Source organism: Acartia tonsa, chromosome 10, assembly GCF_053477335.1.
Source record: "Acartia tonsa isolate MP-2025a chromosome 10, ASM5347733v1, whole genome shotgun sequence".
Lineage (NCBI taxonomy): Eukaryota > Metazoa > Arthropoda > Copepoda > Calanoida > Acartiidae > Acartia > Acartia tonsa.
The window spans coordinates 23,953,397-24,065,241 of record NC_137269.1 but is presented as its reverse complement, the minus strand read 5'-3'; the positions used below and the strand labels follow the sequence as shown (position 1 = coordinate 24,065,241).

At 32.4% G+C, this 111,845-nt stretch overlaps 4 protein-coding genes and 1 non-coding gene across 12 annotated transcripts; all 5 read right to left on the bottom strand.

Annotated features, from left to right (window-relative positions):
* Positions 1–24,391: 24,391 nt before the first annotated feature.
* On the bottom strand, positions 24,392–24,595 carry LOC145330913 (small nucleolar RNA U3). The gene has a single exon (XR_013883587.1). It is a non-coding gene; the product is annotated as a small nucleolar RNA U3 (small nucleolar RNA).
* Positions 24,596–28,292: 3,697 nt separating this feature from the next.
* On the bottom strand, positions 28,293–35,701 carry LOC145330654 (tubulin monoglutamylase TTLL4-like). Its single transcript, XM_080175318.1, has 13 exons — positions 35,664–35,701; positions 35,556–35,590; positions 35,055–35,118; positions 34,640–34,723; positions 34,238–34,340; positions 33,621–33,706; positions 33,322–33,367; positions 32,738–32,829; positions 32,442–32,484; positions 31,676–31,729; positions 30,278–30,321; positions 29,557–29,624; positions 28,293–29,066 (listed from the first exon to the last, which is right to left on the bottom strand). The coding sequence occupies exons 3-13, from the start codon at positions 35,094–35,096 to the stop codon at positions 28,982–28,984; spliced, it is 747 nt and encodes a 248-aa protein (XP_080031444.1). The 5' UTR covers positions 35,097–35,118; positions 35,556–35,590; positions 35,664–35,701; the 3' UTR covers positions 28,293–28,981.
* A 617-nt stretch (positions 35,702–36,318) lies between these two features.
* On the bottom strand, positions 36,319–53,985 carry LOC145330726 (tubulin monoglutamylase TTLL4-like). Its single transcript, XM_080175392.1, has 12 exons — positions 53,938–53,985; positions 52,675–52,737; positions 52,140–52,222; positions 51,765–51,794; positions 49,985–50,078; positions 49,417–49,471; positions 45,310–45,349; positions 44,491–44,565; positions 40,062–40,112; positions 37,394–37,435; positions 36,601–36,698; positions 36,319–36,391 (listed from the first exon to the last, which is right to left on the bottom strand). The coding sequence occupies exons 1-12, from the start codon at positions 53,975–53,977 to the stop codon at positions 36,319–36,321; spliced, it is 744 nt and encodes a 247-aa protein (XP_080031518.1). The 5' UTR covers positions 53,978–53,985.
* Positions 53,986–59,433: 5,448 nt separating this feature from the next.
* Positions 59,434–75,138, bottom strand: DNAlig1 (DNA ligase 1). 4 transcript variants are annotated; one of them, XM_080174040.1, is made up of 16 exons: positions 74,459–75,138; positions 73,856–73,906; positions 73,082–73,236; positions 71,977–72,793; positions 70,677–71,018; positions 69,199–69,325; positions 68,567–68,757; positions 67,766–67,906; positions 67,330–67,426; positions 65,427–65,609; positions 65,021–65,078; positions 61,840–62,011; positions 61,288–61,386; positions 60,952–61,051; positions 60,186–60,286; positions 59,434–59,760 (listed from the first exon to the last, which is right to left on the bottom strand). In XM_080174040.1, the coding sequence occupies exons 1-16, from the start codon at positions 74,476–74,478 to the stop codon at positions 59,619–59,621; spliced, it is 2,796 nt and encodes a 931-aa protein (XP_080030166.1). In that variant the 5' UTR covers positions 74,479–75,138; the 3' UTR covers positions 59,434–59,618. The 4 variants fall into 4 exon arrangements, with proteins under 4 accessions (XP_080030166.1, XP_080030167.1, XP_080030168.1 ...); XM_080174041.1 differs by having other exon boundaries at positions 73,841–73,906; positions 74,459–74,962; XM_080174042.1 differs by having other exon boundaries at positions 73,841–73,906; positions 74,355–74,512.
* A 6,464-nt stretch (positions 75,139–81,602) lies between these two features.
* LOC145329679 (paired amphipathic helix protein Sin3a-like) lies at positions 81,603–108,403 on the bottom strand. Of its 5 annotated transcripts, none has more exons than XM_080174035.1 (23): positions 107,852–108,403; positions 104,292–104,371; positions 103,438–103,531; positions 102,479–102,619; positions 100,456–100,533; positions 99,435–99,631; positions 99,046–99,135; positions 98,688–98,867; positions 97,693–98,298; positions 96,774–96,884; positions 95,773–96,393; positions 94,042–94,219; positions 90,158–90,870; positions 89,103–89,239; positions 87,977–88,061; positions 87,723–87,776; positions 87,154–87,214; positions 86,164–86,504; positions 85,620–85,716; positions 85,172–85,281; positions 84,149–84,423; positions 82,813–83,071; positions 81,603–82,116 (listed from the first exon to the last, which is right to left on the bottom strand). In XM_080174035.1, exons 2-23 carry the CDS (start codon positions 104,334–104,336, stop codon positions 81,880–81,882), a joined length of 4,710 nt encoding a protein of 1,569 aa, XP_080030161.1. In that variant the 5' UTR covers positions 104,337–104,371; positions 107,852–108,403; the 3' UTR covers positions 81,603–81,879. The 5 variants fall into 5 exon arrangements, with proteins under 5 accessions (XP_080030161.1, XP_080030164.1, XP_080030162.1 ...); XM_080174038.1 differs by having other exon boundaries at positions 97,693–98,283; positions 107,852–108,041; XM_080174036.1 differs by lacking the exon at positions 107,852–108,403 and adding an exon at positions 106,542–106,629.
* Positions 108,404–111,845: the final 3,442 nt, after the last annotated feature.

The window sequence follows — 111,845 nt, the reverse complement described above, 5'->3', positions numbered from 1 at the left end:
CTTCAGTATTCAGACGTGCGGATCCCCCTATCAACACCCTTCATAGAATATAATTTGGGGATACATGCTTTTTTCATATTTTCTACCCAAGTAAGGCACAAGTAAAGACTTATTTTATTTATGTTACCAATCCATATATACAAAGTAACAGGATGTCTAAGTGTGTATCCATGGATTCTTACAAAACATAGCAAATTCTTGCAAAACATAGCAAATTCTTACAAAACATAGTAAATTCTTGCAAAACATAGCAAATTCTTACAAAACATAGCAAATTCTTGGAAAACTTAGCTTTTCTGTCCTTCACATTGCTAATTCTTGCAAAACATAGCAAATTCTTACAAAAAATAGCAAATTCTTACAAAACATTGCAAATTCATACAATGAAGGTCCCAAACTCAAATACGAATTTTCAGCGCGATCCGACCATCGGTTCTTGAGATACGGTGACCTGGTGTCCTTGATACCAACAGTAAGATTTGGGAAATGGTTCAAATCCTTAGTAAATTTGACTAAGTCCAAAAATTTTTTGACACTTAGAATATTTTTGACCTGGTGTCCTCTCAGTAGGTACGCTTGGTGTCACCTGGGTATTTTTTCTTCAAAAATTTGAACCAAGGACACCAGGTCACCATATCTCAAGAACCGGTGGTCAGGTCGCGCTGAAAATTCGTTTTTGAGTTTGGGACCCATATTGCTAAAATTTGCTATGTTTTGCAAGAATTTGCTATGTTTTGTAAGAATTTGCTATGTTTTGCAAGAATTTGATATGTTTTGTAAGAATTTGCACTGTTTTGCAAGAATTTGCTATATTTTGTAAGAATTTGCTATGTTTTGCAAGAATTAGCTATGTGAAGGACAGAAAAGCTAAGTTTTCCAAGAATTTGCTATGTTTTGCAAAAATTTGCTATGTTTTGCAAGAATTTGCTATTTTTTGCAAGAATTTGCTATGTTTTGTAAGAATTTGCTATGTTTTGCAAGAATTTGCTATGTTTTGTAAGAATTTGCAATGTTTTACAAGAATTTGCTATGCTTTGTAAGAATTTGCTATGTTTTGCAAGAATTAGCTATGTTAAGGACAGAAAAGCTAAGTTTTTCCAAGAATTTGCTATGTTTTGTAAGAATTTGCTATGTTTTGCAAGAATTAGCTATGTGAAGGACAGAAAAGCTAAGTTTTCCAAGAATTTGCTATGTTTTGTAAGAATTTGCTATGTTTTGCAAGAATTTGCTATGTTTTGTAAGAATTTGCTGTGTTTTGCAAGAATTTGCTATGTTTTGTAAGAATTTGCAATGTTTTGCAAGAATTTGCTATGTTTTGTAAGAATTTGCTATGTTTTGCAAGAATTTGCTATGTTTTGTAAGAATTTGCAATGTTTTGCAAGAATTTCCTATGTTTTGTAAGAATTTGCTATGTTTTGCAAGAATTAGCTGTGTGGGATGAACAGAAAAGCTAAGTTTTCCAAGAATTTGCTATGTTTTGCAAGAATTTGCTATGTTTTGTAAGAATTTGCTATGTTTTGCAAGAATTTGCTATGTTTTGTAAGAATTTGCAATGTTTTGCAAGAATTTGCTATGTTTTGAAAGAATTTGCTATGTTTTGCAAGAATTAGCTATGTGAAGGACAGAAAAGCTAAGTTTTCCAAGAATTTGCTATGTTTTGTAAGAATTTGTTATGTTTTGCAAGAATTTGCTATGTTTTGTAAGAATTTGCTATGTTTTGCAAGAATTTGCTATGTTTTGCAAGATGAAGGACATAAGCAGCCTTCCTAATGTAAGAATTTGTCAGACAAAGGGCATAAGTCACCTCCCTTAAGTTAGATTTTGTTAGATGAAGGACATAAGTAGCCTTCCTTAGATCAATTTCCAGTGACTTCTGTCCTAATTAGGAATGACTTTGTTTTCTTTCCATGATCCTTTTTTTCTAATCTTCTTAAGAGAAATTGTCCCTAAAAACAGCGCAGCCCCCCCCCCCTCACACCCAACAAAAAAATTGCTTTTTCTTTTTTAATCCTAAAATTGTAATTTGAGGGTTCATTTAATATAAATGTTTATTTGTGTTTTTCATTTTTTACCATCCTCACAACTCAATTTAACTAAATTAAAGTTTCAATTTTCCCTTTCACTATTAATTTGTTTTATATTCTTTTTTTCTTTTCTTCCTCCTTAAAAAGGGGCTCCAGGAATCAAATACACTATCCCCATTTTGGTCAAGATAGTACTCCTGTAGCTCCTGGTGCATATCCAAAAAAAATTTCCTTTTATTCCACCAATTTATATTTAGTTAAAAATTAAACTTAGTATATATTATTTTATTTTTGTATGAGACTAAACATCATAATTTAAACTCTAAATTGTCAATAGATAGCAGCAATTTAGAGTATTGTATGTGCTATCTCCTAAGCTAGGGGGTACCTGGCAGCACCAAATAAACATTATTATTATTATTATCCAAATATGAGGCTAAGGGCGCAGCAGCTCTCAGAATCTCAAAATCTACTTTTCATCATAAACTGTCACTAGCTTACATATTATTTGGTCCCTTTTGTGAGAGGGGGGTATTTAACCGCCACTGTCCCATCCCTGTATTTATACAGCATATAAAGCCTTTCTTAGTTGTAAGTTTCACATGAGAAAAACGAACAACTTCTAGCCAAAAATACAACAGCTATGCTTTATCATGTTGTACTTTTGGCGAAGACTCTAGAATAGTTTTATGTTTATTTTCATTATTGATATGAAGTGTTGATTTTTGTCATTTTATCAAATCTGATAAACTAGCGGCTACGCCATTTTCTTGGATGAATAAATGTAAACGTATAGATGTATATCCAGACAACTAACTGCCCCAATTTGTGGAGACTCATTTCGTCTGCTATCAAATTACTTTTCATAAACCCAATACAATCGGGACAGGGCCTCCTTCATGTAGGCAGAGTTACATATAGCTCTTGCCACTTATATTCTTTTACTTCATGGATGAATAAAATGTTTGAGTGTTGGATTTACATGGAGTGATGGGACATTGGACTGTAAATTACACTAGTACCCAATGTTTATAACCATGTTACCTTAATCGTTGGCTTAAAAACTGTCGGTATATTTTATTAAATTTTAATAGTTTGATTTTAAACTTTCAGTGTCAAAACCAATAATTTAAGCCAAATACGGGTTATGTTGTATATCATCATTGTGGATGTATATTGTATATCAATTTCTCGTATTCATTCGAATCCGGTGGATAGGAACCGGTTCTCATCCATACGAAAAAACTATGTCTAGCATCGTATTATATCCAGCTTTCTACGAATATAGAAATGTACAATCATAAGATTAAAACTAGTTTTTTTAGCCGGTGACTTCGTCACCTCGGGGCTAAAAAAACTAGTTTTAATCTCATAATTGTACATTCTATATCCGCGGAAAGCCGTTTATAATACGATGCGAGAAATAACTATTATCATTCATTTTTAGGGTCATATTGATGCTGTCTAAAATGGTGCAAAAAATGGGGACAAATTTCAAATTGATTTGACGGGGCTGTTTATTTACGTCACAAGTGAGGGGAAAGAAAAGGGAAGGAGGAAAGAAACCCCCTAGAAAAGAGATGGGGGTATGACGTCACACGCCAAAACAATTTGAAATTTGTTCCCATTTTTTGCACCATTTTAGACAGCATCTCATATTTTTTGTGGTCAAGGAATTGTACGTTTACAACCCTAATATATCCCAAGGGTCTTTAATATTAGTTTGTACCAATGTATAATTGTGATGAGCTTCGCTTTTATAGACATTTTGATTTTTTTTCTTTTTAAAACTACTAGCGGTCTCTAGGGGAACTTGAGAGGGGGAGGGGGGGGGGGGATAAAGTAGACCCCTTATCCAATTTAATTTTTAGTTTTAAAAAGGAATAGGAAAAACAGTTTTGGGGGGTGTCATTTTTTCTAGTCCTCCGCCAAAATAGATATAAACCTTAACAAGATCTATGAAAAGCTACACTGTAAAGGAGAACCATATCGGTTCAACGGTTAGCGAGATCCTTCGGTAAAGATAGACTGAAACATATCCTATTGCTTTTATTTGTATATATTACCATCTATTCTTTACAGCTTAATAATGTTTCCGTCCTTTTGCTATTTTAGTATCTTTATGATACTACGTGCATGGTTATTGGTTGTCCTTGTTATCTTATATTTTCTCGGAAGGACCCCCTTCTCTCCTTTGCTGTCCTGAGATTCTATTTGATCTTTTAATGTTAAAAAAGAGATACTCCAATAAACTTTTTTACTTACAGAGTTCTACAAATATATAATATACTAGCGGCTGCGTCTATAGCATCTAGAAGCTCTTATTTAAAGGGGTTAAGGGCAAAAAAAGACAATAACTATCCAACGGCTTAAATCTCAAAATATTATTGATCCCTTAGGGCAAGGATCCTGTCCCGATTTTGTATTGGGTCAATGAAATCAGCTGATAGCCTCGGAAATATAAACACAGTTGAGTTCCCTACAAAATAATAAAAAGCATTTTTCTAGAATGTTCTATGCCACTTTGGACAATTATCTAAATTGTACATCTATATACTTATACATTTGTTAGTCTGTCGATCAAATATTTACCTTCGCTTAAAATGAAAAAAGAAAAAAGTTAACCTACGTGAGTAGTAACTAACTGATTGTCCGACTAACATTTTAGATTAGCTTTGCTACTAACAAAATAAACAAGGATGACAACGTCCATAAAAGCGAGGCTCTTAAATGGAAGGAAAAACGAACATTAATACTTGCGGAGTATCAGAATTAACTGAATAAGCCTGTACCTTGTTGTAATTGCAATCAGTATTCCAAAAATCAGATGAATCGGATCATATTAACATACAAAAATTTGTTGTCAAAAAAGTAAAAAATTAGCATGTTTTAAATGGACGTACGGACTTTCTGTTAACGATTATAGAGTTGCTGCACTTTCTAAGTCGTCAGCATGCAAAGTTTGAAATCGACAGGACAATTCTAACTTGTTCAAATAAACGAAAAGAGCTCACCGTTACAGACGGGCGGACGTACTGGTCGACCATAATTATAGAAACGCTTCGCTTTTAAAAATAAAGCAGAGTGTACTCTTAAGTTTGCTTTAAATTGAATTGTTTAAATATCTTCATTTCAAGATCTCTTATACCTTATACTCTCCTTTACATCTACAAATTTATCCAATTATCTTTCTATCTAAATTTGTATTTATTCATCTTTCCTTCTAACTTCTTTTTAACTTTTTATCTATTCTTTACATCTTTCTTCGGCGTTATCCTCTTTTTAATTTTGGTAATTTTCAGTTTCCTTATTACTTTATCATCCATTGTCTTATCCCTTAGAATCCTAGAAAAATTAAGTATAAGAGAGAGAGCACGAGAGAGAGAGAGAGAGAGAGAGAGAGTGTGTGAGAATAAGAAAGAATCTTTAAAAAGCGAAAGTAAGAAAGTGGAAACAGATAGAAATTGAATCAGAGATAGAATAAGGATGACAACATCCAAAGAAGCGAAGCTCAAAGAAATTATGGATAGGAATACGGAATAGGAGATTTGTCTTAACCTCTTTTCGAGGAAGCTTTGTGTTTATCAAGATCGAAATTAATTCCTTATTCAAAATTCAAATTAAGCGCAAATGTCGTCTTTGTTTGACTTTCCTTTCCAAAATAGACGCGGCATAGTGTTGTTTATATTTTGATGTGTCCACGTTCTTTACTTTTGAACGATATGTGAGTGGATGAAGATTTCGGAGAATAAAGTTGGGCCTATCATTGGTCTCATAGTGCGTGAACAGCCCTAGTATACCAGGGGCTTTAAACCATAAGAACTTCAGGTAGATTTTGTTCATTTTATTTAAATTGAATGGCGTATAGGACGAATTTATTAAGTTTTAAAAGGCTTTAGCCAGCTAAACATGGAACTTTATTATGATTCAATTATTATGTTTTAGTAAATTTTATGTGCCTTTATTTTTGCATTTAACAATGATCTATTAAACCAAATAATTTTCCTTTAAAGCCAAAGTACCCAAAGATTCTTAACCGTAGAAAAAAAGATTTTTAAAAAGCAAATAATATTACGTGGTTATAAAAACTGGAATTTTGTATTAATTGATTTTGTAATTTCAGGACTTTGAAATAGTTTGTATCAATAAATCTATACTCAAACCTGCTGTTGAAACTTGATGGTTCCTGGTGTTGGGGGATTTGTCCGTAAGACTAAGATCTCTAGAACTTCCCGCGAATTCGGAAGTCACACTTAACCAAAGTGTCATGGTTAAGACAATTTCAAATAACCTGAAGTTTGAAGGAGCTGCACAAGCAATTTCAAATGGTTCTGAAGAATAGGCATTAGCATTCTTCAAAGAATCTGAAGAATAGGCATTAGCATTCTTCAAGAGATCAATAGCATCTAGTGATTATTGATGCAAAAAACATTGACAATTTTTCTGTGAAATAATTACCTAGTGAATCAATATGCCACTAACTAAAAAGCAGAAAATTGAGCGAGCTATCGCTATTGGCAGTGAAAGGCTAGAAGTGTTTGATGAACAGTTAAAAGTGTTTTATGAAAATCTAAAAGCCTGCCAAAGTTTTAGTTCATGTGAAAATGTGAATTTAAAATCAATTCGTGACATTTTTAGTGAGGTCAAGGACCAATCTGACCTAATAAAAAGTCTAAAATCTGCCGTGGAGACTAGTGAGATGCGCGAGTTTAAGCGTGATTTGGATGAAGCTAGTGAACAGAAAAATGTTGCAGATAAAGTTCATGCATCGTTGGAGCAGTGTACGAAAATTCTGCACTGGCTTGACAATGATTCAGACGATGCGAGGTTGAGCACCGTCGCCAAGAACCTCGACGTCATTGAGAAAGTGAGGATGGACATGGGAGTGCTCAAGATTTCCATGGAGTTGCGCCAAGAAGTACGTGATATGTACCGAAGGCTTAGAGAGATGGAACGTCGTTCATCTAACTTGGATGAGAGTGGGACACCTGCCATACTCTCCAGGAGTATGTCCGCCGTGGATATTCGGAGTCCCAACCCGCAATATGGGCGCTGGGACACCAGTTTGTTGCCGTCTTTTGATGGTACTGACACGGATTACTCCAACTTTAAACAGGTCTTTAAAGATCTGTGCGCTGGTTACGGATTTACTGACCAGACCCTAAGTCTGATGTTGTGTATGGAAAAGGTGATAACCAATCCGGAGCTGCGCAAGCAAGTGTCAGCGATTAGGGATCATAATGAACAATGGTGTTTTTGGATCAGATGTTTTTATCAAACACCCGCCGGTTTATGAAAATTTTGACTAAGTTGAACAAGATGAAACCTGTGGATAAACCTGTGGACGTAGTCAGTGCAATTGCTACCTTCAAAAGCACCATGCAGGAGGTAGAAGCCATCGTTGGTTCCGAAGCTAAGGATTACCACCACCTAACTCTGATTCATATTTTCAAAGACAAATGTCCCGATGCCCTGAGAGAGAAAATTATGATGGAGTTAGGCAGCATGAACTTGCCTAATATCAAGAAGATTGTAGAACTTCTCGATAAGACAAGAGGAGCAATGTTGGCCGGTGATCTGTCTTATGATACTGATGCCAGCAAGAGAAATCGTGATAGAGCTGCCGCCGCGCAAGTAAATGGCCGCAGTGACAATGAAAATGGATGGGCTGGAAAGGACAAAACTTCCAAGTGGAATAGTGCATGTCCTATTGAAAGTTGCAATGATAAACATCCGATTTTCCGTTGTCTCACGTTTAAGAAGATGGATGTTGTTGACCGAAAAAAAGTTGTCCAGCAGAATAAGTTGTGTGAACTCTGCCTGTGTGATGGTCATGCTGCTGACAATTGTAATAAATCGGATAAGCTTGGTGTCTGTGGCACCAATAATTGCGACAGTTATCATAGTCGTATGTTGCATGAGGCTAGTGCTAGTGTGAATACAGTCTACAAATCAAGTTCTACGCCTAGCACATGTACCTTCCTGCTGCAAATAGTTCCAGTTGTAGCACCTGGCGGCGGCGCCTGCCATGCCGCCGTCATGTTTGATTCAGGTGCGAATCTTCCGCTTGTGTCTGAGAAGCTGTCCAACAAATTGAAGCTGAAATCTACCGGCAGATACACAAACATTTCTGTTGCTGACGGCAGTGAATCATCCTGCCGCAATGTTGTGTTTTATCTGAAGGACAGGGATGGTAATTTGAGGGAATTTGAGGCAGCTGTTATGCCTAACCTCGGAGGTGGCAACGAGATGCGCTCGGTCCATCCTGAAACCGCCGCCGAAATATTTAAGATGCCGCCAGAAAGATTCACATATATTAGTGGAGGCTTGGATATTATCATTGGAAATACCCATCCTGACGTGTTCCCGTCAACCTACCAGAAAGTGGGCCAGTCTATGTTGTGGAGAACCATTTTTGGTAGTGGTTTTATCTGTACAAGTGCTGACTGTGGAGCTGGTGAGCAGAAATCTGCATATAAAGCTGTCAGTGTTAGTGGAGGCACCTTGCCTGATTTTTTGTCCTCAGAGTCATCCAGGAGCACCTGCAAGGTAACAGATTTGGGCCCAGGATCCAGGTACAGATTGGGTCCAGAATGGTTGCGCCAGGATGAGAGTGCGTGGCCAGTTGGTTCTGCCGTAGCTGTTGATAATGAACCGGTTGGTTCTGCCGTAGCTGTTGATAATGAACCAGTTGGTTCTGCCGTAGCTGTTGATAATGAACCGGTTGGTTCTGCCGTAGCTGTTGATAATGAACCGGTTGGTTCTGCCGTAGCTGTTGATAATGAACCGGTTGGTTCTGCCGTAGCTGTTGATAATGAACCGGTTGGTTCTGCCGTAGTTGTTGATAATGAACCGGTTGGTTCTGCCGTAGCTGTTGATAATGAACCTGTTGGTTCTGCTTGTGATGCTGTTGTCGATAAACCTGTTATTTCTGCAGTTGATGCTGTTGTTTGTGTTGCAGTCAATTCTGATGTTAAAGATACTGCCGCAGCCGTTGACAACACTGCTAGGGCGAGCACTGCCGTAGTTGTTGATGATAAACCTGTTGGTTCTGCTTGTGATGCTGTTGTTGATAAACCTGTTATTTCTGCAGTTGATGCTGTTGTTTGTGTTGCAGTCAATCCTGATGTTAAAGAGGCTGTGGCCGTTCACAATGATGATGCTGAATTTGGCTGTGTTGCAGCCGTTTCTGATAATGAGGTTGGTGCTGTTGTGAATCAAGAATCGACCGGGCTGTTGCCAAGCTTGCCGCCCGACACAGGGTAAAGGGCCTGCAATATGGCGGGTGTTGCCGCCAGAAAGTTATTGAAAGTCTACCAACCCCGCAAAACTAATTTACAACATAAACTATTTATGTGTGAAAATGATCTTCTAAAGAAAAAATATTACAAGTTATATATTAAGCTTGTGAAGGGAACCTAAATAGGTTCTGTAAAGAATAAATATTCATTATTCAACTAATTTTATTGTTCATATTTAAGCACAAAAATTCTACAAAACTGTTTAGACTTTTAAAGCAGATTTTTAAAAGATTTTGTTTCTTTAAGTATGATTTCGAAAAGCAAAAGTTCGTGTGTATTGATTACCAAATGATTTTGCAGATTTTAAATTGAGAAAAATAGATTTTTTTACAAATTATTTTTCGAGGTATTTTTTCATGGTTCACGTTTACTTAAAAAATGTTATTTCTCAGATTCTCATATGAGATAAGCATTTATAGTAATGAACACGATGTATGATATTATTAAAATATTGATGATTATTTATATGAATATCACAGAATTAATTTAAGATAAAAACTATGCATATTTTAATTAACCTTACCTTCATTTTTATCGCAGATATTAAAATAAAAGCAGTTATTAAAAATTATGATCAGTAATTGATTCTTATTTTATGAAAATTAAGAACATTTTTTTTAGTAAAAAAGCTACATTTTCATATGCCTATTTTATGCCTAAAATAAGAATCAAGCGAAATGCGATTAATTTTTATTCTATTTCATATGCTCAAATTTATTTTTATTGAGTCTAATTTCTTTTCAAAAGTACAATTCATTATAAAACTTACCTGAAAAGTTTACCAAAAAAGAATAAATGTGTCGAGGTTGCGTGATTCGATATTTATTCTAAGAAAAAAAATCAAGTATTTTTTTAGCAGATTTCTTTAAATTACATATGAATTTCAATCAAGTAAAACATTTTATTCAGATCAAGGAATGATTGAAAATTCATATTTAAATTCTCATTTTTTTTACAAAGAAAAAATTGGTAAATTCTAACAAAGATATTATTATTATTTTGCTATTATCTAAGTATTGAAAAGTTTTATTGTTGATTAAGATAGTTACAGTTCTTATTCATTAAGTTTGAAAAACTTTCTGCCCAAGGATTTTGAAATTTTTTTTTCTTACTACTCTTTTTGATGCTTGACAAATTTAGTTTTAAGTACCTATAAATCTTAATTTTCTTGTCTAAGATTTATTTCGTTATATATTCTTACCATTATTTGTTTACATTTCAACCAGATTTCGTAGGTACTTATTGATTTATTAATAATGATTTATTACCTATTGATTATGAAATGATTATTAACCAGTATAAGTTGTTATATTTATAACATCATGATTAATAGGATTATCCATTTTAGGATTTTGTGTATGTGATCTTGTGAGTGTCATGTGCCTGGAATATTGTATGGTACAAACCAATCCCCATCCTCCTATCCTAAAATGTGAGGTATTATGAGTCCTAGTGAGGAGTATAATATTGTGTATGCATTTCACGGGGTTTCATTTAGTTAGGAGCAAAAATTGTCATGTTTTTCGGGATGTGGCCATTCTCATGTGATTATGGTGAGTTGAGTTTAGTGAGAAATGTTGCTAGTGCTCAGCGCAAAAAATCTTGAATCTCGTTAAGGAAGTTAATTTGACTTTCAAACGGGGGGTGTGTCTTAACCTCTTTTCGAGGAAGCTTTGTGTTTATCAAGATCGAAATTAATTCCTTATTCAAAATTCAAATTAAGCGCAAATGTCGTCTTTGTTTGACTTTCCTTTTCAAAATAGACGCGGCATAGTGTTGTTTATATTTTGATGTGTCCACGTTCTTTACTTTTGAATGATATGTGAGTTGATGAAGATTTCGGAGAATAAAGTTGGGCCTATCATTGGTCTCATAGTGCGTGAACAACCCTAGTATACCAGGGGCTTTAAACCATAAGAACTTCAGGTAGATTTTGTTCATTTTATTTAAATTGAATGGCGTATAGGACGAATTTATTAAGTTTAAAAAGGCTTTAGCCAGCTAAACATGGAACTTTATTATGATTCAATTATTATGTTTTAGTAAATTTTATGTGCCTTTATTTTTGCATTTAACAATGATCTATTAAACCAAATAATTTTCCTTTAAAGCCAAAGTACCCAAAGATTCTTAACCGTAGAAAAAAAGATTTTTAAAAAGCAAATAATATTACGTGGTTATAAAAACTGGAATTTTGTATTAATTGATTTTGTAATTTCAGGACTTTGAAATAGTTTGTATCAATAAATCTATACTCAAACCTGCTGTTGAAACTTGATGGTTCCTGGTATTGGGGGTTTTGTCCGTCAAACTAAGATCTCTAGAACTTCCCGCAAATTTGGAAGTCATACTTAACCAAAGTGTCATGGTTAAGACAAGATTTAAATGGCATTTGTTAAAATCGCGAATAGAAATATATTGGATAAAAATATCACACAAACCTTTAATCACGAAACCTTTCTCACTTAATTTTATATGACTGACAGACCGACTTAATAGAAAGTATGGTAATCTTCTCATAAAAAAAAACATATCGAACAGCAGCTGAGAAAATCCCATTCCCCTATTGCGTTATGGACTGACTGATGAAAAAGCTGACATACGACTATGGACACACAAAGTGAATTATAGAGTAGATCTGCTTTTAAAAATTATCACACATGATTACAAGGCTAGGTCATTGGATATGAAAAACACAAAGTCCCGATAAAATGTTAGCTATAAACACTTTTGTATTTCGTATTATTTCCATTAGTAAGATTTTTTTGCTGTTCTTTTAAATCTCGCTATCCAATGAACCGGTTAAGTTCTCCATTTAAGAGAAGTTTTACAAAGATCCAATCGTGGATATATTTAGGCTTTTTCATTTTTAGATTTAAGCGGTTTTAGGCTATTTTCAGATCCCTTTATTAACCTTTCAAAACTTATATGAGGCTATGAGTGCGTTTAACTAAAGTGGGATTTGAATAAAAGGGTTAACAAAAGTGGAATACATAATCCTTATGTAAAAGTAACAGGATCAATGTCTGTATATCTGTGTGTCTGTCTGTCAAACTTTTTAAAAGCAAAAATTGAAAGGGGGGGGGGTTAGACTTACCCCCCAACCCCTAGGGCCTCTGGGGGCGAGGTCACTAGTATTTAGCTATTTTACGTTTCTGGTATTAATCAGATTTACATGAACACTCACATAAGAATCATGTAAGAAATTGTTGGTTATCAGATTCACGACAATTTGATGGACATCACTAAACTAGAGTTATATCTATCCATCCTTTTTTAATCCGCGAATTTAACAGGAAACGCATCTACTTGTTCTGAGTTTGAATCTCGGCCTAAAGAATCGTCATAACCAATACAGCTTATAACAACAACGAAATCAATTCGAAATAAAATCATTCGAAACCTATACGTGATTTTCAGCTGTCGTTAGGGGGCAACACAGAGTAAAATTCTTATCTGCCACCCAAAATTTTTTTATATTTATTTCGCTTGTTGGCTTTACCTTATTCCTGTAACCACTGTCGTTAAACGTTGTAACAACTGCTGCTTTGTCAGGTTAGAAAGGGAAGAAAGAGAAATTTCTTGATAACACTTAATTCATTTATAACGGATTATTTTTTCAGACTTCTAGATAATGTTGAACATTAAGTGGTATGTTACCTCCTTATGTTATATGTTTTAAAGATCATTTTGCTGTCCGTTTGTTTTGTTGACCTTCGATTTTAAGCGAAGCTATACTATAAGAAGGGTTGGGCTCCATACAGTATCCTGTATTTCTGCAATTTTCCAACAAATTTATGTCAAACTTTGTTAAGACTGTTGATGTTCTGCTTGACGCTCTACTACGCTCTAAGAGTAATTGTTCATTAGTCCTTCCTTCTGATTTTAGAGCTTCACTTTTATGAATGTTTTCGCATTTGTTTATAATAATTTGTAGTATGTAGTATCCATCTTTTTAACTATAAATAAAAAGTAAAAAAAAACACTTTCTCCATATGTTTTAAATTCATTTTTTGTAAACTGTGCCCCTAACATCAAACAACTACGCCACCTTGAACATAATCGTACTCAATCCCATTATGAAAGATGCATTTAATATATGCATTGTTTATGATAAAAATATATGAAAGCTTTTACTGTATTTTCAAAACAAAAACATTTTTTAAAAGCGTTTTGTAACATTCTAAGCGAATGAATATAAAATTCAGTTGTAAATGGTGGCCTCAACCCCTAGTTTAGCAGTACTAGCTTCAAAAAAAAAGGAGGGGGGGGGGGGTAGACGGTTGAACCTGCCATCTACCCTTTGATGAAAAATAGACAAAAATTGAGAAGTGATTAAAGATGTCATTTGTAAAAGTTTACTTAAAATTCTACACAAAATATATTAAGATAGTCACTACCCTTAACCGCAACCTCAACCCATTGATTTTTGTTCTAAATCTTAATAATAAAGATTAACAACAGAAAAACTTGATAAGCAGAATATTAATTTGAATATATAAACAAAATAGTTTTGTGGATTTTGTTTAAGGACATACTTACATTTTTAGGACTTGATTATAGAGAATCAATATTCCTAATCTGATGTACAGGATAATGGAACCACAGAAAAAGATGTTATTAAAAAGTTACAAATCAGCATGATTTAAATGGACATAAGGACTTTCTGGTGAATAATTTTTTAAGTTTGTGAATCGAATCTCTTAGAACACGTAAAATATAATTGCCATAACATCAAAATATAGGCCTTCAAGTATTTTGAGAAATATTTCTGACAGACAGAAAATTATGATGGTTCAAACATAAATATGTATTCATTTCTAATTTTGATTGTATGTAGAAATGAAAAATTATGTGTACTGTACATACCAGGGAGGTAGGGTCATTGGGCTGTTTATTTTGTTTTTCTACCTGAAATAAAATAGATTTTATTTTTATGTGTGTTATTAAACAAATTAACCTGTAATTGATATTAATAAAAAAAAAGTATATTTTAAAGCATAATATTTTATTTTCCATAGTAATATTATTGTCCTGCAATGAATATCTTTCTTTTCTAAACATATTTCTTCATGAATTTTTATTTAAGTTCTCTAACTCCGCCTACCCTGTTCTATTCACTGTAAACTCTGTACATGATGAAAATGTAGACTGTATAATTTTCTTGTCTGATTCAATATCAATATACACAGACAGACTGACAGACAGACGAATAGATAGACATATGTAAAATCTTAAACATGAAGAAATTATCAGTAATAAAAAGTATAACATTTACCATCTACTCATTAAATATGACGGGTGTATTTTAGGCTTATTATTAGAGTAAAACACTAGAGGGAGAAAGGGTTAAATAACCATCGCAACCGTCTTGTGCAACCTTGTTATTGGGTCATTGAAAATCAACCAATTGTATCGCTTATATTTATTAACACAGCCAAGTAGTAGAAAATAATTTAAATGCAGACGAAAGAGGTCTTTGAAAAATGTAGGGAGGTAGTTGTCTGTATATACATCGATACTATAGATCTGTTGTCTTAGTAAATAATGAGGTAGTGCTTTATAAAAGAAATTTTTTTTATCTGAAATTAAAATTTTGTGAAAAATAAAAATAAACATTACAAAATCAAAAACGATAAAAATCTCGAATATTTATCTCTGTTTCTGTGAAACAAAAATACCATAATTTTGCAATGATTATTTTAAGAGTTGCAAAAACAATTTTAATGTTTTTAAAACTTTTTCTTTTTGGGGACTTTCTTTTCCTTCCTTAAAAAAGCTTCAAGTCAAAAAAAATAAACCAATTCGAAGCTATCCTTAAATTTCCTTGCAGCTGTTTTCGAGATCTTATTTATCAAACATGCACATCCACTTAACTTTAGTAGTCGGATGAACCAAAAAACACATTCAGTAAATCTTAATAAAATAAACCAAAAGTCGTCTTACAGAGTTAAAGATTGTAACAACATTTACCATGATAGATTTCCTTATATAAAAATAACAGGAATAAACGCTGGTCCGATATGGTTTTCCTTTACAGTGAAGCATCTTATAGGTCCAGACAAGATTTTTAACTGTATTGGACGAGGGTACCCACCATCCCAAAATAAATTGCACTCCCCTCCATTTTTTACTTTCTCTTTATAACTAAAATTAAAAGAAGAGGGTCGAAATCCCCCCTATTTTTCAGGAGCCTTTAGAGGCGTAGCCACTAGTCCATTTATTAAATATAACAAAGTCCAAATAAAACATACACAAAAGAGTTTTGAATTTTAGGAGGGTGTGCCTTACTTGATTTGATATCCTCCTTGTCTGATTTAGGGGCGTGTAGAGGGGTGTAGGAAGGGGAATTCGGCTCATTTTTAACTTTGCTATATTTTTAGTAGCAGTTGATAGTGCCCAATAAAAAAAATGACGTCATACAATACAAATGAGCAGTATACATTGTATGTAATAGACCAATGGTAAAATTTATACTGGCCTATCATTGGTCATTTGTATTACGCACTATTAGCTGCTTAATGTTTTTATTAATATTGTATCTCATATCTAGACTAAGAAGAGAAAATCTTAGGTATAAATTAGAAATGATTTTTTGCGCTAATTTAACTTGAGTCATAAGAAGTAAAAAAAGGTGTTTATTCATTTTAGCAACTTTTCCACCAAATGCAAAATATTGGGGCGGTTCATCAATTTATCGGCCATTGTCTTTAGATCTTTGCATTAAACCACTAAACCAATACGTTTGAAAAATAGGATATTAACTAACATTAAAATTCCAACAGATGTAAATTTTTACAAAACTTTGATTATGATAAACAAAATTACCCTTTCTGTGATTTAATAGATATTAATAAAAACTACTTATTTGTAGCAACCAATAAATATTTTTTTAAAATACCCCAACGTTTAAAAAACTTTGGATACCCTTTGATTTACAGTCCAACGTACCACATGCCCTGTGATTAGCTGATATAGATATAAAGTCTGCTTAATGTAATTTTATTCTATAGCTTGTTATTGCTTCGATAATTATGGGCATATTTATTTAGCATAATGTCCTATTGCTAAAGTCAGAAATCTAAATAATTTGAATATTTTTGTGTTCATGTTTTTAGCGGAAATGAAAACACACCACCTTAAGAAAAAGGGTAATTGGTAGGTCGGTTCCATAATCATTCTCTTAATCAAAATTACATTACAGCAACAGGCTAGCGCAGACAATTATGTCCAAAATTAGCCTAGCATTAACAAACTTATTCCTCTTTGATTATGATAAAAAAGTAAAATGTGTAAAAAATTCTCTATAAAAGTTTTTCTGATATTCTTTGAAAAAAGGAATAGAAAATTATAATTATATCACACAAAAAAAAACTCATCTAATAATTATTTAGACACACAGAAATATCCTGTTATTTTGTAGCTACGCTACTTAAGATCTTTTATAATTTTTAGAATACAAAATATTTCTTGAACCCGTATTCTAAGTGAAAGTTCAAATGAGGGTTGCCTTCAAATATTACACATAAAAAAGTCTTATTATAAAGTAGTAAGGTTTTTTTTGTCTGTAGCTTAAGATATTTAACTACTTAACCGTTTGAGTTCTCAATTTTATGGAAACTTCTTGTTGGTACATGGGTGGTTGTTATATTTAAGTTTGGCTTTAGTCTATTTTTCTACTTTCCTTACTCCTTTTAATACATAGCTCCTAGATGCTGGAAACACATCCGCTTGTAATTTTAAAAGGTAATACGTCCTCTTTTTTGACAGATTTATAAAACATTAATTGACAGATTTTTATTCTAGGTAAGTTATCTTAAATAAATAACTGACAATACTTTAATTTAATTTTATAAGAGTTATTAGCCTTGAGGTTTTGAAAAATTGAAATGTCGTATACATAAATGGATATAGAATATATGTGGATATTATAACAGGGGAAAAATTGCTGTCCATTTAGGTTACTAACATGGAAATATCTTATTGGTCTTTCTGGGGATGGGACAAAATGGGGGGGGGGGGGGTATTTTAGCCTGCTGCGTGTTTAACTTTTTTTTTAGAAAAGATGAAAATCTTGTGTAAGATCCAAATAGTAATATATTCATTTATGCATATTATGCATAATTTTAAATCACTTTGTTATGTAAAAACAAATACTTGAACAATTCCAATTAATGATATATTGTAAACTTAAACATTGGCTGTTTTGTACAATATTATAAATTATGTTTACGTGGTACATTCAAGAAGTAGTCAACATTTAAAGTGTCCACACAAAAACTCAAAATTTGGTTTCTTGCAAAAACTTATTAAAAACTAATATCGGCCATCCATCCACAATTATATGTAGGAGCGACGAAATTTTCTGATGATTATAAAGTCCCGAAAGCTAACTTTATCCTTTCAACTTGTGTCATACGATACACGATATAAGAGCTTTATCCAAGGAAATGCGACTATTTATAGCTGACACGTTATGTCAATAAAAAGAAAAATTAACTGCCCTTTTTGTAACAAAATATGTACACTTTATAACCTATAATATTGCCGGTTTGTTCCTCCACTGTTTTCTTTTTGGATGATTTATGTTACATATATTTCTTCACATTAAACTTTCAACTAAAAACTGTTTTAGTGAGAAAAAGATCCTTTTTGAAAAAGTTTCATATTAAACTATTCTGTGTTGTGTACAGTTAAAATATTTGTTAGTTTGTGATAAGTTTTTTTGGTAGCATTGAAAGAAAGCTCATAATAATTCTCTTTTTCTTCCTTATTCTCTGCGTTTCACCATTATGAGTGTTTTCTTAATCCATTAAATTTATATCTATTATGTCTATCCGTCAGTCTGTAACGTCTTGAGAAATATTTACATGCATCCTCTTAAAATAGGCATGTTTTTTTCGGATCATGGAAATAAAACGAAGTAGTGGGTTTCGTTGTATTTTCACAGAAGCCTTTCTATTATTTCTAGGGTCTGCAGGGGGCTCTAACCCTGCGGAGCCATCATTAATATTTACCTAACCTAACCTAAAATACCCTATCAAAAGGTATGGTGTTACTGTACACGGTTGGACCCTCAGATGTAAAAACTTTATTTTAGTGTTTGGCCAAAATGACTTAGCAATTGTATCTGTAAGTACGTCTAATAACACCCTTTGCTATTTTTAAAATCCTAGAAAATTTTTTTTGCAAGAAAATTGCATAAATTCGCAACCTTTTTTAGAACCACTACATAACTCGAGTTTTAAAACTTTTTATATAAAATCCTTTTTACAAAAAATATCAATAATTACTTAAAATTAAACCTGAAAGAAAAAAAATCTCATTACACGTGTTAATTTGCATGTTTTAGGTCTTTTTTTGAGGAAAGTATAACTTCCACATTTTTGACAATAATTATATTTTTTTAACATTTCAAAGTAAAATATAATAAAACTTAAACAATTTTTCTTGAATTATCAGTTGAAAATTTCATCAAACATGCAATTTAAGTGAAGAAAATTTAATAAATCATTTTTTGAATGTTTAGAATTACCAATTTTCTACATTTAAAACAAAATGTTAACAAAATTTAAAAACATTTTAAAATATAACTTCAAAAATCAATAACATTTTATAAAAAGATGTTTCAAAAAATAAATCATTAAAAGGTATTAAAATGCATTTGAAATTACTTAAAATTAAAACGAGAACATCTTTTTACACTGTATTCTGTGTAATAGAGTTTAAATGACATGATTAGTGAATGAAATATTTCCTATACTCATTAAGCCTTTTTGTGACTATATTAAAAATAATTTATTTTGTTTTATATTGTTTTTTTATTCAAATATTTGACAAAATTTTCCCTACGTCAATAAAATAAAGTCAGTTTTTTACTGTTTCCAGGTTTTTCTTTATAATTATAACAATTAAATATAATATAAATCTTCATTATCTTTTATTTGAATTATCATACACATTATAAAATGTAAAGTATAAGCTAGAATAGCACTTTTTTCAACGAATATTTTAATGACATTATATCAAAATAATTCCTCTTAAATATCACACAACATATGATTGGGAAGTATAGCCATTTCTTGGAGGTATAATATTTACAAAAATACCATTAATTCTGTTTTTATCAGAAGTTAAAAAAATTGAACAATTCTAAAACAATGGATGGCTGTCTAGATATTGAGTACACTAAGACTACGGCTCTGTTCTATTGAAATAATGTTGCAAAAAGAGGGGTTCTGAAAGTAATCTACCTCATTTTTTTAAAGAACCAACAAGTAATGTCAGTATCTTTTTTCTTGTAATCTAGCAGACAATCAAATCATAACACAATTTTTATGATAAAATATTCAGGTTTCTACTTCACATTTTAAAAAATATACTGATCAATAAAATGTTCAAAATTTTACATTGTACTAATTAAAAAAATATGTTGTAATTCTTATTTTAAAGTTACATTTTTATCCCTGACAAAATCATAGACGACTTTTAAAGGCATCTTATTTAAACTTTTTGAAGAAAAACTTAAAAACGTTAACTAAGTATGAAAATTATTTTCTTCGATTTTTCTGAAGTTATTATCGCATTCTATGGGTTTTTTATTATCATTTACTTATATCGAAAGTGCCAAACATTGTACCCTTACTTATTCATTTAATAAAAAACCAACCGTGTGTACTTTATATTAATAAGATAGGATAGGATAGTCTTCTAACTAATGAGCTCATACGCTACAGTTTACTTTATCGAATCGAAATAAAATTGATATTTAGCAGGAAGGGAGGGGACAATTGGCTGTTTATTGCACTTGTACCCAAAGTTTTATAATCATATATTCTTATTCGTTGGTTAAGCAACTTTGGGGACTTTATTGAATTATGATCGGTTGGTGTTTTAAGTTGAGTGTCCAACTTTTTAACCACTAATTGTAATCTATAGAAAGAGTAATTATATGTATCATCATTGGGGATGAAAATCAATTTAACGGCTTTTGTCTCATCCCTATCGTTGGTTTTTAGTCAGTATTGTATGCACAACTAAATACCCTTTTTTTCTCCTATGTATAATTTGCCCCCAAAGCAATGCTTAGAATTATTATTACCCATCAAAGTAATTAAAATGAAGTCGGAAATTGACATAAGTGCCCAAAACTGTCTGTTTGTACCAAAATATCTCGCCAATCGTTAGAATGATATTATTCTTATAGCTTCGCGCACCCCCATGCCAAAACCCTGTGCGCGCCAATAATTATGTCGAATTTGAGTTGAAAAAATAGATTATACTTATTTTACTAACTTTTTTAATGGGTAAAAGTAGTTGAACTTATGTACAAAGGACTGTAGAATTACAAAAAAAATTCTCTATAGATCATTTTATTAAAAGAATTAAGAAGTACAGTCTTTTTACAAATGGAAGGAGATATGATTTGATAAATCAAAGCCGACGGCCCTTCTACTATTGGATGAAGAGCAACTTGAAATCAAAAAAATTATTTATTAAGAATTGAATTCAACCAGATGGCTCTTTCTAGTTTAAGTTTTTGGATAAGTAAAGTATTATTATTATTAAATATAATTCCTTAAATATAATTTCCATTTATGCTACATGGTGGAAGTATAACTCAATAACATACACAAAGACAACCCCAAAATTAGAGGTTCAATCTGTTTAATACCTCTGGGGATGATTAATAACAACGTAGTGCCAGACGTTTAAAGTAGGTCCTAAAGTACTTCAATACCAACCATTACAGAAAACCAACTTTTTGATTGCACGACCTTTGACTGGAAGTCCTTAATGAACATATTAATGGCTTGTGCATGTTTTTGGACAAGGCATTCCCACTACTCTTACTATTTAAGTCGCACATATAAGCACAAACGACATAGCAGTAGTAGGTACAATTTTAAACGTCTTCATTTATGAAGCGTTTTTTGGCATAGATTCAAAACCATCACCTTCCCATCGAAGAGTGGATGCGCTACATGATAATTTTCAACAAAAAAAAATAATGAAGGTTGACAGTCCTTTTCCCTTGCGGATGAATAGCCACTTGAAATCTAGTAATTTAACTGTGTGTAACATGTTTTTGCTCTGCCATTATCCTTTTTTTTTAAAGCAAAGCTTTTCTAAAATTAGGGTCGGTCCGTCCGTCCGTCCGTAACGGATAGCTTTTTTTGTTAATGTAGACATGTTAGAATTGTCCTATCGATTTTAAATTTCTGATTATTCAGTTCTGACACTATAATGTCCGTTTGTCCTACCGTTTCAGTACTTCGCTTTTATGGATGTTGTCATCCTTGTTAGGGTATTTATACATACCAACAAATAAGGCAAATAAGCAGAGGGGTGTAGAAAGGGGGTTTATCTATCACCTGATAAAATTAAGGGGGATAGACACATCTCTTATGTGTCTACCCCATAACACTTCCCTTGACAAGGGTGTGCATACAACCCTCTGATACACTCCGGCATAGACGTCCAATGGGGGGGGGGGTAATGGGGCGATTACCCCCTCCAAACGATTTTGGGGGTGCAAAACATTTTTCGTTTTACCCCCCCCCCCCCCCATTTAAAATTTACCCCTACCATTTAGGAGGGGTATTTACCCCCCCCCCCAAACAATTTTGGGGGGTAAATACCTCCTCCCCAAAATAAAAAATCTCTGATAAAAAAAAATTTTAATACTAAATATTTAATAAAATTTAAATTACCCCCCCCAAACTAAATTTACCCCTGCCAACAGATTTCAGGGGGGGTAATTACCCCTTCCAAGCAAATTTTACCACCAGGGTAAAATTTTGGGGGGGGGGGTAAAATAAAATTTCGGCGCATTTCGCGCACCATTTTACCCCCTTCCAAATAAGAATTACCAACCCCCTTAAAATTTTTTACCCCCCCCCCCAAAAAAAAAAAAACGCTTGGACGTCTATGCACTCCGGCCCTTAAAGGAAGCCTGCAAGAAATACCACGCTTTAACTGCTGAAAGACTGCCACAAGTAGACATTTACCCAAAATTTGAAGCCTTCAGCTTCTATAACAAAAAAGTTCTAGGCATTTTAAAATGACATTTTATGTACTATGGAAATTTTGAAAGAATTGCAATGCTCATGTTGAAAACTTTGAAATTAAACTACGTGGCCTAGAAACAAAATTATAAGCTTATTTTTGTCATAAATTTAGGTTTCCAGTAACTAATTATATTTTTACAATAAAAATACCCATTTTTATAGTCAAAATCATTAAAAAAAAATAAGTTTTACTTGCGTTGTACCGAATGTACTGTAGCCAATCAGAAGGCTGAATCAGCTTAACAACCAATCACAGCTAAGCTTGTATTAGTTTACCCCTTTGTTTCCGCTATGATTTTCGTTTTAAAATGCAATCTAAATCGAATTTTTTTCATAGATTTTGACTATGAAATGAGGTGTTTTTATTGTAAAAATGTAATCAGTTACAGGCAATCTAAGTTTCTGACAAAGATAAGGTTATAATTTTGTGTCTAGGCGACGTAATTTAATATTGTTTTTTCTTTTATTAGCATTGGAAATCTTTCAAAAATTCCATTGTACATAAAATGCTCTTTTGAAATGCCTAGAACTTTTTTGTTATTGAAGCTGAAGGCTTTAAATTTGGGGTATTGGGTCTTCTTGTTGCAGTCTTTCAGCAGTTAAAGCGTGTTATTTCTTGCAGGCGTCCTTTAATACAGCCAAGGGGGGGTCTCAAGATAAAAATTCACATCTCTCTTAAATTTGAAAGTGTTGTTAAAAAGATTCCAACCTTTGCTTGTCATTTTACCAATTTAGGGACGCTTGTTTGACTTTTGAGTGAATAGGTTTACACATAGAGGGGTGTATCCACTTCCCCCCCCCCCCCTAAAAACATCCCTAAAAAACTTGGACGTCTTTGACATCAAGATAAAACTATGTCATTTTAGAAATGTTCAATTCTCTGTTTATTGGCTGTATAATTTCATTAGTTTTGAATAAACACTAAACTGGTTTTTTCTCAGTCATTATCCTTTTTTTCCTCTATGTAAATATGAGAGAGGTAGTGGACAATAATCTACATCCCTTTCTTCACCCATAATGTCCATAATACATTGTAGAACAGTGTAAATACGAATATGATTATGAACACAAAAATTCCCTGGAACAACGGGAACTTTTCATTTTAATACTATAATCCAAGAATTTTGAAAATCGAACCAAAAAAAAACATAGATATGGGAAAATATGTGATAAATAGGAAAGAAGCTAAAAACCTGCCTTAAAGCAGTCTGACTGCCATAAATGTTTTATACTTAATTATGCTCCATATGGATGGTAATTTTGACAAGAAGTTTCAGCCTTTATAGGAGCAAAATATGTTTTCCCTAAAACGTTTCGGACAGACATACGAAAATACAGACGGACATTTCAAACTATAAAGTAGCTTCGCTACTAAAAATAATTTATTGTTTAACTTAGAAAAGAGACTTTGAGGTTTCGTGATTTTTGTTGTTAGAAAAGGTTTCGTGAATTTTTAGGAAGAGGTTAAAAAAAAGGCTGAAATAAAAAAAATTAATAGCCTAAAACTAACAAATGACCTATTTGAAGCTTACCTGAAATAGAGAACACAGATATTAAGATAATAAGATTCAGACAAAAAAAAACTTTACTTCTTTATATAATTGGAGAGGATATCTATAAGTTGATTCAGTTGCTGTGTCGCCTCAGAAATGCTATCTTTATACTTTTTCAAATAGCTGGTGACATACTTTGTTGATGTAACCTCCGGTTGAAGGTCTTCTATTGAAAAAAATAAGACACCTAGTGGCTAAATTATCGACTACATAACACACGTGTTTGTAGAGAAAATCTGCAGCTGCTTCTTGGCAGGTTATGTGTGAATAATTAAACAAAGAAAACCTTTTTTTAAATATTTCTATTTAGGAGAGTTGACTTCCCATTACTTTATAGGGCTTTGCTCCTAGAGGCTAGGGACGAGGCCGCTATTTTTCCAATTAGTTGGCAGAATTTGAAATTGTTTAGCGTATGACTGGCATACAACAGAGATTTAAAGTTAACCACTCAGCCGATGGCATGGTCCAACGAGGAGAACACAGAGTTATTTCCAAGCGGTCATCGATATGTTGATGGAATCAACCATCAACGCCTACTCACGCTCAGGGCATGACATTTAACTCATCATCATGGATTTGCTATCTTTAAATTTCGAAAAGAATCAAAGAATATATACTACAGAAATGATTCTGTGAAGTATAATCTTACCATATAATGACCTTTTTGGCATATATATTGAAAAGACTATAGATAGGTGCTGACCACCTGTAGACCCTCACACTCAGCTTGATTCAGTTGCTGTGTCGCCTCAGAAATGCTATCTTTATACTTTTTTAAATAGCTGGTGACAAACTTTGTTGATATACTCCGATTGGAGGTCTTCTATTGAAAAAAATGAGACACCTAGTCGCCAAATTATCGACTACATAACACACTCTGCAGCTGCTCCTTGGCAGGTTAAGTGTGAGTAATTAAACAAAGAATAACTTTTTTGAATATTTCTATTTAGGAGGGTTGACTTCCCATTACTTCATAGGGCTTCGCGAAGCCGCTATTTTTCTACAAAGCTGCCAGTACAATATACATACAGCAAAATCAAACTAAACCCTAATCTATTTTTATTTTTCCCTATACCCTAATATACATATTTTCATTGGTATATCAACCTTATTTGTTACAGGTATATAAATAGACAAAGCCCAAATTTTGTCAAATTGTGTTAAAAATGATCCATGTGACGTAATAAAATGAGGGAGATGAAAGAAGTTAGAAAGACAGCCCCTAAAGTAGAGATGGATAATCCCTAATTTTTATGACGTCACGTGAATCATTTTTGACACAATTTGGGCTTTGTCATATAATTATCGTCATACTTTTTTCTCTTTACGCCTTTTATCATTAACCTTTAACGGTCGGGGGGAAGGGGGTTGGGGGCGTTTGCGTGAAGAAAGCGAAAAATGACGACGACTCGCTTATAGTCGGAAATTCATTATCAAACAGGGGACATGCACAATCATATTCACAATATTTTTTTAACCCTCTAGCTCTATTAGGAGTTGAGATAAAAGGGGGTAGGGCGTTCGACGCAGTTAGGGAACCCGGTATTAGTGTCTTAGAAATTATCTTAGTGACGTAACTAAAAACGAGGGATTAGAGGGGAGGTGGGAAAGGTAACCCCTAAAAAAGAGATGGATAATAGAGGTGATTGATAATTGATAATTGATAAAGAAAATGTAGGAAATAATTTATACTCTCTGTACTTTCTACCATAGATTAATTAATTTGTATTTTCTAGACAAGAATGACAACATCCATAAAAACGAAGCACAAAAATCAGAAGGTAGAACAAACGGACAATAGCTAGAGTGTCAGAACTTAATAAGCAGAATATTAATTTTGAAGTCTAAATGAAATTGCACATAAATTTGTTGCAAAATTGCGTAAATATAGCATACAGTAAAAGGACATACTTCCGTGCAAAATTTGAAATCAATAGTATAATTCTAATTTGTTGTCAAAAAAAGGTTGAAAAAAGTCCGCATATTTGATTAAATTTTTCTTAAAATCCGCATATTATGTTGATATAAACTATAATATATTATCACTAGCAGTAACATCACTAGAAGCTTTTAGGGTGGTAAGGGGGAAAGTTCATTCTTCCAATTTTCAATTTAAGTTTTAAAACAAAGAAGTAAAATTGCGGAGATGGTACTTTTTTTCTAGGTGTTATTTTTTTTGGAGAGTGGAGAGCCCTCTTCCTAAATAGTTATAAACTTCTCTATACCTATAATAAGCTTCACTGTAAAGAAGAACCCTTTAGGTTCAGCGGTTAACAAGATCCGTTGCTACAGTCAAAAAAAGCTTAGCTTACTAATTTATATAATAGGATATAATAAAGTAACAGGATGTCTGTTTGTCTGTCTCTTTGTTTGTTTGTTTGTCTTTTTCTTTTAAAATCTAGAAAAATAAATTGGTTTATTAAATTGGACTCTCTCCTCCTCAAGTGCCCCAAGAGGCCTCTAAGGCGTAGCCGCTAGTAATAGGATACAGTAACAAAATGCTAATCCTTATATCAAAGTAAAAGAATGTTTGTGTGTGTGTGTGTCTATTTATATGGAAGGATCTTCCTAACTAATATGCTTCTCCTTTGCAGGGACATAGGTCATAGGTCATGGGAAGGTTTATAACTATTTTAGGATAGGGTACCTGCACCCTCACGCGCTTAGAAAAAAAACCACCAACATTTTTTAAATTTTTTTCTTTTAAAACTAAATTGTCCTTTTAAGTATATCTGTCAGACAGACAGACAATAAATATATGGAGCAGATCTGTATAAATATAAGGTATCTTGACTAAAACTTACAGCTGGCTATCTAAAAAAGCAGTCGTGAAAATAACATTTCTCCAACAATAAGGTTTTTTAAGCATGACCGACAGTCAGACAGACAAAATAATGTATAGAGTAGATGCAGGGGGGGGGAAGGGGTGATTACTTGAGGGCACCCTCAAATTTTGGAAGTCGTTAAGTAGATGCACATATATCTTGGGTATAGTCCCTTTCATGACAATGCCTCTTAAGGGACGTTTCTTGGTATTTTCACAGTAGATTTTATCCTATTTCTAGCCACTGCGGGGGGGGGGGGCTCTATCCATGCGGGGCCATTTTCCTAACCCTGCAGGGCAATCACCTAACCTAACCTAAAATAATCCATCAAAAGCTACTGTAAAAAAAAATACATTAAAACACCTCTTAAAAGACCTTTTCACTTAAAATTTCAGTTGTCTTTCTTCAATAGCAGCCAAAAAACACACAAAGCATGTTTTAAATGGACGTACTGACTTTGTGTTAACAATGATAGAGTTGCTTTCTAAATTATACCTAACTGTCATAGGAATCATCATGAAGAGTTTGAAATTGATAGGATAATTCTAACATGTCTTGTTTAATAATCTAAAATCAATTAATAATTTTATCTAATTTCAATTTCAATTTATCTATGAAATAAATGTAAAGCTGTACAGGTTAAGGCTACTATCTGACTCAATACATTTCTTTTTCTCCTCTTTTTAGCAACCGAATGAAAGTAATTCTTTTCAATTCCAGATAATTATAAGAATTGGTAACATTTGCTTAGATATTTATTTTATAAAAACATAGCAAAAAAAATAATAACCGTATTATAATACAGGTATTAAATATTTATATACAAACAATAAAATTGAATATGAATAAAAATTAAGGATAGATCAATCAAATAATAATTATGTACAGTGTCAAAGGACTAAACAATCTTGTGAGAGGTAATATAACTTATGCATTTTAAAAAGATATTTGTTAAATAGACTGATTATTTAAAGACATATTTGTTAAATATGTTGCTCTACTGGATATCATTACCCTTGTTAGAATGTACCATTCATAAAGAAGGTTATTTTTTAATGGCAAAACTGTTTAAGCTAGCTTTTTTAACAATTACGTTCAAATTCCGTTAAATTTATTGATATAAATAATCTAATAATTGATTGTTTTGTTTTTATTCGTAATTGTCTTTTTTATATATACATTATTATGCTTAATTAAAAATTTCTGATAAACATCTCATTATATTTAAAGAAAAATTAGCTGTCTCTAAATTTAATATAGAAATAAAATTATTATGGAAAATCAATTGATTTTTCATGGTAACAGGTATAAGTTATAAAATACAGATGAATTTATAGATGTAATCTTGAAAAGATAGCTTTAATTTAAAATGATAAATATGCGTTATTTTTACCAAAAACTAGACAAAACCCTTTTTTGTTGTTGTTGTTAGCAATATCTTATTTCTTTACTCTCGTTTATATATAGTTTTAACCTAATATCTTTTGATTTAATTGTTATTGGTTTGAAATTTTGACTAAAAAGCTGGCTTAAAAAATAGCTCATATGTGATAAAATATATAGCATTTTGCGCTAACTTATGAGGTGTTAATACAATAAGTTTAATTATAAAAGCAAATATTTGAAAATTATTTAAAATCATTCAATGTTTAATGTAAGATTAAGCCAATTCTTAATCACGAAATTACATATAGGTTTTTTATTATTTTGCTAAATAATCTATAAAATATTTACACATTGTAAGTCAACTCTTGAGTTATGTAAGAAGTACAATATCAGCTGATAGATCTTATTTCAATTTTGAAAGATAATTTTATAAAAAAAAATAAAAAAAAGTTGATTTTGTTTTTTAAAAGTGAGCAAAAATAATGTAGAATTTTTAGAAATATTTTTAATATTTTTTAAAAGCACAAAAAATCTTGATTTCAGGCCTATATTAACAATTCTTAAAAATCCTAGTAGTATCGACACATCCTATTTTTTTTACGTCACTAAGATAATTTCTAAGACACTAATACCGGGTTCCAGTTAGGACTTTTCAAACAAAATAAAAGTAAATGAACAATGGGGTTTATTTCAATGAAATAATGAACAAAAATAAGATAACAGAAATAATGAAATATAACAGAATTAAAAGATTATCTTTATGGGGGTGGGATGAGCCCCCCCCCCCCCCCTTCACTCATTGTGCAATTTAATGATATAATCTTATTCTGTGGTTGAATTTGGTAAATCTTGAAGGTGAAAATTTTGTTGACATAAATCTTTCAATAATTGTCTTCCCTCTTCTCTCCTTGAATATAAAGAATATTAGTAGCACATCTACTCTATAATTGTTGTCTTTGTCTGTCTGTGCGACGCTCAAAGATCTGTTGGGTCTTGTGCAGTTCAAGGTAAAATGTTTCTGTTAACGATTATCTCCATTCGTTTTGAAAGGCTGATAGCTGCCAAACGGCTAAACGTACATATCATGTCGTATGTAAACGGCATAAAAAGGCCTACAACTAATCTGGAATGGCCCCAAGATCCCCAGAGAAAGCTTCACCGAAGAAAAAATGCGTAAATTAAGTATTTTTATTTACACAACACTGCAAGATAACTGTGCAATATTGAATAATGATATTCCAGATAATTTGTAGGCATAACAGCATTAGGCTGTAGGCAATATAAGCTGCTTTGGGACTTACGCGAAGCAATCCTAAAGCGGCAGCTATTAAGTAATATCAGAAGAACGGCTGATCAGCCAATGAAGTTCCAGCTATCAAAACTAATATAAAACTCACCTCTCAGCATAAATGTATTCCCAAGCGTGGAGTAGATTGTCACTGTAGTTTTCCACGTCTAGCAATCTGATTAGGATAAAAAGTTCATAGGCAATATGGCTTTTATAAGTTAGGGATTGTATATAACGGTAAATCTATTGCGTTATTGGTTAGCACTTTTCATTAATTTAGACATGTCAGAATTATCCTATCGATGTTAAACTGTGTATTATGATTTATAGAACAGTTTAGAACGATTTAGGAAACTTAGCAACTCTATAATCGTTACCAGAAAGTCCTTACGTCCATTTAAAACATACTGAATTTTAAATATTTGACAACAAATTTAGTCTGATTTAATTATCCTATTTATCTGATTTTTGGAATGACGATTCTTAGAAAAACAAGGTACATTATTATGATCAAATCCTAAAAATGAAGGTATGTACGTCCTTTAACTGCATTCTGTATTTACGAAATTTTGCAACAAATTTGTGTACAATTTTGATTAGACTTAAAAATTAATGTTCTGCTTGTCAAATTCTGACCATCTACAAGAGTTGTTTGTTTATCCTTCCTTCTTATTTTAGAGCTTCGCTTTTATGGATGTTGTCATCCTTGTATTAGCATCTTAAGTTACAGGGTCTCAGATAAAATTTAAACCTATTTTTCAAAAGTTAACAGTCTTATAAAGAAAAGAATTTAATAATTTTTAAAGTTTTAATTCTATGATCCTTTTCCTTAGATAAGTAGAACCATCTTTCTTAGGATACAATCTCTTAAATCCTAAATAAAAGAAATTGTAAATTAACAAGGATGATAGTTTATCCTTATATAAAAGTTACATGATCTCTGTCTGTCTGATTGTCTGTCTTTACCGAAGGATCTCGCTAACTGCTGAACTGATATGGTTCTCCTTTACAGTGTAGCTTCAGTCCTGATAAGGTTTATAGCAATTTGGGAAGGGTACCACCACCTTACAAAAATACCAAAAAATAATTCAGCCATCCATCTCAAATATAGTAACTAAAATGAAATTATTTTCCCCAAATAATCTGATGTCCTAATGAGTGACAAAACACCAAAAAAATATTGAAGATTATAGAGCTGATATGCCACATAGGTTATAGCTTTTCCTTACATGAATCTTTTTTTGTTGTTGAAACTTTATCATCCGCATTATCAGATACGACGTACGAACATACGAACGGAAGTACCAATATGGCATAATTGTAGAAAAGTACTACTTTTTATAAATATGATAGTCACTTATTTTAACAAAATATGAGTTCCGCAAATTAAAAAATTAAAATTAAAGAATACAAAATTTTTCTCGTATTCATTCGAATCCGGTGGATAGGAACCGGTTCTCATCAATACGAAAAAACTATGTCTAGCATCGCAATATAAACCGCTTTCTACGAATATAAAAATGTACAATCATTGGATTAAAACCAGTTTTTTTAGCCCGTGCCTTCGGCACCTCGGGCCTAAAAAAACTGGTTTTAATCTTATAATTGTACATTATATATCCGCGGAAAGCGGTTTATGATACGACGCGATGAAAGAAATAACTAATACAATATTATATTTAAATTCGAGATTATTTATTTCTTATTGAAGAGAAAACTAAAAATAGAGCATAATAACAAAAGAAAGGACAGACTGCCCGACAAATAAAGGACAGAATGACTTTTTCACTTAGAAGCGAAATCATTCACTTTGTTATTCGTCCGCCCGTCATTCCGTATCGCTATGAGTTAGGTATTATTTTCTCAGCTGTTATTCAAGATATACAGCTGAAATTTTTTGTTCACGTTTCCTAAACATATCATCAAAAAGCATATAATTTACTTGGTCCGTCGGTCTGTCGGTCATGCTATTTTCAGGCTGAAAATTTGTTAATCGATTCATGAATTACAATTTTCTATATTTGATTTATGTTCACTGATCATTTATAAACAATATTGTCGGTTTGTCCGTCCATCCATGATATTTTTTGCTTTGCACACAATAAACACACAATCCATCTACTCATAATTTTATTCTTGCACCCAAGCGTGTTAAAATTGACGTTTATGCACAGCTTAGGTGCGGCTGTCGACCCCTGGATATTATCTTCTTTTTTTTATAAAATTACCTTTGCATTGGCTTAATTCTTGTTCAGCATGAACCAAAATTCTAACATCATGACCTAAATGTTTTAAGTAGTGACATTGTTTTAAGGACGTCAATGGTGGGGGGATTAACCCTCTTATTATGAATTTGAAAGTGCCGTAGCCCATTGTACCCCTCTAAAATAGGAATTAACCATCCTATCGAGATTTTGTACCCCATTTAAACTTTAAAAAGCTTGGACTTCTGGCTGCTCTACAACTCTTTGTGTTGTTCTGTCAGTAATTAATCCTAAAATTCCTTAGAGGCTAGGAGAAAACCAACTATTATTTATATTCTATTAAAATTTCCAAAGTCCAAGGTTTTGAAAGAAAAAACGCAAAAATATTACATATAACTTATCATTTTTTAAACTTTTAGCATGGATAGATACATTTAATAAAAATAGAAATTATCAATTGTAATACAAAAGTAAGGAATCACAAAGTAAGGTAAGGACCGTACAAAGTCGCAATACCTAATACGGAAAGAAATTTTATGAACACGATCCAAGGACGTCTAAGGGAGGTAATTAACACCAACAGATTTCAGGGGGGGGGGGGGGGGAGGGTAATTCTTCCCCCCCCCCCAAGCAAATCTTACCCCCGTGTAAAAAAAAAGAATTATGGGGGGGGGGTCAAAAAAATTCGCGGCGCCATTTTACCCCTAAAAAAATATTATCCCCCTAATTAAAAAAGCTTGTACGCCCCTAACACGATCTCTTAATATTCGTTAGTAAAATAATACCTTACCTGTTAAATTTTCAGGTTTAACAAATGCTTGTGTGTACCCTTCCTAAATTATAAAAAACAAGGATAACAACTACCAATTGTAACGAAATAAAAATAGAAAAAATTTAAAATTATAAAAGGAAGTTAGGCATATTTTAAAGCTCTATAAGTACGTCAGTCAACCCCCCTCTCCCCTTTCTGGTACCAACTCCAACCCTCCCTCTTACAGGTATCCCCTTCCCCAATTCTATATTTTTTACAGGTATTATTCTCCTGGTTGTAACCTCCAACCCCCACGCCCATCCCCTCTCTCTTACAGGTATCATTCCCCTAGTGGTATCTTCTTTCTGAACTTGCAACGTCGTTTTTTGCCGAGAAAACAACAAGGGGTTGCGAATCACATCAGTATCTGAAAAAAACAGTTTTTTGTTTTGTTTTTGTGTTAAGATCCCGAAAACCACTTTTCCATCCTGAGGGAAAGCTCATAACATAGGTTCCAGGAAAGTTTTAGGCTATTTCATTTTCAAAAAGAGAAACCAATGTAGAATCTTACTAACCGCTGAACCGATATGGTTCTCCTTTACAGCGAAGCTTCTCATTGGCCCAGGTAATGTTTATTTAACTATTTTGGAGGAGGGTAGCACCACGGTCCACCATACCAAGAAAGATCGCCTCTACTACATTCAAAAAGAGAAACTAACGTAGAATCTCACTGACCGCTAAACCGATATGGTTCTCCTTTACAGTGAAGCTTCTCATTAACCCAGGTAATGTTTATAACTATTTTGGGGGAGGGTATCACCACCCTCCCAAGAAAAATCACCTCTACTACATTCAAAAAGAAAAACCAGCGCAGAATTACTTAGTTACAGAGTGAGGGAAATTTTAGAGAAAAAATTACTTTTCCAAGGGTAGATTTGTTTTAATTCTGACATTTTCTGATTACTACAAATTAAGTTATGTTTTGATTTTTAAACAAAGTTGGTTTGCAGCTATTTATGAATAAGGGTTCTTCGTTCTAACCCGGGACGTAACGCGCTCATTATCTGGAAGGTGACTAATTCGAATATCGGCTAAAAGCCCTTTAAAACTAAAAACGAAAAAATAATGACCTTCCTACTGCTGCCATGTACGCGACATTAATAGTTAGAGTAGGGGGAATGCCTAAAATATGTTATTTATATTAATTAAAACATTCCTTAGTTTTTGGTTGATATGTAGTCCAATAATGTTGAACATTTCCGAGATCATGGGCTCATTTACATGACGGTCTAATTTGGGTGGCTCTGAAAACAGAAAATTACCCTTATATAAAGTAACTGGATCTTTGTCTGTCTCTCTTTAGGTGTCTGTGTGTTTGTACCAAAGTATCTCGCTAACCACGATATGGTTCTCCTTTGCAGATTTACTACTTATTTTGGGGAGTGTGCCATCACCCTACTAATTTGAATATTTAGCAAATGTTTAAGACTGTAAATAAACTGAGAAGTTTAAATTGTACATTTTTGTAAATTGTACAACTACCAATTTTAAAAGGTATGACTATGACAAATAACTTGGGGTATAGTCCCTTTCGTTGCAACGCACCTTAATGAACGATTCTTCGTAATTTTTACAGTAGCTTTTCTCCTATTTCTAGCCCCTGCGACGGGCTTTAACCCTGCAGGGCCAATTGCCTAACCCTGTGGGGCAATTACCTAACTAAATATAACCTAACCTAACTGAAAATGACCAATGAAAAGCCATTTTTAAAAATACAACGAATCGCCCCTTAAGGTGCGTTGCCACGAAAGGGACTATTCCCATAACTAGATTACCTAGAGAAGGAAAGTTGTTTAATTCTAAAAGCCATGGCTTTAACTGATCATCTAGCATCACGTCCACACCAAATAGCTTGTAACACATACCATTGTATTTAACCTATATATTCAACGTATTGAAAACAAGGTTGTATAGGTCCAAAGGCATAATAAATATTCAATAATTAGGAGATTTCCATCAAAGTGCCTGGCGAGCAAAGAAACCACCGCCTTTTTTTAATATAATTAAATACATGCTGCTAAAAACTAATCAAACATTTCATCAAAAAAAATTAGTTCTAAGTTTATAAATAGAAATAGCGCTAATCTTACTTATTTTGTTAAAAATCCGAGAGATCATACATTAAAATTTGTATATTAATCTAAATAAAATAATCTAACAAATAGGCCGAATCTTACTGTTTTCTTAAACTGAGTTGCCATTTCTTGTTGTCCCAATATGATTGTCTTCAGTATCAACCAGTCTATCCTTTGCAATACTTTCTAAATTACAACCTGTAAGGTGCGCAACAAAATGTACTCGTTGGCACCCATGCTTTATCTTTTATAAAATAGGTATAATGCTGTAGATGCTCAAAGATGTAATGGGTCAATGGCAACAAAAACACAGTCAAGATACATTTTAGTCTACATATTTTTGCACATTTTGCCAGGAATAAAGGTATAGTCAACAAGTGAAATAAATCTAAAATAATATTTGAGTTGCAGATTAAAAGGTTGTAATTTTTACAATGTGTTGCTTAAAATCATGCATAGGTTTCATGATTTTTTTTTATCTATTTGATTAAAATTCAAACTATTTTATTGATCTTACTTTCATATCATAACCTTGTTTGTCCATGTACTGTATCAACATTTGTAATGACCATTTGTGTCCACTGAAAGCAATAATTTATATAATTTAGATTTATCAAAATATTTAACAATTAATTTAACTTAACTTTGTTAATGCTTTAAGGTGCATTTAATTAATTACCTAATTAGTGATAAGTTCTAAAAACTACTGCTTATTAAATATTTCAATGTGGCAAAATATATTAAGAAACTTTTTTATTTAGTTTATCAAAAACTAGCAGCTGCGCTCATAGCATCTAGGAGATCTGTATTCGAACTAGTAAGAAAAGTAGGAAAATAGCATTAAACCAAACTTAGATTTGAAAATTAAATAGCATAAAATCATCCAGGGACCTATAGCTTTCATAAAATCAAGAACATTATCAGTTCATTAGGTATCAAAATCTAAAGCTACAGACAAATAACATTTATTACAACTTCATTTGATTAGATTAATGATCAACTTAAAAAAATTACCTACCTAAACTCACCAACATCATTATTATACTCAAAGTCCTAAAAATAATTGTAAAAGATTTTAATTGTTATAAAATCAACAAATGGAACATAGGGTTCTTGAAAATATTACCTTATTATTTTTATTCACACTATAATTTGTTAAATGCACAAACTAGAACATTATATGATGCTCTGAAGATTTTTTGACAGAAAATCACCACAGGCCTCAATCCATTTAATGAGTAATTTTGTTTTAAAAACTTTGAGACCATTAAAATTTACAGTCTAATGTCCTCTACCTCCCTTACTTTTTTCCAAAAGAAATTAAAACATTATAATACAAACAAAGATATATATTAGTAGCATGATATAGTTCCTTGTTGTTAAGTTGTTCTTCTGAATTAGAGTATGGCTGGGTAGCAAATCTTACTAAACCATCTTGATACAAATATATCTGAGTATATGAGAATAGAAAATTAGAGATAGATTATGGCTTATAGTAAATCTTACAAAAACTATCTTTATATAAATTCATAACTGAGTGTTTGAGTATAAAAATATAGTTATAGTATGGCTGGGTAGCAAATCTTACTGAGCCATCTTGATACAAATATATCTGTGTAGTATATGAGAATAGAAAAAAAATTATTTATGCATTATAAACAACCGGGTAGCAAATATTACTAAACTAAATCCAAAATATAAATGAGTTTATTGGAATTCATATATACATAGTACAAATAAAGGATCATTATACAAATATATCTGAACATTTATTGTTTAATTCAAGATAATAAAACTTTTTCAATGTCTATTCTTTCCTTAAGAGGATCCATATTTGTTACAAGTACATAAAGCCTAAAGTAAAAGTAATTTTTTTTTTGCTAACTTATGTTTCTGGTATCGTAAAAAAGTTTGTCATTGGAATTTTTTATTTCTCTATCTATTTAATTGTACCCATAAGGTAGAATTAAGGCAACAACTGTCCTATTAAACATGTTCATTACCTCAGTAATATTATCACATTTCTTCTCAATAAATAGAAACAATTACAAATAGCTACCTACCTAATATCAAATTTTAAGTTGTTGATTAGGAATGGATTTGAAACATATGCTTGAACAACAACATGCTTCTTCTTGGTATTTTTCAATTTTGGAACATCCTAAACCATAAGTAATATCATTAGATCTTTGGAAATTTAATTAATAATACAAAATTTTATATTTGATTTGGTTTTCAAATTTTAGTTCAATAAATAGAATTTGGATTAATTATTTAATTCCTTTCAAAGTGAGACAGTGTAAAACAATTAAAAGGATAAGATTTATTTGTAATTCACAAAACATAAATAAAATTTGAGTATTAATATACAGATTTTGAAAAAACTAGACAGAAAATCCAATATTCATATTGATTCATGTACTCATTTGTTTATCTGTAATTTTCACTCATTACAATAAGCATTATTGTATTACTTTCTACCTCAAAAGTGTTTCTTTGACATCAAAGAAAAGTCCCTTTCTCCCTTTTTGTAAGTTGGTTTTATAATTTACCCTATATTCCATATTTTAATTTTGTATTTGTCTATCTTGTTCAGAGAGTCTTTGATTAAAAAGAAAACCCATAAAGAGCTCATTTAGTTGATACTTGTTTCAAATATAATAAGTAATAATATAATTATCAAATCATTTTTTTATTATTTATAATTATTATTGATGAATTTTATTTTCATAAGTTAGTTTAAGCATATAAAAGCATGATCGCCCAGTTTTATTTGATAAATAATACTTGATTTAATAAATATATAACTGTTATAATATTTAACCCTTTAATGACTAAACTGGCTCTTTAGGTTACCTCATATTCTTCACTAAAATGTGGATACTCCATGTCAAAGGTCTAAACCAATTACTGAGGTCTATTTTACATTGTTTTGGGGAGATTTGGTTAGTTTAGGTCATATTTAGATAATGTTTTTGGTTAGGTTGTTAGTTTTGTGTTTTTAAAATTTTAAAGTATGTTTTATAAAGCTTTGTTTCTTTAACTCTGTCAGTGCTAAATTGTAAATGGAATTATCTGATGTCTTTAACTTAGTTACAACAAATTCTTATAATCCAAACCTAATTTTAACTTTTCCTAACTGTAAAATAGGAAAACATACAAGCCAATTATTGTCTGTTTAAAAATGTATCATCCCCTTAATAGGACCAATAAGATCACAGTGTAGGAACAATCTGACCACATTGTTGGCTAGAAAGTGTTCACATTTGAGTAAAAAAGTTCAACTATTTGTTTCCATTTCATTGGTATGTTGAAAATGTTGATCATCTAGGGTAATAAATCTTTCAAAATGTATATGGATTATTAAAATGGATGTTATTATTACTTGGATCTTACACCAGATTATCATGTTCTCTAATAAAGTGAAACTTGTAGCTGGCTAAAAGAACGATTATCTATCTCCATCCTTTACCACATCCCCTCCTCTCCTATTGGATGAACCAACTGACCTATAAATGATGTTTCATATTAGCAACCAAAATTTACCACAATTTTTGGCCTGTCATAATATCCACGTAGGTTGTATATCTATTGACATAACTACTTAATTATTTCATGCTTACATAGACATCACTCATTAGTCCAGTATTAGGGGAGGGGGTGTGGTAATTGGGGTGGATGGAAGGATTTTTATTTTAGCCAGCTACAAACTTTCACTTTAATATAGTACAAGATAATCTGATGTAAGATCCAAGTAATAATAATCAATAATCTATAAAAATTTGAAAGAATTTTAATGAATAAAATAGATTTGAAATCTGCATAAAATTTTAAGGAATTTTTTATAAAATTCGTTTTTTGTATAATTCTTTATCTTTAAGCGCAAATACAAATTAAGTTAAATAATTTTGACATCTGTGATTGGTGGATTGAAAACTATCTGCGCCCTGATTGGAGAAGCTTAAGTGACGTACATCATTCAACCAATTAGAGCGCAGGTAGTTTCCAATCCACCTATCCTATTGGTCAAAATTTATCAACTTAAATTGGATTTGAGCTTTTAAATAATGAATTATATAAAAAACGATTTTTTTAAAAAATCCTAAAAATTTTATGCAGATTTCAAATCTATTATATTCATTAAAATTCTTTCCAATTTTTATAGCTTAATAATCAATTCTTATGTATATATTGGTTGTAATCATTTGCAAATAACAACTTTCTGTTTTTATATTTTATTCAATCTTTGAGTGTTATAACCGTTTTCAGTCTTGTTAGAACTTGTTTTCCAGTATGGCTCCAAAATCGATTAACATCCGCTGGAATATAACCGGTTCTCAGTCACACTTAAAAATCATGTAAATTTCCACGATTATCAAAATAAAATTCATAAAATATTACCAGTTTTGAAAAAGCAGACCCTCGAACCTTCGGGGTAACAAATTGGTTTTAATCTAATAAGAGCTGTTTACAATACGATGCGATAAATAACTATTATTAAATATTTATTACAATTAATTAATGTTAATTCAATATTAGTAAATTTATCTATAATGTTTGTGTAAAATTATTTTCTTTAAACCTACAAACGTTTTTTTAAATAATTCAAAATAAAGATATAAATGTGAAAAGAAAATGCTATAAATTTAAAATTGTATGACTACATCTATAAAAGCAAAGCACTAAAATCAAACGGTAAAACATCCGAACACTTCATAATTCGTTTTTAGAGCTTGATTATAGAGATGCTTCGCTTATAATATTGTACCGTGTTGTCCTAGCAATCAATAATCCATAAGTAGATGAATTAGATAAACATTTGTAAAAAAAAAGTTAAAAATCAGCATTTTTTAATGGACGTGCGGACTTTTTAGTAACGATCATATATCATCATCATTCTAGTAACGATTATAGAGTTGCTACTCTTTTTACATCGTTTCGTATTGTTACAGGAATCATTATGCAAAGTTTGAAATCGATGGGATAATTCTAATATACATGAATTACTTTTAAAAAGCTAATCGTTACGCACAAACGGACGTACACACCCTAATAATAGAAAAGCTTCGATTTTAAAAATCATACATTTTCTATCTTACATTCTTTTGATCTAATCTACTACACAGTCACTGTTTAAAGAGAGGCAGTTTTTCCCCGATATTTCGTAAAGTTGGGTGCAAGCTTCCAGTCAAATGTGCTTATTAGGTCAAACTGTTCTAAATTATGCGTTTAATTATACTATGCGTTTTGTCAAAATTTATACAATTGACTGCATTTGACTGGAAGCTCGCACCCAGTTTTACGGGATATTGCGAAAAAAAATGCCCCCCTTTATCAATCATTTTTGTCTGTTAAATGTTTGTTTATTTCTTTTTAATTAAGTCATAGTTGGTTAAAATTTGTAGATTTTTGTTTTTTAAGAGACAATTCAACTACTTGCATTAAATTATCAAGAAAGAAATAAGCATTTTTAATGACATGTAATCTTGACAAACAAATTATTTAAATTTTGATAAAATTTTACCTGAATATTTTTAATTAATCTTATACCATAACCACAAGAGCCAGTTACAGGCTGAAATAATAAATTTAATTTCAAAATTAGAAAATTCATAGAAATATCTTAGGAGAAACGTAATTTTAGAATAAACAGCAGATTTTTTGTATGAATATTTTCAAAAGAAATATCTTTAAATATTTTCTATAAATTTTCTATTAATTATTATCATATAAGTATCCTGCATTTAATTATTTTTGCAACAAATTCAAATACAATTTTGTTTAGAAGCATACATTTATATTTGGCTTAATAAGTATTAATTTATACGCGTCTAAGTGTTAAAGTTCGTTAGTCCTACCGTATGAGAGCTTCGCTTTTATATTGTCATCCTTGTCAATATGCAAAATAAGTAAACTAATAGTATCTATTTATTTATTTTTTTAGGTTAAAATTGTCAGACAAAATTTTTTTATGCATATAAGAATAGGAGTAAATACATATGTATGTATGTCTTTGAATTAACAATCATATGCAAAAGACCTTGTTAAAAAAGCGAGACTTTTCTATAATTAGGATTAGCTCTTTTCGTTAATTTAGACATTTTAGAATTTTTCTATAGGTTTATACCTTTGCATGATGATTCCTATCATAGTTAGGTACGATTTAGAAACCATAGCAACCCTATAATCGTTACCTGATTGTCCGTAAGTTCATTAAAATCAACTTTTTGTATGTATAATTATCCTCTTAATATGATTATTCATAGGACAACAAGGTACAATACCATGATTAAATCCTTTTACTGTATACTAAATTTATGCAATTTTGCATCAAATTTATGAAGGTTTTTGTTTAGACTTACAAATTAATGTTCGTTTGTCATTCCTTCTGATTTTGCTTATCTTTTTGGCAAAGCTTTTCTATACTTAGGGTTAGTCCGTGCGTAATTCCGTTTTCTAGATTTATAAGGCATAATGTAATTAGCAAAGGATCCGGATCATGGAAAGAAAACAAAGTCATTCCTAATTAGGACAGAAGTCACTGGAAATTGGTCTAAGGAAGGCTACTTATGTCCTTCATCTTGCAAAATCTTTGTTAAGGGAGACAAGTTATGCCCTTCATCTAACAAATTCTCACATAAGGGAAGCTACTTATGTCCTTCCTAGGAAGGTGACTTCTGTCCTAATTAAGGAATGACTTTGTTTTCTTTCCATGATCCAAGGATCCTAATAATCAAGTCTTTAAAATTTAAGAATGACTTAAATTTAGACAATTCTGGATAAATTAATACTGAATCCTTAAAAATGTTTAATATTAAATGCGTTTGTTCGTTTTTCGTACCTCTAAATATGCTAAGCTTGGCTTTTATGGATGTTGTTATCCTTGTTCGAAATACTTTTTAATCAAGTGGCGAAACAGTTATTTCTGTTAAGTTATTTTCTTCAAATTCCAAACATTAAATGCTTTAGGCCTAAAAAGCATCCAGATAAAACTAGATTAATCTTTTTTAAATGCGAAGATTTTCTATAAATAGAATCGGTCTGTCGGTCACGGATAGGTCTTATCGTTGATTTAAGCATGTTCGTTCGAATTTAAAACTTTGCATGATGATTCCCCTTTAAAATTAGATGCAACTAAAACCTCTAAAATCATTACCGCAGGTTCAACGATAATTTTGATTGTAAGATTTAATTTTCCTTTATTTCTGATTTTTGTAATGATGATTTTCTTGGAAGATTAAACACTATGTTATAAATTAAGCATCTCTGATATCTGATTATTTTAGCTCCGATTTTAAGGATGTTGTCATCCTTATTTTAAAAACAAATTCATAGAATGTTTTAGGAATTTTGTCATGCACATTAGTGCTATCCACTTTTCAGATTTTTTATTTCATGCTGTGTACTGCTTTTTTTAAAGCTGCTGCTTTATCAGACGCTTGTATGCAAAAATAGGAACAGGTGAATGCCACAGCCCATAAACAGGCGCACCACATTATCATGTACAATTGTGACAAAGGTCGTGCAATGAATGGTTTGAAGTATCAAAGTTTTATTTTTAATAGTTGTTACAATCTTTATACAGTTTCTTCCCCTTACCTGAAGCCTTCAGGGGGCCCTAACTCTGCGGGGCTACCCAGTACCCAATATAACATAACCTTACCCGACCTAAAGTTATAAAAAAAGCTCTCCCCCCCCCCCCCTCTTTTTTTAAAGCGGGGTATTATCAGTGCTCAAAAAGGAACTTTGTGTGGAAGCGCTAAAAAAGACTTTTGACTATTGATTTAAAATAGAAAAAATTGGGCAATTAGGTTTATTACACAGTTTAAAATATTGTCAAAATATAAAAATCCAAAAAATGAATAAATATGAAGAGTTCTACTGCGTACGCATGTGTCAAAATCAAATTTTTATTCGACTTGTCAAATATTAGTAAAGTTTTCTTTAATATCTAATCTTATCTATTTTTGAACGGATGGAGTAGGGGCAGGGATTTTCGGGGATAAGAAAATGAAGGATAAACACCCCCAATGATAATAAACAAATTGATTCTTTTGTAAAATATAATTAACTAGCGGATTCACCCCTAGCATCAAGGGGCATTGTATTTAAAGGGGTAAGAATAGGGCATAAAGTAGCCTAAAACCTTACCTATGTGAAGCTTCCTTATAAATGGGAACTCAAACAATTCAGTAGTTATTGAAATCTTAAGCTTCAGACAAAAGATCTTCACTGCTTTATATTATAGGATGTTGGAAAAGCTTGGGCAATGCTAGTCAGTACAAACTAATCATGATGTCATTGGGTCCCCAAGTTTTTAAGCCAACGAATAAGTAAGTATTCATAAATTTTGAGGATCATGATAATTGACAGTACAATGTTTGAGAACATAAAGGGAAAAAGGATCGAAAAAAATCTTATATCATAATAGTTACTTAACGCATCGTATTATAGACATTTTTCCGCGGATATTAATATTAAAAGATTAAAACTGTTATTAATTTTTTATGATTTTAATTTGAATATTCCTAGAAAATTGTCTGTAATGCAAAAATATGCAGACAGTTTTTAATATAGCTGAGAACCGATTCTAATTCTAAGAGAAATTAAAGTTATTTAAATTAGTAGAAATGAATAGTTAAAAACTTTTAAAATTTCATAAACTCTCAAATTTTACATTTGATTTTTTTACAACAAATATTTTTATGTGCATATGTTTCTGCAAAAAATGTACCCTAGGATTTAGCAAAAAGTGTAACAAATCGCCTAATTGATGGAGATATAGAGGGATTTAGAGTTAAAAGGGAAGGATATATCATTAGTAGAAAAATTATTTTATCTCTAAATGTATTACTATTTAGATTACAGTATGAAGAGGATAATAAATGATAAAATAACTATTTAACTTTAAGTTTTACATTTTTTGTCTGTCTGTTAAGTGCCCCAAGGCCTCTAGGGGCGTAGCGCCTAGTATATGAATAAACATTTATGTTTTCCAAGAGAATGATTCTGTTAATAATTTCTGTTTGTCTTATTTTCAATTTTTAGAAATGATTTTCAGAAATATAAGGTGGACTTATTTGGTGATTTAGATCGCATATTTTAGCAAATAAATGTTTTTAGTTCTGCAAATCTATACAATTAACACGGGAAAAGAGATTTAACATTAGAAGAAAACATTTTTCTGCTAAAATTTTTGCATATAAAATGAGGTTTTTCCTTTAAAAACATTTCTCTGTTTATGCTTACTATGTTATAATGTGTAACAAGAACTTCTTGTGTCTGATATCTGTAACTGCCTAACCGATATGGTTCTCCTTTAAAAAGTAGCAAGGTTTTTTTTTATCTCTATCTTAAGATTAAGATAACTACTGCAGAGATTGATTTTTTTATTTTAGGGATGTTTCACCTACGTCCAGTGGTTGTTTCAGGCTTTTTTATTGCTAGATTTAAGTCTTGTCTTCTTCCCTACCCTGCCCTTTAAAATACAGAGCCTCTAGATGCAAGGGACGCAGCCTTAAGTATTTTTTTTATAATAGCTGATTGCCAAAATCGGGCAAAAAAGCCCAAATATTTTATTGTCTTTTTTTGCAAATTTATTCTGAAATATTTTTATTTTCTTTACAATCTAGAGTGTCAAGGCAAATAAATACATAATTTAGAGCATAGCATTACTATAATTGTTTGTGTCTGTCTGTACCTGTAGCTCCCCGTGTTTCTGTCCATAATACCAGCCCTATATATTCACTGGTATAGTAAGTTCACTCTAACGATTTTAGAGTTGCTACGCTTTCTAAATCGTACCTAACTACAACAAGAATCACCATGCCAAGTTTGAGATCAATAGGAAAATTCTGACTTGCCTAAATTAACGATAAGAGCTATCCGTTAAGGACATGCGGGCGGACTGGCCTTAATAATAGAAAAGCTCCGCTGTAAAAAAAATAGATTACCTTTAAAATAAATATTCTTTCATTTAGTTTCATCGCTGCTCGTAAATATTTTAAATCTTCGGGAAGATTGTATGTCTATAAAAAGATATATTATAGAATTGTAAAAAAAACAAGGATGACAACATCCATGAAAGCGAGGCTCTGAAACGGTAGGACAAACGAACATTAACACATTTAAAGTGTCCGAACTGAAACATAAGAATTTTTATTTTTTTTATTTTCAATGTCTCTAGCATGACGTAGTAGTAGATTTATTTTCAAATATAATAAAAAGACAATAAAATAATGTACGATAAAATAAGCATAAGTATATTTATAATAAAATAATTTCATATTTGTGTTGAATCTATATTTACATTGGCAGCTAAGACGTCGCGTGAGCGGTGTTGTCTCTAGCTGTTGAAAAAAACTTCTTTGGTTACTGAAGCAAGAAGATGTACATATGTACATTTATATCAGGTCCCGTTTTCCCGTGTGCAGCTTTGTAGTTCCCCCCTTTTATACACTTAAGTAGTGTATTAAGGAAAAACATTATGTATTTAATCAAATCAATAGGATAATTCTATTACATAAAAAAATTGTTGTCAAAGAAGTTAAAATCAGCATGTTCTAAATGGACTTACGGATATTTTTTAAACGATAGAGTTGCTACCTAACTACTACAAGGATCACAATGCTAAATCATTAAAATCGATAGGATAATTCCAACATTCCTAAATTTAAGCCTATCCGTTACGGACTGACGGTCTTTCCAACCTTAATAATAGAAAAGCCTTGCTTTTAAAAATGAAATTGAATTTAAAAATTTTATCAATTTACCTTTGGAATAAAGTTAAACAGTTTGGATCCATGTTTTTCTCTAAAACAGAAAAGATAGAATATCGTTATAACAAAAGTAACTGGATGTCTGTCTGTAAGGGAATGTTTACAAATATTGTGGGAGATGTAACCTCTACAATCCCAAGAAATATTACACCTTAAAAATGACCCTCCAAAGAATTATCATGCTTTAATTAGTTTAATTTAGTAAAAAAATATTTTTAAACTATTTAAAGGCAGTTTGATTTCAACAAAACATTCGACATCAAAACTTATATAAGGTGCATTATTTGCCAAATGTACCACTTTTCTGCACTACCTCTCCGATTTTGTTAATACTCTATATTTTGGTCCGTTGGGTGATTCAAGGATGCTGGATGGCCAAAAAAAAGTTTCAGAGTCCCTGGATGTCTAGATATCTAGCTATCTATGAAGGTAGGTAACAAAAATTTAAAAAACACCCATTTTTTCACAATTTTAAAAATTAATTTTTTCATCAATCTTACATCCAACCTATACATTTTATACACCAAAATGATCGTTTATTCATGTAAAAAGCGCACATAATGCTATTTTGGCCAAAACTCTAATTTTACAGGGTGTCCAACAAAAAGTGTATTTTGGATATCTAGCGTAATACCCAAAATACCTGTCCGAAAAAAATCATTTTTTTTGGCTTAAATTCTGTGTTTTATCTGTGAGCATATGTGGTATATAACGGTTCGGAGGACCCGGGACTATAAGGTTGTCAAATTTCATTTTGGAACACCCTGTAAATGTGATTTTTGTGTCTGTAGAGCTAAAACTTGGTCTAAATTGGCTATTTTTTTCAAATTACTCTAATATGTGTCTTAGTATGTTTGGCCATAGTGTTTTCTGACCAGATCAATATTTTCCTATTTTTTGGACACCCTGTATTTTCAAAAAAAGAGAAAAATTTTTTTTTTTTTTTTTTAATTTTTTTTTCTATTTTTAAGTTACTTAAAACTGTCATATAGATACAGATTTTGACTAATAACAATAATATTTGCCTATTTTACAAATTTTTACACTTTTGGGACACCCTGTGCATGTTTTTGAAAAATGATGGTTTGTGCCCATTTTTGGGAGGAAGGAGTCGTTTTAAGGCCATAGACTATTTCTTAATTTTTGTAGAACTTTTCAAGATACATCATTTGTTATTTATGCAAAAAGCGCAAAAACCGAACCGTTTTGCCGTTATTCACTGCCAAAGGCAGAATTTTTTACGTTTTTTGCCGTTCCCGAGGATTTAATGCGCATTTTAGGTAGGAAGACGTTGATTTTTCAAGATAACTGTGAAATACTTTTATTTAGGCATTTTATTTTACTAAATTTCATGTGAAGTAAAAATTTTTGTATATCCAACCGATTTTTGTCAAAAGGAATTTCAAATGCACATGGTTTATGTTTCTTTTATTACTTATGTTATAGCAATTATTTATATTATATACACTTCATTTTCTTGTTTTAACAATTAAAATCCATCTCGACGAAAAACGATGAGCTGCACAAAAAATTTGACTTTATATGAATTTTAGAAAATTAAATTTCCTATATAAAAGTATTTCAGAGTAATCTTGAAAAATTAACGTCTTCCTACCTAAAATGCGCATTAAATCCTCGGGAATGGCAAAAAACGTAAAAAATTCTGCCTTTGGCAGTGAATAACGGCAAAGGTTGTCAAATTTCATTTTGGAACACCCTGTAAATGTGATTTTTGTGTCTGTAGAGCTAAAACTTGGTCCAAATTGGCTATTTTTTTCAAATTACTCTAATATGTGTCTTAGTATGTTTGGCCATAGTGTTTTCTGACCAGATCAATATTTTCCTATTTTTTTAAATTTTTTTTTCTGTTTTTAAGTTACTTAAAACTGTCATATAGATACAGATTTTGACTAATAACAATAATATTTGCCTATTTTACAAATTTTTACACTTTTGGGACACCCTGTGCATGTTTTTGAAAAATGATGGTTTGTGCCCATTTTTGGGAGGAAGGAGTCGTTTTAAGGCCATGGACTATTTCTTCATTTTTGTAGAACTTTTCAAGATACATCATTTGTTGTTTATGCAAAAAGCGCAAAAACCGAACCGTTTTGCCGTTATTCACTGCCAAAGGCAGAATTTTTTACGTTTTTTGCCATTCCCGAGGATTTAATGCGCATTTTAGGTAGGAAGACGTTAATTTTTCAAGATTACTCTGAAATACTTTTATATAGGAAATTTAATTTTCTAAAATTCATATAAAGTCAAATTTTTTGTGCAGCTAATCGTTTTTCGTCGAGATGGATTTTAATTGTTAAAACAAGAAAATGAAGTGTATATAATATAAATAATTGCTATAACATAAGTAATAAAAGAAACATAAACCATGTGCATTTGAAATTCCTTTTGACAAAAATCGGTTGGATATACAAAAAATTTTACTTCACATGAAATTTAGTAAAATAAAATGCCTAAATAAAAGTATTTCACAGTTATCTTGAAAAATCAACGTCTTCCTACCTAAAATGCGCATTAAATCCTCGGGAACGGCAAAAAACGTAAAAAATTCTGCCTTTGGCAGTGAATAACGGCAAAACGGTTCGGTTTTTGCGCTTTTTGCATAAATAACAAATGATGTATCTTGAAAAGTTCTACAAAAATTAAGAAATAGTCTATGGCCTTAAAACGACTCCTTCCTCCCAAAAATGGGCACAAACCATCATTTTTCAAAAACATGCACAGGGTGTCCCAAAAGTGTAAAAATTTGTAAAATAGGCAAATATTATTGTTATTAGTCAAAATCTGTATCTATATGACAGTTTTAAGTAACTTAAAAACAGAAAAAAAAATTTAAAAAAATAGGAAAATATTGATCTGGTCAGAAAACACTATGGCCAAACATACTAAGACACATATTAGAGTAATTTGAAAAAAATAGCCAATTTGGACCAAGTTTTAGCTCTACAGACACAAAAATCACATTTACAGGGTGTTCCAAAATGAAATTTGACAACCTTATAGTCCCGGGTCCTCCGAACCGTTATATACCACACATGCCCACAGATAAAACACAGAATTTAAGCTAAAAAAAATGATTTTTTTCGGACAGGTATTTTGGGTATTACGCTAGATATCCAAAATACACTTTTTATTGGACACCCTGTAAAATTAGAGTTTTGGCCAAAATAGCATTATGTGCGCTTTTTACATGAATAAACGATCATTTTGGTGTATAAAATGTATAGGTTGGATGTAAGATTGATGAAAAAATTAATTTTTAAAATTGTGAAAAAATGGGTGTTTTTTAAATTTTTGTTACCTACCTTCATAGATAGCTAGATATCTAGACATCCAGGGACTCTGAAACTTTTTTTTGGCCATCCAGCATCCTTGAATCACCCAACGGACCAAAATATAGAGTATTAACAAAATCGGAGAGGTAGTGCAGAAAAGTGGTACATTTGGCAAATAATGCACCATAAGCATAAGCACTATGGTAAATTATCTCGGAAAGAAATTTAACGATGTTTTTTAATAAAACAAGGATAACAACATCCATAAAAGCGAAGCACTGAAACGGTAGGACAAACGGACATTAACACTTGTATAGTGTCTGAACTGAATATTCAGAATATAAAAGTATAAGAGTCGAAGCAAAATTGTAAGTAAATTTGTTGAAAAACTGCTTGATACAGGATATTGTTTATGGACATACTTATATTTTTAGGACTTGATTATAGAGTTGCTTTGCTTATAATATTGTTCTTTGCTGTCCCAGGAATCAATATACCAAAAATCAGATCAAACGAATATTTAGATTACATAAAAATTTGTTGTTAAAAAAGTAGAAAAATCAACATGTTTAAAATGGACGTACGGACATTCTGGTAATGATTATAGAGTTGCTACGCTTTCTAAATCGTACCTAACTACTACAGGAATCATCATGCAAGTTTGAAATCGATAGGACAATTCTAATATGCCTAAATTAACGAATAAAAGCTATCTATCTCGGACGGACGGACCGACCCTAATTGTAGAAAAGCTTCGCTTTTAAAAAACTATGAAATAGATAAAAATCGGTGATTGAAATAGAATTACCTCATTCTTGCATAATTTTGCCAAAGTTTATCTTTCCTACATAGGACATATGCACCTGAAAACAAGAATTTTAAATCAGGACAGCGTAAAGTGTCATATGTGACGTCATAAAAATAAGTTTATTATTCATCACTTTTCACGGGTTTTCTTTCCCACTTCTCCTCTTATCCTCCCTTTTTAGGCGTATTTTTATGACTTCACACATGACACTTTCCGCTGTTCCTATAAATCAATGTATTTTTTTTGTCAAAACATTAAGTAATAAAATTTTAAGAATGATTTAACAAGAAAAATACAAATGTATTAAAAAAGAACGCTTTATATTGCCTAAAAAATGACATCATACAATACAAATAAAAAATAATGGGCCAATTAACAGACTAAATTAACAATGACAGGCCAGTATACATTTTTTGGTGTTTGCATCCCATTACATGCGTATGATGCTCTGGGTGCTCTAGATGATCAATTGAAATCGGAGGAAAGTCCCGACCTCACGAAGTAATTAACGTACCTTACAGACAGACCGACAGCCCTTAATTTGAGTAGCAGCACTGTTAAAAATAACCTGGAAATTTGTTGATTTGAACTGAATGATGAAAATTGTAAAAATTGACAGGATTTGAGTTTTCTGACACCAGCAAATGATCCCATAATATGCCCTGAACAAAATTTAACAATTATGAACTACTGTGTCTTTTTCTTTAAAGGAACAAAAGTGTTGCTTTATCTAACCCACTTACTATTGACAAAAGTCAATAATCAATTTCTAATTTAATTTATTCACGTGGGGAGTTTTATATCAGATAAAAATATTTCATGGTTTACAACAAATTATGCTTTAAAAGCCGGTTTTTTCCAAAGTGCCTCTTTTTAAAAATTTATTGGACAATGAGTAATGACCAATTTAAAGGGTGTGCAAAAAATACGTACATTTTTAAAATTCAAACTTCGCGGCTTGTGTTAATAGTAGAAAAATGTTATGTCAAATTAAAATTGAGAAAAACAAAACAAAAAAAAAGTTTTTATCTTTTTCTTTTTACATTTAATTATATGGATAGATAGAAAAATTTCCCCTTTAATCTGAAACTAGAAGTAGGTTTAATGAAATTAGAAAAATTCTTAGCAAGCGTTAATTTACTCTTTGTATGTCCATACAAAACTAAAATTCTCAAATTAATTTCAGTAAAATGAAAAAAAACATTTGCGTCTTTGATATTATTATTCCCATTTAATATTTGTGGAAAATTGTCTGTAAATCGATGCTATACATTATTTATTCATTATGGCTGTGAACCAGTTCTAATCCAGTGGTTATTAATCGGATTAGAAGACATACTGAAAAGATAATAACAGTATAATATATTATGCTATCAGTATGCTAAATGTTTATGAATAGTATAGTACATTTTTAAAAGCGAAGCTTTTCTATAATTAGGGTCGGTCCGTCCGTCCGAGATAGTTAGCTTTTATTCGTTAATTTAGGCATGTTAGAATTGTCCTATCGATTTCAAATTTTGCATGGTGACAATTTTTTATGTGATAAAATCATCCGATTGATCTGATTTTTTGATTTTTGATTCCTATTACAATAAGGTACAATATTATGAGCGAAGCATCTCTATAATCAAGTATTAAAATGTCAGTATGTCCTTAAACAGAATTCTGCATTTAATAAGTTTTGCAACAAATTTACGTATAATTTTGTCAAACCTTATATTTTCATATATTGAAAATTCAGTTCTGACACATTCATGTAGTTGAAGGGGGAGGAGATGGGGTATAGGGGGTGAAAGCGGTAATCGTTATTTTAGCCCGCTTCGATTTTCACTGAGCTAGAGAAAAAGAACATCTGATGTAAGATCCAAGTAATGACATATCCATTAATATTGATAACAGTTATGATAATTAAAATAACGGATTAATAGAGAGGGTAAAATATCATTTCTAACATAAATAAAGGCTGTTGGTTTAATCTAACTTGTTCATAGAAACATAAATTTACTAGAACATAAAAGTAGAAATATGTTGTACAAAAATATTCTATAGTAAGAAAGGAAAAGTCCGTCCATTTTACTATAGACTGGTCGTAATTATTTAAAAAATGAAATTTTCTCTATTAATACTTAATTGTATACAATTATATATGTTTTTTACATTAATTTTAATTAAAATTTTAATATACAAATGCTCAAGATCTGCGCATCAGCCGAGCATAAGTCTCAAATTAAAACCCAATCGTGTGCCAATTTTTTTTTTAAAAAGATGGATTTTCTGTTCAGAACAGGTTTAGACTTTAATGAGGCTTACACGCGGCTGACATGTGGCTGCCGAGCCCTGAAATTTACCTCTTTGTCTTCCCACTGTCTATAATCATTCTAAAAAAACATCAAATATTTGAATTTGAAAAATTTATAATTATTTAGAATTCAACCCTTTTAATTCTTTCAATTAAAATCTAAATTAATTTTAGCAAAAAAGAATAGAATTTGTATCATGATTTTATTATAACAGTCATAAAACATAGATAAATTGATGTACATCCAATGAAATAACCCCTTCTGAAGATAACGATTAGTGGTTGAAAAGTTAAGACACACAACCAATCAAAATTAAACAATAACAAATAAGAACAAATCAAATTATAAATATTTGGAGACTACAGCCTAGTGTCCCCTCCCTCCCTAATTTTTATTTTATCAGAAAAGTAAAAAATGATTAACCTTCTTAACAGAGCAGCCGATCCGTTGAATGGATTCATAAATTAGCGGGCTAGAGGCTGAGGGTAAAGTCCATACCAACCAATCTTCAAAAAAAAGGAATGATATAAAAAGTTTTTTCTCAGAAAAAAATTATATAAGAAGTGTGTAGTAAAAAATAAAATTTAGTGGCATTGATAAAATATAGATTAAGCAGAATAATTTAAAGCCCTTTATTAGAAGAGAAAAAAATAACTTAAAACCATGTATATTGAGAATGAGATGCTTTATTAATAACTTATAATAAAGTAACAGGATGTCTGTCTTGGGGTCAACCTCCGCACATTTTTAATTTTAAAAAAAATTTAAAAATTTGGAGGGGGGGATTTTTCTAGGGGCAATTTCTCTTGGGATCATAATGGTACCCTCCCCCAAACTATGAGTAAAGGAAAACCATACCGGTTAAGAGGTTAGTGAGATCCGTCGGTACAGACAGACAAACAGACATCCTGTTATTTTATTATAAGGATAATATGAAATCTTGGCTACAACTAATTACCTAGTGGAATAGTTTTCTCGTATGTTTCACCGGGTGGTAGAAAATTTAACATTGGCGGCCAACCTAAAAATTAAATTTCTATGGTAGCTAGGCTGATTTAAAAGTCACTTGGTAATTTCTCATAAAGAAATTGTTGAGCACGTAATCCCCCTCCCCCCTTTTTAACCTTAAAAAGATTTGTTGTAGGGTTGGGCCGGATACTTTTTTGGATAGATACAGGATATCTGGCTGATTTCTAATGTCGGATATCCGTTTCCGGCCGGATATCTGGCCAACGTTCGATATCCGGCAAATTACGTAATATCCGGTCAGATAACCGGATATCCGGCATTTAAAATCAGCCGAATATCCGGCATTTAAAATCAGCCGAATATCCGGCATTTAAAATCAGCCGAATATCCGGCATTTAAAATCAGCCGGATATCCGGTATCTGGATAGATTCAATATCCCGTATCGGGTCGTATATTAAAAATGGCCGGATATCCGTCCAAACCGGATATTCGGCCCAACCCTAATTTGTTGTAAATAAATCAATCAGCGGCTATCTTTTAGAGTTATGTATTTCAATAATTATTCAAAAAAATCGAAAATTAATCTTTAATAAGAACTTTTATCAAATTTAAAAGAATGACATTGAACACTGGAAAGATTTTTTATTTGAAAAGTAATAAAATATAATTTCCAGAACGGCTTCGAAACTAATTGATATCCGGTGGATTAGAACCGGTTCTGACCCATACTGAATAGAAAATTTTCTACGAATAATAATATAAAAATAATAATACCAGTTGTGTTAGTTCGGGCCTTCAACACCTCGGGGCTAACAAAACTTGAATTAAATTTTTAAATTTTACTATCCGCAGAAAGTTGTCTATAATTCGATGCGATAATTAACGAAACATCAAAAAAAAACATGACTACAAATATAATAAAATCCTTTTAAAATCAGAGGGATTTTTTGTCAGTTAAGTTAGGTTACATTGTGTGTTGGTTGGTCCCGCAGGGTTTGTGCATCGCTGGTTTAGGCCCCGGAAGGGTAGATGAGTAGAAAACCTACACTATCCTCTTTTTTAAATTTAATTTAAAATAATTACTCAATATACAGTTTGGGGGAAAGGACTCAAATAGTCTAAAACCTGACTACAAACAAAATATCTCCTCTGAAAATTATAGAAAATCTAGTTGATATTCTCTAGTTACCATCATGATGGACAGATGAACGGATAAAAAATATCCCTAAATTATATAAAACCTTCGCTTACCCGGAAACATGGAATTTCGTAGCTGACATTTTGTTTCCATTTAATTCTGAAATCATTTTCATTTTTAAAAGCGACGGTTTTCTTTAATTAATCATTATCGGTCCGTTCGCAACAGTTATCTCATTCGTAAATTAAACATGTTATAATTGAAATATAGATTTCAAACGTTGCATGATGATTCCTATAAAAATAAGGGACGATTTAGGAAGCATGGCAACTCTATAACCGTTACCAAAAAGACTGTACGTCCATTTAAAACATGCTGATCTGTATGTCTGTCCGCCTGTAAGACTAAAGCTTGTGATCCCTTAAATCTCTGCACTGATTTGGTTTGGATTTTAAGGTATTTATTTTTTGGTCTTAGGCATAGATTATTAGAAACACGCACACCATTTTTAAGAAATTGTATAATCGTAATGTATCTGAATGTCTGTCTTTCTTTTGGACTGAAGCTTATCATTCCTTAAACCACTGCACTGATTTAGTTTTGATTATAATTTTTTAAATTTTTGGTCTTTTGGTCTTAGGCATAGATTATGAAAAACACGCAGACCATTTTTAAGAAATTGTATAGTCGTAATTAGAAGAATGTCTATCTATCTGAATGGCTGTCTGTCTTTCAAACTGAAGCTTACCATTCCTTAAACCACTGAACTGATTTAGTTTTGATCATAAGTTTTTTTTGGTCTGAAGCATATATTTTAGGAAACACGCAGTCCAATTTTAATAAAAATTTATAATAGTAGAATAATATCTATCTATCTGTATGTCTGTCCAAATATTACACTGAATCTTATGATCTTTTAAACATCTGCATTTATTTGGTTTAGATTTTAAGGTTTTTACATTTTGTGGTCTAAAGGATAGATTTTTTTTATTGTATAATCATAAATAAATTAATGTCTGTTAGACTAAAGCTTCAGCCTATGGACTGATTTAGTTTTAATCAGCTGGTTTTAGTTATATAAGTTTTTTACTTTTTTTGGTCTGAATCATAGAATTTGAGAAACACGTAGACCAATTATGGTGTTACTTTCAGCTGTGGATGGTTTAAGGTTATTTTTCTTAAACACAGTCCCTAGAGGCAATTTGTGAATCTGCTGGTTAAGTCATAACTTCACTTCTGTTTACGTACAAAAATAGGCATGGCGGATTTAATTTTCTGTTATGCTTTCTAGAATGACGTCATTCTTGTTTTCATTTCAATATTTGTATACAGAATTTCACACAATAGAATATTCAAGATTTTGATATTTAATGTACATATATATTTCGTTACTTAAGAAATCTAAAATTGCCAAACCTGCATATCTTGTAGAATAACCGACAGACTGACGGGCTAAGTAATTAGTACACTGGATGCTCTTTGGTACAGGGAATCTTCGCCAAAAAATCAGCAGTCTATCTTAAATTGCAACTGAGAAAAAATTACACACAAAGCGTTACTGACTGATGGACTGACAGACAAAGTAAATTATAGAGTAGCTTCGCTACATAAAAAAACTTTGTTAGAGTGTTAGTTAAAGATAATTATGAATTGCATTTGTATAATAGTCACTAATGACCTAGCTTCTTAAAACATTTGAACATTAAAAAAATAAACAATAAAACTAAATAATAAACAAACAAGGATGACAACATAATATAAATGTATAAGAGTCGAATTTAAATTGTAAGTAAATTTGTTGAAAAACTGCTTGCTACAGGATAATATTTATGGACTGGACATATTTACATTTTTAGGACTTGATATTAGGCTTATATTATTGTACTCTGTTGTCCCAGGAATCAGTATACCAAAAATCAAATTAATCGAATAATTAGATCACATACAAATTTCAACATTATGTTTAAAATGAACGTACGGACATTCTGGTAGTGATTATAGAGTTGCTATGCTTACTAAATCATACCTAACTACTACAGAAATCACCATGCAAAGTTTGAAATCGATAGGACAATTTAAACATGCCTTAATTAACGAAAAAAGCCATCCGTAACGGACGGATCGACCGACCGACCCAATTTGTAGAAAAGCTTCGCTTTTTAAATTCCTGACATATATAACGCTTTTTAATAATGATCTAGCAGTTGCGCGCCTATCATCTACGAGATCTGAATTCGAAGGAGCCCGATTGGTTCAGCGGTTACCGAATTTATCTTAATTTTAGGAGACAGACGAAGAGATGGACGGAAAGACATCAAGCTACTATGTACATAACGGTTTTGTTTTTATACATTAACAGCATAGATACGTCAATAACATGCATTTCCTTAACTTTAAAAACAAACTGAACATTATCACTCAAAAGCACTAAAATTAGCTTTCCCTTGTTTTATTATTATTTCTATTCACATTTCAAATTTCATTCCTAAAGAATAATAAAACTGTAGTATAACAGTACAATAATAAGCGAGGCAAAGTCTGAATTGAGCTGTGATACAAAAGAAAAGAGATCTCTAGGACCAGCCCTTCGAGGTCAACAGCTAGCACTACACTGACACTCACTCTGGTAAAGTATTCTAAAATTGCGTAGGGTTGGCCCGCAAACCTGCCAAGTTTTTTCAGAAAGCTTTCTGTCAAACAATTTGTCAACAAAATAATGAATAGAGGGCTGTGGCGTGCACAAATAGTTGTTGTTGGGGTAGAATCACTAAGAATGCGAAAAAAGTTAGGGGAGGGGGGTGTGATGTCACCTCCCCTTTATCGCCTCATTGATCAACATGACGTAATTGCTTTATGCTTTAATTGTGATAAGAGCAAATTTCAAGCAAAGCTTTTCTATAATTAAGGTCGGTCTGTCCGTCCGTAACGATTTGCTCTTTTCGTTAATTTAGACATGTTAGAATTGTTTTATTGATTTTAAACTTTGCATGATATGATTCCTATAAAAGTTATATACGATTTAGGAAGCGTTGCAACTTTAACAGAACGTCCGTACGTCCATTTAAAACATGCTGATTTTTTTATTATGACTATCCTATTATATCTGATTTTTGGAATAATGATTCCTTGGACAACAATCTACAATATTATAAGCGAGTCATCTATATAATCAAATCCTAAATTTCTAAGTATGTCCTTTTACTGTTTAATATAAATAATATTATTCTAACGTCCCCTTTAAAGCACGTTACTCCCTATTAACGTTTGATTTTTAGGCTTTGAAGTAAATTTTTTTTTAACAAAGTATGAACATAATGCACGCACGGTGTTTTTAACTTTCAACAACTTTTTTTCGAATTTTCTGCAAAGAAAATAGTCTACTTTAAACTAGCGGAATTGTCCCTAGCATGCAGGACATAACAACATTTTTAGGACTTGATTATAGAGATGCTTTGCTTAAAACATTATACCTTGATGTAATAGGAATTATTATTCCAAAATTCAGATGAAGAGGATTATAACCTGAGATAATGATATAATACAAAATTTTGTTGTCTGTTGTTTGTTTGTTTTCCTGGTTTTAAATATATGTATTTCATAAAGAAAATTTCCTTCACTAATTTCCAAAGTTGTACAGCAGCAGATAACCCAATTATTGCAAACGCTATTTTCAGCGACTCCGGTCAAAAAGAAACGCGATATAATGTATAAATGATTTAAATATAATTTTTCAAATTTTGATTTTTTTTTGAAGTTTGAAGCTTTTTTAGTTAGTAGCAATTATTGAGATAGGACGCGGAAGCTAGGTACACTTTCGGAAACTAAATTTCAGTACATCAGAAAAGACATGTAAGGGAGGGGACAATGGACAATTAATTCAATTTTAGAGTTCTAACTCAATATCTTCAAAACCAGATACATATATATGGAAAATTTCAAAAAAATAGATATAGCAATCTGCATATTACATACAGAATTACATATTATACAAGTAAAAAATCGGAATGTTTAAAATGGACTTACAGACTTTAGAATAATGTTTCTCGTATTTATTCGAATCCGGTGGATAGGAACCGGTTCTCATCCATACGAAAAAAACTATGTCTAGCATCGTATTATATCCAGCTTTCTACGAATATAGAAATGTACAATCATAAGATTAAAACCAGTTTTTTTAGCCGTTGCCTTCGGCACCTCGGGGCTAAAAAAACTAGTTTTAATCTCACAATTGTACGTTCTATATCCGCGGAAAGCCGTTTATAATACGATGCGAGAAATAACTATTATGCAGTTGCTATGCTTCCTGAATCGTACTTTATTATAAAAAAGCTTCGCTTTTAAAATTACTCAATTTTATTTAATGGACACCGACCTTAACATTGATAAAACTTAGCGGTCAAACAAGCAGAATAAACATGTTTTTGTATAATCAGTTACTCTATAACTAGAACTTTATGTTTAATTCGATGAAAATATGTTCTTCTTTTAACCATTAACACTGCACTGTAACAGAATATAGGCAGCTTAAAATATAGAGGGACCGAGTGCTAACAAAGCTGGTATAAATTAATAATTCCCCATCTGGTTTTCATAGCTTTCGCAGCCATAAAAAAATTCACTCACTTATGAGCCAGGTTTGTTATTACAAGCAGCTTATATATACCAACAATGAAAATAATTCGAAAAATAATCAAGAAACCTATACGTGTTTTTCAGTTGTCGTTGGAGAGCAACACACAGTAGAATTGACGCAGGTATAAGGTATAACCAACAAGTGAAATAAATCTAAAATAATATTTGGGGGGCAAATGGAGATGTCGTCAATTTTACGATGTGTTGCCCCCCAACGACAGCTGAAAAACACGTATAGGTTTCATGATTTTTTCCCGAATTAATTTCGTTATTGGTATAAGCTGGAATTGACGACTTCTCTATCTGCCCCCCAAATATTATTACCTATAGATTTATTTCGCTTTTTGGTTATACCTTATTCCTGTATTACGAGCGACTGCACTCCTAGAGGCCACTTGGAAAGAGTGGATGTAGGGTTAACCCTCTACTTACAAAATCTAACATTTTAGTTGTTTAAAGGGGTAGTTTCACGAAATGCATTTGAACTTTATTTAGTGAACCGTATATTTTTTGCTAGTTAATGGGTTAAACTATATTTAAATGGCATATATTTGAAAGAATTTCAATTTTCTACCAAATAGTTTTTAAAATATCAAGACTTGAAAATCGTCTTTTAAAATTGCATATATCACAAAAAGACTATTTACAAGTCTTGATATTTTAAAAACTACGTGGTAGAAAATAGAAATTCTTTCAAATATTATATGCCATATAATTGTAGTTTAACCAATTAACCAGGAAAAATATGCGGTTAAGTAGAGAGGTTAAGTGTAGGGAATCTCCCTAAAATAGTAATAACCTGTCTTAACCTAATAATCTCTACTGTATAGGAGAACCATATCAGTAGAGTAAATACATGCATCATATGACATCTACAGACATCCTGTTACTTTTATGCAAGGTTTATTTACAGACATTCAGACAAACAGACATGTCATAGTTATGGAGTATTTACAATAAAAAAAACTTCCAATAAGTTTACATTAATAATATATTTTTATTTCTAATACAGAATTTTTCATTGATATATAAAAACTATCACATACAATAAGCGTAATCTTTTAAAATCTTCAATATGTCATTTTACAATTATCATAAAATTAAAATCTTATTATTTTTAAGTTTAAAATAACCGATTCCCCTTCCCCGATAGGTTAGGGGTTTAGAAATCAAAATCATCTTCCATAGATTTTGGATTGTTTTTGATCTGGTTCTTAATTTGATCTTGGTTTCTGTACATGTCGGCTATCTGTTCACTAGAGGTTGCCATCTCGGGATTCTTATCATCACGTATACGGATAAACCTGAATTTATACAAATATTTAATTCAAGCAAGCTTGAGCAATGAGGGAGAGGTCATTGGGCTTTGAATTAAAAATCTCAGTTTAAATTTTACGGTTTTCTATTTTGGGCTTTACGGCTTTACAACAAACCCTCACATTTAAAAAAAAATCTAAAAATAAGATGGTAGAGGGGTAGATTTATCTCTTTATGCTCTTGCAGGGCTACCATGTACCCAATAAACTTATAAAGCCTAACCTAGAGTAAAACTCAAGAGAATATGATCCCATATAAAAGTGTAAAAGTATTATGCGAGAATAAAAATAAAAATTATTTTTTTTATTAGAGAACTAAAAAAAAACATTTAACATGAACTAGATGGATTCTAAAAGACAAAATAATGATAGAGTACATATCTTGCTTGAGCTTGATAAAATTAAGTATTTACCTTGGAAACCTAAGACTGATGCCTTTAGATGGATCTACAATCCCCATGCCAGCTTTGTGTACCGGGGACACTGATAAATCTGCACATTTCACCTCCCATACCTTAACATATATTTTATTAGTTTCTGTTAAATTTAAAAAGCAATATTTGTAGGATTTAAACATTAAAGAAAGCTTGAAGGAATTACACCGCTCTAACGTCTGAAATTCTAGCACAAAAGTTTTGGGCATCTCAAAAAGATAGATGGCTTGAATTTGGGGCATTGGGTCTACTTTTGGCAGTCTTTCAGCAGTTAGATAGAGCGCTGTATTTCCTGCAGCCTTCCTTTAAGTATTGAATTGGGAAACAGGTTATGAAAGTATTTGCAATAAATCAATGTAAAATTAAATTTAATTGTAATGCAGATATGTTTTAACAAGGTCAATTAGGTCCGTATGAAGTAAATCAATATTCACTAATGTTTCAATGTTAAAATTTAAAAAAAATAGATCTATAAAAAAAGATGGACAATTTCAAAACTGTCTTCAATAAATAGACGTTTGACAAAACCATTTTATAGAATAGCAGCCCTCTTTAGAGGTTATATGTAGAAATAAGAATATTAACCCAGAGGGAAATATGTTTGACTTAAAACCAGTGTTTCGGAGCAGGAGCCGTATTTTTCGTTAAAAAACGGCTCCGGACTAAAAAATATTCAGGTACCCAAAGTTTTATGGCCACGATATCTTATTCGTTAGTCCCAAATTATTTAAAAATTTTTAAATACCTGAACTGGTTCGAACCAATGGTCTGGAGCGTGTGACTGATCATAGCTGTAGTATCCTTTAGCTTGCGGGATCACGTGCTCTTTAAAGAAGCCAGCATGCCTTAAAGATAAATGAATTAGTAGAAACTTGTCTTTTTTTAATACTAATATTCATTTAAGAATTTTTTTTTCTCTTTCAACAGTAAAATAACATTATATAATGCAGCAATTTAAAAAAAATACAAATTAAAACATCATCAAAGGGGTTTAAAGCTTTAAAACACACACTTTTACGGATTTTACCCGCAACCTACAAAACAAAGCACAATAAAAAAAAACATGAATAATTCAACTTACTTTTGAAGGTCCTCGTCGCTAAAACCAGTTCCAATTTTACAAATAGTTTGATACTCCTCGTTCTCAGGATCATAGCAGGCCAGCAAAAATCCACCATACCTTAAACATAAAACTAAAAATCTGATACAAGGCAAAAAAAAGTTGGCAATTGAATTTTGTTTGTCAGTCGCACGGTACTTTCGTCGTCACAGGCAACTCCGAGAGGAGGAGCCGCCCCTGAAAAACCCCTCCGTAAGGAGGGATAAGACAGGGTTACCCCCTCAAGGCTTCCTCGGAAATCGGTTAGCAGTTGTCATCATTCGAAGTATTGTGTAATAGGATATTTGGATCATGGAATGAAAACTAAGTAGCGGGTTGTCTTATTAACTTTTGATAGGTTATTTTAGGTTAGGTATATATTAATGATTGCCCCGCAGGGTTATAGCTCCCCACAGGGGGTAGAACTAGGGGAAAGCTACTGTGAAATTACAACAAAACCTTTTACTTAGTTTTCTTTCCATAATCCGAATTTTTTTTTTCAAATTAAAGAACATTTTTCCGAATAGAACTTACCCTCCAGTCCTCTTTCCCTTGCCGAGATATCCACCAATGACTACAAGGTCCAGGGTATCCCCAACACCCTCCAGGTAATCTTTCTTCAGCTTGAGCCAGTTGTGGGACCGTCTGGCAATTTCGTAGGTGGCCTCGTGGTCCAGAGTTTTTACCATCAAACCCTCGCAGTTATCTAAACCAATCAAAGTGTTAACACAGTTATCTTCAAAAATAAAATCTTGATCTATGGGAAGATGGTGGATCTGAACTTAATAAGTGATGAGACAATCGACTATAAGTTAAACCAATAATGATTATTAATTGTTTTTTTTACAGATTGAAGCAATGCTAGTTTGAAACCAAAATTCTACATTAGTTCCCAAGGATACATATTAAAATGACGGCATTTATCGATATCAACTCAATGATAAAAATTCTTGATTTCTGAAAATTAACTTTGAAATCTGATCATTACATTGCAACAATTTAAAATCTCAACTGATTTCATAATTATCAAGGATGACAATCCGTTGCATTAATTACAAAAACAACCCACAATTAGCAGATTTATCAAAAACATTCGGATTGCCATCCCTAACTTAAAACATGCAATAAAGTCAGATAACATGCTAACATTCAATATAGCCAAAATTATTCAACTTTTCAGTTCAAAAGCAAATAAGCTTAGAATTACAATAAATTATTTTCCAAAGAATCATTGAATCTGATTAATATCCGCTAGATCAGAACGAGTTCTCAGCCATACTGAAAAATCATGTATTGCATCGTATCAGACAATTTTCCACGAATATTAAAATAAAAGTCCTAAAATTAATATATATTATGTTAACCCATGCATTCGGCCCCCCTGGAAATAATATTATAATTTTTAATTTTCATATCCCCAGAAAACTGTCTAAAACGATGATAAATAACTATCATTTTTTCCACAATATAACAAATTACAAAATAAATTACATAATATTTCAATTTTAATCACAATATAAATGATAAACAATCAAAATGATGAACCAAATAAAAATAACTGAAGTATATGATTATAACATTCCGGTGAGTGTCAAGTTTAGTCGGCACACGCCTGACCCCTGCAGGGGTAGGTTTTAAACACCAGCTGACTACTCTTGCATCACCGAAACGGTACAACCAGAAAAGGTTTCTTTTATTTATAGAACCTTTACGAAACAACACGTAACAATCACCAAACCATTGGGCAGCATTCACTAAAATTGTCTAAATATTGTCATAACACAAAACATTCATTCACTTACCATTGTAATGGCGTCACTTTATCAAGTTTGAAAAAATGCGGGAGTTGATATTGGTAGAAAATCTGTGAGGTCTCTGTGTATTTCTGCTAAGGTAACTCTGGCTGTGATACAGATGTGAATTTAGTTCATGTTTCACACGCTAGAGCCACCTAACAGCGATACCAAATATATTGTATCTTCGGTAATTTACCTCTTCTCAAATATCAAGCAATAATATGTTGAAAATACATGCTAATTTAATATTTCAGGGTAGGAGAGGACAAAGATAGAAAAAATCCAGATAGTTTTAACTTTTTAAGCTATCAAAGGAAGAGGGATTAATTTATCTTCCTATGTCCTATCCGTGCCCCATCTGGTTAATTCGATATTTTACTTAATATCTTTAATTTGGCTAAAATTAACAAAATAGCCATTAAAAAAGGGAATATCATCCAGCGATTTTAATAGGGAATTTGAAATGCGTTAGTTTAGTAGCCATCCAATTTTTTGGATTAATTTTCAACTTCAAAATTTACTGCTTTAACAGAGATGAAACATTTGAATTAATAATGATTAAAATCGCTAAATACAGCCCTGTAACTAAAATCAATATGCAATGTTATCGTAACACATAAAAAAAAAATATCAAGCAAAACTCAATCTATACAACTCCATATTAGTAATGGCAATTCAAATTTTCTACAGTACTAAATATTCAAACATAAACTGCTAATAATAATAAGATACAGTATTTCCCATTTCTATTAGATTTTCTACAAAAAGCTGTTAAATTATCCATAGCATATTAGTCTCCGTAATTTGCCAGCAAACGGGATGAAAAATGTAGTTAGGTTTTTTTCAGTATGGCTTCGAAACCGGTTAATATCCGCTGGATTAGTAGAACCGATTATTAGCCGTACGGAAATTCATGTATCGCATCGTATAATATCCAGTTTTCTACGAATAAAAAACGTAGAACCATAAAATCAAAAACCCATTTGGTGGCCCGTGCTTTCGGAATCTCGGAGCTAACAATACAGGTTTTAATCTTATAATAGACATTTCTGTATCCGCGGAAAGCTGTTTATAGAACCATGCGAAATATAACTATTCAAACCCATTAAGGACCCCTTTGAGTTAAAAAAAAGCAAAATAATTTTAAAATAAAAACGGAATATTTTCCAAAAGATATGCGGCTAATAAGTTTGTTTCTGACCGTGTGTGTGTATGTGTAATATCTGTATAAGCTGAATACCCTGGTGCTATGGACTAATAGAATCACACCACAAGAGTATTAAGCTTAGACAAACAAACATGATTAGTTAACTATTAGTTATCACTCTTTTTATATTAACTAAATTAACAAGCATTGAAGTATTTTCATTAATATACTTTGTTTTATGGGTTAGTCTTGATTATTTTTTCTATAATGCAGAGGCTAGGTGTACTTGGCGTGACATTCATCTCGTATCTTTCCAGTTTCTAAGTAGCTTATTATTTTATCAATCGCGGTGTAAAAAGCTTTATTTCAAGGCTTTAATAATAACAAAATCCTTAAATTTTCAATAAAGCAAAGCGTGAATAAAATCTGTTCAAGTTGTCTTTTTCCAATCCATTCTTTTTTTCATGCATATGATAAATTAACGTACAAGCAGAAAAAAGGAGTAGCTTTGCTACTAAAAATTAAGTTTAGTTTTTACACCTTTGGTCACATGATGCATTAAATAATATTTACAAATTGAAACACGCAAATAAAACTAGCAATAATATGTACTTCTAGAATAGAAAACTTTTCAGAAGTGCCTATTATTTCAACAACAGTTCTCTAAGCTTGTAACAAGTTTAAATCACGCATGGCAAAATGACAAAAATACAAGAACAATCCAAATGCACAGTTTCGAACACATTAGTTTTAGTAACATAAATAATTTCACCTTTAATCGATTCGTCGAGTGCTTCTTGAATTTCTTCGGTTGTTGTTCCGTCGACACCCTGTAAAAATTACGATTTATAGAATTATTTCGTTTTTCTTGATATCGTAGTAAAGTCAAGTGATAATTTGATAGGCAGTTAATAAAATAAAATTCCAAAAGCTTACGTTAAAATAACATTGTTAGGGATCTAAAGGGATAAGACAATGGTAGAAAACATGCTGTACACATGGTGATAATGAACCAAAGTACCCCTTCTGTAGATTGAAATTATTGATTGATTTTTATCCAAATAATGTTTACAAAACTTAGTACTAGGGTTTTGTATATTCGTATGTCCCATTCCCCCCTGACTTACAAACAAGCATATCCTAATTATATAAAAGCTGCGCTACTAAAAAAAACATACCTTAGCGTAATGGAACTCTCCCTCGATATGTTTAAAGGTATCCTTCAATAACTGACGTCTTTCAGCAAAATTCTTCTTCACCAAGCTTTCGCCATTAAGGTAGAGAAGGTCAAAAGCGAACAGGCAGACTTGAACTTTGATTTCTGATTCAACAGCGTCTTTGCGTTTCCTTGTGGATAAAACCTGAAAAAAAAGATATCGTAAATGCTATGAATTCTACGAGGTAAGATAGGGCAGAAAAAAGCCTAAAACCTTCCCGGAACCTTTGTGAAGTGTTCCTAAAAAGAAAACTCAATGTGTTCAGTAGTTATATGCAATTAGAGTAGGGTTTTAACGTTAATAAGCTAAAGCCAACTCAAGACTTAAAACTTGTGGACAGTGTTTCGAAGCCGGAGCCGCCATATTTTGCTGAACCGGAGCCGTAATTTTCGTTAAAAACGGCTCCGGACTAGATAAATAAAGATATTTTTTTTACAAATTATAATTTGGTAACTATTATTGCATGTGCAAATGCCCTTATAAAGTTTTTCAAGTCAATTTTTATCAAAAATTGAACTTTTAAAACCTTCAAAAGTAAAAAATAAAAAATATTTTATTTATGGGAAAAAACATGTCGAGTTTTTCTTGATTTTAGGTCGAATCCGGAGCCGTATTTCCAGATACGGCTCCGCGGAGCCGGACCAAAATCAAACGGCTCCAAAACGCTGCTTCTGGACCAATGTGAAGGTTCCCTGAAGTGTAGAACTAAATCGGCTCAGTGGTTAGCGAGATCTTGACGGATAAACAAGAAAACTCAATTTTTAAGAAAAGCAATGGATTTAAAGTATTTTACTGAGATGAATATTTAATCTGAAACGCTTAGGTCTGTCTATGTAGGTTTATCTGGTATAATTTTCATCATTTATTGAATGCGCAAACTTTTATTGGTAGTTTCCCTTCTAGCCACAGAGCAGGGGTGTATATTCTGCAAAAGATACATTCCCCCCCCCCCCCCAGCTGCAAACTTTATGTAAAAAGGTAAGCTCAAAAAAATATAATTTTTGACCACTGAACACTTTGTAAATAATAAAATAGTTTATAGGGGAATATTAGCTAGAAAATTAAAACCCGAAAAAAAGGACATATTCATTTTTGTCCACTCTTAAGAGGTTATGACACTACAACCAAACTATGCAAGTGGTTTTTATACAGCGAAATTTATTAAAAGCTGGATGAAAAAAAATATAATTTCCTTATGGTACCTAACTTAGTTTAAGTTGATGGCTAAATATATTTTTTACACTTCACATAAAGTAAGGAACACCCTTAATTTTACTGTGTGTTTGGGCGAATAGTTTTAATCCCAATTACCATTTTACCTTCACTCTACTCGCATTTTACTTTTTATATACATTTTGAGTTCAGACTTTTTCCTTTTTTTGCATTTGATAATTTTGTGAATTTACTTTTAAGTAATCGTTTTGTGTAAAGTACTTAGAATTTTTGTCTGAATCTTTAGTTTTCAATAACAGATTTAGTTTTCCTTCACATGGGAATCTATAAAGTTTCAGGCTATTTATGCCCCCCATCTTACTTGGCTCTTAGATATTAGAGGCGGAGCCGCTAAAGAATTTATTTTGTTTGAATGATAAGATTTTGTTAATATCTATAGTTCAATTAAATAAGATTTTTCAGGGTACAATTGGTGGTTCTAAGCTATTTTCTTTTCCTTACATCAAAAACACTGCGGTTCTAAGTGCATGTGAACAAATATGGCACAGCTTTAATGGGGAAGCTTTATATTTGAGTTATATCTTTAACTACGTCACACGTATAGTATAAAGACATTATCAAAACAAACTTAAATTATCTAAATCCTATCACTAATGATAAAGATTTTATTGACAAAATAAAAAATTCTTACTTGGAAAGGTTTAATAGTTTTAGTTTCTCTATCCCAAGCCACGGCTTCGCTGTCGAGAATTGCAGATTTTACTTCAGTGGCCATACAATTCTTAAACCTAAAATTAAGTTGCAATTAAACATTAACATTAAGTTTACAAACAGTGATTTAAAAACTAAACTTTTACAGATATAAGAGACTTAAAGAGAAGCTTTGCAACTAAATATAAGAAAAAACAAAGAGGGACATGACAATGACTTTAAATCCATAGTTTTTAGTTCTACTTTATTTTGGGTACAAACATAATTTTCATTGGTTGGTTTATAACTTGTGTCAAACTTTTGAACCAATAATTTGACTTTCAGTTTCAACATTATTTTTTTTTGTCCGACTTTGGGGATGTAAATCAATTTATCGTCCATTGTCTTACCCCTTTTGATCCCAGAGAAAAACTGACCTAGAAATAATATCTGGATACTTGGACGTATTATCCTCTTGATTTCTTGAGTATATGTTGATAGAACCATCTTCATTTAAGTGTATCTGCGCTCTTTCACCGTCGTACTTCCACTCGCATGTAAACTTGCAGGCTTCGAACCTTAGATAAAAATGAATATCAATCATGTGTTGTTAAGTTTAAAGAGAGGGGACAATGGGTTGTTTATTACTCAAGTCCCCAAAGTTTTATAATAACATTTTCCTAGTTGTAGGCTTTCCAGCTTTGAGGACTTTAACTGAATTTTGATTAGTTGATTTATGAAGTTAGGTGTTTAAACGTTTCATTTACTAACTTTAATATAAATAAGGGGTGTTTTTGTATATCGTTATTAGGGATGTAAAATTTATCGTCCATTGTCTTATCCCTTTAGGTCGATGGGATAAGTTAATACTTAATAGAATAAAAATGAAATCTCATTAAACCTATAATCGTTAAGGTTCTTTATGACAGAAAAACTTCAAATAGGACTCATTAGACCGCCTTCCCTCTTCGAATGCCATGATGACTGATGCTAGGGAAGCAGCAACTAGTAAACAGTTTATTTGTAGGGAAAGAGGTATGAAGACAGGTTAATGAAAAGAGAAAATGTAAATTGAAAGTAAAGTAGAAGAATATATTAGCATAATTCTATCCAACCCTCTCATTAAACAAAATTAAAATCAAACACAGAAACAATTTCATACATTTTACATAAGGAATTAAGTTACAAGGACAACTATTTACATAAGTAGCGGTGCAACAAGTTTTAAAAACGCCTACCTAGTAAGAACTTCTTGAATGCCTTTGGTTGGATGGGCCAACATAGGTTTGAGAGGTATTCCAGGGGTAAGCTTGCACCTGGTCTTCAGGCCATCAATGCCAGCTTCTAGCAAGGCAGGTATCAAAAGATCATAGGAGGGACATTCACAGTAACTAGTTTTTAACTTCAGTGCCTCGGCTGCTAATTTCTCCTGAAATAATTCCTTCCATTATCTTCTTTGCAAATAAGTTTTAAAAGCTCCTAAAATTTTGTTAGAATGTTTTTTTTTTTACAACTCATGAAGAAATTTTAGATTTTCTTTTCCAGTATGGCTTCGCTTAAGATAAAAATCAGCTAGATTAGAACCGGTCCGGAGCCAAATTATAATCATAAACCGTATCAGACAATTTTAAACGAATATAAAAATTCCAAAATTCAATACTCGCGTATAGGCCCCTTGAGGCTAACAAAACTAGGTTTCTTAAACTAAAAATTTATTTTACTACCCGTGGAGCTATCTAGGATACTATTACTTAGTGCTAAAATATCTCAAGCCTTACTGCGCTTTTTTATGGACAATATTGTTCTTAAAATATTTGAATCATCTTAACCACCACGGTGTAGTTCAAATTAATCGCAAATATAATCTAACCTTAAACGCCTCAGATTCCGCAGATTTAAAAGCTGTGTGTATTTTGGGTGGATAATCTTGTCCAATTGGAGTTTGAATACAGGCTTGGGCCAGGGCTTGCAGCACAGATTGTTCAGCCAAACCAATTCTAAAATAATAACAAGGTTATTTTTCAATAATTCTCCCCTACCTCTCTGCATATTTAGGATATATGCAAAGAATCTTAAGGGACTAGACAATGGCCGGTAAATTGATGTGCAACCTTAATGTTGATACACAAAATTACCCTTTAAGAAGATTACAATTAGTGGTTGAAACGTTTGAACACTAAAATTAATGATCCAACCAATCAAAAATTACCTCTAGTCTCCAAAGTTGTTGCGTCAACGAATAAGAATAAAACTTTAGAGACTGGCATACTAATCAGCCCATTGTCCTCTCTATCTCTCTGATATAAAACTCTTCTAAACTATTTAAATCTTCGTAAATAATTTGAAGGAGAGTAAATGGTGTATATATAGCAGAGGTGGCTATTTGAATTAGTTTGGAAAATCCCGCCAAATTGCAAAATAGTCCTATTAGGATTAATGCCTCGTAATGACATCCAAAAAATGGATTTCAAATTTTTTAAGGAAGGAGGGAGGGGAGGAAAAAAGAAAATTGATGCAGACAAACCATTAAAGTTTTCTTAAGAGTAGATATGCATGTTTAACATTGAGTTTTATAACAAAATATTTTCCTAATCGCCTTTTCCCTTAGAATTTGGACGTTCTGTATGGTACACAACTGAGAGAAAATTAGATTTTCTAAATATTTTCCACATTTGGGCTTTAAGAGAAGTGGTGAGGATCTCTGAAGAGAGAACAAAATTAAATGGATTTAGATTTATTTTGATCTAAAGGGGAATATTCAGCAAGAAAATTTTTTTTTTTTTATAAAAACTGTTAAAAACTAAAATATTTTTAAATGCATCTACTAAATATATCTTGCAGTTTTATCTCATATCATTTAACATAATAAACGTTACCTAAGATGTTTTAATTTAATTTTAAAGTACATTGGTAAAAGGATAATCTTCGTTTAAAAGTTTATTAGTCGATTATCAACCCCCCCCCCCTCCCCCCCAAAGAAAAAAGGTATTGAGTAGCGGCACTATTCCGTATAGGTTACATACAGAGCCAAATCCCTGAAAATTGAGGCTTTGTGCTGTAATATTTTATGCTATCTGACTTGGAAAATGATAATAGCTTCCCATACACACTTATACTAGAATTTATCACTGTATTATCCCGGTACAGGTTTCACATTTTTATAATTTTAACAATTTTATCCAACAAGAACGATAAACTCAGTAGCTATAAAAGTATGGTAATTCGTTCGATTCATTAAAAAAAGAATACTTACTACCAAAACTTGTATGATTGGATAAAAATAGTGGCTAAACATAAGGGCAATTTTAACTTCGCCTAGCTCTAAAACTTAAAATCTAAAATTATTACCTTAATTTATTTGCCAGAGTTCTGATCAAATATCTGGCCTCAGGACCCTGGCAGGCAACCAGGGTCTGTTGGATCTTATCCACCTTCTTGTTTGTACTTGAAGTTCCCGTCATGTTGGCAACCTCTTTCAGCTTGGCAAACACTGCCTCAACCGTCAACGGCTTGGGCTGGAACATTGTCTTCTGGCTAGACTTGCTGGATTCTGCCACTAGGCCCAGATCGCCGACCTTGGCTAGGTCCTCTTTGATTTGCTTGGGGTTTCGGCCTGTTGTATTGGCGATGGCCTTGATTAGAAAGGATTCTCCAACACCCAGTTCCACTCCTGTCCACGCAGGGGCTAACCTTAATTCAAAATACTCATCAATTCTTTATATATAAAAGTGATTGGAGGATTTTACTGAACTGACGTTGCAAGCTTTAACAAAATAATATCATATATAAAAATAATAAGATGTAAGATTATTTAGTTTTTCGCAAGCGGCTGGACTGATAATTAACCAAATCTAGGGGCTGAATTTTGGCTTTTTATTCGTTTATGTTTTTATCCCCAAAGTATTTAATAGTTATGTGCCTATAAGCTATGTAAAATTTTAGATACTCAATAAAAACAAATTAAAGAATTGATCAAGGTGTTTTCAGCAGGGATGGGACAATAGACAGAAATTCCCACTTTCCTCCTATTTCATGCAAGGCTTTGTAGACACTCAATTTAAGAAAGGATGGAACTATACAACAAAATAAATGCCATTATCCTTTCAGTCCCTGGTGTTTGCTTAAGATTCTGTAATCTGCATCTTATTAATAATTCATGAAACAGAATTATAAACCTCTCCAACTCAAATACATTTACAAAATATTTATCCTTCAGATCTTCATATTCACAAAGAAAAATATTAAACACAAAATAGAGACAAAAATACTAATTTAGATAAGTTAATACACATGAAGTTTATAAAATGAGTTTGCTAGAACCTTTAATTCTCAGAAAAAAAGGTGAATTTGTGAAACTTTGCAAAATTAAATCTCTCAGGAGTCATTACGAGAGTAATTGAGAAAAGACGACAGCACAGACAAGACAGCGACAAATTATCGTGGATTTAATCATATTATAATGCAGATTATTTCTATTATTTGTTGAAATTTTGTCAATATTAAATATCATAAAAATATAATATTGGAATAACTACATCCATTTCTGGAGAAGTCCATATGTTTAAGTTTGTGAATTGTAGAAATCACTCAAGGAATAATGCACATAAAAAAAGGATTTAAATTATTACTTAAATCTAATAAACCTTACCTATTAAGGATCATATAAACAGAAGCCAACAGATCATCCGGGTTGAGAACCATCACAGAACGAAAATAATTTGACAGGATTTCAATGGTTCTTAACCTGCCAGAAGTCTCTTCAATGGCAACCAAGGTCTTGGCCAAAGCCAGGTAGGGAGTTTTCTCCCCCTTTTTCCAGAAAGCGTCGTCAACTGGGTGATACTGCAACTTTTTAACTTTAACCGCATAATCTTTTCCATCCTCGGCTGTGGTATTTTCTTTTTGTCCACCAGTCTTGGGGGAGAAAAAGTTTTGGAATGGATTTTTAGGTTTGGGCTTTGGGGTGTCGGCTGATGTGCTTGGTCTAGGAGAAGTTTCTTTAGAGGTGGAAGGTTTGGGGGATTCTTCTTTGGGGGATTTTTTAGGTGAATTTTTCTGGGCTTTAGAAGATTTGTCTGATTTAGGCGTTTTTTCAACTTTACTCTTTTTCGCGGAGTCTGTACTTTTAGGTGGTGAGGTTGTAGGAGAATCTTCTGTTTTAAGTTTTTTAGCTGGTGATTTATCAAAAATTGGGAAAGATTGCTTAGGCTTAGATTTAACGGGGCTGTCATCTTCGCTATCGCTGACTATTCTATTCTTATTAGATTTGCTGACCTTTACAGGAGACATAGATTCATCATCTTTTTCAGACTTCACCTCATTCTTAATTTCTTCTTTAGTCTCAACTTTAGTCTCCTTTTCATCTTTTCTAGGAGATTTCTTTGATTCTTCTTCTAATTTGATTTTCTTTGGCGCCTGCGCCTGTAATGTATTGCCGTCAGAAGATCGCTTCCCAGGTTTAGGTGCTAAAATTGGAAAGAAAAAAATCAGCTAAATAGGTAATTTTATTTCATAACAATTGTTGTCAAATAGGTAGAAAAAACAACAGGTTTTAAACAAGACGTACGGAAAATCTAGTAAGGGTTATAGAGTTGCTAAGATTTCTCAATTTTACCCCAACTACTAAAGTTTGAAATCGTTAGGACAATTTTAACATGCCTAAATTAACGATAACAGCAATTTATTACGGACGGATGGAACCTAAATAAGGAAACGTTTCGCATTAAAAGCCGCGAAATAGATGTTGTTTATACCTGTCTTTCTGTATGGAACTGGCAAATCCAGGTTGGTTTCTGGCAGGCTATCAGCGGCAGGTGTTCCATTTTTCTTATCTCCATCCTTTTCGCCGCTACAAGATTTGTTTGGAGTAACATTCTCCTTGCTATTGGGAGGGCTAACATTTTCTTCCCTAAAAAGACATATAATGAAAAGACTGAAGTCATCGCCCAAAATTGTAAGAATTTAAAATAACAAATATTTCAAATGATTTCCATTTCAGAATACATCCAATTAAGATTTAGAAAATATAAAACATATTTGGATTGTATCATATTTGCAGTAATCAACTAACAAGCCAAATACGATAAAACATAAGAGTAATATACTAGAGAGGGAACTGTATCTCCCCTTCGCACTGTCCTTGTGCCCACTTTCAGTAAGGTTAATAAAAATCAACTAATGGTATGGTGTTTTTACACAGCCAAGTAGCCGGAAATTATAATTTAGTAGCAGACGAAAAGGTCAATGAAAAAGGGTAGGTAGTTATCTATGTATCATGTATACTGTAGATCTGTTGATGAAACAAATTGAAAAACTGTCTCAAGAAGCAACGGAAAACAGGATATGAATAATTTAACTTTCTACGACAGCTGTAAGTTCTCTGAGAAAAGAAAGGGATTGGCAAGAAAAATGATCATACAAATAAAAGACTACTTTAATATGTTATTGCAAAATAACGCTATACTTCGATATATTAAGCACTTCCGGTATGACTTTGATAAATATAAAATTACCTTGAATGAACTTACTTTGGTTTCTCTGCTGAAGTGGTTTTAGCGCTCTTCGGCGTGAAAAACGACCTAGATAAAAGGATATTATACATTTTAAAATGTAAGTTAAGTAATAACGGTTATATTTCCTAATTACAGAAAAAAATATCAAGTTTATTATTTTTAAATAGAACTACTTTAATTTGTAATATCCACGGAAAACTGTATAATACGATAAATTACACCATATATGAACATATCTTAAGTGTAAGTGTTAAAATCGTCAAATCTTAATGAAACTATAATCTTATAGAAAACATTACGACTTATTTGATAAGTTATCTACTAAATAAAAAATGATATTCTACATTTAACAAACTTTAATTTTATAAATCTTAATATCGAATTTACAAATGATTGCTATTAATAATTTAGACAACAAATATTATAACGGAAGTTAGTTTTTACCGCGAAATTGATAAATACGGTTATTACTGAAAATATTAAGCACAAAGCAATGTTATAATATAAAATTTACCTTTAAAAAGATATATCTATAGTATTTTGAACATAATTTATAAAGAAAACACTGAAAAAGGTACAAAAACTTAACTTTTTACTACATAAAGGACAAATTTTTACCTTATCGATCTCTGGCTCATGTTGTATCCCTTCCCAACCCGCGTGAGAGCAACTCAGGGTCACCAAACTCCAGATACAACTTTTCCCCACAACACAAATTGACCACCTGAAAAAAATCCCCAGGCACGTGGTTTTTATGTTTGGTGGTCGAATTTATTTTGTGTTTTATTTTAATGATTTTGTTTGTTCTTTATAAATTTTTCCCCTTAAAACATAGTTTTTAATATTTGAAGCAAAATAATGTATTTCTCAAGTGGTAAGCATTTGTTGAAATTTAAAAATCGGTAAATACAAACAAAAAATTATGATTTTTCTGCATGAACTTAATTTTACTACAGCTATTTAAGCATTGAACAAATTTGATTATCATCTTTATGTTTTATGTGGAATTAAATTTCGACAGAATAATTTCCCCATTTCATAGAAGGGGAAAATAAAATACAGAATTTGGCCATGTTATGTTAGGTTGGGAGTGAGTGACTGCAGCGTCTGTGGCCGGACTACGCGGGTACAAACAAAGACTCGCCACGCCGTAGTACCCGCCATATTTCCGCATGTTTAGTCTTACATACATAAGGCATTTCACAGAGGTGCCATAATTTTTAAACACAGAAAAATATCTGTTTAATAGCAAAACTACTTTATAATTAGAAATATGTGTCTTTCCTTCAGGGCGATTTAAGAATATCTTTGCGAATATTTAATAAAGAAGGCTTTATTTATTTATAAGTTAAAAAAAATCGATAAATTCAAATGCACACGGCACATCTTACCGTAATCATCTGGATTTTTTCTTTTAATTTGTAAGTTATGAAGCTAGCTCTTACTAAATCAATATTAAATTTGATATATTAATGACTTTACGAAAGTATGTTTTTTAAAGAAATGATAAAATAATTTGCTGTATTTTATTTGAAATTTAGCTAATTTGATGCGAAAAAATTCAATTTGCCGTTTTCAAAACATTATCAGCAGAGACATCTCTCGGTAAAAATAATATATTTTGGGAGAGTAAGGTTTTATTAATTAATGAAATGATAAGAAAATTAACTTTTAAAATACTTACACCTAAAAAGAGAAAAGAAAATGGGAGATAATATATATGATCTCGAATTATGTAGTTTTTGTCTTTAAAAATTTGTTTTAATAGGAACATTTTTTAAAATCAAATACACTGTGGGCTACAATTGAATCAAGACAAAAGTAAGTGCCGAGCCCTGGGACCTATGTAGGGTGAAAATAGACATAAATCCTTGATGATTCCAGGTGGAGACAAAATATTTTAGCGGGGTCTTTTGTTTTTTTTTCAATTTAAAGTTCTGAAAAAAAATTGAAAAAAATATGAAAATCTTGAATAAAAAACAAACAAAAAATGATTTGTAATATTTTTTTTTATTTAAAGATACAAACAACTTATATAAATACTATAAGCTTTAAAAAAATCACAATTTTCAAATTTAGACTTTCAATATAAAGATTTGTAGAAAAAACCTAACAACAAATTCTAACATATTTCTGATCAACATAGCAATAAAACGTCTTTTGCAAAATCTTTATCATCAAAAATAAATAGCACTTACTAAAGACTTTTTTTCATTTAAACTTATACTTTTCACATTAATTAACTTTAAAGATTGATTTTTTTAAAAAGAAAGGTTGCGTGATTTTTTTATTCATAATTAATTGCATAATTTTGAGATTCAGATAAAAAACCTTACTGCTTTATATCATTGGATACTCTACTAGCAGCGGCTACGCCTCTAGAGGCATATAGGGACCCTTAGGTTGGGGGGGAAGACGAACCCCACCTTACAATTACAGTTTTTTTTAATGAAAAAGTTAAAAACATTTATTTTGGAGAGTTGATTCTCTTGGGATAGTGATGGTACCCTTCCCCAAAATAGTAATAAACCTTACCAGGACATATAAGAAGCTACCATATAAAGGAGAACCACATTGGTTCAGTGGTTAGTGAGATCCCTTGGTGCACAAAGACTTACATAGAACGTAAAGATACATATAAACACAGAAACTCTACAATCAGAGTATGTCTGTTTGTTCATCTGTCTGTATAAAAACATTACAGAATATATTTATTTGGTACTAGCGGCTACGCTCCTAGAGGCCTTTAGGGGCACTTGAGAGGGGAAGAAGTGGTTGAATTCTACAACTAGATTTTTATTTTAGACTTAAAAAGAAAAAGTTTTTTTTGTGTGTTGTGGTCCTTTTTTAAGGGGCGATTTCTCTTCTCTTTCTCAAAAAAAGTTATAAACCTTCGATCCAAGGACCAATGAGAAGCTACATAGTAAAGTAAAAAAAGAACCATATCAGTTTTTAAGCATCATAAAGATGGACAAACAGACACCAATCTATTTTGTTTCATAAATAGTGCTTTAAAGCAATGAGAGAAATATCATCTGGAGAAAAAAAAATTTCCTATCGTTTAAAAGTTATATCCCTGTATAAAAAAGATAGGATGTCCGTGTGTTTTTTCTGTCTGTGCTTAAAGTTCTTGCTAACCGCTGGACCAATTTGGTTCTTCTTTATTGACCTATCTTTTATACTGATAATAGGATCAACATATTAAGGAGTAGTTTAGTGTCTATTAATCCTTATATAAAAGTAACAGTTTCTGTGTCTGTCTGTTTGTGTGTGTGTGTGAGGGTGTCTGTCGGTAACGAAGATTCTTTGTAACCGCTTAACTGATATAGTTCTTCTTGGTTCAAGTTTTTCATGGTCCTGAGAAGTTTTGAGTTTAGAAAAAATTAGTTCCTACCCAACATTTAAAAAAAACTTTTTCTTTTACATACTAAAACTGAAAGGAGGGGAGGGGTCAACTTCCCCCCACTTATCAAGGGCCCCTAGATGCCTCTAGGGGTAAAACCGCTAGTGATAAAATAATTTTTATCTTGAATTATGATTAAATTGTTCTTTTTCCATTTAATAAAATATAATTGTAATTATTAACCTCAAAGAATATCCAGAATTAGGTAATTGGATTTAACAAGGGAAAAAGACAACATCCATAATTAGTGAAGTTTAAAAGAATGCAAATAAAGAAAATAGCAAGTGTAACACACAGATACAAAAATATATTAATCAGAGCGAGATGGGACAATGGGCTATTTATTAGACTAGTCCCCATAGTTTAATATAGGAATTTGTTATTCGTTGGCTTAACTACTTAGGGGACCGGTTGCGATTTTTGTTTGGTTGGATTATTAAATTAAGTGCCCAACAATTCAACCATTAACTGAAACATAGAGAAGGGTTATCCATGTATCATATTTGGGAATGTAAATCAATTTAGCGGTCATTGTCTTATCCCTTTAGATCCCTGAATAGTAATTAACAATGATCAATGGTTCTTTTTTTTCTATGTAGCTTCTCATTGGTTCTTGGAAGGTTTATAACTTATTTTGGGAGGGTACCTCCACCATCCTAGGAGAAATCAACCCCTAAAAAAGGACCCCATTTCACACACAAAAAATAACTTTTTCTTTTTAAGTCTAAAATAAAAATCTAGTTGTAGAATTCAACCACTTCTTCCCCTCTCAAGTGCCCCTAAAGGCCTCTAGGAGCGTATCCCCTAGTACCAAATAAATATATTCTGTAATGTTTTTATACAGACAGATGAACAAACAGACATACTCTGATTGTAGAGTTTCTGTGTTTATATGTATCTTTATAATAAAGTAACACGTTCTATGTAAGTCTTTGTGCACCAAGGGATCTCACTAACCACTGAACCAATGTGGTTCTCCTTTATATGGTAGCTTCTTATATGTCCTGGTAAGGTTTATTACTATTTTGGGGAAGGGTACCATCACTATCCCAAGAGAATCAACTCTCCAAAATAAATGTTTTTAACTTTTTCATTAAAAAAAACTGTAATAGTAAGGTGGGGTTCGTCTTCCCCCCCAACCTAAGGGTCCCTATATGCCTCTAGAGGCGTAGCCGCTGCTAGTAGAGTATCCAATGATATAAAGCAGTAAGGTTTTTTATCTGAATCTCAAAATTAGGCAATTAATTATGAATAAAAAAATCACGCAACCTTTCTTTTTAAAAAAATCAATCTTTAAAGTTAATTAATGTGAAAAGTATAAGTTTAAATGAAAAAAAGTCTTTAGTAAGTGCTATTTATTTTTGATGATAAAGATTTTGCAAAAGACGTTTTATTGCTATGTTGATCAGAAATATGTTAGAATTTGTTGTTAGGTTTTTTCTACAAATATTTATATTGAAAGTCTAAATTTGAAAATTGTGATTTTTTTAAAGCTTATAGTATTTATATAAGTTGTTTGTATCTTTAAATAAAAAAAAATATTAAAAATTATTTTTTGTTTGTTTTTTATTCAAGATTTTCATATTTTTTTCAATTTTTTTTCAGAACTTTAAATTGAAAAAAAACCAAAAGACCCCGCTAAAATATTTTGTCTCCACCTGGAATCATCAAGGATTTATGTCTATTTTCACCCTACATAGGTCCCAGGGCTCGGCACTTACTTTTGTCTTGATTCAATTGTAGCCCACAGTGAATATCTACTGATATGTAGATCCTAATTTTATGAAGGAAGAACAATTTACAGATGTCTTTTATCTCCAAACGAAGCTTCTCAATAATCAAATCTTTAAAAAGTAATTATGTCATTAAACAGAATCCATTAGCTGGCAATTTTGCAGTAAGTTAAAAAAAGATGTGTATCTATAATTTTCTGCTTATAAAAGTTTTGGCACACTTTATATATTTTTGTTTGTTTCTTCTAGTTTATTTAGAGCTTGAAAACAGCAGCAGATTTTCATAAAGAAGTTGTATCAACTTTTTTGCTTTTTATTTAAGATAGCTAGCCGGTTCTTTCAGTAAGTAGTAGATGTAAAATTTTTCATAGAATTCAGATATGTAATCGGTTTTTTTGTAGACCTCTTATTTTTTAAGTAATTTAAGTTTTTTTTAAAAATAATTAAGTCGGTTTTAAGGTACTAAAACGCAACAAAATAAAAGAAGAAAATGGCCAGTATGAACATAAATAGTAAGATCTTTAATTTGACACCTTACTTTTAAAATTCTGTTGAGTAATTATTGAAAAAATCTATTTTTTTAACCTCGGTTTAATAAAAACTTTAGACCTAAATATTTTCTCAAACAGACATAAAAAACATGGGTTCATATATACCTTTAGAATCAGAAAAATATTATGAATCTATTCTAAGCAAAATTGAAAAAGTTTTATAAAACTATAATAAAAAAAATAAGTTTATTTTAAGAATCATAATTTTCGACTTTAAAGGGTTAGCTTGAACCAAACCTGAACAAAACCTAAACAAAAGACAATGCAATGTAGCAGATATTTTTTAAACACAAGAAACAATAATGTATTTTTAACTGCATTGTTTTGAAGTTTATAAACAGACTGATGCATATTTGTTCATAATTTTTCATTCTTTACATGTTCTTTAATATCACTATATTTATTGTAGTATCTATTGTATATATTGTATATATTGTATGAACGTTCTCCTTTTTTTCTGGCAATTCAATAGGTTAATTTTATAGGTTAAGCTTCCCGATTCGTCAATTTTTGCGATTTGTGATTGGCTAGTTTAGTAGTTACAATTCTTAAAATAAACTTTTTATTTTTTCTATTTTTTATTACAATTTTTTTTAACTTTTTCAATTTTGCTTAGAATGGATTCATATTATTTTTCTCATTCTAATGGTATATATGAACCCTTATTTTTTATGTCTGTATGAGAAAATATTTAGGTTTAATGTTTTGATTAAACCGAGATTAAAAAATAGATTTTTTCAACAATTACTCAACAGAATTTTAAAAGTAAGGTGTCAAATTAAAGATCTTACTATTTTTGTTCATACTGGCTATTTTCTTCTTTTATTTTGTTGCGTTTTAGTACCTTAAAACCGACTTAACTATTTTTTTTTAAAAACTTAAATTACTTAAAAAATAAGAGGTCTACAAAAAAACCGATTGCATATCTGAATTCTATGAAAAATTTTACATCTACTACTTACTGAAAGAACCGGCTAGCTATCTTAAATAAAAAGCAAAAAAAGTTGATACAACTTCTTTAAATATTAAGGTAACAGGAGCCATTTAAAGTTTGCTGGAGGCCTGGATTATCAGGACCTAAAGGATCATACCGGAACCTGAAATTGACTTGAACCACCTGTATTTCATTTTAGGATGTACTTGCATTGTGAGTGTCATCTTTACTTGGATGACACTCACAGGTTGGCTTGCTTCCTAATCCCACCAGGATGGAGGCCATTCAATAATTTTTTCTAAAAAATCTTCTAAAATAACAATAAAAATTTCTGAATCTTTGATAAAAAAAAGTATTTTAATAACCCTATTTTGTTTTAGACAATCATCTTGAAATTTAAAAAGATTTTACATAATAAAATTTGCTTATCTGACTGTCAAAGATAATTCAGCAATACTTATGAAAGAACCCACCTCTGGTTAGTTAATTGTTAGTAATTTTTATGCAATAATGCTGATATACAGGATATTGTTTAAGGACATACCTAAATTTTTAGGACTTCATTATACAGATGCGTAACTTGTTACCTTGGTGTAATAGGGATCATTTTTCCAAAAATTAAAAATTATTATGCAGGTTTTAAATGGAGGCAGGAATAAGGTATAACCAACAAGCAAAATAAATCTAAAATAATATTTGGGGGGCAAATGGAGAGGTCGTCAATTTTACGATGTGTTGCCCCCCAACGACAGCTGAAAAACACGTATAGGTTTCGTGATTTTCTTCCGAATTAATTTCGTTATTGGTATGAGCTGAAATGGAGGTACGTACTTTCTAGTAAGGATTATAAAATTGATGAAGTTTCCAAATCGTTCCTAACTGTTATAGGAATCCTCATGCAAAGTTTGTATACGATGGGAAAATTCTACCATACCTAAATAAATGAAAAGGGCTAATCATTACGGAAGGGCCCTAATTTTAGAAAAGCTTCGCTTTCAACAATTTTATTTAGAGGAAGTGAAAGCTATAGGTCTTTTCTGAAAGCCTACAAATTTAGTTAAAATAGGGAAGAAATCCAAGATAGCCAAACTTACGGACAAAATAGTTTACAGAGGTAGCTGCGTCACAAATAACAAGTGTATTTTCATTCAATATTCTCTTTTTTCTTTGTAGAATTCAGTTACAATTATGCACAATAATAAATATAATATCCAATACATAGTAGTCAGACCTCAATAGAGGTGCAATAATAATAGCAAGTCTTTTTTTCTAATTCAATTATATATATTTATAATTATTATATATAATAATACGATTTTAACATTTTAGAAATTATAGTATAGAAAAGATTTTCGGAGCATTAATGTTAAAAAGGAAGGTTTGTAGTATATTATATCACTTTAAGCAATATAACATGTTTAGGGTCCTTTTAACATTTCCGCCTTGAACTTATAAAACGTTCTGTAAGGCGGAATTTTCTTTACATCGGCGTTCACTGTCACTTTAGTTGTCTGGTTGGCCGACAGACCCTCGGTCCGGCCCATGAACCAGTCGGCCGTGTGGTTGCCCGCGGCTGCAGCCACGTTTTTGGACGCCCATTCCGAGTGCCACGTGTTGAATTTTCTGTATTTGTAGGTGCATACGTCAGGATGCGTCTGAAAAATATTAAAATATTATTATTTAGGTATTAACAAAATCATTAAATGGAAAAATAAATTTGACATCCCTTATATTAAAGTAACAGGATGTCTACCTATCTATCTTAACTACATGAATTGTTTTCACTTTTACCTTATATAACTAAAATTTAGGGTGATGGGTCGGACTTTTAACTTATAAAAAGCCTTTAGAGGCAACTTGGGGCGCAGGTTATAATGTGAAATAAAGATTTAAGTCGTGTTTATATTGATTTAATTGTCTAGAAAAGGTTTGCAATGGTTGTTATTAGCTTTTGGGCTATTTTTCAGACGGGACACCAAACTGTAAATAAGCGAAAAAGTAATTCGATAACTTAACATGAGAAAAATTAAAACAACTTGTGTAATATACATTACAGCTGAAGAAAGTTTCCTTATCTTACTCATTTTTATATAACACAATATCTATTCTTAATTAATAGAACTAACATTATATTTAATTTAATTAATTTGACCAACTTGCAATTTTTAGTTTGCAGTATTAAGTTAAGTAACCTCAAAATATTTTCTTTTGATTTTAAGAGTGTCTACACTATAAGTTGATATAAAATAAAATTAATATAACCCCTCTCCCCTTTATTTAAGTCTTTGTGTAGGAGTATACTCAATCAATTTAAAGAGTGTTTTAGCTAATAAATGAAAACCAAAGCTCACCTGTCTAGCTCTATTAAGACTGTTCCTCTTATAAATATAATTTTCACTGTTGACCACCCAAACAATCCTCAACCTATCCTCGCTCAAGGCACACGCGCTCTTCTCCATCATGATGCTCTCGTCGTCCAGGCCCAGCCTAGACACTGCAGGTGTCCCACCGGTCTTGCCTGGCCGCCCGCTGTCGCCTGACGGGGCAGCGGCGGGATCTAGGGTTGAGTCGGTGCTCTCTTTGTTGGTGCTATCTTCATTGGCTTCAGTTCTAAACAAAATTTGGATTTATAGATCAGGAATCTAAAGGGATAAGACAAAAGCTAATGAATACCTAGATGTACATCCCCAATGATTATGCACAAAATTACCCCTGCTTTAGATTACAATTAGATTAGTGATTGGAGCTTTTGTACACCCAACATTTGAGTCAACCAATCAAAATTCGCTAAATGTTCCCAAAGTTGTTGAACCAACGAATGAGAAAACGATATTATTAAACATTGGAAGACTAATGTAAGAAACAGCACAATGTCCCATTTCTCCCAGGAGTTAATAGAATTAAAATGGTTTCCTTAAGTAAACTTATTTCTGTTTTTGAATAAAACTTATTATAACTTACAGCAGAGTAAACCTTTAATAATAAAAAACGTTTCTGTGAGTCTAGTCTTTAATTTAGTGTATTGCATATCCCTATAATAAAGTAACAGGTTATGTGTTTGTTTGTTTGTCTGTGTGTACCGAAGGATCTAGCTTATCCTTAACAGGGTAGCTTCTCATAGGTCCTGGGAAGGTTTATAACTATTTTGGGGGAGGGTACCACCACCTTCCCAAGAGAAATCACAAAAAATCAAAAAAATTTCTAATACAGAAATCGCACACTTTTTTTTACTTTTTCTTTTAAAATTGGCCGTTGGAATTCAATTTCCCCCTTCACAAGTTCAGTTATTGTTAAAGCACAAAGAATATCCCTGGGAGATAAAAAATTAAAATATTAAGAGACCTATTTTAAAAATTCAATTGGTACCCAGCGAAGTTAAAGGAAAATAAATCACCCAGCAAAAGATTCAAGCTATAAATAACAATAAATAGGTATAAAAGATCTGGACTAATACTCAGTAAATTGGGCCAATAGGAGAACAACCTAGCCAAATAATTGGTTAGAAAGTGTACACATTTTTCATTCGTACAAGCAGGCTGTAAATAGTCGAATTTTATTGCAAATGAATACGAATTTTCAATTTTGGATTATTAAAGAAAATGAAGAATTAGGAGAACATTGTAAAAATAAGACGAAACCCGCTACTTCGTTTTCTTTCCATTATCCCGAAATTTAATTGACGAATACCTGTCTTTATGTTTGTCAGGCCGCGGCACCAGCTTATGCCTATTCCGCTTCCTGTACTGGCGCACACTGCGCCGTAGAAAGACAGGCTTCAGGTTAAAGTGTTGGCGCGCTTCCTCGCTGATCTTCATGCCCAGGAAGTTGGTGAGGAAGGCCTGGGCCTTGTCCTCGTGGGTGGTGCTGCCCCCCTGGTCCATGTCATCACCCTCCTCGGAGCCCTCCCGGGTCTCGCTGTCCGTGTCCAGCAGCTCGATGGTAACGCTCCCACTCTCACGACACTAAATTTTAAAAATTATTTAGGATATCTCATTTTTTAAAATACTAATAGATATGTAGCGCTATTGTAAATTATGTATGTTTAAAATGTCAAAAAGTTTATAGGACAATTGAAATTAAAAAACCTTATTTTTTGAAATATATATTTGGCCCGTCCAAAGATATTAGTTTGATAAAGTAGCCTTGGGTTGAGATAGATCAATAACTTTTAAAACCATTTAGGTTGGTATTTAAATCATAAAACTAAATTTATTATGAAAACTAGCTTTGTTGAGTTATAATCAACTTTATTATAAAAAAAATAAGCATAGAAGGTATATTTTCCAGAACATTAGTATCAAACAATATGGTTGGGCTTTTTAGTTCAAAATGAATTTTTTAAAATGTTTGGTATGTCCACCATTGGGTAAGAAAATGGACATGTCCAATGATGATAAACTAAATTATCCTATCTATTTAAAGGAAATATTGGTTGAAATTTTAGTAAAATGCAAGTTTGAAACAATCAAGATTTAATAGAAGTACCCAAAGTTAAGAAGCCAGCGAATTATGGAAAATTATAAAATTTTGGGTACTAATAAATGTACCCAAAGTTTATGATAGTTGGCCAGATATCCGGCCGAAACCGGATATCCGAGTTTAGAAATAAGCCGGATATCCGGCCAAACCCTAGTTTATGAGCCAACGAATTATGAAGTATTCCTTTAAATTTTTGACATTGAAATAAATTAAACGAAAATTAAAACTTACGAAAATCATTTTGAAACAATTTTCATCGGTTAAGAGTTTTTCTGATTTTTTCTGGTACATGAGCTCGCTGTAGTATCTCTCCTCTGCAAGGCTTACTTGTCCACCCGTACCTATAATTAAATTGTATTAATTTCTAAAGCAAAGCTACTCTATAAGTGATAAGGTCATAATACTGTAACTGCTGCTTAATTCTTAGTTCTCTTTCCTTTATTTAAGCAAATTATACAGAATTTTAATAGAAATCAAGTTGAATGCTTTAATCTTGCTTTTATTCCAGTCGCCGTAAAAGATTATTGCTATTGTGATTGGCAGAAATTATATATGGAAAAAGTTTTTCTTCCAAAAATTACAAAAATTGTGTTCTTCAAAGAGGTTCAATTTGTGTCTTAGATTTTAAGGTTTCAAGCCACTTATTTTCTGTAGGATTATTTTAAATATTTTATTTTACCTCCAGTCTTTCGTTCATTATTGAATAATTCCATACAGTCTTGGCAGGTATCGTCTGTAGCTATTTGTTGCAACTGGCGCACGGCATTACCGATCACCTGATTAAAAACAATTTTCATTATAGTTTAAATTTTTTGTATGTAGCGGAAGATCACGCAAACCGCTGAACCGATATGGCTCTCCTTTAAAGTGAAATAAGCCACCCCAAACGAAAATGGGAGTGGGGTTAGATTATTTTCCCCCTCTCACCTTAGACCCCTCTAGGTCTAGCGGAGAAGCCGCTAGTTATATGAAAGTTAACAGGGATGGGTTATTTAAAGATAAATCAATTACCCTTCATCTTCAATACCTTTGATTTTTTTATCGTCTTTTACCCAACCAATTCCCCATTATTCATTATTATTCATGCCACTTAAACTTTACATATTTTTATTTTGAAAAGTTAATGTTATTTTTTTTTAGAAAACTCTTGTTGTTTTTCTTTCTTTAACACATTTAAAATCCTTATTATTCTGTTAAAATTTTCTACAAATAATCTTCTATACCTTATCTAGGGTAAATGCAGTAAAGGCATGTATTCCAAACATCTCTCTCAGAGTATCTTCATACGCCTGATTCTCCATATTACCATCCAACAAACTCCTGACAAGATCCAGGAAGGCGGGATAGTAATCAGTCGGTGAGAGGCCGTTCTTGGGCTTCAGTCTAAGGGCGGCCGCGGTCGACTCCTTCTTGTCCTGGTTGGAGTCGCCCTCCTCGGCGGCGATAATGACGGCCTGGTCGTAGATCTTACCCAGGCGCTCGGTGAGGATGCTGTGTAAACGAATGAACAGATAGAGGTTGTTGTTGCCCATCAACATTGTGTATTCTTCACCAGGGGGTAAACCTGAGCAAAACAAAAATAGTATTTATGCAAACTGATGTCTCTTTTAATTGAAAAAAAGTTGACTGTACTTTTTGTAAAGACTAACTATGGAGAATTATTAATAACATTTTGGAGACTAATGTTTTAAAAGTTCCAAGAACCAAACTACGAGAAAGCAGAATTTTTTTTTAATTGGTGGAAAAGTGAGAACTACATGCATTTACTTTTAAAAGGCATAAATAAAAGTTTATTCTTCATAAATAACTTTCATTCTAAGTGACAGTCTTTAAAACTCTTACAAGGTATAAATAAACCAACTTGTATTTAAAGTGAAACACATTATTTATAAAATAATTGTGTCTACTATTAGTCAAAAAAAAAACTTATCTTTAGCTGAATGGATATGGGATAAATATTACACATGGACATATTGACGGGGAAAATCTATTGACAATTTTTCTGTCTATTATGGACCTCATTTAATGGTTTGTTTGTTCATCCAGTATTATGGGAGGTGTTGGGGTAAAGGGGGTATCGTTATTTTAGCCAGCTACTAGTATCAATTCATCTGAGATCACGAAAATCTGGTGCAACATCCAAGTAATATTATATCTATTCTCATTTCTCAGCTGTGGAATAAAAAGAATTAAGAAACAATGTGAAACCTTACCTTTAACAAAAGGTGGAGCCTTGTTTTCTTTAAGCTCCTGTTCGATCTCTTCATCTTTCACCTAAATTACAAGATTAATAAGTCAATAATATCCAGAAAAATTACTTTTATTTTTAAGTAAAATATAAATTTTACTGAAAAATATGAATTACTTATTGATTCAAATATTAGAAATTGTAGCTGTAACCAATAAATGAATTAATTCGAAAAAAATATTTTGTAATTTTCGGAGATTTTGTTGGGCAATCTTAGTAATTCAGAACATATTATTTTCGAATTAATTCAATTATGAATCAATTGTTGGTTATAACTATTTATTTTCGGATAAATTGTGCTCTGGGTGAATTAGACTACACATCTTTTATTGCACCATATTTAAACTGTTGTATTAATGAATATAGAGAATACGAGAATAATATGAAAGTCAATTTGTTCATCCAGTAAGAGGACAGGGGATGGGGTAAAGGATAGCCAACTAAAAGTGTCCCATTATTAGAGTACATAATAATCTGGTGTAAGATCTAAGTAAAATAAATCCAATGTTGTAATTTAATTTTTTATTTTCCTACCTGTATATCCTGAACTTTGTTTCTTTCCTTATTGCGAGTTTCTTTTTCTAAATCCTGCAAGAAAAATCAATTTAGTATTTAAAGTCCTTAAAAAAATTAAAAAACAAGAATAAAAATACTATTTTTCTAAATGATAAATAAGATTATTATATTTTCGACGGTCAAATATGACATTTTGGAAGAAAAAAGCAATCATTTGGAAAAATTTGAATTTTTTAGTTTTATGGAAAGCCATAGAAAAAAACTATAGGTACCTTGATTTCCTTATCCTGTTCATCTCCAGAATTTTGGTCCTGTTCTTCTGAATATGAGTCATCCTCCTCCTCGCTCATTTCCAATCTAAAATATTGATTCATTGATTGGCCATAGTTTTTAAGGGTTTGGACCTAAGACGTCATGGAGTGTATAATATTGTTACAAGCTTACTGTTGTATACAGTGTCAACCATGCAAAATAACACAACTGGACTATTTAAAACTGCTATAAAAGTATATGAAAATTTAGAAGAGAAATAAATAGGTAATATTTGCATAAGATCTGCAAAATTACACAAAACAAAACTAAAGTAATATTTTCATATTCAACAAATATATGGAAATTTTTGCAATGGTATAAAATATGCTAAACATTACTACGGTTTTGTCAAAACTTTTTTCTTTCATCCCAGAATATTTGCATATAATTTACACACAAAAAAAATAAACTTTAACTTGTCAAAACTATAATTAATCTAAATATAACTCTTATTCTTTTTACTTTATTTGTAATGATTTTTTAACAAATTCGAATGAATATTGACAAAAGATATGCAAAATTTAAGTGTTAAATACGAAGAAACACGGACAAAAAAATATACTTTTAGCAGACCATTGTTTTATATGTACCATGGCCATACCAATGACGAGAAAGCATTGAAACAAAATTTATTTTCGCGTATTCCGTAAAGTTGGGTGTTGGATTGTAGTAAAATGCTCTTATTAAGTCAAAGTGTTCTTAATTATAACCAAATGTTTATTTATGAAATGGTCCATATTTAAAAACAGCTTGACATAATAAGAGCATTTGACTACAACCCAGCACCAAACTTTCAGAATTACGCGGAAAAAAAAGACTCTTTATTGAGAAAAGGTGAAAAAGAGGGAGGTAGGTTGCGCTAAAATTCCGAAAAGTGTGAGTTTTAAGACTTTAAAATAGAAGTAGAACTCTGAAATTTTGTATGACAGTTGTTCTAATTTAGTACAATAAAGTACATATCCACGTTATACCCCATTAAAGCAACTGCCATGCCAAATTTTAGAGTTCTACTTTTATTTTAAATTCTTTACGGAATTTTAGCACAACCTACCTCCCCCTTTATCAAAGATATTTCAAAAACCTTACCTTGTATGGAAAAAAATATCAGGTAACGTTTGTCGCAGGAAGGTCTTAATTTTCTGTTTGTCCTCCTTGTGAATACCAGTTTGTCGCTTCACATGGTGGATTAACAGCTGACTTGCGTCTTCCAACATCGCCTTGTCCTAGATAATTAATATTTATTGCTGGGATCTTAAAGGATAAGATAAAGAGCGATATATAAATGTACATATATGATAAACAAAATCCCCCCCCCCCCCTCCTCTGTATATATATATAATTGGTTTTAGCACGATTTATATGCCATACTACTAGTTTCAACCAGCCAATCAATATTCGATACAAATTTTTTAAAACGTCAATCAAACAAAGAAATTCCAAACTTCGGATACTAGTGTAATTCCTAGTCCAATATCCCCTACCTCCCTGATTTAAAAAAAAAATTTAAATTTCTATTTCTTCTAAAAAACTACAATTTTGCGCCAAAATTATCGCTTTAACAACAGGCCAAAAAAAGAATATTAACACAACTAAAAGCAGCAAAAAATATCGTGTTAGCTTTATGTTGAAACAAACAGTTAACATAAAATTAAAGAACTGACTTAGCTTTAGTGACAATAAAGCCACATTTCCGATACATATTTTATCCTAAATTGTCAAGTATAGTGCATTAGAAATCAGGGATAGAAAGGGATAAGACAATGGCCGATGAATTGATGTACATCCCCAATGATGATACATAAAATTTCCACTTCTGTAGATTAAAATTGGTGGTTGAAACGTTTGGACATTCAACTTAATGAGCCAACTAATCATAATTCACTCAAGTCCCCAAAGTATTTAATATAGTAGTTAATATAAAACGTTGGGGACTAGTGTAATTAACAGTCCATTGTCCCTTCTCTCTCTTTCTGATTATAAATACACAATGTCGCATACTCTAGTGTACAATTTGTTTGGAGCTGTTAAAATATGGCAATGTTGTTAATAGAAAGAAGTTAGAACAGCAACAACAAGATGAAAATAGTTGGATAGCAGCTCTTAATTATTAAGCTTTGGGAAATGATAAGCATGGTGCTTACCTTGTAATGTAGAGTGATGTGTGGCCCGGCCGAGGGTTGACCGCTCTGCTCCTCAGCTTCATGCGCCTCGTCGTACAGCGTCTCTATCTCGTTCAACAGCGACTTGGAGCGGATAAACCTGACGTCGTTCTGCTTGAAAATGATCCCCTGGTGGTCCAGTGATTTCAGATAATACTTCTCGTTCTGCTCGCGCCAGATTTTGTTGAACTGCTTTTGTACGTCCCGCCACTCGGCGTCTTTGGCCTTGAGCCGTCGCAGAACTAACGGCACAGCCACCACTGGGTTGCGCTTCAGGCCGTCGATGATATCGGCCGCCTTGTCGCCGTAGATCCGGCGGACGGCGCGCTGGTGAATTGTCGGACTAGTGCCGCCGAGACAATCGTCGAGGCGGTAACGGGCCGCCTCTTCCGGCGGCATGCGCGACATTTTCTTCTGCACACATTCTAATACTTTAATGGTATCACGGTTCGTTTCCAACACAACGTCGAACTCGAACCTTTCATCCTCCGTCCTGTAGATATTTTCTTCATACTGAGTCTTGCGGCTAGACACAAACTGTGAGTCTTCGCTCCAGGATGGGAAAGACACCCAGGTATCGTTGAGAACCTCACGACAAAGGGTATTGCCCGTTCCTCGTCCTGTACATTTGGGTTGGACAAAATTCTTGGGTAGGGCGCAGTAGCTTGCTCCAAGTCTCTTGCAACTGGCATAGTCTGAAATTAAACATTAAATTAATTATGGAATAGAATCTTTGTTAATTCAATCCACTATTAATGTGTATTTTTTGTACCCTTAATTTTATCGTAGTGCAAATTCTAAAAATTTAAGGTGTGTCCTGTTGTGTCTTTTCGACGGTCAGCGTTGAAGAGATCATAAGAAAATTATTTTTTATAACTAAATTTCAAATATACTATAAATTGGTAAAAATGGGCTATCCAACTAAGTTATTCATGAACAACGACTGTCATATCAAAAAAACACAAACTTAATCTTATATTGAAGTTCTTGTTGCCCTTCCTAGAGTAATATTTACCATGGATCTGCAGGGATGAGACAAAGGCCAATAAATTGATCCCCATTCATGATACACAATAATACCCCTTATATGTTCAAAATAAGTGGTTCAAACGTTTTAACACTCAACTTAAAGACCCAACCAATCAAAATTAAATAAAATATCCCAAAGTTGACCAACGAATAAGAAAACATTATCATAAAACTTTGGGGACCGGTATGACAAACAGCCAACTTCTCCTCCCCACTGAATATTTATTATCTCTAGGTATCAATATTGGAATTAAATAAATTAAATTGAATCTTTTTGAATATTGATCAATATGCCTATACTTCCTTGTGAACAAAGTACAAATATTTTAGATAAACGTAATTCACTGTGTAATACGTAATTTTCATCATTTTTATTCATCGTGTCTGGCTTCCATTTTAGATAAAAAAGATAACACATTAATTTTTTTAAGGACCAATTAATCAGCATATAGTGGACTTAATTTATTAAAACCACCAAAAAAATAAAAGATACTTTTGTCAGATAGCGTTATACATTTTTTGTCATTTTTGTTTGATCTTTTTTCTATAACCCACCAAAAAACTAGTAATATAAAAATCAACATTGCGCCAGTACTTAGCTTTAGAGCAGCACCGCAGAAAAATATACTGAAATCAAGTAATATACAAAATTGCGCTGTAAAAATTAGTGATGGGAATCCGGATCCGGAATCCGAATCCGGAATCCGCCCAATTTTCGGTCAATTTTGGAATCCGAATCCGGATCCGGAATCCGTTTCTTATAGCGGATTCCGGATTCTAAATTGGTAGGCTAAAATTACCGTCTTTTTTCTTACAACTCCCTCTGTTTGAAGGCAAAGATCAAAAAAAAAATTCTACATAACAAATTTTAATAATTACTAATGTGATGTAAATGTTTTAGTTATGCTGGAAGTCAACACTTTAAACAAATCAAGGCTTCAACCAAGTAACATAGTGATAAATTAACGAAAAAAGCTATCCCTCTGTGACGGGCGGCCTTTTAAAATACTGCTAGAATCCGGAATCCGAATCCGGAATCCGCCAAAAATAAGAATCCAGAATCCGCAAGAATCCGTCACTTTTTTTGACGGATTCCTTCAGAATCCGGAATCCGGCCCAAAAATTCGACGGATTCCCATCCCTAGTAAAAATACAAAATTGTATTACGCATTGCTTTTAGTCTGAGAAGGAAACGAAAACTATATACACATTATAAATTAGGATGTTTATCTACGTGGCCTAATTTTTTCCTCCTAATTTCAAAGTCAAGCATTCTCGATGTGAAAATCATCCCAAAACATGAACTTAGTATAAAAACACACAACATATGACGCAACAATGTAGCTTCACACACACACACACACACAACACGCCCACACTCTAAACATAGTTGGCTTGGGGCCGTTCCAAGGTTTTACATCCACACACACACACACACACTCACAATGTATCAGCTGATTTTGTTATGAAAATCGCGGGCTCCCCCGAAACACACACACACCACTAGAGACACAGTTATTCAGGCAGTGTGAGAAAGGAGGAGGGACTGAAGGAAGGGGAATAAAAGGGAAAGGGCAGTGGCAATTAAGAGTGGAATAAGAGAAAGGCAAAGGAAGTGAGAGAGGTAAAATAATATATACATCTTCTCTAGGGTGTGCTGTAAATTCCGCAAATTGTCACGCAAGTGTTTCAAAATCGCAAGTAGACACCAAAGTAAAATTATCAATAATGACAGTGGGGCAAATGTAAATTTGCGGTTCTGGTAAGAAATATATTGCGAAAGTATTGGCACACCCTATTCTACACCGAGTGTTCTATATAAAAAAGGAGAATGGGAGGGGGGGGGTATATAAGTGGAGTTGGGAGTGGTAGAAAGGTGGGCACACGGCAAGGGGTGGAGTTTACGAAGCGGGGGAAATTTTTTAAACAAAAACACACAGACACACATAAATACATCACGGTACTTGTTTCTTTGAATTAAAGCACAGATACTGTTTCAAAACAAAATATTTCCTTTCTGAATCATTCTAGAGGACAGGAGTTTAAATTTTCTCCATAATATTACCTTTATTTTTTTAAAACTCTTATTTCAAATAAAACGATTCATTATGAAAATACAAAGAAAATTGATATTTTTGTTCTAATAAAATGACGTAATGAAATAGAACAAAGAAAATATTTTTATGAAAAATAGGAAACTTGCTTTCAAAAAGTGAATTTTTCGGATAGATTTCTATGCTGATAAAGTAATAAATATAATCGTTCTTGTTTTTATTAATAATTCTGGTCGTTAACCCTAACATTTGACTTATCAAATCAAGCATGACAATATTAGATAAATATTTTTATTTTTAAAGTTAACCTATACAAATACAGTAGTCATTAATAGCTTAAAAAACTTAGTTTTATGGAAAATAGAAAAAAGGAATCCTATTATATAAAGTAGTAAGGTTTTTTTTTGTCTGAGAGTAAGATTTCAATAATACTGAACCGATTGAGTTTTTCCGTTAAAGGAAGGTTCACATATGTTCCCGGATGATTTTAGGCATTTTATTTTGTAGATTTAGGAATGGGAATGGTTTTAAGCAATTTTTTATATACAAATCCCCTTTATGCTAGGGACGTAACCACAAAATGAGTAACAATAACAAGCTAATGATTTTAAGCTACTCCATAAAAGATCTTTATAGGAGATAATTAGTTTAATCCAAATTTTAAAAATCGGCCAAATAAACAAGAAATATACAGAATATTTGAACTCACAATATGATGAAGTAACAATAGTACGTAAGTAGATTAGGTATAGAGTAGTATCGCTACTTAAATCAATAGCTTACCTATTTCCATTGCGGTATCACCAGGCATCCGCTCGTGGCGGGGTTGATGCATGGGGGGCGGACCCGCCGCTGGCGGTCCAGACAATTCAGGTACAATGGGCGGCGCAAAGCCGACAGGCTCCTTTGCGCCATCTTTGAAGCCGACAAAGTCTTTGAACCATTTGAGCAATTCAGGATTCTAAAAAAAAAACATTTTTTTCAAAACATCTCAAAAATAGGTAGACAGTTTGGTCTTTACAATATGTATGTTATTGTCCAACAAATCAATCTTTTATTGACCCAACACTATACCCCTATCCCAAAATGTTGCTATTTTCATTATTAACATTTAAACTAAATATATTTATCATTCTAAATAAAATGAAATATTGGTTAATGTTATTTTTAAAATATTGTTCATAATGAAAAACCCATTGGGATATTCCAATATAAATCAGAAAGAATAGAAAAACAAAAAGAAAATCTATGACAATTTTCTTCTATTTACCTATCCACGAATTTAAGGTTTTCCAAATGATGATCTAATTAACATTAGGGAGTGTAAATTACTTTTCAAACTTTTGATATTTTTGACTAACAATAAAATCATAATGTATAAAACCATGACGCATTATTATGATAACAAACACAAAATAATTTCAAAAAAATGAGTTAAAACAAACAACACTTTAAATAAATTATGATTTAAGAATGAACGAGGACAATAGTATACAAACCTATAAATAGCAAAGCAAAGTGTAATAAAAAAGTAAATTGTTATACAGAAATAATAAAATAATCTTTAAACTCTCAGAAAATATAAATAGATTTACATATCGTCAATTAGAGAACTGCTGTACGATTACCGAACACAACTAACAGACAGACAAGCCTTGATTATAGAATATTTGTGCGATAATAATCACCCTTATATATTTGCTAGCCTTAACATTGAAAAATAAAAAGTTTTATTATTAAGTTTAAATCATTAATTGCAGTGTAATTGAAATAAGCAAAAGTTTCAAATATTAAATTAAAAAGTAAATGAATGAAAAACAAAAATAAGCAGTAAAATAGTTTTAAATAAATATATTAAACAAATTAAAAATAGAACTTGACAAGGAAAGTTATGTTCAACTTTAGCGCAACAATTAGATGCTAACATTTGTATTTTTAGGCAAATTTTAATTAGACAATGAATAAAATAAAAGAGCATAATTTTTAATTACAAAAAAAATTTAGCCATAGAAATAGGGGAGATAGAACTTAAAATCATGAAAATCCCAGAGGTGGATTCTTAAAAAAAATTTGCCCCACTAATCGCTTAGTGGGGCAAAATTGTTTTCGTGAAAAATCCTCCAAAATCACATATAAAATCTACAAAAATTAAATAAAATCTTATGTTAATAACCCTTCTATGATTTTGTTTAATTTTTGTAGATTTTTAATGTGATTTTGATGGATTTTTCACGAGAACAATTTTGCCCCACTAAGCGATTCTCTCATGCGTTAGCTTAAAATCTTGAATGGGTTGACTTGTAGTGTCCAAACATATCTAACAATAGCTTTAGTCTGTAAAAGGGGTAAATTTATTTTAAATGTCATTTTCTTTTAGTATTTACTATATGGCTAAATCAACCCATCTTATTATCTAAATATAGACTAATGCAACGTCCCTTTTCTAAGAAGCCTTATATAATCTAGGTTCCAGCAAGGTTTCAAGCTATTTTCTTAGGAATAAGAATGATTTACCTTGTTGAGGAAAGGATTGACCAGTTGAACTAATTCCGCTCTGGACACAACTTCTTGGTTAAACAACACTAAGCACCGCAGAAAATTCTCATAAACCTCGGCGCTATTCAGCGTTTTCCGCACTTTATCAAAGAACGCGTACTCGTTCAGTGTTCCAAACTTGCCGGCCTCGGCGAGACTCACGTCTTTCAGCACGCCAAGACGCGGCTTTTTGGTCGGCGGCTGCATACGACTGTTTGGCTGCATGGGCCGTTTTTGGTCATTATTAACACTGCTGTTAATCAGACCGCCGCCAATTTGGCCGCTGCCTGGCGGTAAGGAGCCAATTCCACCGCCGCTACCAATGCTCGGCGGCTGGCTGGCACGATCACCGCCGGCCGTAGGCAAGCCAATACTAGGCTTGCCACTGCCAACAGATGATAAGCTACCGGTGGCAGACGGCGGGATAACGGGTTTCGGCGTCGATCGTTTGTTGTTTGTGGTGTCGTTCATTGAAATGGGTTTGTTGGAGAACTGCAGGGCCTCCGGGCCGTTGTCGTTGGTGGCCTCCGGCAAGAACTGGCTGAACTCGGCAAGCAGGTCGTCTTGGTTCTGGAACAGTCGGGACACTTGAGAATAAACCTGAAGAAAAAAAACAAGGTTATATTTCGTTCATGTTGTCAATTATAAGGATTCTTTCCTCGTTTATATTTTCCTTTAAAATCACTTTCCTTCGTATTTTTTTCTTTTAAAATCCCTTTCCTCTGTATTTACCCCTTTTCTATAAAGTACTTTGAAGATGAGATTTCTTATTCTATCAAATAAAGTAGCAAAGTTTAGTATGATAAACCACTAAGATCCCACTAAACATTGGACCCAAAAGTTGCCCATTTTAAGGCAGCTTCTAATGGGTCCTGGAATGGTTTGGACAATTTTTATGCCACCTTGGACAAAATAGCATAAAAAGTATATCATTTACTGGCACGTTTAGACATTTTAAAGGTCATAATAATCAAACAAACCTCTGTTTCCGTAAGAAGTGATTTGGGTGTTCCACCATCCTTAATAGCTCTCTGGTCCTTCTGGTAGGTGTGCAGAATTTCTAAAAACTGTTTGTAAACATCAGGCTGCCCCTGAAATTAAAAATAACACATTAATATAAAGCAAACAACGATGGTAATATTATAAGTCAGATTTTCAGAGTTAATAAAAAGAATGAAACGTTTATCTAGGTAGAAAAGAAGTTTTGAGACTGTTGTATGGTCCCTTAACTTTCTGAAAGGTTCTCTTATTCGATTGCTTAGAAACATTTGACACCTAAATTTTGATTAGGTTGTACAAAAGTAGCAGTCTCAAAAATTTTTCCACTAATAATTCAAATACTTGGGGTTATAATGTTTTCATAATTTGGGGTGTACATCAGTTTATCGCCCCACTAATCTTCCCTTACGATTCCACAAATTGAAAAAATCAAATGTATCATTTTTAGCTACCATTTACAGAATACAATCTGTGTCAAGCAAGTATAAACTTATTACAGAGTTGCTACGCTACTTATAAATAAACAGCTGATCACCCTTGAATTAAAAACAATTGTTGCAATCGACTTTACACTTACACTTTCTACCACACACACGCACATTTTTTACATTTATTGATTAAAACAGATTTTCTTTTCACATTATAAATTAAACATAAAGACTTAATGAAAAAAATATCCTAATTTAAGCTACTAAAACAATTACAAACATGTTGTGCTTTCGATAGAAGGTTTATAATAATCGTAGGTTTATCAGAGGCTATATTACTTAGAGGAAGATGACTGTTGAATTAATCAATCCATCTTTTCTCCTTAAATATTTAGTAACTTCAAAGGATAGAATTTCCTCTTAGAAATAATATCTAATGAAATAATAATTAAGCAGAATTTTTAAAAATTACCTGAAACCTATTCTTGATCTTGTTGACATAATTGATGGCATGGTTGAACTCTACAGGTTGTTGCTGATTAGCCCCGCCTCCACCACCACCGACAGATGGCGGTTGGTGAGGCGGAGTCACCGTCGGGGGCAACACTCCACCGCCAGTATTCGGCCCAATACTTGAATTGCTGTTGGGATGATGAGGTGATGCATTGGCTACCGCCGCGGCGACTACATTACTAGCCGCTTGAGTTATCGGCGGTCCTAACTGTGATGGTTGTAACGGTAACATAGGTCCACCGCCACTGACGCCGAGCGTCGTTGGGATTATCGATGGCGTTAGGCTAGCAGCGGCGATAACTGGGGTAACAGCTGAGGGCGGTTGCACCGCTGCATACACGGTATTGTCATTATTTCGATTTGGGGCTGGAACCGTGACCACAGTCGGGAGGGAGGTCGGCTCCGTTTTCAGCTGATACTTGGGGGTGTGGTGCGAGGTGCGAGGAATTTGGTTGATGGTCGGCAGGCCGCCGGTCGTGCTAGTGATGGCCGGACCAATTATGCCCTGGCTCCCCATCATGTGAATGCCATGGGGGGTGTGCACAATAGTCTGAAATAAAGGACTCTGAAAAAGATAATTTTATTAGAAAAGTACATTTAACACTTGAAATATTTAATTTTTAACTATATAAATTCTAAACCTCTCAAGCTATTATTAGAAAATCAATAAAAAATATGAATATAAAGATAAATTTAGAGTAAGATACTAATAACATTGAAATTAAATATTTCATTAGTTTAATGCACTTCTTACAAAGATTAAGATCATATATCATACTAAATATTTTTGAAAACAAGGACGTTCAATAGTAGTAAGAGTACAGCGAGAATATTACAATGTTTTAGATATAAAAAAAAATAAACAGACAACCCACATAGACTATTCATAATGAAGGACAGGTAGTCAAGGGTGTAATCATTGCCATGTCATGGAGTAGTTTAACTAAATGTTACCTGCAGGTTATGAGGATGACCGCCAGGCAGGTTATGCTGCGACTCGCTGGTCTGCACCTCTATCTTGTACCCGGGGGGAAGGAAGGTGTTGAAACCCACTATAAGCTCCGGGTGCCCGCGGAATAACGTCGACACCCGACTAATTACACCCGGAGTGTCAATACTTTGAGACTTAAATTCCTAAAAAAAAACAATATTTAAGATAACAAAATTTTGGATATTTATTTTTTTAACTTCTAAATCGCCCAAAATGTAAAAATGCATGATCGATTGGTTTAAAACAGTTAAGACCTAACATCCCAAATTTTCATGCACGCTCTGTATTTGTTTAACTGGACGAATAAAAATTAAAATATACCTTCATGATGTCTAGGAAATCATTGTAGACCTGGGGCTGGGACCCGAACTTGAACTTCACTTGGTCAAGATACGATAAAGCATCCTCAACCTGAATATAAAGAAGTTTATTGTTTTTCTTGGTTTCATTTATTGGGATAAGATTCAACTAAGGTTTAAATATTGCATGTGTTCTACATTAAATAAATATTGGGGTTAAATGCTTGCCTTTTTAAACAGCTTAAAAGATCAAACAATCGATCTTTATTTTTGTTCTCAATGAACTTTGTCACCAAATTTTCCACCAGTAATATTGTATAATTGATGCAATATAATAGTTATCAACAAAGAAATAAATGTAATGAGGTTAAAAGTATCTTTTAAAACAAATGAAAAAATTCAAAAGCAAACCTTTAGCCTCTGGAAGGAAGGATTGCCCGAGGTTGGAATGTTCTGTGCTGGGGTGACGGTTCTGACCGCCGTGGCCCCGCCGAACACTGGTGCCCCATGAGGTCCGCTGCCGGGCTTCTGAACGATTTGAGGCGCCGGGGCCAGCTGCAGGTTGTGCAGCGAGGGGGAGGTTACAGCCGCCACCGTTATTGAGTTTCCTACAAATAAGAGAATGTGATATTTTCGGACAGTTATCAGGGGAACGTAAATCAAGAATTCATTCCTTGTTTGCTAGCCTCCGCAGGAAGATTATAGGCCTACTAGCGACTGCGCCCCTAGCATCTAGGGCTAAGGAATATGGAAGGACAGAATAATAGCCTAAAACTATACCTACCCCGACTTTTATAAAAAATAAAATAGCCTAAAGCCATCCCGGGACCTATAAGTAGTTTCACTGTAAAGAAGGACCATATCGGTTCAGCGGTTAGCGAGATCCTTCGCTACAGACAAAAAAAGCGTACTACTTTATATAATATAGGATGTATTTTCCATTAAATCATTATATTTGGAATCTGTGTCATGTTAAGAAACGGTTTGATTCCGGTGGAAAAGAAATCATTTCCTGCGTATCAAATACTGGATTGCATATCTATCGTATTTGGTCCTACGACAAACGCAGGAGTCCCAAACGTCGGAGTGGACACTTAACCTAACCTAAATTATTTTGGACCATTTGGGGCTTATTTGTTAATTCATATCTTAACCTAACTTAATTTGTATAGAAATACTTAATAAAATTAATATTTTAACACTCCTGCGTTTGTCCACTCCGACGTTTGGGACTCCTGCGTTTGTCCTGGAACCCTTTATTTTACAACTAAACATTAAGGAAGTGTTTCAAAAAGGTTAACTATGACCTTTGTCTATTATGTTTAATAAAATATATTAAAAAATAAATGTTTTTCCTTCCGCTATTCTTTACTTGAAAATTCAACCAATCAAAATGAATGCAAGTCCCCTCCCTGCCTGGTTGTTATGGTACCTGTATTTGGAGATCTTGAGTATTGTAATGAGACTGCAGCAGAGGACAAAGATATCGTCTCTGTCTTCACTGGATTTCCTAAAAACAATACATTTGTTCTTAATATGATTATGTTAAGAGACGTCCAAATTCTTCACAAAAAAAATTTCCCTTTTAAAGTTACATTGACTCTCTTTTTAAAAAGCATGAACGCATCAAGTATCATAATTGGGCCGTGTGTAATTGGCTTTACTATAAAATTCTTTCTAAAAGATGGATCATTTTTGCCGGCAAAAAACAGAACAGCTAATCTTATTAAATGCATTTTTTCCATGGCTTTGGGGATAAATAAAAAGAGAAGAGTGTGATTCATTTTGGTCCTATAAGAGGGATGTTTTTGTTGGAATGTAGCCTAAAACCTGCTCAGATTCAAAAATACGAAGACTAGAAACATACCCAACAACTTATGCAAATCGAATGTGCGTATCCTTTTAGTATCTGACGATTCCTTCCAAAATGCATTTATTACACCAAAAAAGTAAAGTTAGTTGTTGAACCTTGAAAAGTGGGTCTATCACGGCCTATCACACAGAATGAAAGGCCCACATAATGCTTTCATAGCAACACATATCTTTAATTGTGCCATACGAGGGGGTAGGGTGGGTTGGGGGGTCGTTCTCGTTTACAGACTTTGCGTAATCTATTTCATTGGCATCAATTAACAAAATAAAACTAATAATATGCTTATTTCAAAATGGCATGTGAATTAGTTTCCTAATGAATGGAAGCGTGGCAACATGAACCTGGCAAAAATTTACAAGAGAAACTTGCTTTAAGACTGCGTATTCTTTACGTTTGTTTAATGACAGTCGGCTGGACATGCTCTATTCAAATATCAGCTGAGCAAAACACAAAAAAATCTTTTAATATCCAACAAAATAAAGGCTCAATTACTAATGATTACGTGAAGTCTGATAAATGAGAACCTTCCCTTTGGGGGATGTGTTTTTGTATAAAATGCATCTTTTTTCACGGATTTAAGAAATGGCGTTGAAAATGAAATCAAAGTGAGATCAAGAAATGCAAAGCTTAAAATAGCAAAAAGATTGCGTAAGTAAATTGTAATATGATATGTATAGAAATGTGAAGGGAGAACTTTTAGTTTTAACACATAGACATATTTTAGCAAAGTACATACAAAAGATTAATATTTATTAAATATATCAGCTGATTTAATATGCTTCTTCTCAATCAATCATAAATTCTGCAATAGAATATGTACTAGTATTATTCTTGTTCATTGACAATTTTTTCATGTAACTTTTGCAAGTAAACTGAATAAAACAATGATAGATTGAATGTTGTACCCCTTTGACTAAACCTATCCCTGTTTTATCTATTTATTTATTAATCCACGAAGCTAAATTGCATGAAGTCTATCAAGTAAAACTAGTTTAGACTCGTAGAATTACACAATATCAACAAAAATGTCTGACTCACTTATTATATGAGTCATTTTTGATGGTGTAATTTTAAAACATTGTGAAACCTAAGAACAGCCTTTAGATTCCTATAGCTATAATACAAAGATGAAAAATGTCTGTATGAGTCTTAAGTTCTCGGTAACCGCTGAACCAATTAGGCTCTAATTTTTAGGGAACATGACTGACTACTGGTTCTATAGCGGTTTAAGGCTTTTTATTTTCGGGCGGGGGGTCCCTAAAACAACATGAAACCATCTCACCCCCCCCCCCCCCCCCACTTAATTATTAACTGTTTAGACTACAAATTTTTAAAGGGGATAGTTAAGTTTTTCTTTTGTTTAATAGATGTAAATCTTCCCTTGGCCTAAAAGAAGCTTCACATTCTAGGAGAACCATATCAGCCCAGCGGTTAGCGATATCTTAAGCTAAAGAAAGATAAGCCTGACCGACAAACGGACATATTGACACCCTGTTACTTTTAAATAAGGATAAAAAGTTTATTTAAAAATTACGCCTCTGAGGCTCTGATATACCTAACATTTAACAATTTTCGAAGTTACCTGGAATTTGATGAATAACCGAGCTTGGTTGAGCGGCGTGTGCCGGCGGAGCGGGCCCGTGGGCGGGGGTCAGCGTTGCCCCGTCTCCGCGGTAAACAGCAAGATTGTGGGATAGAATGCGAGTATTAAAGTTACCGGGTCCTAGAAAAAAATATAATTTTGTAAATATTTTAAGAATAAATGAGATAACAAGAAAAGTATATTTCTATTTATAACTTTTCTTTCCAAACTAATATCGACCGATAACGAAAATATCACAAAACAATATTAGTATTTTAAGCTTTAAAATAATGCAAAAATGTTTTATTGAGTTAAACGTTGTTTGAATTATTTTTAGTTACTATTTTCTTTATCAACTGTTCTATTTACATAAACAGCTGATAAACTACGTCAGTAATTTTTTTTAAAGCAGTATGTTTATTTTGAACGTTTGAAATTTTAATTTAAATATTTTGTTATCATTAGTTTCTTTTTAGCGCGCAATTTTAATAAATTGTTATAATACAGTTGCTATAAACATGAAGTTACATGTTATAGTTATGTAATAGTCCTTTGGCTTTAAGATCACAAAAAATCCCTGAACCGATTGAGTTCTCCATATGGAGTGTCCCAATGAAGATTTTAAGCTATTTTTCTGTTCTTCCTACCCATTATGATAGAGGATCAACCGCTAGTTTATCTAAACAATGTCGGGTGGGGGGGCTATTTAAAATATCCAAATATAAAAAAGGACAATGGATTGAATGTTTGAAGAAGGTGAACCTAATCCCCCCCCCCCAAAAAAAAAAAATCTTAAGTGTAAGATTCTGCCTTTGTAATGTTAACCCATAACAATAAAACAAAATAAGTTGATTCTATTGGGTTCTTTTATCCTTTTTCAAATTGTGTGAATGCAAAATTATTTTACAATTGTTTAAAAAGTGTGTCTGTTGTCATTGACAGTCAGCTTTTATGATTACCTGTAACAGTGACCCCTTGTGTTGGGGGCATGGCTGTATTTAGATCAGGCACCATGCGGGCACCAACTGGAAACACACTTGTGCCTCCCTCTACCTAAACATTAACAATAATGTTATTAAATAATAATAATTCTTGCATGGCGTTAAGGACAGCTGTCCGCGGAAACAAAATAATCGTAAGTTTTTGTTTTGGTTTTCATAAAAATTCTTATAGGTCCAGGGTAGGTTTTTTGGGGAAGGGCATCTCCTTCATTAATTGCCCCTTGAGGCTTCTAAGAGCAAAGCCGCTAAATTTGTTATAAAATAAAGAAAAATATATAGCAGAATTTATATTTTTTCAAGTGAAATGAAAATCTATCTGACTCGAGTTTGAAAATAAGGTCAATGTCGGGAGATTTGAAATGAACTCCTTAATCTCCTGTTTTACACCCCACCTTCCTTGAAAACACCCGGTAAATTCTTGGCAGAAATATTTCAGTAATTAGGTCTAGTCGTATGGAAATAGGCAAAACAATTTTCATTTTCTTTGTTTCAAATTACAATGAAAAGTTTTTTTTGCTCAGAAACTATTTCTTAAAAAAATCAACTTTAAATATCCAATAAATTCATCAATCTTTTTTATACCCATTTCGGAATCTAGTGACTTGGCAAGTAAAACTAATTTTATTTCTTAAATTGCGCCATATTGTGAAATTAAAAGAAATACAATACAGAAATTTAATATAAGGCCTGCAAATGTTTTAAATTATTTTTTATTGCATAGGTATTTTTTACTAATTTAAGGCACGAAACTTGACAATAATTTTCTTGTTGACATCAATTACGGCATCTAAAGGGATAATGAATAAACCTACCTTTGTAGCAATCTGTGTGCCACCTCTATCTTCAACCCGTTTCATAGCAAGCTGTCAATAAAGTCGAAAAACATCCACACCTAAAATACCAACGTTAAGTAGAAAGAACATAAAAATATAGGATACGACTTAAAATGTACATCACTTATTTTTGGTAATTCCTTTAGATTTTTTAAATAATAAGTATGACATTAGTTCATGAAATATGGCAATTTTGATTCTAGAAAAATTGAAATTTCTTTAAAAAGTAGGATTTTTATGAAAGGTTGAAAATTTCTAAACTTAAAAAATATCATAAAAAAACTATGATCACTCGTACTATTGTTTTAAATAAGAAAATATATCTTAAAACTGAAAAATTTGGAAAGAGACGAAAGTTTCACGCTAATAGAACTTTTCTTTGATTACAATACATGAAATCAATATTATTATAGTACCCAACAAGTAGCAATTTTAATAAACTTTTGCTGAAAGGCAGTAAGCAAGATTTTAGAACTAGTATATAATATGAAAATCACTAATACTCAAATCTTAATTACCCCTAAACAGAGCAAATTTTTTTCATTGCTTTCAGGTATAATTTTCAACTGATGATAGGTAAGTAATATTGAAAATTCTCCAAACTTTTTAAAGGAAAAACAATTATAACCATAGGTAAGCAAGTAATATTAATATATTAAGCAAAAAACATTGTCATTTGAAGAACATCTTATTGAAAAATAACTGTATAAACAACAATTGAAATCAGTCACAACCCACTTATAGAGTAGATGCGCTATTTAATAATAAGAAATAAGGTAAATAAAAAGACAATAAATAAATATCAGCACACAGATGTTTTTGTTACGTAATTCACTTTCAATTCATTTTTTTCACGTCGTTATCGGTTAAAAATTAGAGAATAACAATTTAAAATAAGTAAGCCCATTTTTAGGAAGGAAAAGGTTCGAAACCCAGAGCTCTAATAAATTCGAACATTGGCGAATTTATTAAAACTTGATCTAACCAGATTTTTTTGCCTCTTAAACAGGAATAGAAACAGCTCAAAAACGAATAAAAAAAACACCCTTAACCTGTAACTTGAAAGAAAAACAAATAGACAAAATGTGGGGAAATTAAATAAAAATTATGATTGAACTATTTTCCAGCTAGGTCTATTTTTGACGATCTTTACAGAAAATTTATTAATTTTTAAAATTTTTAGAATCCTAGAAAGGATTTCTTTATACTATTACAGAGCTCCTCTAAAATTCACTGGGGCAATCAAAACCGGAACTAGCGATTTTATTACGCGAAGTAGTGAACCAAAAATCATGTTCCTAAAAAGCCCTTAGATATCGGAATTATTCTATTACTTTAATTTAGCCCCTCTGTGAGTTAATTTATTTATTTAGACCATAAGGGAAAAAAACGTTTTATATGAATAGAACGAGCGAGCGAAAAAAAGGTCATAAGACCAAAAAGGCAATAATTTTAATTCATTTTTTAATCTCAAATTAATATGAAAGTAAACAAATAGAACTCTAAAGGCGGTTTATAATTCATAATAACATGAAAATGCTCTTTTAGAACATTAGAAAAACTTAAAAATTTTAAGACTTATTTTATATGATTTTTTCATTTGTTTTTTGCTAAATTTTTGAAATATTGTTGTTTAAATTATTCAAAAATATCACATACAGAACAACCAAGGACAAATTTGAAAATCTTGCAAGCCATTTTCAAAAAATTCAAAGCAATGACAAAAAATAACGAATTATAACCTAAATCGCGGCAAATTTTCATAATAAACTTGACTAACCTGATGTTAAAAAACACAAACACACACTTTTAGGCCAATAACAGGCTTAACTAGGCCCAATTTAGATGATAAAACTTGTATATAAGCTACATGAAAACTTTGGCTTGCTAAGCTATGCCAGTGTATACAGTATAATAACTTTCAAAACCTGAGCAGAGGGGGGCTGGATACAATATTTGTGAGCGACACCAACTCATAAGTAGCAGCAGACGATACATACAATACTTTCTGTTATGTAAACAACACTTGAAAACAGGATTTTTGGTAACAAACAACCTACTTTAAATTAAGTTTTAGGCTATTCTTTCAACATAGAACCAAGAACTTAATATCATAAATGATCAAATGTTCAGTTTTTGTAAATTTTAACAAGTTACGTCAGATTTAACCTAATAAAATACATTAATCAAAGAAATAATCGAATGAAAGTACCTATTTATTTATATTACCTTGGTAATTCTTTATACTAATAACTAAAAATTTCACTTTTCACCAACAAAATTTTAAACTTGAAAAAATTTAAATACTACAAAATCGCTTTCTGCTGCTGTGTAGAGTTTAGTAGATAATTGTGAGCGCTACAACGTTGCTGATCTCTCCCTTCCCCTTCTCGCTCCCCCCTAAACATAAACTACTCCATAATAAATACCCCTTCTCCATTGTTTCATTTCCCTTTCATCTTGGCCTTCTCTTTACAAGGGGCAACACTTTGCCTCTCCTCTTATTTTCCCCACATTCAACACAAAGACGATTTTTTTCTCTTACAATTTTGTAGCTAACATTATTAACAGAAAACTTTTTTTTTTAATTTAACTTATTCATAAAGCCTTAGCATCATCTTAAGCTAAAAATAATATGTTTAATAAAAAGTCAGCTATTGTACAAAATGAACAGATAAAATCCCAGTCCCCTGCTACATCGTATTGTTACCCGTTTACAAAAAAAATATTCCCTCACTCATTCACTCTCTCTCCGTCTCACCACTTCCCCATGAATAGGTAGAACACCTTTCCCTTGTTTATGAACCTCGCGTCTGCTAGATAAAACTTAAAGTGGCCAAACCTTTGATCCAGACATTTTAAAAATACTTAAAAAAATAAAATTATACCGTTCCAATTGTTTTGCAGTTTTATCAATTTACAATAAACACCCTTGTAGAAGTATAAATTTCCATATATAGTAAAAATAAACATATTAATGTCTTAAAAATAAAATTACAATTTGGCCCCCAATAGTACAAATGGCCACATTACATACTTACAGACGGAGAAGAAAGCGGAAGGGAAAGACAAGTGGGTAAATTTGAGAGGCAATCAGAAGAAAGAAAGAGAATATAATAGAGGACACTGAATGGGTTACAAGTACTAGGGCAAGGAAAGGAGGTGGCTACTTGAGACCGGAGATTAAAGGAGAGAGAGAGAGAGACTGTTACGCAGGACCTTGTCGTGTGTGCGTGCGCGTGTGTGAATTTATAGGAAGGCGAAAAAATAAAAATATTATGAAGGTTGCCAGACTGATTTTAATTTTTGATTCATGATAACAAAAAGTATGTTAAATCTTTATCTTAATTTTCAGGCTATTGGATAATGAATGAATGAAACAAACCTTATTTTAAAATATCAAATACTATTTTGGCTAAAATATTAAAGTGTTTGTGACAACATGTATTGATCAACTGTAGTTGTATATTTTCAAATATTTTCACGTTTTTTGTTAGTTTTAAGGGATTATTTTATATAAATTTGTAATAAAATATTACCTGATCATACCGATCAAAGAGACCATTTTACATTTACATTGCTTTTTCATCTATAATATGAAAATATGCATACGTAAATCTAAATGAACATCACACAGAGTCAGAGATAATCAGCTGTTATTTATATTTGAATTGCTCTGAAGCAGGCTAGCTCTTATAGCTGTAACTTTTAGTGAGTTGTAGATAGAAATGAGGATTGAGGAAAGAGAGAGGTGTGGAGTGGAGGGTGTGTGTGTGTGTGAATGAAAGCTAGTTAAGCAGTCCTCAAATTGTAAAATAATCACATCAATAGTACAGCAAAAATAAGTGTAATATCAGGTGTTTTGAGTTCAGTTTTTAAGGAACCGCTTTTGAGAGACCGCATTACACCGTAGGCGCGGTAATGCAAAGCCGAAGCTATATTCCCCGTTCTCACACTTCTTTACTACACACACTAACTTTTGAAAATCACTACTTTTAAAATCTTGTTGATGAAACACAACGGAACGGGCCTAAAATCCACTATCTACGTCTTCTGTCTGTCTGTCGTCTGACTAACTAAACTAAACGAATGGAACTAAAGTGTTGAGCATTAAACAATAACTATAAACTGTAAAATGTTGTAACTTATTTTAGTTTAGAGTAACGAGTTAGACCTTATAATAGAAGGGGAATACAAAAAAAGGACACAATCTTAAATTAAACTTCTAATGGAAATATTGTTCTTTGAATTAGTTGGAAGTTGTGATTTTATTTTTAGTAAACAAAGCAATTTCTTAAATCATAAGCATATGAAAATTATAGTCAAAATTCTTTAATTATGCCATATCATTTCTAGTTTTTATTTGAAAGTGTTACCTACATAGGTTTATGGATGTAGATATTTATTCTTGGAGTGAAAGGTTTAGTGATTTTATACGAGAAATAAGATTGGGTTAGTTTTGCAATTTTTTAAAATTAATGCTAGTTTCTGTCAAATATTTCTTAGGTGGCTACGCTTCTAGCCCTAGAAGCACACTAAATCTTTAACATGCCCATAACCAAATGAACAAACAGAAAGAAAAGTCAGTTGCCATAATCAGATTGGATTAACAAATCTTCACAAAAAATTGCAGACAATCCTCTCAATAAGAAGCTGATAATATCAAATATGTTCGTCTGGTCGTTCTCAAGACAGTCAGACAATTTTAAGTTATTGAGTATGTTCGATACTACCTACAATAATTTTTTTTCTTGTCTCTTCCAAAGAAAAGTGCATCTATAAATCTGGTATAAGTATTCCATATAGCGCTAGTTGGCATGTAAAGGATATAAGGGGGGGGTTTTTAATGCAACCATCTCGTAATCAATGTATAAATGGCACTTAGAATTCGAATTTCGATCTCAAATTTTGCATGAGTAATCCTTGGTAGGTCTATTTTCCCTAAATCGAACAAAAAGTTGGAAAAGTAACGGCTGGCAGCTGGCGGCTCAGCCGTTTAGCCGTTTTTTGCCTAATTTCAGGGCAAATTCATCATTAATTACGTAGGAATCAACTTTTTAAAACATATTTTTGGTTTAATTCATGTTAAATGATAGCAATAACCATTTTTAAAATTTCTTGTACCAGCTGCTAAACGGCTAGAACCGGCTAAAAACGGCTGGGAGCTGCCAAGAGTATAAATAGTTGATAGGGCATGTGACATGTCTAGGGGTAGGTTTTTATGGTTGCTGAGCTCAAAAATGCTACCAAAAATAGTAGCAGCCCATCAATATGGCAGCTGGGTAACAGCTGCAGCTCAGCTGGTAGCGGCCAAGAGTAGAATGGGTAGATAGGGCTTGTGACATGTCTAGGGGTAGGTTTTTATGGGTGCTGAGCTCAAAAATGCTATCAAAAATAGTGGCAGCTAATCCATATGGCAGCTGGGTAACGGCCGCTGCTCAGCTGGGAGCAGCCAAGAGTAGAATGAGTAGATAGGGCTTTTGACGTGTCTAGGGGTAGGTTTTTAGGGGTGCTGAGCTCATAAATACTATTAAAAATAGTGGCGGCCCATCCACATGGCAGCTGGGTAAAAGCTACAGCTCAGCTGGGAGCGGCCAAGAGTAGAATGAGTACATAGCGCCTGTGAGGTGTCTAGGGATAGGTTTTATTGGGTGCTGAGCTCAAAAATACTACCAAAAATAGTGGCCGCCTATCAATATGGCAGCTGGGTAACAGCTGCAGCTCAGCTGGTAGCAGCCTAGAGTAGAATGGGTAGAAAGGGCTTGTGACATGTCTAGGGGTAGGTTTTTATGGGTGCTGAGCTCAAAAATGCTATCAAAAATAGTGGCGGCCCATCCACATGGCAGCTGGGTAAAAGCTACAGCTCAGATGGGAGCGGCCAAGAGTAGAATGAGTTCATAGGGCTTGTGACGTGTTTAGGGGTAGGTTTTCATGGGTGCTGAGCTCAAAAATACTACTAAAAAAAGTGGCCGCCCATCCATATTGCAGCTGGGTTCAGCTAAGCTTAGCAGTAAGCCGTTATTTAAGACTCATTGACTATTGGGACTATTGAAGGATAACCAAATATTGAATATTTCAGTATAAATATACTTTTGTCATTTTATATTAATAATAACAACACCTTATCAATGTATTGATTTAGTTGTAAAACGGCTGAAATTGGCTGAGAACAGTTACCAGCAGATAAAAGTAAACAAGTAAAGACATAGCTTGTGATGTGTCAAAGAGGTGTAAGTTTTTATAGGTGCCAAGCTCATTAATACTCCCAAAAATAGAAAAGCCCATGCACATGGCAGCATGGTAAGGGCTGCTGCTCAGCTGTAGCTGTTACCCAGCTGCCATATAGACAGGCCCGAACTTTTATTGGTAGTATTTTAGAGCTCAACACCCCTACCTAAAAACCTACCCCTAGACACGTCACATGCTATGTACTTTTGGCTATTGATAGCTGTTCTCAGCCGTTTTTTGGTAGTTTTCAGCTCTTGAAACAGTGAAATCTAGTAATTAAAAAGAGTTATTAGTAATATATCCATGAAAAAAAGGTAAAATGTTAATTGGGAGAAGTTTAATTCCACTGAAATAATCAATTTTTAAGCCTCAAAAAACAGCTGAGCTGTGGCCATTACCCAGCTGCCATATAGAAGGGACGGCACTAATTTTTGTAGTATTTTTGTGCTCAGCGCCCATTAAAACCTACCCCTAGACACATCAGAAGCCCTATCTACTCATCTACTTTTCGCCGCTCCCAGCTGAGCTGCAGCTGTTACCCAGCTGCCATATGGATGGGCGGCCACTATTTTTGGTAGTATTTTTGAGCTAAGCAACCATAAAAGCCTACCCCTAGACACGTCACAAGCCCCATCTACTCATTCTACTATTGGCCCCTCCTAGCTGAGCTGTAGCTGTTACCCAGCTGCCATGTGGATGGGCCGCCACTATTTTTGGTAGTATTTTTGAGCTCAGCACTCCGAAAACCTACCCCTAGACACGTCACAAGTCCTATCTACTTATTCTTCTCTTGGCCGCTCCAAGGTGAGCTGCGGCCGTTACCCAGCTGCCATATGGATGGGCGGCCACTATTTTTGGTAGTAGTATTGAGCTCAGCACCCATAAAAACCTACCCCTAGACACGTCACAAGCCCTATCTACTCATTCTACTCTTGGCCGCTCCCAGCTGAGCTGCAGCTGTTACCCAGCTGCCATATGGATGGGCTGCTACTATTTTTGGTAGCATTTTTGAGTTCTGCACCCCTAAAAACCTACCCCTAGACATGTCACAAGCCTTATGTACTCATTCTACTCTTGGCCACTCCAAGGTGAGCTGCAGCTGTTACCCAGCTGCCATATGGATGGGCGGCCACTATTTTTGGTAGTATTTTTGAGCTTAGCACCCCTAAAAACCTACCCCTAGACACGTCACAAGCCCTATCTACACATTCTACTCTTGGCAGCTCCCAGCTCAGCAGCGGCCGTTACCCAGCTGCCATATGATTGAGCTGCCACTATTTTTGGTAGTATTTTTGAGCTCAGCAC

Excerpts from the sequence above, each read along its gene's own strand:
- LOC145330654 (XM_080175318.1), bottom strand. The coding sequence starts at position 35,096 with ATGTTGATACAGTACATGGACAAACAAGGTTATGATATGAAA. Across the intron at positions 33,707-34,237 it reads AAACAACTTTCCTTCTCTAG|AGCCACCCAAATTAGACCGT; the intron begins GTAATCTAGTTA and ends TTCTGTTTTCAG. Across the intron at positions 31,730-32,441 it reads TAAACCTGAAAATTTAACAG|GTCATGATGTTAGAATTTTG; the intron begins GTAAGGTATTAT and ends TAAAACATTTAG.
- LOC145330726 (XM_080175392.1), bottom strand. The coding sequence starts at position 53,977 with ATGGAAACAAAATGTCAGCTACGAAATTCCATGTTTCCGG. Across the intron at positions 52,738-53,937 it reads ACGAAATTCCATGTTTCCGG|GTTGGCCGCCAATGTTAAAT; the intron begins GTAAGCGAAGGT and ends TTTAATTTTTAG. Across the intron at positions 37,436-40,061 it reads GATTAATTAAAAATATTCAG|ACCTTTGACATGGAGTATCC; the intron begins GTAAAATTTTAT and ends TAATTGGTTTAG.
- DNAlig1 (XM_080174040.1), bottom strand. The coding sequence starts at position 74,478 with ATGAGCCAGAGATCGATAAG. Across the intron at positions 71,019-71,976 it reads GTTTATATGATCCTTAATAG|GTTAGCCCCTGCGTGGACAG; the intron begins GTAAGGTTTATT and ends TTTTGAATTAAG. Across the intron at positions 60,287-60,951 it reads ATTGGTTCGAACCAGTTCAG|GTATGGGAGGTGAAATGTGC; the intron begins GTATTTAAAAAT and ends ATATATGTTAAG.
- LOC145329679 (XM_080174035.1), bottom strand. The coding sequence starts at position 104,336 with ATGAAACGGGTTGAAGATAGAGGTGGCACACAGATTGCTACAAAG. Across the intron at positions 98,868-99,045 it reads ATTTCCTAGACATCATGAAG|GAATTTAAGTCTCAAAGTAT; the intron begins GTATATTTTAAT and ends GTTTTTTTTTAG. Across the intron at positions 89,240-90,157 it reads ACATCACTCTACATTACAAG|GACAAGGCGATGTTGGAAGA; the intron begins GTAAGCACCATG and ends TTAATTATCTAG.